At 34.4% G+C, this 144,179-nt stretch overlaps 2 protein-coding genes across 4 annotated transcripts in view; both read right to left on the bottom strand.

The window, feature by feature from the left end:
• ARHGAP15 (Rho GTPase activating protein 15) overlaps window positions 1–2,871 on the bottom strand; it is a 575,155-nt gene extending 572,284 nt beyond the window's left edge. Inside the window, exon 1 of one of the 2 annotated variants that reach the window (XM_074363591.1) lies at window positions 2,722–2,871. The gene's annotated coding sequence lies outside the window, so the exon portion shown is untranslated. The remainder of the gene's footprint in view (window positions 1–2,721) is intronic. The other variant, XM_074363590.1, reaches the window with a different exon arrangement.
• Window positions 2,872–47,491: 44,620 nt separating this feature from the next.
• On the bottom strand, window positions 47,492–138,100 carry KYNU (kynureninase). 2 transcript variants are annotated; one of them, XM_074363588.1, is made up of 14 exons: window positions 137,734–138,100; window positions 130,796–130,977; window positions 123,223–123,343; window positions 116,780–116,862; window positions 106,754–106,815; window positions 105,110–105,181; window positions 103,833–103,907; window positions 101,313–101,459; window positions 82,135–82,233; window positions 81,274–81,347; window positions 59,880–59,932; window positions 57,926–58,011; window positions 52,600–52,830; window positions 47,492–51,273 (listed from the first exon to the last, which is right to left on the bottom strand). In XM_074363588.1, exons 2-14 carry the CDS (start codon window positions 130,962–130,964, stop codon window positions 51,148–51,150), a joined length of 1,398 nt encoding a protein of 465 aa, XP_074219689.1. In that variant the 5' UTR covers window positions 130,965–130,977; window positions 137,734–138,100; the 3' UTR covers window positions 47,492–51,147. The 2 variants fall into 2 exon arrangements, with proteins under 2 accessions (XP_074219689.1, XP_074219690.1); XM_074363589.1 differs by lacking the exon at window positions 130,796–130,977 and having other exon boundaries at window positions 137,734–138,099.
• Between the last annotated feature and the right edge of the window lie 6,079 nt (window positions 138,101–144,179).

Below are 144,179 nucleotides of genomic sequence, written 5' to 3'. Positions count from 1 at the left end.
GCTGTGTAACATTTATCCTGCCGTGGAAAAAATATGGTACCCAAAGTGTTAAATTCAGGATAGTAAATAATTTTTAAAATACATATGTAAAACAATTGATTATGTTAAGTATTTCTAAGAGTGTGGGAATACCAAAATAGTCTGAAGATGTAGTGTAATTAATTTTCATCTACTACAAGAAAAGTGTGTATTTCTTCAGGAATATCTTAGAGAAAAGGACACATCTCTGTGATGGACCCTTTGTATAAAACATTCTTAGAAATTTAAATGCCACAGACAGGACCAGTGGTTAACAAAACACTTTTTCCCCCCAAATATTTCCCCCAAACTGTTTGTCATGGCATCAGTCTCCTCACCTGAGACTGAGGTCTTCAATATTTAGCTGTTCCTTTGGATCCTGTTTGCTAAGAGACCTTATTCAAATTCTACTGCAAGGAGTAGTGGAGATCTGGATAAGAAGTTAGGAGAGAAAAAAGCCCTGGAGTCTTCTCCTGTGCACAAGGATTATTTTTATCAGATGCCCTAAGTGCTGGGAAATAGGATGATTATGTTCTAAGAACAATGGGTGTGGGATGGAAGAGAAAAGTAGAGTCTATTTCTCTAGGTACCAAGGCTTGGGGACCTGAAGTTAGGGACAGAGCAGGCCACTCCAGGACAGAGCATTAAAAAAGGACAAGAAAAGGAATATTAACGGGGAAGGGGAGAATATCTCCTTCTGAATTTTGCTGAATCCTGGCCCCAAGTGGAAATGTATATTTTTTCACAAATCAGCTTTGAAATGACTTTCCAAATGAGATCCTCCACACTATTTTTATTTCACCAAAATTTGTTTCTTATTCACTTAAAATGTATAAAGATACAGTAACTCATTTGTGATTTACCCTCTCAAGATTTGGTCTGTATGCTCAAGAGATAACGCATTACAAATTTTTACAAACAGCTCTGAGAGCTTTTTAGTTTACAAGTCTTTCTTCTCAACTTGTGGCTCTTCATAAATCCATGTTTAGTATATTTAATTAATTCTTAATTTTACACACACTCCATCAAACATTTCCATTTTAATTTAATGGTTTCTGTAAGAAACAATCATTTTAGAAGGAATTTAGCTTTTAAAAATATTAAATCACTTAAAAAACTGTGGTGGACTTTTTTTCAGTGCCAAATGCTTATGTGGATATTCATTCTTGCTAAAGTGTAAGTACTACATATATTTATTCATGTGATGATCTCTTATAATCAAATGAAATAAAGTAATAACTTATCAACCCAAACTATCTGAATTATACAGCCTTTATAAATGCAGAGGCTCAGAACCACAATATCAAGGACAGATTTAAGTAACGCTTCCCATTGTGAGGGAACACAGCAAACTGAAAAGCTAATCAGAATATCAAAGCAAATACATATTGCCAGGGTTCTTTTACACTCTAACAATAAAAAATGTATTGAACATCAAGTCCTAATCTCTACTTTTTCATAATATATTTAATTGTCCACAAGTAGCTAGCTTCAGTATTGACAATTGAAGAGGTCTTAACATGGAGTGTACTAGTATAACTAATAATTTCCTACCAAATTGACCACATCAAAAAAAAATTTATGAGTCTTTCAATAGAAGACAATAAAAGAAAAGAAAATTGTTGCCACTTATCAACCCTATAACTATTTTTTAATAACACAAAAAAATAGGTGTGGGGGCCATCATTTCCCTCATCCAAGAGCACAATAAAAATAATATCATGGAAGAGTGGATCATATCTGGAGCTTTCATTAAAATTCCTTCCAAAATCCACAGTCAGATCTATTTTAGGTATTTGTCTCTGAGATTAGTAATACTTTTATATTTTTTGTACATATATTACAGCATACAAAGACATTCTGTAAAAGCAAGAAGTGAATATAAAAGAAAAGTTCTTGTCAGTTTATGATTAACAAATCCTTTTAATTTCTAAGGTTGTTGTTTTGGAAATCTCAAAGAAGGAAAATTATATAGTTAAGTAAATAACAGAAATGTATGTCTAATTTGCCTCTTTTCCCAGAAGTAACCTTCGGTGAAGTAAGCTGTGACTTCTCTTTTAAACATAGAGTTTGCTTATAAAATAGAAAAGTTCTCATTTCACCCTATATCTTAAATAAAATTTAGGGGGAAGAAATTAAATGTCATGATAAAGAGCTTTCTTTTGCATTTTAAAATTTTCTTGCTTTTTAATAGCTATTTAATAAACTACACATTTAATAAACTATACCTTTCCAAAGGTTTCTAATGCAAACTTTAATACAACACTTTACAGTATCTTTCACGCTGCATACAATTCAGATATTATTTCTTACTGTTACAAAGTGCCCTTTTCTCTTTTTTGTCTGAATCTTGAAGAGTACATGCTTTAATGAATCGGTCAGTTAAAGATGCAAAGTCCTACATTTTCTCCAGTAGTTATTTTTAAAAGCACTTTCAAACTAAAACTATATCTTATTTTATCTTTAATATTTTTGTATGAAATCTTAGTATAATATCTTTAAAAGGATTTTAGAATTAACAGTTGCAAATATAAAAACAATATTCTTTTCTACACCAAAGGAAACAAACTGGTATTTTAATTACAAGTGAAAACATCACAACTTTATAGGAAGAGTTTATACGTTCACAGAGAAACGCAGGATACTCTGCCAAACATTTTCAAATTGAAATTGCACGCCCAATATGAAGTTAAATGCACTTACCTTTCCTCAGTGCTGACCTGTTATTGAAACTGCCATCAACTTCTAACAGTTAATGACTCTTTCAACAAAAACGGAAAACAGTAAAGTCACATGTCGTAAGAGTAGGCCTAGGTTGGATGCTGCTTAATTTCAGTACTGGAGAAAAAAAAAGCAGGGGGTGGGGTGAGCACAAAAACTTTTAAATAAAACCACTTCCTGCGTAGATACGGTTAACCACACACATCACATCATTTCTCAATTTGAAGAAATTGTCTTGTATAGTCAACAATGTTGTTATTTTTCAATGTGATTTTCAATTTTCAGACACTACGCACTTGTAAGGGTTTCATCAATTCTGATTTAATGGGGCAAAATGTGCGGTTAAAAATTTAGCAGGGGAAGCAGCAGCCTGGTAAGCACTGGGGACACTTCCTCTTTCTCTGCCTTCTAACAAGGGCTCAAAGACTAAGCCTCTGTTCTCTTTCGTCGGCTGGAGTGTGTCCACATGCCTTCGGGAGGCTCCACTTACTGACTTGAGAAGATAAGGGCCACCTCCAATTCACAGAGCTGGTGACAGAATCTCACTCATGCAGGGACCTACAAAGAATTACTAAGTTCATGAGGCTTTGGACAGGTTGCATTACAATCTCAGAACACAGCCCAGGACCCCGCTGTCACCTGGGGGAAAGGAAAGTGCTCATCAAGCACATGCTGTGGCATTTGCTCTGGTGGTGGCTCTCACACAGGTGTGTCCTCCCTGACAGTTTCCTAAGTAGTTCTGAAGTCTGCTGAAGAGCTTTTACTCTGGCTGAGTGCTTCATTTCGTGGCCTGATTTAAGAAGAAAAATAAAATAAAGGATCCAAGGGGTATCATTTTGGCATGCTGCTATGTGCCCATCTATGTCAAACTTCAACCAGCCCAAGACATATTGGGGGGGTGGGGGCTCAAAATAACTACAGGGTGTGCATCTTTATTGAACCATGAAGTTCAAGAAATAAGCTCCTAGATGTCCAGGCTTGGCAAGACATTTGGAAAAAGAATAGCTTCCCTTCCAAATATATAAGAAAGTTAAATCACACTCTCTTGTCACCAAAACCAATTAGACTAGAAATCATTGGTGTGCAATGTTTGGCACACATAAAGACAATCTTTGAAAATATATTTGACATATATGGCCCAAAGTCAGCATAGCATGTTTATGAAAATTAATCTAATTTCCTGAGGACTCTCCCTTTTAAAATCATATTTCCAATTAACCCTAGAACTTACTGTCAGTTGTCATTCGGGGATGCACCTTTTTAAGTTTTTAAAGCCCTGAAGATTTGTACCCAATATTCCTACCTAACATTGAGGAGACTATAGAACATCATAATGAAAGTGAGGAAACCATATTTCAGGCTTTTGTTCTGACACTGCTGTTTGTTTAACCTTGGCCAAGTCACTTAAGTTCTCTGAAATTCAGGTTGTTTTTCCATATAATAGGACATGCAAATAAAAAGCATCTATCTCCCAGAATAAAATTGTTAGTTGGTATACTTGGCAGCCTCCCTGGGTGAAACCTGAAACTGGCCCCTGTACAGTGAGGGCAAGAAAAGGCCAAAGAAAGAGGTAGACTACTCCAGATTGGGAGGTGGCAGGTTTAATAAGCCAGGGAACTTAACATACAAGGATTGTCTTGGGTGGCTGCAAGACAAGTAGATCTTCGCACTGAACACCAGAATCTTAAAAGGTTTATATAGAGGATTTACCTAGATACAGTCATGTATATGGTCTAGACAGTCTCAACAACACATAGCTCTCTCAAGGCTGCATCCTTAAAAACGGCACCCACTGTGGGAACAGTGGGCAAAACATACATTCCAAGGTCAGGGGAGGAGGTAAGGTGCCTCCAATTCCCTGGGTCCAGTTTGTGGGTCAACTGGAGGTCACATTCTCTCAACAATCTCCTCCAACAAAAGCAAGTAAATAGATTTAAATATTTTGTAAATAATGAAGAATTGCTGATATATATACATTAGCATGAGCTGAGAAATGCTAATGCATCCTAAGAAACATCAGAAAAATTCAGCACATCCTTCTCAATTTAAGCCCTTGTAAATCCCAGTCAGCCTCAGGAAATATAAACACTAATATTAGACATTTGAATAGGAAAAATATAAATCAGCAATTTACTCTTTTGGGGAATAAATAAATACAAACACCTACTTGGAGATATGAATGTTCAATATTTATTTTTGATCATGTATAAGAAGACATTAAATAGAGCACATTTTCTTAGGGGGCATTTTCGTGATTGATTGATTCATGGCTCAAGTTCTTTGAGTGCTCAGGCTGATTGACAGCTCCCATTCCTTGTCCTCAGGTATGCCCATCTCTTTTATGCATGTTTTTACCCATGATACACACAGAGAAATCTATGGGAGGGGGCTCAAACTGTAATGTTAATTACATTATAATGAGCATTGGGTCAAGTTAAGCCAAGTCCTTCTCTCTATTGCGCAGCTGCAGTGTCTGATTCTAGCTGGCTTTTTTGCTGACCTTCATTTAGAGAAAGTAGAAGTTTTTGGAGCCCCTTATTCTGAGTGCAGGTGTACTGTTATTTTCTGGGTAAATCCCTCCCCATTCCCTTCTCCTTGCCTGGTGCTCATTTCTATCTGACTGCCTAACAATTGTACCAAACCCTTCACATTTATTCTTTAATTTAATCCTCACAACAACCTTAGGAGCTAACCAATGTTATTATAGCCTTTTTTTCTTTCTTGTAAGGAAACTGAGGTTAAATAATTGCCTGGTATAATAGTGAGTAGAGTCAGGAGTCAAACCAGGGGATCTGACCCCAGAGTCGTTGTAAATTACTGTGCTATCTCCTAACCACTTTTTATGCCGCCCAACTCAAAGTAAATAATACTGAGGACATGTTTCACCCCTGGTATTTCTTTTTGCTTCTTCACTGATAAGAATAATAGACTTAGCAGGTAGGAATCATTCTTGGAAATCACACTAAAATCAGATCTCTTCAAAGTTCTCTAAATTTAAATCTATATTGAAGAGATTAAAAGAATGTCAGAATACATGGAAATATACTATGTTCATAGATAAGAAAAGTAACAGTGAAAATGCACCAATCTGTTCAAGTCAATCAACAAATAGATTGAATAAAATCTCAATTGTACTTGCAGCTGGATTTTTAAGGAATGTAACAAGCTATTCCCAGAATTTCCACAGAAGGACAAATATTCAAAAACACCTAAGTTTATTTTGAAAAAGAACAGCAAAGACTGATGACAGCTAGTCAGATATGGACATAGTCAAAGCCACAGTACTAAAAAACATTTCAGTCCTGGCCCAAGAGCAGACCATATTATTTGAGAACTTAATATATGACAAATATGGCATCATAAAATAAACAAAAAGAACAGATTTTTTTTTTCAGTAGATAATGTTGGCAAGACAAACTCACTAAATCGAAGAAAATAGAGCTGAGCCTCTATATTTGACTACATGCAAAGATGGACCCCAGATGGAATAAAATCTACATTTGAAAGGTAAATCTATGATGCTATTACAATACAATGATGAAATAAATTTTTCCAAAAATGTAACTTTACTAAACAGTACTCTCTAAATTAAAAGGAAAAGAGCAAAAATATTTGGGTTTGATTATACAATGATTAAAGAATTCTGTTAATTATAAAACACTATAGACAAAGTTATAGAAAAATAACAGACCAGTAGAAAATATATAGATTCACAAAAGACTTGTGCAAATTAATAGGACATTCAAGTGGGAAATAAATCTGAAAAAACAATTCATGAAAAAGAATGCACTAATACCCACCAGTATGTAGAGACTCACACTCCCTGTAGTCACAGTAAAAGCAAGTTAAATTAGCTCCTATTGAAATGGCAAAAAATCTGAATAAGAATTTGTACAGAAGAATTCTCCTATTTTGATGGTAGAACTGTAAATTGAAGCCATTCTAACAAGAAATCTGTTTAAAAAAAAAAAAAAAGACAAAATAAAATAAATGCATGCCCTAAGTTCCAGCCACCCAATTCTGGTATAAATATAGGTTCAGATAAATCTGTCACCAGAATTGTTTTCCCTCCTTTATCACAACAGTTTAACTGATTTCAGTTTTGGTTCTTGTGGCTCAGGTAATATTTACTTGTATTGTATCTGTGTGTTTGTATATGATTAAGAAAAAAAAACATGGAAGTTTCTAGGCCCTCTAAACAGATGCTATGAGTTAGACACAAAAGGAGAGTAGAAAAGAGAAGAAAGGCTTGACTTAGACTGAGAAAGAGTTATATTTCCTGTGACATGGGTGAGAGAGAAATAGGGGTTCCCCTCTTTGGAGGAGAGCTTGCTCCACTCCCAGTAAGCTGCCCAGCGTTGGTAAACACTTTAATCTGGAGGCAACATCTGTTCATCTATTGAAAACTTACTATGTACCAGACAATATAGTAGGCTTTAGATATACTGTATGTTAGGTAAAAAAAAAAAGATAAATAATTAAAATATATAATATGTATGACAGTAATTATTAATAAGGAGAGAAAAATGAAAGCAGTGAAATAACACATAAAATGTTTAGAAGGCAGAAAGTTTTAGATCAGGTGAGAAGAGTCGTCTCACCAAGAGAAGTAAAACTTTAAAGAAAGTGATGGCCGTGTGGATTCCGAGGTGGGAGATGGGTATTCCAGACAGAGGGAATAGCAAATGCAAGAACCCTTTCTGAGAATTGTGTCCAGAAAGGCTGAAGAGCTGCATGGAGGTCTGTGTGACTGTAGAGGAGTGAGAGAGGAGTATGGGGGACAGTGTCAGAGAAGTAATGGAGGCCTAGACCAGGTGGCTTCCCTGCCCTTTTTGAAAATCTGAGTGAGAATTTGACTCTTTTGAGTTTACATGATCATTCTGTCTCTTGCAAGAAGGATTGAATGAAGGAGGTAGAAATAGAACCAGAGAAACCAATTAGCAAGCTATTGCAATAATCCATGGCAGAGATGATTGGAACTTGGACCAAGGTGGTGGTAGCAGGTATAATAGAGAATGGTCAAATTCTGGATGTGTTCTGAAATGGATTCAACAGCCATTTCCTTTTGAGCAGCCTGAACAACTGAAAAATGGAGCTTCTTTTAACTGAGAAAAAAAAAAAAGACTTCAAAAGAGCTGGTGGATTGGGACATGTTGGGTTGTGGTACATGATAACCTTGAGATACTTATTTGTTATTTCAGTGGAGTTGACTAATATGTAGTTAGATATGAAGGTCTGGAGGTCAAGGAAGGAGTCCAGGTTAGATATAAATTTGGAAGTCATCAGTAGAAAAATGACATGTAATGCCATGAGACTGGATAGGATAGCCTGCAGAGTGAGCCTGTATAACAAACAGAAAAGTTCCAAGGAAACTGTCCATGCTCAATTTAAAGATTAGAAGAGAGGGGGAAAAATAGGAAAAGAGACTTTTAGAAGGCAGCTGGGGAGGAAGGAGTTAAAAACACAGGTTAATGTGATGTCCTAGAAACCAAGTGAAAACATTTTTAAGGTTGAGAGATTCATAAATTGTCAAATGCTGCTGATAACTCAAGTAAAATGAAAGGCAAAATTACCTTCAGCAACATAGAAGATTATGACCTTGACAAAAGCAGTTTTAATGGGATCTGGATGAAAATATCTTATTTTAATAGATTGAGGGTAGCAGGTAGGTAATTCTTTTAGGACTTTTACTCTTCAGGAAAGAATAGAAGTAGAAGAAATAGCGTGGCTTCTTGAGGGAGAGATGGCGTCAGAGTTTTGTTTTTGTTCTTGGTTTGTTTGCTTTTGGGTGGGAGAATAGCAGCATGTATGTATGCCCTTGGGGGATGAGCCTATAGAAGGGAAAAATGGTTGATTCCAGATGGGAAAAGTGTTGTGGGACACTGTCCTCAGGCAGAGAAGCAGAAACAGGATCTCAGGCACAGGTAACTTTATGACCTAAGCCTTGGCTAAAAGCATGCACAGTTCTTTCATTGTGACAGAAATGAAGCCAGAACACATAGTCAAGGCACAAATATGTAAGTAGGTGAGGTATTTGAGGTCAATGGAAGTTCTATTCTGATCGCAACAGTTTTGTCAGTAAAGTAGAAAGATGGGAATGAAAAATAGAACAAGGGAAAATGACGTGAAGAGGTAGAGGTTTTAAAAGAGAACACAATGTGAAGTAGTCCAGTGCTGTGAGGATTCTGGGGTGGAGTGTGGACACATCTCCATACCCCACATTTTGCCAGGAGCATCAGAACCACCGGTTTCAAACTATGCCCCTGAACCTGGACAAGAAGTGTTTCAGTAACATTTATAATAGCCTGAGGAACTTCCCTGAGAACTACAGAAGAAATGAGGAATCCTGTATAGTTTCAAGAACTGAAAGTTGGGTGTAGAACTGGTGGGCAAAGTATGATAGAAATTTAATTTCTCACCATAGAAAGTAGGTAAGGACAAGGCCTGACTTAGATTATTTATAGAAAGAGAAATAAAAGAAATGTGACATTTCTTACAACGAAGTGCTATATTGTAGAAAAAAAAATGTGTGCACTCAGTTACTTTTTCATTCAACAATTATATATAAGGTATATGAGGTATTTATTTTATTCTAGACACAACACCAAACTCCAAGGATACATTTCTTCAAGACTTTAAATTCATTGGATGAAGTCATACAGACAATAAACAAGTAAGAATAAAAACACATTAATTAATAATATGTCCAAGAGTGGTAAGAGCTATGGAGAAAGTAAAGCACAATCAGCAAATAGTAAATATACACAACTATTCTAAGAAATTATCATCTAAAAAGAAGCTAATATGTGTTAGATATGTAATGTCTTGAGGGGAAAGAGGTGACAGACCTTTTTTTTTTTCAGACTGGAGAATAATAGCTTGATTCTATGCTGATTGGAATAATGCAGGGATAATTAGTTGATGTAGTGTCTAAAAGGGATGCTCCCTGAAACAACGGCCCTGAGTAGGTGAAAGGAAGAGGACCTGGCCTTGGCATTAAGTCGCAGATAATTTATAGAAACAGGAGAAAAAGGAGAGCATCTAGATGAAGGTGGCTAAGTACAGGTTTTCAGTAGTGACATTTCTGACAAAGTGACTTTTGATGCAAGACATTAAAAGAATCAAGGAGGAGCCTGATGTATATGGAGAACAGTAGTCTGGGCAGAAGAAAGAACAAATGCAAAGTTTGGCAATTTGAAGAAAGCAAGGAGACATATGTCTAGAAAGCTAGCAACGAGGGCAAGATTCTGTAGGGCACTCAATGCCAAGTAAGAATGAGTTTTTATGCACATCGTGCAAATCACTGTGCTACAAAGTGAGACGAGACAGAAGTCTTCACCTCTTTTTTATCCCCTTCACCTCTATCAAGGCACTGTCATCACATCTTGGCTTATTCTTTTCATCTTACACATTTGGAGATTGTAACAGGGCTAAGGGCTGTCTTCCTTTTATTAACTTAAGTGGCCAGAAGGAGAAGTCTCATGGCTCCTGGCTCAGGAATATACTTTTGGAGCCTTAAGATTCTAGTTATCTATACATAGCTCAGTCCCAGGCATATAGGCCATACCTCCTGGCCTCCAGCGATTTTTGAAAGCCCCTGAGGATATCCCTCTAATGAGAGAAAGAGAAAAGAAAAATAAGCTAGTTACAAAACATGCAGTTCATGCTATAGGAATATATGCAAGTCATAATGAAAAGACTTCCTATTCTAGCAACACTGCCTATTGAGCCGATATCTGCCATATCACTGCAAACACTTAGAAATGCAAGAAAAACTTTGAATTAACACAATGTTAAACACATAGCTAAGCATCCCAGAAAAGCAAGTAAAACTCACTGAAAGATGAGATTAAAAAGGAAATATGAAGCTAAAGGAGTAAAATTGCAGGGTTTTTGTTTTTGTCTTTTTTGTTTGTTTGTTTTGCTGCTATGGCAGATTGAAGTCTCTGGGGTCAGAGATTTTCATACTCTAAAGGAAATGAAGAGATGGCACTGGACTTGCCCAAAGCCAGCAGTTAGAACTGATTCTTGCTTAAAGAAAGGACTCTAGAATGGTTACAACCAACACAAATGAGAAACTAAAGTGGAAAAAAAACAAGAAAGTTTGTCAATACTGTGGAGTCCTGGGTTAAAAAAAGAAAAAGTACTTTGTGAGAAACTGGAAACCAATTCATGTTGAGGATTCAGATGCATAATATATTATCCAATACTGGAAACTCCAAGTCTATGAAAATTCATGTAAAATTGCTTTTAGACCAGTGAAACCAGGTAGCTTATGGGAGAAGCAATGCAAAACTACTACGTAGCTAACACTTCCTCAAGCTAGAGTGCATGAAAATCCAACTCCATCCACATAAGATACTTTCACAATGAAAATGGTGCTGCATATCGAAAAATCATCAACCATTTACAAAAGTCAGCATAAAAAACAAGAATAAACAGATTCCTCAGAATTTGAGATTATAGGCAATCTGAAAATACCTACAAAGTGAGTTGAATAAGAAATTAGAAATGAGATAGATTTCACCAAAAAACCAAAGCTCCATTAAAAAAGACATATATTTTCATAAGAACCAAATATGAATGTTTAAAAATACGTATTAAAGACTTATAATATGTTCTTTTATTATCAGAGAATTTTTCTAGCAGTAGAAAGACGACCCTCTTTTAACTGTACCATAGTGAGTATACCAATCCTGGGTCATGAATTAGAATGAAAGTCCTGTATTATGTTGCCTTCTAACTGAAATATTCCGCCATTGTACAGTTTTCTTTGATAAATATATAAATATATCATTATATATCAAGGGTTAAATAATTTACATAATCATTTTCTAGGTGTAACTTTTGGAGAGTAGATTTGACCAAGCATTAGTTACTCTTGAGTTAAGAAACAACATAACTTAAAAAAATAATTTACTTCAAATGAATTTGTTAGTCTCAAAATATAATAAGAGGATCATTTACATCATCATAGGTAGAATGTGTTCATTTTTTCTAGCTGAAAAATAAGCAATTCTGTGAATTAGTGAGGTTATAATTTTTATTGTTTTCCTTCATCTCCTTTCTGTAGAAGTGAATTAGAAACTGAAGATGATATCTGTGTAAAAAACTACTTATGGAACAAAAAGTTGTCTCATGAAATATATCAGCAACTTGTATTTCACATCTTTAGAGCTGAAATAACCTTAAAATGAATATCTACTTTCTAATGAGTAGATGACAAATACTGACACTTTGATAGCAATGTAGCTGGTAAGCTTTTTCTTTTAATTTCTAAAAGTAATGCAGATGTGAAATGTCTGATGATTCCACTTTATTACTTTATGCCAATTGTGTTGTAATAAATACCAATTATCTGGAACTCTCAGCCAAAAACTATAGTTTTCCATTCTCTTTTTCTCAAGTAAAATTTGGTACTAAGACAAAAATACATAGATTAACATTTTAAAGGCGTATTAAAATAAATGACAGGTGCAAAAAAAAAAATAGTAGACTTGAAGATAGACAAGAAGAAAATCCTAGAATGTGCCAAGTGTACTGAGAAGATATAAAATATGAAAGAATAAATAAAAAGTAAATGGAAGCATGCATCTCAAAGGAGTACCAGAGGGAGGGAATAAAGAAAATAGGGAAGAGCAAAACAAAGAGATAAAGACTGAAGATTTCCTTGACTTGACAAAGACTTGAAGATGTAATGGGAAGACAGAATAGAGGAGGGTAAATTATGATGAGAGTTAGGCTCAGGTTTGACTGTCCTTAGCTGAGATTTTTCTGAGCTGAGTTTTGAAGAAACATGCTGTGTTTTCAGGATGGGCATGTTTGAATGTGAAGAAAGCTATTGAATGATAAAGCTGTGTTCTCTATTTTGGTAAATAATGTAATGTATAAATCCTATCTTCACCAGAAGGAGAGGACTCTCATCTCTCTGTGATGACCTGGCCTTTATCATACCTGGGTATAAATTGTGTTTTGCCAACTACATATTAAATGGTAGCCTTCCAATTTTCCAATGAGCTGTGTTACAGATGGAAAGTATAAATAATGGATGAAGCTATCCATTAATTAGTATGCTGGAGCAGGCTTAAGCCACCTTACAAGAGTCAAATAGGGACCTATCTTCTCAAACTTGACATCATGTGACATTGGTGATATCATGTTGGTAATTTGAAATTGGACGTGATGGGGTATTTACTACAGAAATTGGCAATTGCTATAACTTGGGATTAAAGTTTTCAGAGAGTTGGTTATTAAATAATTTATCTCATACTATTGGAAGTTATCCTGCAATGAACATACAGCTGCATCTATCTTTTCTAATTGTTGTTTTTTTAAAAATTGAAATATAGTAGATATATACTATTATTTTAGTTTAAGATGTACTATATATATCTATATATATATATATATAGATATAGATATATATACACACACTATGACTTCTTTATCCAGTTATCTATTGATAAGTTCTTAGGTTGCTTCCATGTCTTGGTCATTGTAAACAGTGCTGCAGTGAACACAGGGCTGCATCTATCTTTTCTAATTATTGTTTTCATTTTCTTTAGATAAATAAACTGAAGTGAAATTGTTGGATCATGTGGTAGTTCTATTTTTAACTTTTTGAGGACTCTACATGAAGTTTTCCATAATGACTCAGCCCATTTACAATCCCACCAACAGTGCATCTGTTGTCTTTTTGATGATAGCCATTTTGACAGGTGTGAGGCGGTGTCTCATTGTGGTGTGGATTTGCATTTCCCTGCTGATTAGTGATGTTATGCATCTTTTCATGTGTCTGTGGCCATATTAACCCTTAATCAGATATATTATAATCAGACATATTATTTGCAAATATATTCTGCAATTCAGTAGGTTATCTTTTCATTTTGTTGATGGTTCCCTTTGCTGTGCAGAAGCTTTTTAGCTTGGTGTAGTCCCATTTGCTTATTTTTGCTTTTATTTCCCTTGCCTGAGGAAACAGACCCCCCATCAAAAAAAATATTGCTTAGGACCGATGTCAAAGAGCAGACTGATTATGTTTTCTTTCAGGAGTTTTATGGTTTCAGATCTTACATGTAAGTCTTCTAAACATTTCTTCTAAAGCCAGTTTTCTGGTGCTGGGTTCTTTTTACTTCTGCTTATCTGTAAAACTCTCTCTCTCTCTCCTTTTGCTAGGTAGGATATTATTGGTTGTAGTATTTTTTTTTCCTTTCATCACTTTAAATATATTGTGTTACTTCCTTCTTGCCTGCAAGTTTTCTGCTACAAAGTCAGCTGATAGTCTTATGGGAGTTCCCTTGTGTATAACTATTTGCTTTGATCTTGCTGCTTTTAAAATTCTCTCTTTATCTTTCATTTCTGACATTTTAATTATAAAGTGTTTCTGTGTGGCTCTCTTTGGTTTATCTCATTTGTGACTCTCTGTGCTTCCTGGATTTGGATGCCTCTTCCTTTCTGTAGCTTAGGAAAGTTTTCAGTTATTACTTCTTCAGATAAGTACTCTGCCCCTTTCTCTCTCCTCGTTCTGGGACCCCATGATGCAAATTTTAGTAAGCTTGATGTTGTCTAGCAGTCTTTTAAACTATCCTCATTTTTTATTTTATTTTATTTTATTTTGTTTTGTTCTTTCTTCTGTTCAGGTTAGATGATTTCCACTACTTCATCTTCCAGATCACCTATGCGGCCCAGCAGTATATTCTCCTCTGGTCACTAGAGCTTTATGTTCTAGGGGTATGCAGGTTTCATGTGCTTCTCTTGTGGCAGGATTGACTACTGTGAGCATACTTGTAGGTGGTCTGGCCCCCTGCCTGGTTGGCTGTGAGGCCATGCCTTTTGTGATGGCCCTGGGCTGCTGGAAAGTGGAATAGATTCCCATGCAATTGACTGCATAGCCTGGGATGGCTCAAGGCTGGGACCAGGCAGCTGTCTGTATGACTCAGGGTAGGTACAGGGCTGGTGCTGCCCACTGGAGGGCGGGGACTGGACCCTGCAGGTCTGTCTGTGTGCTGAGGGGAGATGTGGGCCTCATGCCAGCCTGCTGGATGGTGGGGCTATTTCCCAGGTGCTTATAGGCTGGAGGGAGGATTCCAAAATGTCATTTAACAGTGTTGGTGTTACCATGGTAGAATGACCTCCTAAAACTGGCTGCTACAGTGTGGTGTCTGTGTCCTCACAGGGAGCCCCAGTTGCCTTCTGCCTCTCCAGGAGGCTCTCTAAGATCAGCAGTTAGAGACCCCTTTCTAACTACTGTCCATGCACTGGGACTCAGAGCTTGTGAGTTTTTCACACACCCTTTAAGAATGGAGTCTGTTTCAGGCAGCTCTCCAGCTCTCCTGAACATAAGCCCCACTAGTTTTCAAAGCCAGAAGTTCTGGGGACTCATCTTCCTGGTGCAGGACTCTTGGGCTGGGGAACTCAAATGGGGCTCAGACCCCTTGTTTCTTGGGGAGAATCTATATAATTGTGATAGTTCTTTTGTTTGGGGGTTGCCAACCCAGGGATCTGGGTCCTGACTGTATGACATCTTTGCCCCTTCTACTCATCTTGCTGTGGTTCTGTCTTTATGTCTTTAGTTGTGAAAAATCTTTTTCTGCTATCTTCAGGTCATTCTCATAGACGGTTGCTCTGTAAGTAGTTATAATTTTGATGTGTCCAAAGGAGGAGGTGAGTTCAGTTTTTCCCACTCCTCCATCTTGGCTACCTCTCTCTCTGGGTTACGTAAATTATCAGAAACAGAGTTTAGGTTGTTATTTCAAGATTTTAGATTGTAATAAAGCACTACCGTGATTCATGCTGAAGCACAATAAAAGCATTTCTGTCTTGTTAGGTTCAGATGTGCTGTTACGGGCTCTGTGAAAGAACACGATAATGAAGCAGAAGTGCCTTGTCTTTGTTCACTGCCAGAAATGAGAATGATTAGGACACGGAGAAATTATAAAAAGCAGCTTAAAGCTGCTAGACTTGGCAAATACCACAATGATATATCTCCCTCTAAAATAGTGACAGCAATAGGAATAACTACAAATAATTAGTTAGAATCCTTTCAAATCACTTTTAAAACATATATGGTGAAAACCTAAAAAACTATGTCCTTCTAAGTTTGTCATGGGCCATATACACCTATATATGTTATAAATGAGCCAAGACATTTCTAATTGCTTTGTTCAGGAATAATACAGCTGAGCAGAGTTTTAAAAGATCATATGGAAGAATAATTGTGCCAGTAATATTTTGGTCTAATGAAAAACCTAGTAAGATAGAAAGTGACACAGTGTTGCAGAATGCTACTTGAAACTGCTGAACTTCTTACATCTTCTTGGGAGACAGTCTTCCATGGATCTCTGGAATTTTGGGCCATCTATAAGGCATTAATGGCTTTGCTCTCGAGTAGCTTTTTAAGAATTATGTATAGCATACAACTTTGGAAGGGTCCTCTGGAGCAGAGGGGATTTTTTTTTTCATTGCTCAGGATAATGAAGATTATATCTCCCTTTGGGGCAAAGGTTGGTTGAGTACGTTTGAATTTATACATAATTCAGATTTTCTAATTTTAAGATCCCTCAGCTTTGATGCAAACCCACTGTGTGTATTTATCTGTCTGAACCATCCCCGTATTGCATCCATGGGCCCTGCAGAGCAAGGGAAACTGATGTGGACGTGAAGCACACACCGCTTGCTGTGCAGTGAGTAAAAGTTCTTTGTCTCTGACCCAGGAGTCTCTTATCTTCTGCCGTCTATGAAACTGCAGCAGATGGATTTGCTAGTTTTAAGAAGTGCAAAAATTTCAGACCCTTCACACATCAATCCTTCCAATTTTGACTTTTCTTCCTTGTGCTGTTCATCATTCCAATCACTGGTCATTTCACCTTTTCCCCCCTATTTATACTCTGTATCATCTTATTTCTAGTTATGCTTTATTTACGCAACCTAACTTCATCTTCTGTATATGGACATAGCACCTAGTATAGAACTTGGCTCATGATATATATTTGTTAAATGAACCAATGTATTTTAAAATGTCTATCTCTAAAGAGCATTTCTCACTTGGTTTATCATTGACAACCTGAATTAGGTGTGCATAATGTTAATTAATTCAGTTTTGAGTTTCAATTGTTAATTTCCTTTTCAATAGTAGGATATTGAATTGATTGTAGCAATTTTATGAACTATATTTTTCAAGAGTTTGTAGCACTGTTTTCCTCTTTCTAAGGGATTTTTCCCCCCCTCTCTGTTCCTTTTGATGTACAGGGCCATTTAAGTCCTACATGCATTTCTGGGAAACTAAAACCCCAAATCTAAGCCTGTTGAACCTCTTGTCACACAAGTATTTGAAAGAATGATACTTAAGGGAAATAGAAAATGACACTTTTTCCCTCATCTTTTGAAGACGAAATGATCCACCCCCCTTCAGTTCTACCAAAAGAGATCCCCAGCTCATTTTCCCGAGCAAGAGCTTTAAAGTGTAAAAAACTCATCAAACATCTTTTCCTCTGAGACAATGTCATCTGAGTTCAAAGGATGTACACAGCTCTGCAAAACTGCTGTCTTGTTTCAGTGATAAGGCCTTGGCTTTCATTTTATGTTTGATTCCAAGAAAATCAAATCTGTTTTTATGTACACTATGACTATAACTAAATCAGGAAATTAGGAGAAATAATCTATTTCTGCAGACAGCTAGGAGGGAAAAGTTTCCAGTTAAAAAAAAAAAATCCTAAAATGACTCTTCAACTGGCTTACATTTTCTCTCTCAAGATATGCTTAGTTATTAAAACTAAAAATATACATTTATCCTTCTACACAATGAACAAAATCTATATTGTTGCTCTTGAGAAACAGTACTATCTTATTCCTATGGTTAACTCTTTGGAAAACCTTTACTGGCTAACTAGAAGATTGAGAGCGATGCTTGCTTATTTGCTTATTTCCCCCCAAATCGGGTCAAAACTTCTGCACCATAAAAATTAGGGTTTTCTTAAATAAAAATTTCAACGTTTAGCCAGTGACTTAGTGAATCAGAGTTTCTAGATGTGGGGTACAGAAAATCTTCACTTAAAAAAATCCTAGGACATGCAATTTTATCTTAGCATATTCAGGTCCTTTCAATATAGTAACACATTATAATGCTTGAACTATAATATTTTTGAACTTATAAATTCAAAAATAATCTGCAGGTATTATGAAATAAACTATACCTCAATAATACTCAAAGAAAGAAGAATTAACAACCTCCTCACAAAAATTTGGTTATAAACAGTAAGCTGTGAAAATTGGGTAAACATGTAATTGTAAATATTTTTTTCTTTTCAAGTTTGTATATGTCTTGGATAAATTAAAAGTATTAGGATAATCTATACAACATTGTAAACTGACTATAGTTCAATAAAAATGTACTTTAAAAAAGTATTAGTATAATCTAAAACCTGCAAGTTAAAGTAGTCAACAAAATGACATTAGGAGTAACTGTTTTAGATGAAATATTTTATTCATTTTTAACCTCAAATATCATATACAAATATTCAGAAATTTTACTCTGTATATGTCCTGATCAAATATAATTAGATACTTTCAGAAAGAAGACAGTTGACACCTTGATTTCTCAAGACAGTTCCCCACTCTCTTCAACAAACTTTACTAAAACCCTTTTAGTATCTGATGGGGCATGACTATGCATAGAGCAAAGTGAAGAAAATGTTGAAAATTAACTTAATTGCTTCTGTTACTCTAATGCCTTTGAATCTTAGAGATTCTGATAAGTTTTATGGACATTCTAATAAATGCATGAGTATTAACAATACTCAAAAGGTGAGTTTAAACTCTGAAAAAATATTACAAGTTTAAGAATCTGTCAATGTTATTGTCAATGAGTTCTTCTACTGTTGTCTAGTTATTCTATTTTAGTTCATGATAAGGAGAGTATTGTTGATAAACCATAAGTTACAGATTCGTGTTTTAAATTTGAGCCATTTTAGCATATGTTATTTTTCAGATTTTGGTTCAGTCTCGATTATAATTAATTATATTGATAGAATTATTTCACAGTAGTTAACATTTATTTGTTTAGTCAATAAATATTTCTTGAGATTTTGTGACATATTAGGCACATTCTCTTTTGCGTGTTACTTTGTCTCCACTAATGGTCCAGTTCCTTGAATGTGCCAAGCTCTTTCTTTCTGGAGGCCTTTATTCTAGCTGTCTGCTCTGCCTCAGAGCCTCTGAATCTCCTCCTCGTGACCATTGCCTCTTCTTTCCACAGCTGGTTCCTACAGATCTCAGCTTAGAATGCCATCTCTCTGTTGACATTTCTATAAAGCACCCCATCCTGTTCCACATTTTTTAATCGTGGCCCCCTATTTATTTTTTATTGTACTGAATTTAAAAAAAAATTATATTGTTCATTTTACCTCTTTTTCAGTAATATGAGCTCTGTTAGTTCAAATAAGGTTTTGTGTTGCTTACCATGTGTATCTCCAGTAACTGGTCCAGTGCCTGGCACACAATAAATTCCTAATAAATAATGACTGAGTTACTTGCAGTTTTGCGATGCTCAAGTAAGATAATGTTTGTGAACTCAGTTTATAAATAGTAAAAAGCTATGCAGCATACTAGCTTGATACATTTCAATAAACACTTTATTGACTATCTGCTTCATGTTGAGTTTTAGATCACCTGTATGTTTGACAGTTTGCTATTTACTCTCTACTTCAAGTAGGATTAGATTCAGTTACATATTTAAAAAAATGGCAGTGGCATGGACACATGAGGGTTTATTTCTCTCACATGATGAGAAATCTAGAAATAGGCAGTTGCCAGCACTGATTCAGTGACTTAGTATTTCAAGGTCTAGATGCCTGTGACACTTTTAGCTTTTCCCATATAGTCTCAGGATAGCTATCTTAGCTCCTGCCTTCATGTCTGAGTTCCATGCATCACAAGACAGATGTGCTTTTTAGCACTGTCCCAAATGTTCCACCTAACAATTTTGCTTATAGCTTGTTGGCCACTACAGGCCATGAAAAAACCAGTTTATAAATATATAATCTTTTAGCTAGGCACATTAATAGCCTAAAAGAAAATTAGTGTTCTGTTTCTTAGGAAGAAAGGGAAAATGGTCATTGAATTAAATAGTTGCTTTTGGTCTGTAAAATCAGAGTTTAGCTAAAGAGTATTATAAACAATTAATATGATTACTTTTATTTTTCACTACATAGGTTACAAAATTTAGCAAAATACAAAATATACCAAGATACTCTATCTTGAGTTACAAACAATTAAGTATATACTACATAATTAATGAAAATAGTTCTAGAGTATGTGTCTATGTGCATGTGTGTTTGTGCGTATATGTGTCATGTGCATGTGTGTGTGTGTGTGTGTAGACACACAGAGATACATACACATAGCAAAGAATCAAAGGAAGGCCAGAGTCCAGTTTGAGAGTATGTTATCCTAGATGCTCATCCTGTATTCTTCTAGGGGTGCCATCAAGTTTTGTTATACAATCTGTACTAACAACTTTTATTATTATTCCACTTAATTTAGTGAAGTACTTCTTGGGATACTGGCTGATACAGGGCAGTGTCACACAGTAGGAAAATGCTGCCAATGTGGAAAGACATAACTGAGTCCTTCTTCAGCTTATAGAATTGCATATAGGCATCCTTCACAGTACACATTCTACTGTTTAAGCTCAAACTTCCTATGTCTCTCTCAACTCTTATTATGTAAAACTTCCCTGTTTGCCTTTATTGGTTCACTAATGTCTCCTTTTCCTCTTCTTGTATTATTTACCTGTGGAGTAAAATCCCTCTAAGTCGAGATAAATGGGATCCAAACAATAATATTTCAAATAATAATAAATCATACATAACCTAGGATTGTATCCTTGCGAGGTTAATGAAATGACAGGGGCTATCCTGTCATCCATCCAGCGAGAAGTCCCTTTACCTACTGAATCCAAATTGGTGTTGGTTTCTTCCATGGTTTGGTGCCACCTTGTGGTACTTGTTTACTTTGGTGTAGGTATAGATGGGGACCATTCTGAGTTTTGTGGCTGCCAGGAACTTTTGGCTGGAGATAGTAAATTCAGAAACTCACAGTCACATGGTTCAATAGACAGTGGAGGCTGCTTTGATGAGACGTGGGCAGAAAATTACTGGAAATATAAAACACATCCTGTCTCCTGAGTCAGGGCTGCCTCTGTGCTTTCTGCCTACCCACCTCAAAAGATGCAAAAAAGCTCACTTTCTAATGAAAGAGTATAAATAGTGAAGGACCAATAGCATTCTTTATATATCTGATTCCAATTTATTGCAAGGTTTTACTGTATTTAAAATGCATTTCTTATTTTCTGGGGGTACTTTGAGATTACATTTCAGGTAATATGTTTAATTTGCCCCAAAGACAATGAACAGATCCAATAAACAAAGATGATATATAAAATATTTAAACAGTAGGAAGACATAGACATTGGCTAGATGACTGTTGCCTGTAAATATCAGATATAGCCTTGTATCCGTACAGGCTGGATACCAGCCATGCCCAAAGGCAATGCTCCAGGTTTAAACTGACAGAACAATATAAGACCAACACCTCGTTCTTCAAATTCTCTCCTTAAACTACAGTGTTCCTTCAGTTAAGGAGACTCTGATCTGAATTGTCCCAGGATACTAGCAACTGTAGTTATGATAAAAAGTTATTACTGAGAGACATCAAATTATTTAAAGAATTACAAAAAACTAAAAGACTTCTGGGTTTATTTTCCTTTGTTTTATGTTTTTATATGTAATTTAATTAACCAATGTCACAAGATTTTTTTTTTCAACATCATTTCAACCATACTGTAAATTAAGCAGGCTTTGGCAAGCCCATCTGACAACAGAATTCCAAGTTTCAGACAATCACGTTACAGATGGATCTTTAAAATGCAAAGTTGGTGACCTCATTTATTTCAGAAGTAGAGGGACACTTCAACTGTACTGAAAGATTAGTATCATTGACCATTCACATAATGATATGAATGACCTTCCTCTGCTTCTTTCCTAACATGCGACTGAGACTAAAGGAGCCCCTCCCTTGAGATGAGATTCACATTTCAGAGGTCCCTGCTCTGGTTCTCTTCCAATAGTGCTCCTCCCCATGAGTGAGGAATCCACAGGACAAGGGGCATGTGCCCAGCTGGAGTCAGTGTGTCTGACCCCCGAGGTACCTACAGATCCCAAAATTTTGTGAATTTCCTGCTCAAATTGCTCTGAGCCTGCTTCCAGACCTCTTCTCTGCTATTTTCCCAACAGCAGGCCACATTGACAGTTGTGTGCACCACTGACCCTCAGGCTTGGCTAAGGAACTGCTGCTTGGGGGAGGGTTTAGATGAAGTTGGACATGCACACAAGTTCGGTTCCGTCAGCTGTGAGTTGGAGCCTGGGTGGGAAGAGACAGCAAGGCTCAAACTGAAGACCAAGGATGGGGGGTTGGCTCTCTTGCACTTTCATTTTAGGGTAGACTCCAAGAAGTGCAATAATTCTAACTTTGAAACTGGTTTTCCAGGTCATTATAACGGAATATATGTCAAGATAGGAAGATAGAACTAGGTTTTATTTAATAGCTTATTAATGATGTATTTTATGACTTTTAAATATTTAGTTGCTATTTGTCATCCTGCCCTGTGCTATACAAATGTTAGTGGCAGATCTAGGAGGGAGTGGGGAAAAGGAGTTATTATTTTCATGCCAGAGACTGTAGTCAAGGAAGTTTTTCAGTGGAGGGTTTTAGAAATATAATGGCCTGTGCACCAGAGTTGAAAAACAAGAGAGAAAGTGTCCAGAATCTAAGAGCTGCTCAAAAAGTAAGTTGTGAATACATCATAGTAATAGTTTTCTTTATAAGATTTTCCTGGATGTGCGACACCATGTATCATCCTGTGCTTTTAGACACAGAGAGGCAAATGAGCTTTGATACATTTCCATACAATTCTGTTTCATCTTCCTTCTCACCATCTCTAGACCCCATAAATTGCTGCCAACATCTACTTCTAAGTGCCTGATCTTTTTTCAAGAACGAAGCTCAACTGAGATAATTTGGGAAATGGAGATTTGAATCACAGTAAATTGAGACATGTGATTAGAATTAATTGATCAATTTGAAGAAGCTTGATCAAATTCAATTCAAAGATAAAATGTACCAAACAAAGCTCTCCTCAGTGCAGGCAGGAATCTCAAACTGTTGAAGAGGAACAGGATGGGAAAGGATGAAATGAAACATAAAAAGTATTTTCTGAAAATAACTAGTAGGCAATGAAGTTTTTAATGCATATAGGTTCTGTCATGGTATGTTATAAAATATCTTTTTCTTAAATTGTAGCCTCATCCTCAAGATCCAAAAGTCCTTGGTGATCTCTTTAATAGTCTACAACATAAGGAGAACATAACTGGGTATATAGATTGAGCACTCAATCTCATTTTTCCCTGAGAGCTCAAATGACATATAGCATCCAACTAAACAGCATTAAAATGTAAACAAATAAGATTTTAGAATTAAAAGATTCCACTAGCACCAAAAGCATCTATACAATTAGAGAAATAGCAGGGGTCTTACCTGACTCTGACGTGTTTCATACACAGTGTTCTATGATCTTTTATAAAAGAAACATCTAATGATGATCCTCCTGTTAGATGAGAAACTGATATTTACTGGGTTTCCTAACTTCACAGAATTTAGTGTTAGTACAAAATACAATTTTATAACACATAACTGATTTTACTCTATATAATTTTATTCTTAAAGAAAGGTATTGACTTATTAGGAGTGTCAACTTGCTTTGATAAATGGCTCAAGAAAATCTCCATTAAAAAGGGGTCTTTCTGTAATTTCAAATGGGAGCCATTTTCATGTTCATGTTATTCATTGTAGTCATTTACAAGTATTCCCTCTTATGCTAAGTGTGTTTCATGTGTTTCATGTTTTTATTTATTCTATTTACTCTGCATCTTATGCCGCTGTATGTTGAGGTCCGGATTTTGATGCCATCCTGGTAGAAATATAGTGTCTCAGTTAAGGAATGAAAAGAGTTGTGTGTATAAGTCAGCCACTGAAAAATATATTAGCCATATTTAATAAAGTTTTAAATGCAGGGTCTTTTTTTTTTATTTTACTTTTAGCCTTTTGCATATTATTTGATTCATTACTTAAAACTGAATACAAAGACAAAGAGAACTTTGAAATGCATACCTTGGAGTATTAACAAGTACTCAGCTCTTGATGTAAATGTCAGAGAAAAAAGAAAAAGATCTGATGAACTCTCTATTGGTGAAATACTGAATTGTTTCTGAATAGAATTATAAATGCCACTGAGATAATGTTTCATCCTGAAGCAAAATAATTGTAGTGCCATTTACTTGCTATGTGAATTTTTGCTCAATAGTTATGAAATACTGCTCTAGAAGTAATTTAGGAAGGTGGGACCACCATGTAACTGTCCAGTTCACCCTTGTGTCACTGTCTTAGGTTAGTAATTGTCCAGAAAATAATATATTTTAACTATTGGAGTCTTTTTTTCCCCAGCAAATTATAGCACCATAAGTTTTCATTTTCCCCAATGTCTTTTCTGCTATAATAATGGCTTGAGGATTTAAATTCTATGCTGTTATTGTGACTTCAAAGCCTTAAAACTGCAATTGAATGAGGCAGTTCATCTGTCATTATTCAAATATGAAGCAATTATGATGAAATAAAGATAAAATTCCATTGAGAAATACTCCAATCAATTTTCACTTATATTTAACTAGAAACATAAAGTGATGCTTAGAAGAGTAAGTTTAGGTAATAAAATTGAAGTATAAAGAAAGCATGAATTACTGATCTATAACTGAGACATGTGTGGAGGTTGCAGGGCATGTAAATAAAATGTGTCACCAACATTGAGTGAAAGTTTGGTGCATAATAAAAACAAAACAAAACAAAAGCCAAAAAAAGGCAAAAACAAAAACAACTTATTACTTATCTGGTCAAAATAGAACTTAAACTTATGTTACCCACTAGAATTTTTAACAATTGTATCCCACCTAGTCAATATAAAATTCAATGAACTTATGTGACTTTTGCTTCTTTAGAAAAGATGCTAAATGCAGTGAAAGACACATACCATGATATCAAATAAAAAAGCTTTTTAGTTTTTTAATTTGACTGAGCATTTTACATTCCCTCACTTGAACCAACTTCTTTATTTTATAACTCTATCTCTGTTATCTTTAGTATTTTCTGTTTTAATCTAAATTTTCAATTTCCCAGTTCCTCAAATTAATAAAATTGACCCAAAGGTCCATCTAATAGAATGCTCAGCTGTGTTCTAAGAAGAGCTAGAAATAGAAGAAAAGTAAAATATATAGCATTATATATATATATATATATATATATATATATAAATGTTATGAATACATTTTTATTAACTATACTTCCATAAATTTAGCACAGTTTTATTAAAAACATTTCCATGTTAATCTTAAGTTCTCATGCTATTCCAACTCACATAAGGATAATGTTCTACTTTTAGTTAGCAGGATTTATCTTCTTATTTTTGCTTTACATACATAATTTCTAATAAGGAAGGACCTATTAAAATTTGTCTCAGTAATCTGAAGTTTTCTACATTAATAATAAATATGATGAATATATTTAATACTTCAAGTGAACAACTATTCTGTGAGTGCTTACTAAGTTCCTGTCCTCTGTCCAATACCTGGTACGTGAAGACCAATACAGTAAACAGGGATGAAAACAGGGAAGTAAGAAACTGCAATGGAGACACAATATAAAGAAGTACCTAATTTTGCTACGAGAATATTTAGATAGTTCATGTTACTCTACTATGGGATGTAAGGATGATATCCACCAGGAACAATTTCATTAGCAAGTTAAGTAAGACTTAACTCACAGTCCAAATCCTTCTTGTGGGATTTGCCCTATAGTGAAAACTCAGTAAAGGATAATTAGTAGTTGTGGTAAAAAATAATAATAATAATAATTTTATTACAAAGAAGTTTTATAAATACTATCTTATTTAGTGTTCACAACAAACCTATGAGCTGGATATTATTATTCTTACTTTGTAGTGAGGAAAATAGGGCTTAATGGCATTGTTCTCAGAGAAGGGAAGCAAGAAATTATGACTGAATAGTAACACATAGCCAAGAGAGATATGGAATTAGTTTGATATCATTTTCCTGTCTGCTAAGGTTATACAATGCTAAGATAATGTGAAAATTCTTCAAGTTCATGGATCTTTGACCTTGAATGGAGACACATTTCAATAGAAAGAAATGCAAAATCAAATTTAATTCCTCAGTAAGGATTGTAGACCTTGTTTCACTTGAAAATTTGGTAATATGACTTAAGTCTAAGAACATGGGCCAAATGTCTCCCTATTTTAAGTTAGAAAGACTGTTGGATCTTCTTTACATACATGAAAAGTCCAACAGAATCCCAAAGAAGGATACATTGCTCTTTGGTTGATGTATTCTGGCCTCTAAGAACTGCAAAAGTGAAAGACAATTCCAAAAATTTCATGGAAGGTAACCCCCAAAACTGTCTTGGGTGACATCACTGTTTCATTATGTGCAACATGTTTTTAAAACTGAGAAGATTTAGAATTAAGTATTAAAGTGTTTAAGAAAACCACATCTGTGATATTATTATTATTGTGCCATTGTTGTTAAGCAGACTATGCATACTTGATGTTTTAAATATCTGAAATGTTTAGGAGAATTTAGCATACCAAAATAGGTCAAGCTTGTAACTTCAGTTTAAAACATGCAATTATAAAATTCATTTTAACTTGAGATCTCTCAGTAAGTTTATATTCAGTATTAGAACATTATTAGTATAGATTTACTCTATTTTAAAATCTAATTAAATAAATTTTATAAGACTAACATAAGTACTTAAAAATGTTGGACAATGTAAATATTTAATAAAAGAAATCAAATATTAAATTCCCCAGTGTAGTTTAAAGTGTTTAGAGGATCTTATGTTTCTAAATGGGACCAAATATTAATGAAAAATTTTCTATTTGTTTTCCATTTGAAGTTTTTTTCCCCAGAAAATTTAGTTATGTGCACTGATCAAATTTTATTTTTAAATTATTACAAATCATTAATTGGACAGGTTCAAGCTTGCTCTCTTTGTATGTATATATATGTGTATATATCTATATATCTATGTAGATATACACACGCACATACATGTGAAAGAGTGGTGAGATGTCTTTTTTAAGCCATATGAAGAAAGGGAAATAAAGATGTCGGTGAAAGATCATTGAACTCTTGACTATCATTCAGCTGAATGGGATGACAACTGGTTTCCCAGAAGAGGTCTTAATACCATTAAAAGTTTATCTGAAAATTGCTTAAGCAGTTTATCAGGAATGTTAATTTCTTCCCAGAAGGAGGCTGTGAATTAAAAGTCTGTCCCAGACCAGGTTAGTGACAATTTTCCCTTTATAAATCTTTTGAATTATTAAATTCATTAAATTTTATGGACATACATAAAAAATGAATTTTGTGAGCTGATTCTAGTAGTTACAAAAGAACTGGATTTTTTCCTTTTCTTTTTTTTTTAAACAAAAGCAACTACAGATTAGAATTTTAGTTACCCCAAAACCATCTGCAAGGACACTCCACACCCCAAAAAACCACACTCATTTATCAAGCAAGTTTAGTTGTTTACACAGATTTCTGAATATGTGTGTGTTTCCATGTGTGTATATATTTGTGTATATATATGTTTATACTCACACATATATGTAAATATATATGGGACTTTGTTGTAACTGTACTAAAGTTAATTTTCTAAGAAACTATTAGAAAGATAATTTTTTAAAATCCCATTTATAATTACACCAGAAGAATAAAGTAACTAGGAATAAGTTTAGCCAAGGATGTAAAAGACCTGTATATTGAAAACTACAAAATATAATAACTTTATGAAAGAAATTGAAAAATACACAAATAAATGATGTCCATACTACTCGAAGCAATATACAGACTCAGTGCAATGCCTATCAAAATTACAATGGCATTTTTCACGGAAATAGAACAAACAATCCTAAAATTTTTATAGAACCACAGAAGACCTCAAATAACCAAAGCAATCCTGAGAAAGAAGAACAAAGCTGGAGGCATCATGCTCCCTGATTTTAAACTGTATTACAAAGCTATAATAATTAGAATGGTATTGCCATAAAAAAACAGATGCATCAATTAGTGGACCAGAATAGAGCCCAGAAATAAACCCAAGCATATGTATCAATTAATTTACAACAAAGGAACCTTCAAGAATATACAATGAGAAAAGAGAGTCTCTTCAACAAATGATGTTAAGGAAATTGGAGCACCACGTTCAAAAGAATGAAACTCAACCACTATCTTATACCACACAGATGACAATTTTTAAAAATTATTTTCAGTTTTGTTAATCATGAAATCTAAAAAGTATGTAGCTATTGAGAAAGAAGTCATATTCCAGTTACAATAGATAAGTTGCACCTGTGAGAATGTCAGGTAAGAGTTGGTTATGGGAGAAGGCATAGTTTTTGAATTTCTAATATTAATTAGATTAATAATCTATTACAGATTAGATGAAAGATTGTGGGCAGAGTGTGATTACTCTGTTTTTCCTAATTTCCTGCCTATATATTCATTTTAAAACTTGATGGCAAGAGGAAAAGAAAACTGTCCAGTGTATTCCTAAGGGCTGAGGGACTTTTGACTTGGAGAACTAAGGAGCAAGGGGTACTCAGAGACTATCTCCCCTCGTCCATGGGTTTCAGGAGATAAGACTAGGTTAGTATCAAGTATTTTGGATGGCAAAATGCCAGAAGTGTTGTTTCCTTCTTTTCGAAGTTAGTGTGAGAGCAGTGGAAACAGGTACCAGAGAGAAAAAGGAAGCACTCCCACAGGTGGGACCACCCTTTCCTGGCTGGGATGGAGGTTAATGTTTAGAAAGGGTTGCTCATTGACTTTCTACAGTCAATGAAAAGATCTTACTCTCAATGCCAAATCTCCCATATTTGAAATGTATAGTAATTGAAGCCAGATAATCCTCTGAGGTCTATTCTGTTTTCCAACAATAGAGAAGCAGGTTTATGAAAACACTTAGGCAGCAAACACAATCATCAGTATACCCTATTTGTTATCCCCACTAAGAGGGTTGTATAGTATTTGCAAATTGTGGAATCCTCACAGAAACAGTGTGGAACAGGGAGGGAAAAGTAACAAGCAGAGAGTGAGAACTTCAGGGTTCTAGTGTTCGACTGTGCTGGTCCTAAGTTTCTAAATCTGTGAGATGTAGGGATGTAGCATGGATGTAAGGGCCCCAGGAACACCTAAGGAAACTGCAGATCTTCAATAAAGTGACATATTGGAATCTATATTATTTAAATAAATACAGTGTGAATAGTTTTTCCTCCATTACTGGAAAATGGGATGCTTTAATTGACTTCTAGATAAATTTTCTGGCTTGTATCTTGGAAAAATTAATATTTGGGATTATTTATTAAAAATAGACCTCATCGTTAAACACTAGAATCCCATTTGGTCTGGGACATGCTTGTGTCCTGAAAGGCATTTGGAAAGTGAGGAGGAATTGGTGTTAACTCTGCACATTCTATGTGAGTCCTCAGCTCATTCAGTAGAAGGTCTGCATCAGTCACCCACACTACTTAGACTGTTTTTTACGTTTAATCTTTTTCGATTGAGCACATTTAGTTGAGTCTTTGAAAGTGAACCCCTGTGTATGCAGCAAAGCCACCGCATTTACATGACATTGCTTCCTGACTCATTTGCTCATTCCTCTAACGATTACCCTTGACATTGGGACTTCTGAGAATTTCCAGCAACTAAAAAAGAGAGGAAGTCTTCATTTATTCCCTTTAGTTGGGATTAAAACTCTCCTTCCTCTTCACTTTCATAAAACTTGGTAAATGTACCTCTATTTAGCTCATTCTGGTTTAGATTTAAATATATGAATGTGTATTTCTGGTTTCTACTTTTTTGGAGTAGCAATCATCTTTTTACTATGTCAATATCTATTTACAGCGTTGGATGTAGTGCATTTTAAAATATTTAAAAATTATAAAACAGAATTTTTAATGACGGCATGATTAAACCCGTTGCTTATAGCTCTGTATTTAAGTTGATTCTATTTTTCTGTCTTTATAAATAATATTTGGAAAAGCTTGCCTGAAGATATGTTTTGTGAGTATGTCTGCATTTGATTGTTATCCCCATTTTGCAAATAGAGAAATTAAGGTGCAGAGAGACTAAGTAATTTGTCCATGATCAGTTACTAAGTACTAGTAAGTGATAATTGAACCCAGTAATCTGACTCCTAAAATGACGTGTTTAACTGCTATGTAATATAGGCTCTCAATGTATTTGAAACATTTGTGTCCACTTGCGATTTAGAATTCAGAATTTTTCTGAGTTTACAAAGTGATATGATGTATACATCATATAATACATAGTACTTCGAGTGGGCGTAGGGCAGTATCACTTAAGTGCATTAATATAACTATAGCCAAATATATGAATATCCACACTAAATGTAATAAATAAAAGCAATATATAACCTTATGGAAATTCAGATCAAATGAGTTCAGACTAGATCAATTTTTGCCATCAAATGAGTTAAGTACCCTTAGTTAGCAAGTTTGAGTCCCATCCCAACTCTGCTTCCAGTTGCTTCATAGAGCTTTTAAGCAACAGATTTATTGGTATTGGGGGTAAGACTGTTCTGTTTTTGGCTTGATTAAGTAGTAATGTTTAAATTTTTACTCTTTTACTTTACCACGAAGTTATAATTTATATGGCAATGTAAGGCTTTTGTATCCTCTCTGTGCCGTCTACAACATTATTCTAATTATCTCTCGGTGTTCAACAAAGCACCTCAAAATTTAGAGGCTACAATTAATATACTTCATGAATGATTGGTCCAGAATTTGGTAGAGCTTCTATTCTTTGTGATGTAAACTGAGGACACAGTTATACTCAGCTGGCAAATGGACTGTTATAGAGAGGCCATATTTTAAAGAGTTCTTAAATTATTTCTTTGAAGATATCATAAAGAACATTTCAATAAAACAGAAACTAAAACAGTGGTAGAGCAAGCATTATAACAAAGTTGAAATTTTCCAGTTAAAATACTGTCTGTAATAATCTACTACTTTTTCACTGACACACACTTACTAAATAATATGTAAAATACTGACACCTAATGTTAACTTTATGTATCAGAAATTTTATCAGAAAAATTTTCAGTATTCTAAAATAGAATTTAGAAAGCTACTAAAAATTAAGGTTAAACAAGAAATCATACAGTTTTTCAAAATAAAATTATTGATTGTTATGCTAATGAGATAATATTCTGAAAATTAAAGGTAGAAAAAGCAGCTCATATACATTTAAAGCTTACAGTAAAAATCATGGGCACACAACTGAATTAAAGATTAGTGGCATAAATGTGTTATTGATTACATTTCAACAAACTAATGTTTTAACACAGAGGTCAGTAAACTTTTTCTGTAAAGGACCAGAGAGTAAGTATTTTAGGCTTTGTGGATGTTAAGGTCTCTGTCACAACTATACAACTCTGACCTTAGAGAGTAAGAGAAGCCAAGATAATACATGAACAAATGAGGAACACTGAGTTCCCTCTCCCCCAAAAGAAAGTGGGCAATGAAATTTGAATTTCATATAATTATCATATGTCAGGAAATATTATTCTTTAAAAAAATTTAGGCATTTGAAAATGTAAAAATCATTGTTAGCTTACAGGCTAAACAAAGAGATGTTGGACTGGATTTGGCCCATAGGACATAGTTTGCTGACCCTGGTATAATGACTTGTAGTTGAGAGGTCAATATAGGATGAAACAGAGAAATACTTCTCTTCCTTTGGGGTGAGAACAGATTAAATAAAAGGAACATTCAAAGATCAAGTAGATATTTTAGTTCATAATAACTACTACTCACCTCAGACTGATGTTGCCCTGTAAGCTGTTTTATATTCACTAGATTAGCCACAGGAACACTCAAACTAATTTTTAAAACTACATTCACAAACTAGAGTGTTTTTTCATTATTGTTTCATCCAAGCCTGTAACAGTCAACTGGAAAAAAAATCTTAGAAAACTTAGAAAAAGTTTTTGAACTTTTAAATAGGAAATCTTGCCTATTAAATATGTTTCTCAAAAGACTGAGGTTCATTTCCACATGACGCCCTTTCGAACCACATGGACTTTGTTTAGAATGCTCTTTCCTCACCCTTCGTTCCCTGTTTCTCACCCTCCATGTCTCATATAACCTCTCCCTCAATGGAGGCCTATTGGTGAAAATTTCCCTTGGTCAGTCTTCCATTGCACACACTGTTCTTTTTCTTTCCAACCCTTACCAAAACTCTACTGCTTTCATATCTGCAGTGTGTTTACATTACGGCTATCTTCCTCAGACCCTGAGCCCCCTGTGAATGGGATAACTGTGCCCTTTTTGATAATCCTTGAATAAGGAAGTATCTGTAGCCAGGGCTCAGTGAATAAAGGCATACCTTGGAGATATTGTGGGTTTGGTTCCAGACCACCACAGTAAAGTGAGTATCGCATTAAAAGCGAGTCACATGAATTTTTGGTTTCCCAGTGCATATGTTTACACTATAGTATAGCCTATTAAGTGTGCAATAGCATTATGTCTAAAAAAAAAGCACACATTTTAATTTTAAAAGTCTTTTATTGCTAAAAAGTACTAACAATCATTTGAACCTTCAGTGAGTCGTAGTAGTAATATCAAGGATCACTGATCACAGACAACCATAACAAATGTAATAACAATGAAAAGGTTGGAAATATTGTGAGGATTACCAAAATGTAATCAGACACAGTGAGCAAAAGCTATTGGAAAAACATCACCAATAGACTTGCTCAATGCACGGTGGCCACAAAACTTCAAATTGATATTATAAAAATACTTAATATATGGAGGATTCCATATTGGGAAATGATTCTCTACTAAATTCCTAAAGTTTGTAAATAAAATGAATTGAATTCTGAAACAAATGTTTCAAAAGAAGCAATTTACCTTCTCAATCCTTTTAATCCATCCTTCCTTTCTTTTTTCCTATGTTATTCTTTTCTTTCTTCTTTTCCTCTATGTAATAAAACTATGAACATAATTTTTAAATACTTCATAAGCTATACATAACTAAATACAGTAAGAGTTGGATGAATAGAGGACTATGAAGATTTTTTTCTTATTATTTAGTTTTCCTGTACTCAAGCTTTCCTTACTAGAAATGTCTTTAAATGTTGTTGTATGTTTGATATCACTTTGTCCTTTGGATAACTTCTGTCCTTCAGTCATCACACACACACACATACAAACTTACTTGATTTAATCTTTTTCATAAAATGTATATTATTCAAAATGACAGGATGTACCTAGATTTGCAGAGATAACTATGTCTCGTTGTGGTCCTTCTATTTCTGCACTAATTGTATGATGTTCCACATTATCATTCCATATCTTTCCTCTTTTTCAGATTATGTATGTTAAACACATAAAGAGAAGAGCAGGTTTCTATTTATATGACACCATTCTTCCTCAGCTTGCTCAAGCCTGGATTACAGTATGTTGTCTGGCTTCTCCAGAAATCTTCCTTTTTCGTTTACAATAATAAAAATTCAATTTTTTTTGTCCACATGTTTAAAGTGTTTTAAAGCTGCCATTCACTAACAGCCTTAGTTTAGTTACACACAAACTGTTTGAATGCCATCAGAACTTCTTAAGTTACAGCTTTCTTCCTAATTATGAGCCATACATTATTGTCTATATCATCTATGGAATAAACAGCATTTGTGCTTGCCAAAAGAATAGCTGGAGGTGTTCTTATTTATACTGTATGCTGAAAATACAAATAAAAACACAAACATGGTTTACTGTATGTTACAATTAATTAAACCACTGCAATCAAACATTACCTTGTTTTTTTTTCCCTTACTTGATAGGATCACTTTAAATACAGTTGATTTTTGAAAAAAAAAATTGTGTCCTTAACCTCTAATGAAGAGAAAAGAAAATTCACTCAGTATCAGTTTTATTGAAATTTTTGACTCACTATATGTATATGAAAGAATAAGGACATATCTTAAAATATATTGAGAAGTTAGAATTTTCTTAATATTAAACTGAAACGTGGAGGGCATACCTCTATATAAGCATATCAAAGAAAGTATATTATATGAGCATATCAAAGCAGATATAAGACTACTACACAGCAGAAAAGAAGAAATATTAGGCAGAGTATGCATTAGCATTCTGACAAATATTAATTATTAGTTTGAAATCAATTTTATTGTCATTTATTTCAGTGAATGAGATTCTGATTTCCTAAAAACCAATTTTCATTCGTTTCTTGGGCAGTATGTTCATATAGTGATAGTCACAATGGACACAAATTAATCTTTCATGATTAAGTGTAATTAGTGAAATGCTCTTGATTAGACATTAAATAATAAGAAACATACTTTACTAGTTTAAGATAGTTTTATTTCATTGATGACAACTTATGAATTTTTAGTTTTTAAATATTATGATTCTTATTTCTTGACTAGTTTCTGTGTATCACACAATGTGCTGTTTTCTTTTTCAAAATTTTTTTATCAAAGTAACTAATGTAGTTAACAGTTACATAGAACTGCCAACACTAGAAATGTGTGCTTCATATTATTTAAATGATTTTATATATTAAACTACTTAATCTGTAAGGCAACCCGATAAAGTAGTACGATTATTGTGTAATTTTACAAAAGAGAAATGAAGGCATTGAGCATTTATCACAAAATCACATAACTAATAGGTGGTAGACCCAATATTTGAACTTGGTTTCAGAGTCTGTGAACTTTAACTCTTACAGTGTACTTCTTTTCATGTTTCAAATTTTAACTTTATGCCCAAAACAGTAGTCCTCCAACTCATCCACACCTACCTTCATATATATATATATATGTATATATATATATATATATACACAGATATATATTTCATTGAAAGACAGTTGATTTATGTTTCAGGTAGAAAACAAAGTGACTCAGTTATACATAAATATATATATGTGTGTATATATATATATATATATGTATATTTATATTTATTGTTTTCATATTGTTTTTCATTGTAAGTTACGACAAGATATTGAATATGTTCCTGTGCTAAAAGTAGGTCCTTATTGTTTATCTATTTTTTATATGGTAATGTGTTTCTGTTAATCCCAAGTTCCAAATTCATCTCTCCCCACCCACCTTTCCCGTTTGATAACCATAACTTTATTTTGTATGCTGTGAGTCTGTTTCTGTTTTGTAAATAAGTTCATTTGTATCATTTTGTTAGATTCCACATATATGTGATATCATATGATATTTCTTTTTCTCTGTATGATAATCTCTAGGTCCATTTGTATTGCTGCAAATGGCATTATTTCACATTTTTATGGCTGAGTAGTATTCAATTGTATATATATACCACAACTTCTTTATCCAGTCATCTGTTAATGGATATTTAGGTTGTTTCCATGTCTTGGCTATTGGAAATAGTGCTGCTGTTAACACGGGTGCATGTGTCTTTTCAAATTAGAGTTTATTCTGGATATATGCCCAGGAGTGAGATTGCTGGATCATATGGCAACTCTAATTTTAGTTTTTAAAGGAACCTCCATCCTGTTCTCTATAGTAGCTTGTACCATTTTAAATTTCCACCAGTAGTGTAGGAGGGTTCCCTTTTCTCCACACCCTCTTTAAGATTACTTGTAGATTTTTTGATGATGGCCATTCTGACTGGTGTGAGGTGTTACCTCATTGTAGTTTTATTTGCACTTCTCTGATAATTAGTGATATTGAGCATCTTTTCATATGCCTGTTGGTCATCTGTATGTCTTCCTTGAAGAAATGCCTATTCAAGTCTTCTCATTTTTTGATTAAGTTGTTTATTTTATTTTTTTATATTGAGCTAGATGAGCTGCTTGTATATTTTGGAAACTAGTCCCTTGTCAGTTACATTGCTTGCAAATATTTTCTCCCAGTCCATAGGTTGTTTTTTTGCTTTGTTTATGGTTTCCTTGCTGTACAAAAGCTTTTAAGTTTAATTAGGTCCCATTTGTTTATTTTTGTTTTTATTTCCATTACTCTTGGAGAGAGATCCAAAAAATATTGCTGTGATTTATGTCAGAGTATTCTGCCTATGTTTTATTCTACGAGTTTTATAGTTTCCGGTCTTATATTTAGGTTTTCAATCCATTTTGAGCTTATTTTTGTATATAGTGTTAGAGAATGTTCTCATTTCATTCTTTTACATGTAGCTGTCCAGTTTTCCCAGCACCACTTATTGAAGAAACTGTCTTCTCCCTGTCACATATTCTTCCCTCCTTTGTCATAGATTAATTGGCCATAAGTGTATGGATTTATTTCTGGACTTTCCATTCTGTTCCACTGATCTGTCTTTTCTGTTTTTGTGCCAGTACCATGCTATTTTGATTACTGTAGCTTTGTAGTATAGTCTGAAGTCAGGGAGCACGATTCCTCCAGCTCCATTCTCCTTTCTCAAAATTGTTTTGACTATTCAGGGTCTTTTGTGTTTCCGTACCAATTTAAAAATTTTTTGTTCCAATTCTGAGAAAAATGCCATTTGTAATTAGACATGGATTGCATTGAATCTGTAGATTGCCTTGATTAGTATGGTCATTTTAACAGTATTAATTCTTCCATTCCGAGAACACAGTATATCTTTGCACCTGTTTGTGTTATCTTCAATTTCTTTCATCGATGTCTTATAGTTTTCCAAGTATACATCTTTTGCCTCCTTAGGTAGGTTTGTTTCAGGTATTTTATTCTTTCAATGCAATGAAAAATGGGATTGTTTCCTTAATTTCTCTTTCTGATATTTTGTTGCTAGTGTATAGAAATACAACAGATTTCTGTATATTAATTCCATATACTGTGATGTTACTGAGTTCATTGATGGGCTTTAGTAGTTATCTGGTGGCATCTTTAGGATTTTCTATGTATGTAGCATGTCATCTGCGAACAGTGATGTTTTACTTCTTTTCCAGTTTGGATTCCTTTTATTTCTTCTTCTTCACTGATTACTGTGGCAAGGACTTTCAAAACTATGTTGAGTAAAAGAGGTGAGAGTGGCATCCTTGTTTTGTTCCTGGTCTTAGAGGGAATGCTTTTAGCTTTTCATCACTGAGTATGATGTTAGCTGTGGGCTTGTCATATATAGTCTCTATTATTTTGTGGTATGTTCCCTCTATGCCCACTTTCTGAAGAGTTTTTATTGTAAATAGATGTTGAATTTTATCAAAAGTGTTTTCTGCATCTACTGAGATGGTCATATAGTTTTTATTTTTTAATTTCTTTAATGTGGTGTATCACATTGATTGATTTTCAAATACAGAAAAATCTTAGCATCCATGTGATAAATCCCACTTGATCATGGCATATGATCCTTTAAATGTACTGTTGAAGTTGGTTTGCTAGAATTTTGTTGAGAATTTTTGCATCTATGTTTATAGGTGATATTGGCCTGTAATTTTCTTTCTTTCCTTTTTTTGAGATATCTTTGGCTTTGGTATGAGGGTGATGGTGGCCTCATAAAATGAGTTCAGAAATGTTCCTTCCTCTGTAATTTTTTGGAATTTTTTCAGAAGTATAGGTGTTAATTCTTCTCTAAATATTTGGTAGAATTCACTTGTGAAGGCATTTTTGTTTGTTGGAAGTTTATTAATTACTGATTCAATTTCAGTACTGGTAATTGGTCTGTTTATATTTTCTTTTTCTTCCTGATTCAGTCTTTGGGAAATTGTACCTTTATAAGCATTTGTCCATTTCTTCCAGGTTGTCCATTATATTGGCATATAGTTGTTAGTAGCAGTCTTTTATGATCTTTTGTATTTCTGTGGTGTTATCTGTAACTTCTCCTTTTTCATTTCCGATTTTAATTTGGGCCCTCTCCCTGTTTTTCTTGATGAGTCTGGATAAAGGTTAATCAATTTTGTTCATCCTTCAAAGAACCAGCTTTTAGTTTTGTTGATCTTTACTATTGTTTTTAGTGTCTATTTCATTGATTATGTTCTGATCTTTATGATTTCTTTCCTTCTATTAACTTTGGGCTTTGTTTGTTCTCCATTCTCTGGTTGCTTTAGGTGTAGCTTAAGCTCTTTATTTGAGATTTTTCTTGTTTCCTGAGGTAAGGTGGTATTGATATAAACTTCCCTCTTAGAAATGCTTTTGCTGTGTAACATAGGTTTTGGATCATTATGTTTTTGTTTTCATTTGTCTCTAGGTTGTTGTGTTGTTTTTTTTTTTTTAATTTCTTCTTTGATTTCTTCAGTGATCCGTTGGTTATTTAGTAGCATATGTTTAGCCTCCATGTATTTGTATTTCTTCTAGTTTTTTTCTGCTATAAATTTTTGCAGTCAAATGCTCTACCACTGAGATATATCCCCTCTGCTATAAATTTTTGAATTGCTGTTACCTTGAGGTTTTTGTTAGCAGGCTTGATAATTTTTTTTAAGTTGCTGATCTCTTAATTTCAAATGCATTATAAATATCCTGGATTTATATTCTCCTCTCCTCATGATTACTCTTATTGACATCATATTTTATATCTAATTGTTTTGTGTATTCCTTAACTGCTTATTGTGGCTACAGATGAGTTTACTACTTTGTCTTTTAACCTTCCTACTAGCTTTGTGTGTGGATAATTTCCTACTTTTACTGTATGTTTGCCTTTACTAGTGAGCTCTTTAATTCTATAATTTTCTTGTTTCTAGTGTGGCCTTTTCTTTTTAGCTTAGAGAAGTTCCTTAAACATTTGTTGTAAAGCTGGTTTGGTGGTGCTGAATTCTTTCAGCTTTTTTTTTAATCTGTGAAGCTTTTGATTTCTCCATCAAATCTGAATGTGAGCCTTGCTGGGTAGAGTATTTTTGTAGGTTTTTCCCTTTCATCACTTTAAACATATCATGCCACTCCCTTCTGGCCTACAGTGTTTCTGCTGAAAAATCAGCTAATAGTCTTATATGTTATTTGTTGCTTTCCCCTTACTGATTTTAGTATTCTCTTTATCTTTAATTTTTGTCATTTTGATTGCAGTGTGTCTCGGTGTGTTCCTCTTAGGGTTGATCCTGTATGGGACTCTCTGTGCTTTCTAGACTTGGGAGACTATTTCCTTTCCCAGGTTAAAGAAGTTTTCAGCTGTTATCTCTTCAAATATTTTCTCAAGCCCTTTATCTCTCTCTTCTGTTTCTGGGACCCCTGTTATGCAAATATTAGTGTGCTTGGTGTTGTCCCAGAGGTCTCTTAAACTGTCCTAATTTCTTTTGATTTTTTTTTTCTGTTTAGCAGTAGTGATTTCCACTACTCTGTCTTCCAGTCCACTGATCCGTTCTTCTGAGTCATTCTGTCGGCTATTGATTCCATCCATGTATTTTTCACTTCAATTATTGTATTCATGTCTCTTTGGTTGTTCTTCATATTTTCTAACTCTTTGTTAGAAACTTCTAACTTCTTGCTTTGTGTATCCATTCTCCTCCTGAGTTCTTTGATTATCTTTACAATTATTACTCTGAACTCTTTTAGGTAGATTGCCTATCTCCACTACACTTAGTTCTTCTTCTGGGGTTTTACCTTGTTTGTTTGTCTGGAACATATTCCTTTGCTGCTTCTTTTTGTTTAAGATGCTATTTGTATTTTTATGTATGTGATAGGTTAGTTACATTTCTCGACATTGGAAAAGTGGCCATCTGTAGGGTGCATCCTCTGCATCCCAGCAGTGCACTCTCCTCTAGTCATTCAATCTATATTCTCTAGGGTTTCACCCTAACGGGGCTATGTGGGTCCTTCTGTTGTGTCAGGCTAGCTATCCGGGTGGTCTGGTAGGATGCCAGTCTAGTTGATTGCCAAGCCCTGCCTTGTGCTGATGCTACTGGTTGCTGTTTAGCAGGGCCTGGACACAAGATCACTGATTGCAGAATCCTAGGGGGCCCCAAGGACTATTGCTGGCTCACTGGTAGTAGAGTCAGGGTCCCAAAGACTCTGGGACTAATGGTCACCCACCTGCTGGTGAAGCCAGATCCTGGGGTTAGTACTGGTCCATTGGGAGGCAGAGCCTGAGGGCCCAGGGACTCCAGAGCTCATTTCAGGTTGTTGGGAGGAGAGGGTACTAGTTCTTGACATTGTTGGGTATGGGGTTCAGGGTGTCCTGAAGGTTGTGTTTGCCTACTAGTGGTCTAGGCCAGGGCCCATCTGGTACCAAGGTAGTGTCTGGCCTGCATTGAGGGATTGTAGTTTTCTTGCTTCTGGTGTCTTCCCCCAGGTGGATTAGGCTGGTCTACAAGCTTGGCCTGGCTTCCAGTCAGGAGGGGCAGGTGCCTGTCCAATGGTGGGTAGAGCTGGGTCTTGGGCCTCTGGTGGCCTGAGTGTGTCCAGAGGTGGCCATAGGCTCTTTAGTTTTTAAGCAACCTGTCTTCTGATAAATTGGCTGTTTCCCCATCCAGTTAGTTGTTTGGCATGAGGCATCCCAGCACTGTCCTCTGCAGGCTGTAGGGTGGATCCAGTTCTTGGAACTAATGGTCCAATATGTCAGCCACCACAGCAGCAGTGTTCACATCACTGAATGTTCCCTAATATGTCCACCACCAGTGTCTGTATCCCCAAGGTGAGCCACAGTTAACCCCCACATTTTCAGGAGACTCTCTAAGTCCATCAAGTAAATCTGGCCCAGGCTCCTATCAAATTACTTCTTTTGCCCTGTGTCTCAGTGCATGTGAGATTTTGTGTGCACCCTTTAGCGGTGAAGTCTCTATTTCCCCGGTCCTGTGAGACTCTTGCAGTTAAGCCCCATTGGCCTTCAAAGCCAAATGCTCTGGGGGCTTGTCTTTCTGGTGCCAAATCCTTGGGCTGGGGAGCATGATGTAGGGCTCAGAAGTCCCACTTCTGTGGGAGAACCTGTGCACTATAATTTTTCTCCCATTTGTGGGTTGAGCATGAGATTTGATTATATCATGAGCCAGCCCCTCCTACCAGTCTTGTTGTGGTTCCTTCTTTATGTCTTTGGTTGTAGATCTTTTCTGGTAGGTTCCAGTCTTTCATCGATGGTTGTTCTACAGAAAATTCTGATTTTGGTGTACTTGTGAGAGGAGGTGAGTTCAGGGTCTTTTTACTCCACCATCTTGGTCACAGTCCCGACACCTGCTTTTAATTCCTGCTAACCAAAAGGTGACAGTGCTCAGCTTTCTGCTTATATTTAGCTCCATATTTTTAATTAATATAAACATATAGCTATTTCTTTATCTTCAAATTTTCAACATTGTTCTTTTTCCTACTGTGGAAGTTGAGCATTTAGTTATTATAGATCCCCCTCTCCTCCATGGCCCACAGACACATACACATGAACAAATACACTTTCTCTTGTCTCATCCTTCAAATATAGTGAAATGGTAATTTAGATTACATCAATATTCATTGTTTACATGTTTATAACTGCACAAATACTATTTACAGCTGGTGTTGGGTGCATGTGAAAGAATAGGAACATATGTTAAAATACATTGAGAACATAGCATTTTTGTAATATTAAACCGAGAAATAGAGGGTACATCTTCTACACTACATGCATTACTCTAATAATGTTTCTTTTACTGTAATCTTATTTTTTAGAGTCAATAATTGCCCTCATTTACATTTGCTCAATATTGTTTCTCTGTACTAATTTGGTTTCTCAAATTAATTCTGACAGAATTTAAAACTCTTCTCAGAATAGTGAAATGCATGAGGCATTAGGTATTTCACCAGTTTGTATGTGTATGAGTGAGAAAGAGAGAGATAGACATAGATAGAACTACGAAGTGAGAGAGGCAGAGAGAGAGAAGTAAATATCCATCCCCTGGAGCCCTCTGAGCATTTGCACCAGTCTGGAGCGGTTCTGCTCTCGGGCTATTGTCGTGAGACTTCTCTTCATGCTCATTCTGGAAATCCCATTGCCTTTGTGTGTGTGTGTGTGTGTGTGTGTGTGTCTCAATCTTTTCCAGTAGCTTCTGAGAAGCAATGCATGAGAAGAAAACAGTCTAAGACCTTGTTCACCTAAAAACATCTTTATTCTATCTTCACATTTAATCGATAGTTTGGCTTGCAATTGAACTCACTATTGGAAATAATTTTATGTCTGAATATCGAAAGCATCCTCTGTTGTTCTCTGACTTTCAGATTTGGTAGTAAGAATTTTAGTATCATTATGATTGCTAATCTTTTTAATGTAATTTATCTTCTTCTATAAAAGTTTTTAGGACCTTCTTTATATCCGCAGTGTCTTACATTTTTCATGCAATGTGATTTACATTGAAAAATCCAAACTTGTTCTGTTTAGTACTCATTGAGCTTCTTTCTTCTGAACACACATCTTTGTTTCGGGAGAAGTTCTTGGGAGAAGTTTTATTTTTTGAATAATTTTGGACGATTTTTCTCCTTTCTATTTTCTCTGCTTTCTTACTTTGAAAACACTATTAGATAAGTGTTGACCTCTAGTATTAATCTTCTAATTATCTAATCTTTTTGTTCTATTTTTTAAGATAATGCCTCAATTTTATATTTCAAAATTTCATTTGAATTTTTTATTTCTTATATGTTTATTTTTAATTTTCAGAAGCTTTTTCTTGTCCTCTGAACCCTTTTAATTGTATAGTCTCCTTGTTCCAAGGTTTTTCTTTTCTCTTGAAAGATTTTAATTACAGGGGTTTTTTTTTTTTTTCTTTTTCTCTTCTTTCTCTTCTCTTTCTATTATATTATTTGTTCCCTACTTGTTCTTTTGGATTCTATCTTGCATTTTAAATGTTATTGTCAAATGTCTGGTGACACTTCATGTCCATTTATTTTTAAACCTGGAACTCTGAAAACTAGGTACAAGCATTTTGTGCAGGGGCAGAACTTTTTGATTGGTGGGTGGCACTATACCACAATGAGACTCATGTAAAGATTTGTAGTTCTTATCAGCTGGACTGCACAGTTTTCCTAGAGAGAACCCTATAATCATACTCCTGGGGTGGGCTGCAGGGGAGGTGGACCTGACCCTGGGTGTATGCAAAATTTCTTGAGACCCAAGAGGAGGAAGGGAGTTAGGGCTTTCACCATTTAAAATGCAAAGTTCTGCTAAATCATTCAATGTGTAGTCAAATGGCTCATCCACCCCCTCAGCTGTCCTCATAGAACTACACAATTCATCCTCTCTAGAAAGTGAACTCTTGGCTTCGTGGGTGTGGAGATGGTGCAATATACGAGTTGCACAGGCTAAGGAAGGGATTTGTGGTCCAACTGCTAATTATATGGACTTTCAGCCATCTATTTTCCATCCCACTGTGCATCCTGGCTTTCAGAAATAACTGGTACCTCCAATTCCTAAACATTTCAATGATTTTTTGACCTGAATTAGATGAATCTCTTTGATAGCCTCCCTTCTCACATTGGCAATTATATTTCAGTTTTCTTCATCCTGCCAAGTTAGTTTACTTTCCAGTTTTAAAAGTGTATTGTATCTTCCATGCACTCTTGACCCTTATCATTTTGGGAGTGTTTCTATGTTTATGACACTTGTATTTAGTTACCATTTTTGTGAGATAGATGATTAATATTACCTAGAAGTATAGATTAGTATGCACAAAATTTGCTCCCTTGAAATGACTGTATTTTACCCAAATTTCCCAGAGAAATTACTTTAAAACATTTAGTTTTCTTTTTGTCATATTTTATTTTTACTTTCTCTGACACAAATACACATTGAAATCTTTGAAGAGATGAAATTTTCTGTTGGATAGGGAATCACACAGGTCCTGAATATTGAACTGCATAGAAGTGCATGAACTGAACACAATAAATGTGTCAGCTTTGGCTGGATTGAAAGCTATTCAAAGGAATGTTATCTGAGCTTTAATATACTTTTCTTCAATCCTCCTAAGTATTGTTGAAACAAAGATACATAAGAAACAGAAATATAACAAATATAGTACATAAAAATATATGTAACAAGTTTGTTATGAAATAAGTTAATATGGCCATCAATACAACCAAATAACAGTTATAAAATAGCAATATTATTTAGAATTCAGTGAAAAATGTGACATTTGGAGTCAGTTACCAGCTTCAAACAGTCTGGTTCTGTTGTTGCCGCCTAAAAAAAGACTGTCTGTGATTTTCTCTTTCTGTTCTTTTTTTTCCGCTTAATTGCCATTTTTTCCCAGACCAGCTGTAGCATCTATGTCCTGACTTTGATCCAACTACTTACTTTAACCCATAGAGAAAATGTCTCCCATAGACTCTGCATATATCACTGCAATGTCTCCATTCTTGACAAGCTTGCTGTTTTAACACAATAGAGTGCAAGGAGAGATGCATGAAATGAAGCTCCCACACACTGGGAAAGAGTAAATTAAGACCTCTGTTTAGTAAATATTGGCACACAAATGCAGTTCTTTTCACCTAAAATAATATTATGAGTATATGCGATTGAAATTGCAACTAAGGCCCAGGAATCCAAAGTTCGTTAGCTTCTTTATTTTTCATGAGAAGTTGTGCTTTATAATATTATTCTCATTTGATTTAGGATATTAGGGTAGGTAGAAAAAATGTATGTGCAGATACAGCATAGGTTGTAATTTTCCTCTCAAAATCCATTGTAAGGAAATTATAGAAACAATTTTTCGACGTGTGGAGGCAGAAGAGATTGTTCTCATCAAAGAATATGTGGTGTGACAGATTATATTCGTGATTTATGAAAATCATGAGTTTTGAGGCAAGTGTCCTAGATTTTCATCTAAGTCACCACCATTTATTGCTTTTTCTTAATTTTCAAACATTAATAAATATAGAGAATTCCAAATACCATCATCTAGTTTTAAAATTATCAAGATTTTGTCACACATTTTCTTCTTTCCTTGTTTTCTTCCTTCCTTTCCTTGAGCCTTCCTTCCATCCATCCATCCATCATTTCTTCTTACGATAGATAGAGTAATGACTCCCAAAGATGTTTGTGTCCTAATCCCCAGAACATGTGTATATTTTACATTATATGGCAGAGTAGAATTATAATTGCAGATGGAATTAAGGTCACTAATCTCTTGGCCTAAAAATAGGGAAGTGATCCTGGATTATCCAGTCAAGACCACTGTCTTCACAAAGGCCGATAAAAGTGGATGAGAGAATCAGAAGAGTAGAGTTGGAAGGAGCTGTGATTATGAAAGAACCATCAGAGAGATGCAACGTTGCTGGCTTTGAAGACAGAGGAAGGGAACCAGAGCCAAGAAATGGGGCTCTAGAAGCTGGAAAAGGCAAGGAAATGGATTTTCCCCTAGAACCTTCACGAAGGAATATAAGCCTGCCAAAACCTTGAGTTTGGTCTGATGAGACCCATGCTGAAGTTCTAACCTACAGAACTGTAAAGTGATGAATGTGTGTTCTTTAAAGCCACTAATTTTGTGATAACTTGTCTTCTTTCTTTCTTTCTTTCTTTCTTTTTTTTTTTTTTTTTGGTTGGGGATGAGGGCAGAGAAATTTTAAAGTAAATTCCAGACTTCATGTCATTGTATTCCTACTACTTGATATATATATCTGGATATATTAATATCTTGTTACATCCGCAATAGTTATCACAGCTAACAAATTGAATACAAATTCTTTTCTCATTCAAATGTCCTCAGTTCTCTTGGCAAAATATTTTTATATTTGGTCTTTGAATCAAGATCCAAACTAAGTTCACACATTGCATCTGCTTGCTTTGTCTCTTCAGTCTCATAATCCAGAATAGTTCCTTCTCCTTCACCTGTTTCCTACTTTATTCATGCTATTGTCTTATTGAGGAAACCCAGTCAGCTGCCATGTAGAATGCCCCATAATTGCTTTTTTGTGGGGTCATTTAGCTTGTTCTTCCATTCCTTATGCTATAAACTGGAGAATAGTCCTAAAAGTTTGATTGGATTCAGGTTTATTATTTCCTTAGTCTGTAGCCTAAGTGGTGCTGTCTATTTCAGATTGCATGACATTAGGCACACAGTTACAGATTGCTCCAGTTTTAGTGGTACTAGTGATCAGTGAGCTTAGGTGGTAACAGTCTGATGCCCCCATTATATACCTTCTTATCAACTTTAATTTTTGATCTTTGCCTGAATCAATTATTCTAAGAACTGAAGTGAATTATTTTCTAATTCTATTTTCCTTAAGTATGAACTATAATTTTCTATAAAGGAATGTTTTTTCAAGAAAGTATTTGTAACATGCTACTATATTTATTATATATATGAACAGAGAGAAATATACACATATATTTTATGTATAAAATATGTATTACTTGTATTACATATATATGTAAAGTAATATAAAGGATAAACCAAAACATGAAAAAAATATAGATAATGGGAGTAAATAGAGTGAAGGGAATAGGGGCAGAATCTAGACTTTTCTGAATATTCCTTGCTTGCATATTTGAAGTTGAAATTATCCAAGAATTTTATACAGTTCTGAAATATTTTTAAATTTAAAAGGAAATTTATAAAGATTGAAAAGATAATCCCAAAGTACTGAATTTAACTTCATATACAATTGGTGGTTTAACCATACAGAGAAGAGTTGACACAAATGCCTTTAAAACACAATGATCTGACTTACTATTCCTAGTGAGATGTATTCTAAGGGCAAAAAGAAGTTTTCAAAAAATCTTAAGCTGTTTAGTCATATTGTTTATAATAGCTTTGGTATTACTAATTCTAAAACTATATATATATATATATTATACATTATATATATATAATGTATGCATATTTGATAGTATATATTATATATAATAAAAATAGTAATCAATATTATTAGAACCAGTATTTTCAGCATGAGATAAAAATATAAAATAGATTAAATTAAATAAAACTCTGTTATCCTAAATTAAACTGAAAATACGAATATGAAAGAAAGATATAATTTATCTTAAAAGTAAGTATTTCCTAACTCTTTTAAATAAAAATCCTGGAAATAATGATCAACCCAATTACAGTGACCACCCTTGCTGTTAAGACTAGAGTTTCTAACTACCATTTTTCTCCAAAAGGAACTGAATATTTTTAAAGAAATAAATGAAATCAAGTTTGAGGTGGGAACTATGCAAGATAAGCCTACATCTTGTCAGATCAAAAGCAACGTAGCTGTCAAAAAACATCTGACGTAATGTCAGAAGGACTCAAGAGCCACATTAAAGCGTAACAAATTGAAAAATTAGAGCATTAATAAAAATAATAATTTCAATAAGCCAAAACCACATCAGAAAAATAGAAACCCATTGGTTTATAATAATCCTCTTTATTATTTTGTTGAGATTAAAAATAATTTTACTAGAGGACAGGGAACATACCCTGTACCTTTCTCAAACACGTCATGCAGATACTAATGGCCCACACAAGCATCAAACCTGTCATTTCAGTAACAGGGTGCCCTAATCCAGTGATTAACATGTGTTTTTTTATGATGTGATGCTATCAGGGTGTTTGCAAGCTTCTTTCTTAAGATTATGCAAAAATCCACTTACTTAAAAATCAATGCTCTAGGAACTTCAGTTTGTGAAACAAAGACATAACAAAATTTGAATGTAAACCCATATAGTTTTGAACTTAAAAGTAGAAAGTTACTGAGTAGAAAATAGTTGTAGAAAAAGTTTATTTTTTAACTTGTACATAAGTTTTTGACTTTACATCCAGCCTTTCTCCAGTAAGTTTCGTATAATAAGTATAATTTCGTGATACATAAACAGACCTATGTATTACAATAGCACCCAAGGGCATCACTGTAAAAGAATTGATATCTATATAAACGTGCATAGAGCACAACTCATTTTTCACATATTCTGCTTAAGAAAACAGGATGTATATAATGTTTTTTTTATTTTCAGTCATAAACCATTACTTGACAGTTTTGTATGTTGAGGGGGGATTAGATGCCAGAAAAAAGGAAGGAAGGAAGGAAGGAAAGAAGGAAAGAAAACAACAAAGAAGGTTAGAAATTCTCAGAACCCCCAAATGAAATAAAAGTAGGAACAAAGAAAGTAAGGAAAGATCAAAATAAACTTAGAATTAAAACATGGCTTTGATCCTAAGGGTTTCTGCCATGTCCTAGAGCCACTGAGCTTCAGTGTCAATAACTAAATGGGACATGGGACAAGCCTAAGACTGGCCGAGGTAAACAAGCTGAGAGGAGAGCCCCGCAGAATGTAGACAACCAAAGAATATGTAAAGGATCAGCAAGAAAAATTAGAATCTTCTGAAAATTTGTAACTATTAATTGGTTATGACATGGATTAATATATTCAACTGCAATGCTGCTCATGTAATTTGAAAATCTTGAAAACAAGAATTTAAAGTTTTCTTGTGTCAAAAGTGACCTGGGCAGCAGGAGCAAACATGAATATCTTTCAAAAATCTCACTTTAACCCAGTTCTCAAAGTATTCCAAAAGGGTCAAGATAATGAGCACTTTGAAGTTAACAGTTACAATGTAGACAAGGAAACAAGCATTAGATGTGAAAACCAACAGAAACAGAACTGTAAATTCATCATATATTAGATGTAGAATATAAAATACTTCTGAGTATTAAGACTAGATAAAGAAAATGCTGTCTTAGATCAGGTTCCCTAGGAATAGAACCTGAGTCAGGGATTTGAATAAAAATGTTTTACTGAAGGAAATATCATAAAAAAATTGTGAAGGAGAAATTGGAAAGGGAAAGTCTGAGCAAGTGTAAAATTCAGGTAAAATTCTAATTTTGGCTTAATCCACAAATTAAGGATGTATCTGAAGCATAATGTGTGTGCATGTGTGTGTGTATGTATCCTCATTCTTTTTTCTCCTTCTACTTGTGTGGAAGTTATACATTTATTCTCTGTTATTTTAATAATCGCGTTGGCTATTTTAATATGCATACAAGACAAAGACAAAATCGATAGCTACTATTGGCAAGGATCAGGAACAAGGGAATGCTCATGTGTTACTGGTTGGCGTGGAAACTGGTACAACCACTCAGCACTTTCAGTGTTTTATGTCCTGGACAAACTTTTGAATGTATGCACTAAAAATGTTAATAGCAGCACTGTTGCAATGTCACAAATATTTAGAACAACTCACATCTTCATTAGTAGTAGAATGAATTTATAATTCCAATTATACAATAGAATACTGAGCAGCAGTGAAAATGATTGAAAGTTATGTGCAACAAATGGATGAATCTCTAAAACATAGGATGTTGAGCAAAAGAAGCAGAAGAAGATATACAGTATGATTGCATTTATATAGAGTTCACACACAGGCAAATTTAGCTAATAAATTTTCATGGGTACATACATAGTCACAAAACTTTGAAGAAAGTAAAGGAATAATTAACCCAAAAAGTGATTATCTCTGGATTTGGGGAGGGGTGGAATGCAAGTGAGAGGAAGCAAGTTTCTAATGCTGTTTCTTCACCTGGGTGATGAGAGTGATGATTATGCTTTGAATAGTTTTCCTACGTAATTTGATATAATTTTAATGGGATTAGCATGAAGTATTTTAGAATTTAAACTTATAAGCACCTTCATCCACCTTCCTTACTCAAACATCTAGTCAGTAACCCTCTGATATTTCTCTCATAGTTTCACCTTTAATCTTTCATCAAAAAAGTTACAGTCTGTAATTACATATTATTTACTTAGGTGTGTATACATTTGCTCTGTTTCCTCACTAAGCTACCTGTTCCCTGAGAGCTGAAACCATGTATTTTTTGTTTACCACTGTGAGGCTCAAGAACAGTTTCTTCTGCATGAAGTCATGTATAGTCAGATTTTAAGGTTTTGACTATTTTTCCACTTATGAAGATGAGTTTTGCCAGAAGTGGGGGTGGGAAGCTTTTCTAAAGCAATTATGCAGCCATTCAGTTAAGTGAGATAACATACAAATAGAATAGCACAATCCATGGTTTGTGGGAAGTATCTGATAAATATCAGTAGTCGCTGAGGTTGGTGTAGGAGTTCTGCATCTTTTTAGTTACCTCTGCTATTCAAAGTGATTGGTTAAGTTAATTTCATCCAAATTTATTTCATCAGAGGTAAGAATTACATAGTCCCTCTTTCTTGCTGCTTATGTGTACAAATGTAAAATATTTTGTCAACTCATGACTAGTTGTGACAGCATCAATAGCTGAAAGCTAGGGACGTCTTACAGGGCTGAGTGTAACTGTGGTTTTTTTCATAGTGGATAAGAAAGGTCCATAGATTTGGGGGAGGGGTTGAGAGATGAAGCACTCATTTCCTAATTCCAATCCTCAACCTCAGGTATCTTGGAGTTTCACTATTTAGAGACAGAATAACAGCTAAAGTCTTTTATCAGGAGAAGTTCCCATTAAACAAAACCAAAATATTATGATAACATTAAATAAGGAACACGAAAATGGATTGAAAATGGATTAGGACCCAAGAGTGGGTGAAGAAATCAATTTAACAAGCTTCAACCAACATTTGCTGTAATGAGATAAAATAAAATAATAAATGTGAGAACACAGGCAAATAATTTATGCAACTTTTGGTTTTGTAATATATACTATTTTTAGAATGAGATCTAAGATGCTGTCTATTCACTGTGAGAATCATGGTAATGTCAGGAATGGTAACATGAAAGAATGGCAAATGGAATTTTAAGAAGCTGTTGAATGAAAGTTGAAAGACATTTCTTCTTTCACAGATATTAATGTATTGCAGCCAATGAAATAAGGCATATCCACTAAATAAATACTAGTCTCTAATATTAAATGTATTTCTTGGTGCAGATTGTGACCAAAACATTTGAAAGCCTCTTCCATAGAAAATGTATTTTCTGTTCCTTAGATTGGCGTTAGATGAAACATTGCAAAAATCATACATGCAACAGACAGTTCAGCTACAGTGCCTGTAAGAAACTATTTGGTAAATTAAAACTAAAGTAATATTTCTAAAATTGACACAAAAATTTCACCATCTATGATGAAGTTGTCAGTTAAATTATAAATTAAATCAACAAAAGCATTTTATTGACCATGAAATATGACAGCTAACCAAGACTGTGTGCATAATACTTGCACTAATAAAGACTTTGATCCACCAAACACCAAGAAATGGGACAGCCATATGGATTTCTCAAGGCCATAGACTCAGAAAAATTGTCATATTTTTCTGTAAAGTATACAATTCATTCCCAGTATGTGTAATCATGTTTTAAATACTTGCAATAATTAAGCCTTGAGTAATAGTAATAAAATAACCACAGCAGCTTTCCATATTATTTGCTTAAGTTGCCGCTAGTTTTTTGCTTCTGCAGAGTCAAGTGCAGAAGTGAGCAGGTTGATAAATTTATAAACATCATGGAAAGAATTGTAGAGAGGAACTGGAGCCACTCGGATGCCATTTGGTTCCCGCTTGTCACACTGTAGGGAAAACAAGAAATAAAGCCACGATAATGTTAGCATTGTTCACATAATGGAAATCTATGTTCAAGATAAACTTACATAAAACATTCATACTGATTTCCCTGAAACTTAATATATAAGCAGGTTTTTTTTTTTTTCATTTTAGGTAAAATATAGTGTTCCTAAGTTATTTGCAACTCTCCTCTTAATAATGATTACAATATTAATGGGTTGATACATGAATATCCAAAGTACTTTCCTGAAGTCCACTAAGCAATCGTCTGTTTTAAACATCCAGTAGACTGAGTATGCAGTGTTTCTGTGGGGAGAGACTAGAATCCTTGGACACATTTCAATGAATGAGACCTCACTGAGATCGGGAGAGTTTTAGTCAACTATATTTCCATTGAATTAGTAATCCCTAATCTCACGAATTAGGTTCAGATAATTTGGCTTAGTCTCAAGATCACTATGACTATCTTTAAGAAACTCCCGCTGTAGGATAGACAAGATAATAAATGGTTTATGTGTGCTGGCACATTTAATTCCACAACGACTTTTGAGGTGAGTATATATTTGCACCCTAAAAGCAGATGCGGGATCTCAAGCCAACAGGTGTTAACTAACTTTCCCAGGAGCACATGGCTTGTAAATGGTAGAGCTTGATTTGGAATGCTGATATTCTGATTTGAGCCTCCAGAATCTGGGGTGACCTCTCCCAAAGATTTGCAAGGCTGCACGAGTGCAGCAGTTCCTAAATTACATCATCACCGGAAATAGTTACATTATCACCATTTTTCCTGAAATTACTCACTGAACATGTTTTAGTCCTCTTCCAGAGACTAAGAGGGCTACTTAGGCCTAACAGTTAAAAAAAATTCCATACAATGTTAACACTCCTAAAATGTGTCTACGTTATCTTTCTTGACTAAAGTGGTAAGGTTGAAAATAACTTAGTTCAAGCAAATAACCAAGTAAGGCTGATTTCCTTTTTTTCCCTCTACTGTATTGATAACGTTCTTTAATTCCATTTATTCAATAAATACATAATGGGGTTTTTACTAAATTTTTTTCTGCTCAAACTGTAATGAAAAGAATGGATAAATTAAACAAGGCTTGTTTCCTGTAACCAAAATTTGTGGTATCTTCCCTTTTATCCAAAATAGCAGATCTCTGTGCCTTCAGTAAGCACAGTGCTGAATATTTAGTTGGCACTTAATTTATCTTCGCTAACCGACTGATGTGAAATAACATGGAACATTGAATAAGCGAAACAATCCAAATTTTATCCTCAACATGCAATCCATAGAGAAAACCTGGTAGCAAAGCAAGACATATACTTACAACCACTCCTCTTTTTTCTAGTTCTTGGTAAACATAGTTCATTGGAACAGAAAATGTTAGGGTTAGCTGGCAGCCGCGATCCTCTATACTGGATGGAGTAATTATGTTCACAACTGTTTTCTTGGTTTCTGCCTTATCCTGGCTATAGTGATGCTTGATCATGTATTCCAGATAACCAGTTAGCAAGATAGACTTTCTCCTCAGTGCTTTCATAGTTGCCTGCCTAAAGATCTGCAGGATGAGAAACAATCAGGTTAACAGTGTCTTGATTTCTAAAGAAGCAAAAATTAACTGTAAATCATGCATTAAAAAAAAAGAAATGCCCACTTTTGACCTTCCCAATAAAACATCCTGTTTTAGATAATCTTTTTTGTAAAAAAAAAATGTCCTCTTCTAAATGTTTTTCCATTCAAACTGAACGCAAAGCTTCCATGACAGAAAAGTCGTACAAATGTCATTTAAACAATACGTGTGAAAGCTGAAAAAAAATAAGTTAACATGATGTTCTTCAGAGTTATTTTAAATTAGCTTTATTTAATTAGTAAAAGTAAAGCATACTTTAATAAACACATTTAAGTATCATAAATTTAAAAAAATATTCCCCAAATCCATTTTATACAATTGTAATCAAGAAAAGTTTTTTCTATTCTGATACAAAGTTTGTTTAGTTCACAAAAAGTACAGTAAGAGCTAAACACTTATGTGGAGGGTGTTACCAATATTATCATTGTTTTACCAATTCTTAAATCTCCTCACGTTTAACAGTAGGAAAACAAGCAGTTAAATAAGAATGGTAAGTTTTGTCAAACAGAGAAGCAGATGATGTTAGGTAATACATTTATTAGTACTGAAGCCATTCGGTCTTTCTCTTTCTTTTTTTCTTCTTTCATATTTTTTTTTTCTGCTAAACTCTAACACTGGTGTGAAAATACTGCCAGCTGCTGCCTGAGGTGTCTTATATTAAGATGAGTGACAAGGGCACACAATAACGGGTGTTGCAACATTAGGGGTCAGAACAGGCATGATTTTCTAGCTTATCTCCTAAGGTCAAGTAGAGTTTAAAAATATATCCTACATATAAGAACTGAATGAACTGCAAACAGAGCATGATGCACTGGCAGGCCACTTAACGTCCCTATTCTGTATCATGCTATGCCACAGAGCAAAAATAGGGTCATTTGGTGATATCTATATATAAAGCCTATGAAAATAGTTTTTTCTGTATATACGCATGGCATGTGTGGGCAGGCATTCTAATAAGACTCAAATCATTCAGGCATAGATCTTTCTCAATCTATTGCATGGAGGCTGTGGATTTAGCCAAAGGAGATGAGAGTTGTATTGAAGGTAACAGATTCAAAGGAAGAGAAGAGAATCAGGATAGAAAGGTATCTGCCTCTCTCCCTAACCGGACCTCACAGAATATGTCTGCAGCCTGAGAAGAGATTAACTGCAAACTGAAGCTGAGGTCTTTGATTAAGAAGGCAGCTGACATCTTCAGTGCAAACAATACTGCTGTAGGACTCAGGTAATCCCAGTTACAGAAGTTTGGTAGGAGGCATCTCTTTATTTCCTTGAGTAAAACAAAATGTCAGTAGATCTGGCACAATGAAGACTTTAGAGAGTATCTCCAAGTTTTGGATCAAGGGAGCCTGGTCTGAGAATCAACATTCTCATAGAGGGTAAGAGCAGGGACAGGTAAAGTGTGCACAATGAAGACTTTAGAGAGTATCTCCAAGTTTTGGATCAAGGGAGCCTGGTCTGAGAATCAACATTCTCACAGAGGGTAAGAGCAGGGACAGGTAAGGTGTGGCCCACCAGCAGCTTGGCTGTCAGGTGTGGAATTCTAACAAAACATGATAGGAATCTTTCCAGCTTTTCTTGGAGATTAATGATAATTTGAGGCTATTTTAATTATTTAAATAATTCTAGCAAACTTTCTGGATCTGCTTTGGGCCCCTTAAGATGCCAATGGGGACAATGTGTAAAGTAGTACTTTAAAGAAATTTCATTTGTATTCATAAGTTAGTAAGACTTTGGGGAATATAACTTAAGTTTATTGTTTTTTTAAAGGAAGTTTTGCTTTTGCAGATTTAGTAACAAGAAACCAATTTCTTTTTCATGACAGATATCTCAATTTTAGCATATTATTACTCTTTGTTAGCAGTAACTTTTAATTGTAAAAAAGTTTTCCACATTACAACTGCAACAAGGCAAGCAGCATTTTAACTTCTCACAGGTGTAAAAATCTCTTCTGAGGCTTCACATAAAAATATTAAGACGGACTAATCAGAGTTAACAGGGATACAATACAATAAATGTCCTCCTTTTTTCCCCTGTTCTCATTATTGCTATGCTTTCAATACTGTGAAAGAATTTTTTTTTAATTAGTAAAACTTAAAATTGTAGTTTGACAATATTCAACTTATAACAGAATTCTTGGCAGTTTCCACTACATAGGTTACTTTTCTTACTAAATAAAATAAATGCAAAGCTAGAAAAGTTAGATAAGTTTAAATAGGGAAAAATAAGTACAGCATGATGTTTTCAATTCTTAAGTTCTTAAAATTGGCTCCCTAAAAACTCTGAGGAAATACAGAGAACATTTCTTCTGACTTGCCTTGTAGTTTAATTGAATGCCATAATTTTATATTTTGAAGCTATTTATTTAATTATATATTTATGTACTGAAAGGGTCTAAAATTATCTACATACAATTATGACCCTTATTCCTACATACAAATCTGACCCTTCAAAATACAATGTAAGTGTTGTTTAATTTCAAGTTAGTAATTGGAAGATTGAAGAGACCTCTCAAGTAATCTGATCTAAAATCTTCATCAAAAATTGAGGCAAATGAATTCGAATAGTTGTCAGTTGTGTAAGGTCACACTTAGTGTTCCAATGAGGGATAGAGTATTTACCTCCTGGTTCCTACCTGCCTGCTCTTTCTCTTGATCCAAAATATTTTTAAATTTGTTGTATAAATGCTTAAATAGGCAACAGTATAAAGAAACAGTTTGAAACTGATTATAAGGTGCTATTTTTCACGGTATCAATCAGTCAATCAAATACACATTAATTATAAACAATGCAATAATTAATCTTTTTAAAAAATTCTTTGTATTGCAAATCTGAAATCATATCCATGTACATTGATTCTTAAGTGTAGAATCTCTCCAGTTGGCATTTGACTATGTATTTTTTGAAAGGGAAGTAGAGACAACAAAGAGAGGTAGTTTGGTTCATGTATTTATTTCTTTCATTTACTCAAACTTTAACTACCTATCTCCTATATGCTTAACTTTTAAATAAATAAGGTTGTTACTGAATCAGTTAATTCATTGACAGTTACTCACAATGCAAACTCAGAAATATCGAGAAAATATAATATTTTAACAGTTAAGTAGAGGATGGGAAACAATCAAATGTATTATGTTGTAATTTCAGAATTTTGCAATTTATTATGGGGAGCAAGAATTTCAAAAACACTTTCTTCAACATAAGACTTGAAGATACTAAAAGCTAACTTTGGTTAAACATAGCCACAACAGAGAGTGACTTAACATAGTATTTCCAAGAGGCTGCAAAGAAATACTTAAGTGATAAGAAGTTCCAGAGAAATATATATATATATATTCTATACTATCACGAAGATAAGGAAAATCTGAGGAAATAACTTTAAGTACTAGTTCTTTCTACAGTATGCCTTGGTGCCTTTTTTTCATATTATAACTCATCTTCTCCCTGATATAAACTTGCAAAGTAAGCAAAATATTATTTTCTTTTAAAATGTCTAACAGAAGTTTTCCTCAGATTAGATGTTTTAAAAACAATTCAAATACCATTATTTGATTTTCCATGCATATTTCATCGTCCCATCCAACCCCAGCTCCAAAAAAAATTTTTTTAAATATGTATCTCTGCCTGAGAAATCTTGTTACTGGGTCTATTTAAATTAAAAACAAAAAACAAAAAACAAAAACCTGCCAGAGTGAAAATAGCAAAAGCTCCATCTAGTGGTCACACTGAGTAGGTGCTCTTTAAATTAAGATGAATTGAGTTGCTCACTACTATCTAGTGGCGAAGCTTGATAAAAACAAAGGAACTTGACACTGCCATCCAGTGGCCAAAATGATAAACTGCTACGAGGTTCCCAGAATTCTAGAATTTTAGGTTTAGAAGAGATTTTGGAAGTCTTTACCTAGTCACTCATGCTAGAATATGTGACAACAGAATTTCCTAAACTAGATGATTTTTGGAGGCTTTAAACTTTTTTAAAAATCAAATGTTTATTTGAATAGCTATGTATTTAAAATCTCTATTAGGAACATGTATATTTTCTTAAAACATACTTAAATGTATGTATATAAAATATGTATTTCCTTAACATATGTATTAATACTATTAAATAATATATAGTTATTAACAACATATATATTTACTTGGATAAATTTAGTCTTACTCTGAAATTAATGAATATCTAAAGAATTAGGATATATATACATCTATATGCATTATATGTGTATATAAATGAAGAGATACAGATATAGGTAAGTACCTAAATATATAGAAATAATAGACATACACATGTCTAGAAAACCAAGCTGATTCCTTGGATATTATTATTTAGGGTGAGATTAATTTTAAGTAAAAATATGAATGAACTTGAAGAAAAATATTGAGCTGACAGTAGTAGAGATTACACATGGATATTCTTGTATAAAACCCCAGTAGGGGAAAAAAAAATCCACCCTACCTCATAGGACAACCTTACTCAATCTTGGGTTTATTCTGACCATTCAAATTTTCCTGCCCCACCCCCCAAAGCAAGTCTTCCTACAGTTTTGTCACGTGGCACTTTGTCAGCATATTGACTCACAGAACTAGAAGAAACAGAGTCCCCAGTATCACTACATCACCTGACACACAATACTTTCTTAATAAGTGAGTGTTAGTGGGTGAATTAATCAAGAATTAAATACTGCTTGCTTGTTTTGTTTATACAGAGACCAATGGAAGATTCAATAACTTTTTCAAGTTCACACAAATTCTAAGTGGAACTAAAATTATGTTTTCCCAGGTTAAGTCCCATTGAACATTTATTAAGAGCCAAAATGTGCCAAGCCTTATGCTGGCAGCTAGTGATATAAAGAAAAGGTAATGTTAACACACAGTCACTGTCCTAAAGGAGAACACTGCCCTTTGTCTGTTTATGCACTGTGCATATTAATCTAGCTGATTAGTAGATAAAACACGACCACGTGTCCTAATCAGGTAAAGAGAAAAGTAAACTTGTGAGAAGGTTGCAGCATAGATCACTTACCTCTAAACTAGCATGTAAGGAACAGACCAACAGAATGGGAGGATTTGAAATTCGGAATCCACTGACCCCAGGGATTAATTGCAATTCTGGAAAAAATTAATGTTATGCCATTTTAATAGAATGTGCCTTAAAAAGTATCCTTCATGGATTTTTTTTATGACAGTAAGTAGCAGAGAGAAAAAATATAAAAGTTAAAAACTTTTATTCCTAAGATTTCTAAGATATTTAAGAGAAATTCCATGGACGTAGAATACTGACATGTTTCTCCTTCACCTGTAATTTCCACCTCCTCTTCCCCTACCTTCGTAGTAGCCTTCCAAAAATGGGAGCCTTTGGACACAAAACTCATCTGGAAACTTTTCTGGATCCCATCCTCTGCTCTCCCCATCCCCAAGCCCAGCATTCCTTGTTCTGCTCCATGCTTTGCCCTTCTGTTATGAAACTTTATCAATGAGAGGAAAACATTAAGGTTCAAATGGCTTGTAATTGTAATGTCACTCAAAGGCAGACATATGAATGAAATGACTTATGAAGGTGACTTTTAGCACTAGGATTACTAGGTCAAGTGGCTTCTCTTAGGGAAGGAAGAAAAAGGCTTTAAAAAATGATCTTCATAAATATGATATATTAAAAAGGTAAATTAATAGCAGATATTATCCTAATTAGAATTAATTAGATTGAATAGTTGCAAGTTAAATTCAACAGAGTTAAATTTGCCAGGGGTCAAATTAAAACTATGACTAACTAAAAGAGTGAGAGAATTTTCTGGGTCTTACAGATTTATCTAATCCAGGGTTAGTCAAATGACATCTTGTGGGCCAGATCTGGCCCACTGCTTATTTTTGTAAATAAAGCTATATTGGAACATAGCCTCATTCATTCATTTATGTATGTCTCTGGTTGCTTTAGCATCATAATGGCAGAGTTGTGTCTTTGCCACAGAGACAGTATAGCCCAGAAAGCTTAAAATATCTCCTTCACAAGAGATCCTTCACAGAAAAACTTCGCCCATCCCTGATCGAATCCAATTCCCTCATTTACAGATAAGAAAACCCATTACAAAATAACTGGTATAATAACAGAACTTATGATTTCAGCAGCCAAGAAAAAATACAGGTTTCCTGATTTAATTGGAACAGCCCTTCTTGATCCTTTGCATCTTGGTTGTTGGAAATGTGAGTTTATTTAAAATCGTATCTCAGGGCAGGAAGCAGTCTGAAGGATCAAGTTTAAGTTGAACTCTCAAAATATTTAGGAAGCTTTCTATATCCCATGTGATAGATGAATAAAGTCACTCAGGAAAAAGAAGTAGAGCAGTTTGGGAACCCCTTGCACATGGTGTACTTTCATTTCTACTCACTGGGGTTTCACTGTCACTGTTTGGCATGTGGCAAAAACCACAAAAGGAGAGAGATTTTAGGAAAAGAGAGGGATAAGAATGAACATTTATTAAATAATATGTTACTTGGTTTACAGCTTTGAACTTGCCTTACCCTCAAACCATACCCTGAAGTAGATACTATTATTCACACTAGGTATGTGTGAGGAAAAAACAAAACCTAAATCCGAAATTTGTGCAGCATCAGAAAACTGTTAAGCAGCAAAGTGGGACTGATATCTAAATCTCTCTGGGTCTGACTCCAAACCAACAATTTCTTCCTGTCCTCACTGCCTGAAGTTTTGGGGACTCTATATTGATGTGATCTGAATTCTGTACTTTAGATTTCACTTCCTCCTATTTCCCTACAAAGGGGTAGACTCAAAACCATGCTAAAATCTATGAATACTTAGTCTTACACCGTGGAAATGTCATTTCTTATTTTAAGAATTCTCAGTGGCATTTTCAAAGTGCAGTCTTCATGAGGCATGCATAATACATATCATACAAAGACAGATGAAAATTGTATTAAAGTTAAAATAAAAAGACTTGTGAAGTAAAGTTGAATACACTTACTGTTATCCATCTTAAATCTGGTGCTTAGTTCATGGCCAAACCATCCCACTAACCTAAAACATAAATAATGACATTAGATATTTTAGTCTATAAAAATAATCACAATTAATATAGGACTCTGGGGCTTGCATATTAAAATCATTTGTGATAAGAGTTATCAAATACTTAAGCATATGAATGCTATATGATATCACAAGGCAATTAGTATTTATAACCTTCTCGAGAATGAGGCTAAAATCAATTTATTCATATTACCAGTTAATATTATCTTTGCAAAGTTAAATCATCTGAAGATCTGTGACCTTGTTCTTATTGAAAATAAAACAAAATGAACAAATTTTTGTTTTTAGATTTTAAAACAAAGGTGAAAGCTCAAAAAAGAAAAGTGATGAATACTATAATGTAGTTTTTGCAATAGGATCCCTAAAGAGAAATGGTATAAAAATAACCTACATAATTGTTGAAAATTTTTGGATTTTTTTAAAGAAATTGGTTACTGTTAGATTTTAATAAGAATGTTAATTGGCCAGACATAAAATACAAGATATATAGGAAAAAATCATGCACATGTATGTGTGTGTGCTTATTAGATGAAAAAAATTACAAAATAGTATAAACAAAAATATAAAATTTGAGAGAGATACAATATTCCTAAAAATCAATTCTCCCTAAATAAATTGCTAATTTTAATACTACGAAAATTAAAAATTCCAAGGCACTTTTTTTTGGAAGTTGGCAAAATGTTTTAAGTTTATATAGAATATAAGTGAAAATAATAAATTTTGAAATAGAAGAATGTAAAGGTGAATATGCTCTGTATTATATAGCATATTATCAAATCCATTAAATGAATGAGCATAGTAATGTTAAAAGAAGCATCAGATAGAAAATATAAAAACAGTCCTCAAATCATACAATTTAATAAGTGATAATTGCGACATTTCAAAAAATGCAAAGATGAATCAAATATGTTCACATATTTACATGGTTTTAAAAGAAATATTTCTAACTATGAAAACCAAAGAAAATATAAAGGAACTTGTCAATATATTCATGCATATTTGAAATTCTGTGTTAAAAAGAGAGAAAATTATAAGGAAAACCAATGATGGGAAGAAGGAAGCTATTTGCCACCTTTAAAAGAGTTTTCACCAAGAGTTTTTTCATCAGAGAAAAGGCAATGCCACCAAAGCTACACAGCCACAGGGCATGGATAGAGCATTGATAAAGAGAGATATGCAAATATGCCATGAATTCATGGAAGAAACCCTCAATCTCTCAGTAATAATTAAAAAATATGAAATAACAGAGATGAGACCATACTTCACATATCAAATTGGCAAAGTCATTTAAAATGTAGATGCCTATTTTCATCAAGGATTCAGTAAAAATGAAATAAATTTTTGTCTAATAATGAAAATAAAATGTAATAAAACCTTTAGAGTACAGATTGAAAATATAAATTTAAAATATGTATAGTTTTCTGTCCCCGTACTTTCATTTGTTCCAATTTATCCAAAAGGCTATTTGGATTATACTATTCTGAGTACACTGAGATGTGTGTTCTAGGACAATGAACACAATGCTGTCTACAGTGTCACAGCAACCCAAATATCTTGTGATAGAGAAATAACAAAATAAATTATACAGCTTTCGTATGATGGAGTATCATGTAGCCTTTATCAAATCTTATTTGAAAGATTATATATTCAAAAGGAGTAAAATGGAGATGACATTTATAGTACGTTTCCAACTTTAGAATAAAATATACTATATGCATTTATATGTAATTATGGCCAGAATGTTAAAAATTTTAATTTCTGCTTTATTCACATCCAAGCCAAACTTGGACTTAATGGAGAAACACCAAAGGAACCCTCATTGGTACTAAGACTTTGCAGCTATAAAAATTGGAAAAGAGGTAGTAAATTACCACTTCTTTCAAATTATCCAATTTTTGTATCTGGTATAAACAAAAAGATAATTTAGCATGGCAGTCTGGCACAAAGTTAGTATGAGAAATAAGCATCTGAAATTTAAAATTGCAATAAATTGATATATTAACAAGAAATGTTCCAGGCCTACAAAAAGAAAATTTTAAAATACTCCTGAATCTGAACAAGAACAAAAAGACTTGAATAATTTTCAACATCAAGAAAAGAGTCAGTTCTCCTCAAATTAATGTGTAAATTTATATAGCCCCAGTAAAATATACAAATAGATTTTGTTTTCATTTGGTACTTGAAGCTGATACTAATGCCATATGGAAAAACAAACAAATAATACTAAAAATTCCTAAAAAATATGAACAATAAATTGAATATTTCTACAAATGATTACATACTATAAAACTTCAAAATGAAAACAATGTAGTACTAACAAATCACTTAATATACAATTCATCATATTAGTAAAGCCAAAGAGAAAGTTATAGGATCATCTCCATTATACAAGGAATCATAAGAGAAAGTTCTCTTAGGTGACAATCTATTTTTTAAAAATCATTTGCAACTTATATCACAAGAAGTTAATCCTTCTAGTATAAAAATATCTTGAAGTCAATAATGCAAGAATAACAACCCAAGAAAAATGACCAACATATCTGAATAGATCATACAGAAAAGGAAAATGGATCTTAATTTTTAAAAAAAGAGCTCTCCACTCACTAATGACAAGACAAATACAAACTAAAACTATGTTGAGATACCATTGCTTGCCTTAGATTGGCAAAAATTCAGAAGTTTTATTAAGCACTCTACTGGTATTAACATGTATTATAAGAAACTCTCATGTGTTATTGTGGGAAAATATATTATTAATGCACCCCTCTAGAGAACTAATGAGTAACAGCTATGAAGTTTATAAATACTTATACCCTTTGACCTGGCAAATTCAATTCTGTGAGTTTACGCTCCAGAAGAACTTGTACAACTATGAAGTGAATTATTTGTAAGTACAAACATTGCATCCCTTTTAGTAATAGTCTAAGATTGAACCTAAAATTCCTTCAATAAAAGGCTAGTTTTATAAATTATGGTAAATCTATATAATAAAATATAGAGTTGTTACATCAAAAGTGAGTGAGGAAGAGTTCTATGTCCTGAAAGGGAATGATTACAAGAGACAAGAAACCAAAAAATAAAGATATAGGATGGAATGTATAGTACCTTTTATGAATACTAAATAATTAACTTGCTTATTTTCATTTTTCTCCCCCAACTGGAATATAAGCTCATGAGATCAAAGACTTATCTCTTACAGTTTGTAGAAGAGTGTAATGTGGATGATGTGCTGTGTGGTTAAAGACTGGTAGAGGAAGCATGGCTCAGGGCAGCTGAACCAGCATGGTGATGGTCAGGTGAGGCTCTGACCAGGAAGCTGAGCAGAAGGATGAGTATATTTCAGCAAAAGAGGAAGGAAAGATTGTTCCAAATAGTTAAAGCAGTCCATTCAAAGGTCCAACACATACGTAGGCTGTGGGGGCCCATTCCCCACCACCTCCTTTTTCCACTCTTACTTTTCTTTTTGTGTTATACAGTGTGACTTTAAGTGAATTCTGCTGAGTTTTTATTGAGTGTACTAAATTTCTAGGTGTACACTTAATACTCAACTTAAGAATTGGTATCAAATATTTTTTTTCATACTAAAGCGCTTAAACTGATTAGAAAAGTAATGGTCCAGTTTGGATTCTGCTTCTGCTATATATGACAGTTTAAGTCACATATTAATCGCCAACTTCTCTTGAGTTGAAAAATTTATGGCTTCAGGGACAACTACTGACATAATATTGTTTGGAGAAAAGTGTTTGGGGTGGTTAAAAAAAAACCTTTGAAGGTATACATTTAAAAATTCTCATCCTTCGCAAATTACTAAAAAATTTTTTTAAGGTGCATCAGTAAGTTTTATTCCTTCAGGGTCATTTGTTAAGTGGAGAGCACCAGAGGATATGTAGTACTAAGACTCCTTTTAGCTTTGAATTCCAAAACAAGTATTTGAAACTTACAGCAGAGTCAGTCATCTTTAAAAGCCAAGGCTTCTGACTTGCAATAGATAGACATTTTGGAATTCTAGTCATCACGTGTCTTATTTAATAGCCCAGCATAATGTTTATGCTGTAAGCACCAAAGAGAAAAGGGAATAGAAGAAAGAATGAACCTAACCCATGAATAAAATAACATTTGTGCTTGCTGAGGAATGAGAAACTTCAGAAAGGCAAGAGAAAGATTAGATTCATATTCCTAATACAGAGCCAGCTGCACGCCCTACCCTGAGTTAAGTTCTAGGGAGTGGGGGTTGGGATGGTTGAGAGGTCAGTGGGAACTCCAGATATGTTTGCGAGGATCTAGTGATAGAAATTTCCTGAGCCATGTTCTCTCAGCACTCGGAGGCAATCCAAAGGGTTTGTAAAAATCCCTTCATGCCAGCTTGGTGCCGTAGTCTTCATATTAAAATGCTGGTAGAATGGACCTGTGTTTACAAACCCAAGAAACCCAAGAGACCCAAGAGAGTATCCTAAATGCTCCTAAATCCCTGTGCCCCCAGAGAAGGGAACTGAAGTGATTGAGAGATTCAGCATCCTCACAGGAGCAGGAGGGTTGAGATAAAGGGCATTGGGCCATGCATGGTAGTTCCACAGACATCTCAGAAGATGCAACAGTAATGGGTTCCAGGTTCATTTTAATGGATTCCAGGAGATGCCTATGGGCCAGATGCCCCTCCTTTACCTATGTCTGGGTGCTCTGTATATCACCCACCCTTGCAAACTTAGATGCTCTCCTAAGGAAAAAAGCACAAGAAAAGAACTCTAAACTGACAGAGGTTTAACTCTGAATTTACTGAGAAAAATAACAAAAATAACTAAGCATGCCTCAAAGTTACCAGATTGAATTTCCTGCATCAAATAAGTTAACAGATGAAAATAAAAAAAATAAAATGATTTGTTCACCTATGTTTATGGTCTGATGACATTTGCAGATGTAACTTTTAAAAAATTATCAAATTTCTGATGACAACTGGAATCAATAAAAAAAAATTGAAAGTATATTTATCAAATTGACACGTTTTTGTATTAATTATCCAGAATTAGAACCTATCTTAAGTTAATTTGAACGCAGAACCGAGCTATATCAATGAGTTAAATTGGGAAACCAAAAGCACCATACAAAGTAATTGTTAATTTGAGGTACTTATGTTTATCATGATGTATATATATTGAATACACATTTTTTGCAGCAGGCATGGAACTGTGCTGGGTACTGAGGGAAACTCAGTGTCACCTCTTCTATTGAGGCTAAAATCATGTCTTCATAAAAAAGAGAAATTAAGAAAAGAGTCCTAGCCCAAATGAATTACATTCATTCACTATTATTTAGAATAGAAACAAAGACTATTGTCTTATGTTATTTTTATCTTTTGAAAGAAAAGAAAAATACTACAGTTTGTTAAAGGGAATTATTTCTTCTGTAGTTACATATCAAAAAAATAACACGTGAGCCCTTTTGCATATAATGCTTCCTGTGGAAACGGATTCAAAAATTTCCTCTTGGCATTTTTTTTTTTAAAAAAATCTGAGGCAAATACAGTGGCTGTGAGACAGGGTAATGAAAAAAAGGCAAGTTTTTCCCCTATTTTTTTCAATGGGATCAAAATAAAAACTGGGGGAATATTTCAATACATTTTTCTTTTTCAGCAATTTTTTTTTCATTTTTGTGTGTTTGTTAAAAGACACAGTACCTGTCATTTCTGTTTGTGGTGTGACACTAAAAATTCAAGAGTATGCATTGTGATGATTGCTGGGTATATCTGACAGAAACATCAAAGACCTAGTGTATGCACATGGTATCATAGGAGGAAATAATATCTTATGCTTAAAAGTACTGACGTCGTGTTCATAACCCAAAAATGAAACAAGTGACTACACGAAGGGAAAATGTGTTCTTCTTCAGGGAAAAAATAACTTGGAACTGATTCCACAACTGAGGTCAAGGCACCCTTTTTTTCATGCTTTAATTCCTGAATCTATAGATGTATTTTGACTTTATAATCTGAAAAAGTACAAAAATGGTATGTAATTGTTTCTACATTGTCCACCTCATTATTTCATAACAATTTGGCTGTTTTGAATTTTTTCACTAAAGAAATTATACTTGCTATCCAATGGCTTAGTACAAAGACTACTGAGAGACCAGCCCCGCTGGAGATTCTAATTGTTTGCCGTCCATCACCCTCCCCACCACATCCATGTCACCCTGGGAGGGAAATTGTATAATCCCACAGGACATCTAAAAGTGGCCTAGCTAATCAAAATATTTGTTCTTATGCCAACAGGAAATCCTATTCAAAAGCCATGTTTGAGCAAAGCTTTTGCATAATGAATTGCTAAGGAAAAATGGGCAGAAATGGAGACATGTTTGCTGGAAAATGGGCGTGTCATCTTACTTAATCTTTGCAACAAACTCTGAGGTAGGTATTATTTCCATCATTTTAAATTTGAGATAAGTAAGGCTTATAGAGTTTGAGTGATCATCTAAAGGAACATAGCAAGTTAAGCCCATATCCTGCTCGTAAGTAAGCAGGAATGCTGACCCAAAGCAAGAAGCTGTGGTTGATAAAGCATTACCAGAAGGAAGCTGAAGGAGGGTGTTCAAAGCAAGTATCTTAACAAACCAATAAGCAAGTAGCAGCTGAGATGGTCACTCCCTAGAAACTGAGTGGAAGAGCAGAAGCTAAAAGTAGACCCAGATAAAGTAAAATAGTTTAATGGAAGTTAGCATGAAGGTAGAGTAGAGTTGGTGTTTGTTATAAGTGACTCTTTCTATCATTTATGTTACTAATGAAATTACCTTACTTTTATCAGGCTTATTAGAGTTTTTCTGTATTTCAATCATTGATTCCTCAAAAATAGTTAATGAGACACTTTGCTAGAAGCAAGAGATAGAAATAGTACAGAGAGCTAAAACAAAAATGGTTCCTACCCACAGAGTTTAAAGTCTTTTGGGTGTGGGTGTGACAGGGGGTAGAAACTAATTAAACAAATAATCAATTCAACAAAGGGTGGGTGCATGCCCCCCTGATCTCTGCCTCCTGGTGTTCATGTGACCCCTTCCCTCTTAACTATGGGTGGGACCTGTGACTCTGTGTCAAGAAGAATGGATTCAGGGGACATAGCAAAATGGAAAGAACTGAGAGAAGGAAAATGGACTCCAATCTGGGTGTTTGATATTAAACAAGAGTTAAGGGAGACAGTTGCTGATAGATTCTGTTAGGAAGGAGATACTGAGTGGAGTGAAACCCTGAAAGAAATGAAACCAGAGACTCAAGAAGGTGGGAAGTTTCAGCTTCATCAATATAAATGTTAAACTTAATAATAGAAGGAAAGTAGAGTAAGATAAACAGAAGAAAGAAGACAATGGCTCTTTTTAGAGGCTATTTACACCATAATTCTCTAACAATTAGTAGTAAATTAGGTCAGAGGACTCCAGAGCAAGGTGAAAATATATATGGCACTAAAGTCTAATATGTGGATGTGACAGTGACATCACTGAATTCAGTGATCAGAGCAGTTACTTGAAGAAAATATTCATCCAAACAGCTCAACAAATCATAAATACAAAGACTCTTACAAAAAAAAAAAAAAAAAGGAGGATAGAGGAGATTTTCTATGTTGTATATGCTTCAAAGTCCTGAGGCCAGTAGTGGTTAATTGCTTCAAACTGTCACCAATTTTCCTTATGATGTTTTTTTTCCCTTGCATCTTTATTCTGATATAGAATATTAATAATTACCATGTTCTTTTAATCATTAGTGGTATCTATCTTCAATCTTAATGTAATTCTAAATGTTACTTCTTCTGGAAATAATTGCAACTTTCTAAAATTAATTGCTCAATACTTTCACTTGATAAAAAATGTAATCATTTAAATGGCATATTACAACAAGAGACTGACATTTTCTTATTCAAATTTATTTCACCCGTAATTCATTTTGAAATAAAAAAGTCTTGGAATCTCTAATTCTGATGTTTTCAGGTTATTCTGGATATTCTCATGAAAAACAGTATCAATGATATACTTTTAATATAAAAGCTCATACTAATATAACTTTTACCATAACTAGATTAAAATTTTAAAAATCATTGTTAATTTAAAGTTAAAAAGGAAAAAGAATCATGTTTACTAAAATAATATGTTTGAGAGATAAAGTCTTTTCCCCATATTATGTTCCAGTTAATGGAAAGTGAACAATGTGAAACCCGGTGACTGACTTCTCAAACATTAAGCAAAGATCTGGTAAAAATAGTCCAAAAAGTTTGACTTAAGGATGTGTGGTTCTTCCTTATTTAGTTTCTTGTAGTTGTTTTATTAATTTTGAGAGCAACCAAGGCACATGTTAATTGAGATTTTATTATGAGTCAGACATTGTTCTAAACAATCATTTAATCTTCAGAAGAATCCTATGATGTAGATACCGTTATCATCTTTATTATACCACTGAGAAAAGTGAGGTTCCAAGATGCTAGATAAACAGTCTAAGATAATACAATTATTAGCCTTTGAAGCCCAAATACAGATTTAGGCCATTGAGACCAAGTATATTCACCAACAAATGCAAAAGCACCTGAGGCAGATTTTTTAAATGCATCAGAGATTCTTTAAAAAAAAAAAAAAGCAATTTTCCCTAGATTACTTAAATACCACACTTAGGGTTCTGACCTAGCCAGGCTAGATGACAGCCATATTCTCTTTATAAACAATGCTTTCCTCCCTCTCTTAAAACTGTTCGTTTGACTTTCTCTGTTCTTTATATTCTCTGTAGTCAGTTCCACTTCTTCAAAAATGCATGGACATAGGCATCTAATTTAGTGAATCTGAGTAAGCATATCATTCATATATTACAACCTCGAAGTCTTGACAGATGGAATGGGGGCTGTTTAAAGTCAAATAAAGAAATGATTTTTTCAAAAAATATCCATTCAGACTCAAAATACATTCCAGAAGACCTAAGAGAAAGTTAAATTCATTTTAAGATCCCACCACTTGGAATGCAGCAAAGGTAAATTTGAAATACAAAAGAAAGTAATATAAATAAAATCTTGGCAGGGATTCTAATAAACAGATATTCTAAAGCTAATGAAGTAAAATTAAAAACCATTAAATTAGCTTATAAGTAGCTGTTATCACAATAAGCTCATAAATCATTTCTGTGAACTGAATATGAACCATAACAATTAAGATGCAATCTCATCATACTTGGACTAGAAATTTGGATCTTTTGCCATCAAAAATTGAAAATCAAGCAGGGAGTTAATTTACTTAGAATGAAGATATTAACAGAATTTTGAGAGAAGGTATTGGAAGAGACCCAATAAATGATGAAAGTAAAGATTTTAATATGCTTTTCATTCTTTGAACATCATAAATTTCCTAAAAAGAGTTTCAAATAAGTATTATCAAATGGAAAGCATCACTTATTATAAAGGCATCTTTGAGGCACGATATTCAGATTCAGTAAGAGAAAGCCACTATGGAGCCACTGAATATGATTTTGGATGCTAAGAGTTATGAAATGAAATACCCAAACGTTCCTTGATCTCCTTAGCAATACTTTAATGGTAGAATCTCCAGTATGAATCCCTAAATATTTCATGCACTGAATTAATTTAACTTACTCTGCAAACCCCTTATCTCTCCTCACTCCATACCTCAGCAAAACTAAACAAAACAATTTATCCCAGTTTTCTTAGATTATGTTAAAAATACAATTAATCATTGGAGCAAAATCCAACATACAAAGAAACTAAAGCACAATTTTTTCTAAGAAAGTATATTTGCATAAAAGACTGCTTTTGTAATGTCCTTTAATTTGGCTTTTACCACCACACAATTTAATAATTTAAGTCTGTGCTTAGGAATGCAAATCTGACTGAGAGTAAGTTGTTTCCTTTTTTCCCTTTTCCTTTTCCTCTTCTTTTCCCTCTTCCTCTTCTCTTTCTCCTTCCCTCCCTCTCCTCCCCTATTCTCTTATTTCTCTTTCTCTCTCCCTCTTAAGGTCACAACTTAGAACTAAATACAATTGTCTTACTGCTTTCATGGCTTCAAAAATTGTGCTGAATTACAAAAAATGGAACATTTAGTGTATGGCATAATTGTTTATTCTTAAAAATCTGTAGTAGCAATTGCAGATAAGTTTGAATGCCTGTAATCTCATATTCTAATGTCCTCTATAACCTAACCTCAAGTGAAAGTATGTTACTTAAAATCCTCATCAAATAATAAGGTTTCACAGAACCAAAAATTCCACAAAGGTTGTTTTATTCAGGAAGTTATGAGAAATTTATTCATTCAAATAGCTTTTATATAGTCTTAATTTTCATAATAAAAATGTTGGCAGCTGAATATTAAGAAATAGGGACATAGTACTCTTTCATACTTGAGAAAAGGAAAAAGGTGAGAAAGTTACAGTAAAGTGTGTTGCAAATTTCTTGAAACTTACTAAATTTTACTGTATCCACCTATTACAAAAGAATGGAGGGCAGAAGGGTCATCAAAGTCATTAAAACACCCAACAATGCACAGATTTCCATCAAATTGGTTTCAGTTTCTGATTTATCCCTACCAGCAGTTTACCTTATTCTGATGCTTTGTATTTATTACTTGAGCATCAGTAAGTTTAAAAACTGGGAGGGAATCTTGGAGATCCCTCCAGGCCTAACTATTTATTTTTCCCATAATCAAACCAAGACCTGATGAGACTTGATTTGCAGTCTTAGTGCATGTGAACAATGGGTCCCCTTTCTTTTTAACCTAAAATCATAACTCCTTACTTGAAATGCAAGGACCTTAATGATCCTGCCTGGGATACCCTACCACTGCCAGTTCCCCTTCAGTCTGACTAAGAGTTAGGGGGATTTCTCCAGTCATCGCAAATATCACCTCATCAGCAAAGCCTTCTCCAACCTCTCTCTTTCCTTTCCCACTCACACAGAATGATAAATTCCAGAAAAACAAGGCTCGTTCATGTCTGTGTCCCCAGTGTTTGCAGACTGCTTTGCTTGTAGTAGATGCTTGAGAAATGTTTTTTAGTTGATAAATGAAATAACTGTATGACATTTGAGTAATTTAGCACCTTTTGGAGAGACATCAAATTAATCTTTGATGCTCCCCTCATTCTTGTCCCTCTCTACAAAATTTTCTTTATGTCCTCTTGATTCCATTTCCTAATAACTTTTATCTTTGTCCTGCTTTCTTTATCCCATTTGCCATTACTGTATTTAGATAATGAGCAGCTCACTTCTGCATGATCACAAACTTCCCTCAACTGACCCTGACATTTCTATTCTTGACCTCCTTCACAGCGCTACCACATATCTTTTAGAACAGATCCAGAATCCTACAACTTCTCATTGCCTCTTCTGCTACTCCTCTGCTTTGAACTGTTGTCACCTCTTGTCTGCTTCTCTTAATCGTTCCCCAGAAGGTCTTCCAAAGTCCACCCTTACCCTCTTACAGCCTACTCCCAAGAAAGCCATCACGTGATCATTTTAAATTTGCTGTGTCATGTCATGTCACTTTTTGGGCAAAATGAGCAATGAATCCCAAGTCTTTATATTGCCTTAAAAGGGCCTGCATTTTCTGGACCCTTTGTCTCACTAATCTCCAGTTTGTCTATTCTATTCCAGCCACAGTGGCTTTCTTGTTCCTCAAACAGCCAGGACACACTTCTGTCTTAGAGCTTTTGATAAAATACTCCCATGGCTGGAATTCTCTTCACCAGATAACTGCTTGGCCCACTCTCCACCTCCTTCATCTCTTCATCACATTGTTTTCTCCCAGTGGTGAGCTTTCCTGAATGTCTTTTTAATACTGTTCATTGCCAGAGATCCCACAGAGTATTCTTATATCTCCTTTTTCTGTCCTGCTTTTCCAATTACCCACAGGACTTTTCAACTTCAAATATATTATACAATTTGCTCTTTATTATGTGCATAGTCTGTCTTCCTTTGCTGGATATAAGCTCTATAATGGCAGGTATCTTTGCTTTATTTCTCCACACATCCCAAACATTTTAAAAACTGCCTGTGATATACTAGATGCTCAATAAATATTTCTTTAATGAATATAAATGTGGTACAGGTACATTATGCAGCTATGCCTTTAAAATTTCTACAATGTTCAATGAAAATGTTAATTTCTTTTCATGAATGATTGTATATATTTTCCCCCTCTTTCTTTTTGGTTATTCCAAGCTCTTTTCATCTACAATCAGCCAAAGTGTTTCTTCCAGTCTCCACCAACAGTCTTTTCTAACCAGGCAATCCAATGGGATGACCAAATGCAAACAAGGGTGTGTCTGAGCATACTAAAACTCTGCCTTCAAGGAAGTAAGATCAGTTGGGTAGGATATGGGTATGGTTGCATGGGTAGAGGAAGTCTCAGTCAGGTTTTAGGCCATCCCACACAATGGGGCATTAATATTGCTAAACCACCATGCAGAGTGAGAAGAAACTCTAGGGAAACAGAAACACATTGCTCCAGTTCAAATTGATATTGGAATTAAGACATAACAGTAGTTCAGACACATACAGGAAAGGTGGAGCTACTGCATAGGAATAAGGATCAGAGAAGGCTGTAGTCATAAAGTATAACAAGAGGCAAAAAAAAAAAACAAAACCAAAAAACCCAACAACAACAACAACAACAAAAACAAAAACAAAAGCTCAACTGAAAATGAGAAAAGGAGCAAGGAGAATCTAAATCTGGGCAGTTGGCAACCAGCACGATCTGAAGGAAAAGAAAATGTATGCCTAAGTGATGGAAGCAGATTGAAAGCTATGAATGACAGTACAAATCTTGACGAAGTAGGTTGCTTCAGCCCGTGAACTGTGCATTCGTCCCTTGATGTCAGCTGCTAGTCCCCGAGCATGACTATTATAAGGCTTGAAGTGGCCATGGTATAGACAGGTAAAATATTACCAACTCACTCTGAATAAAGAAGATCTTTATCACTTCCTATTTTCTAAAGAAATATTCATCTATTCATAATTGCTCCGCCCTGTTCTAAGTCAGCTGATTTAATGCTGCTTTGGAAAGAAGTTGAGGAGTTATCATGGAGTTCAGTTCCTTTTCCTCCACTCATTTGCCCAAACAATATGTGAATATTGTTAAGACAGAGTGCTTCACTTGGTTCTGTTACATATTCAATTACACCTTCACATCTTACTCAAAAGGAACATTGTTAAAATATGTCCAGTGAAATAAAAATGTGATACACATAATTATAAGAAAGCACTTCTTGATATCCTAAGTTTTGGTTAATAAAATTGTTTCCTGAAGATTCAGAATAATATGTTGTCCTTACAAGAGCTAATATTGTCAATATTTTCTTGGCATGAATGCTTTAGTAACAAAATTTTGGCACATTTTTTCCTTGAAATATATTATTATTTTGAAATATTTGTTTATAATCCTCTAAAGTAGTATTGATGCTAAAAAGCACAAAAAACAGCAAGAAGATGTCTGGATTTAGAACTTTAGAAAGGACTATTTGCTGCATTGATTAAAATACTCATGAAGGATTTTTTAAGTTGTCTATAGCTGGTTTTGATGGATATATTTGGTCTTTGTAGAAGCATATGGAAATGCATATTTAATTTGACAGTATTTTGCAAATCATACCCACTTCGGAATAACTTGCAAAGTAGAAATGCTACCATATGCTAGAAGATGGTTTGTCTATTATGCTGAGAGTAAGGAAAGAGACATATATTCAATAACAAAATTTAAAAATATTTTTCTGGGGCATTGTGGATAATGAAAGTAATGAGAGATCACGTGGACAATGTCCTTGTACTTAAATATTCAGAATTAATTTATAGTTAGTTTTTCAAACAATCACATTAGACATACTAAGAAAACTTCTCCCAAGGATCACAAGCCCCTTAGGAAAAAAAAAAAAGTCAGATGGTCAATTTCTATCTAAGTGTCTACGCCTGTACCAGATCTTCTGAGATCTTGACCAAATCTGATTGGAGCAGAGATTCATAAGAAAATCAAGAGAAGCTATCTCTACATGCACTTATCCTGATGGAGATAGACCTCAACTCTAGAGAAAAGGATAATTCCCGTTTAATCAAATCCCTCCTCTGGAGTGGAGTTAAAAACAAGTGACCAAAGAGAAAATGGATCACAAAAATTCAGACCTTTTTTCTGAGCAATGCATTACAAGTGTTCTTGTGGCCTTTGACAGTAGCCCATCCCAGTCTTGGAAGAACCAGGACCCACTGGGTCTGTGTGTGATGAGCAGTTTCCCTTGCTACCCCACACAGCGTCTGTCATTGCACCATGGTTGCTTTGGCAGTCGTAAAGAGTCAGATGAATACACAGGTTTTTCTCAACAAAAACAAATAAAAGTTTAGCAATAGCTCTTCATAGTTTATATCAAAAACCCTTGCAGATTCTGAAGGTCACTTTAGGGACAAAACTTGAAGTAATTAAAACAAGAGCTGAAGCTCTTTGACAAGTCTTCCCTTTTGTATCTAAAAGGTTCACAGACCTCATATATCTTCAGAGACACTAGACTGCAATTTTCAAAGAGAAAATAAATTTTGAGGTTTCAAAGCACTTCAGTTTTCTCAAATTAATGATTATGTCATCATTATCTGAGAGTAGTGATTTGCAAGCAACAATGGCTTTAATGTATCTTTTTATACTGATAATTACTATTTTGGTTTTCTTTAAAGAGCCAGGATTACTTTTTCTCTTAAGAAAATCAGATTATTTACTGAACTTATTTTTAACTGATCATGCCTCAGTGCATAAGCATTATTTTTACGATCACAACTTAAATTCACCACATGTGATAATTATCTCAATGATTCTGCGTACTGAAAAATGTCAAACTAAGAAGAGCAGGGATCCTTGTAGAGTTATTAATTTAAAATAGTTTCAGAATGAAGATAGGTGTTGGTTATGTATGTCATAAGTCCATGGATGAGTTGTCTTCAATCAAATTAGCTTCTTTTGGATCCCTTACAATGAGGATTTGGGGGGCTAGCATTTACAATAGGTATAACCTACTCATGAGCACGGTTCTGAAACTAAGTGAGAGTATGAAGCAAATTTGATTTCAGCACTGTTTATAATTTCTAAAATATTGTAGAATAGGGATAAAGAGCAATTTTATGATAATAGGCAGACTTTTAAATGTTAAGTCAATAACTCAAGATTCCATAAAAAATTCTAGTAAGGAGCATAAAAAGAAAAAGATCACCTGACATATCCCTTAAAGAAATGTCATTTATGTAATTCTTTTTTCTTCTTTATATTTCCTTAAATTTATGAAACTAATCAAGTGAAATCTCTCTTATAGGCAACAAGTTCAGCTTTCAGAGTAACAGGGAATAAATTTATTCACTTAGTTAACATAGCATTCCATTTTGCAGAGGTATTATATCTGTAGGTTTCCCCACCAACTTGCTCTAGATTTTCCAGAGCAGCTCTGAGTGAAAGTTATCTGTCTCCACTGCTCCTATGGTGATGTCTGAGAATTCACCCAGCAACTACTGAGAAGTTGCCTTGTGGCACATATTCTAACCTTGTGTTACTTGTCCTTCAAATTGCTTATTCAGCTATCGAAATGGTTATCTCTTCAAATGGACTGTAAGTTTTTTTTAAGTCATAGCCAACATCTTATATTTATTTCTATCTATGAAAGTTTCTTGTACAAAAATATATATTGGTTATATTTGCTCATGCCTCCTCAATTGACTCAGATCACTCTCTTTACTTGATAGAGCAATGAGCACCTTAGATAGGATACTTCTGTTGGAGTAGGATAAAATGGAAGCTTCATCATGTTTAATTCCTAAGATTAGAAAGATGTATGGATATATTGAAAGTCCTCATTATTTGATTACAAATGGAATACCAGGAAAAGGCCATTTAAAATAAATCTATTTTAAACCATTAATCAAACTTCAGTAGTAAATAATGGAGAAAAAAAAATTGATAGAGATGCTCTTGAAAAATAAAGTTTAAAATTATAGAACAAATTTAATTTATAATTTGATAAAACTTAGATTAAAATTATAATATGCTAATTATTTAAAAGAATAAATTAAAAATTTTGTTGATTTTCTGCTGTGTTTTGATAAATGTTATGATAGTAAAGTAGAGTCTTTTTCATATTACATTTAACTTTTTTAGCATGAGCATAAAGAGGATCATTTCCACAAAATTGTTGAAGCATTCATCATTTCCTTTTACTCCTTGATATTCAAGTCATTTGCTTTTGAAGTACCGTGTCTAATTTCCTCTCCTTCATCTGTTAATGGCTCTGACTCCGACATAGCCTCATTGTCCATGATTTTGTCACTCAGCAGTTCTTCAGTATCACTTGCATCATGAAATCCTGAATCTCTTGGAAAATTTTACTTTACAATCCATTTCCATTAAGTTTTTATTGTGTTATACATATAACATTCTATAATCAGCAAGAGACCAAACTTTTCTTATAATAATGCATAGAGACAAATGCTGATACTAATCGGGAAAGGGTGTTTAGTAAAGGCTAATTTTATAAGTGAGTAGTTCATTAGTGACAATTTCCTATCATGACAATTTTTGCTTTCCTGCATTGTCATGTATCTCTGGGGACTAGGATAATGCTTTGATAATCAGGAACTCTTGCAATCTGCAATAAAATGAAAGTAAGGGCTAAAAAGTAAGCAAGTAGTTAAGGTGAAAGTGCACATCGGTGTCTTCTACAGACATCTGTTGTTGAACTCATACCTATGGATGAGGTGCTCCTGGGTAAGAGGAAGGGTTGAGGCATTGAGACAATCAATAAAAAAGTGAAACAGTAAACCTTATGAAATATAGACAAGTAATCACATATGTTGGAGGAGAAGCGAGAGAAAATGATACACTGGAAGATAAGGGCTGTGGGAGGTAAGCGTTAAGGACTAAGGCGATGGCCAGGTACCTCTCCTCTGGCTGGCTGATAGGGCAAGAAGTCACTCATATTATTCATGCTGAACACCTAACTCCAGAAACAGGCTAAACAGGTAGAACAGATACTGTGGGAGGTCTGTGTCACAGCTCAGCTAGGGATTCTGTGAGAACTCTCACTGAGAAACCTGTTGATATTGGCCTATCCAATTTGAAAGCATCTCTAGTCTCATCAATTCATACACTTTGCTACTAGGAGTCTTGTGAATTTATACACCTGGCTACTGCCACCTACACTTTCTCATTCTCTCAGCCTTTATGAGACCCTGTGTGGGTACTAGACAAAGATGTGGTAAGTAGTAAGTCATAAAGAATCCCAGAAACAAAAACAAGACTTAAATTATGAATGAGTTTGGGGCTATGGTATTCTCCAGTATTGCCTGGAGAAGTATGTAGAATCAAATATATCAAGTCAGCACTCCCCAGAACAAATGTGCATTAGTTGATTTCCCCATATAACATTAATTATACATTTGGGAGTATGCTTACAATTTTTTAGTCTTTTTCCTAAATTTTCTTGATGCTTATTTTTATCCTTTTTTAGACTTTCCTGTACATTGTTTTATGTCTTCTTTTTTTTTTAAGTTCCCAAATAATAGTAATAATAATAATAACCTACATTTCTGAGCTCTAAAATTTGCCTTAACCATGCACTGATGTCATCCAGCCTCTTCTGCTGGTTCTTTTTATCCTGCAAATTACTTATTACAATAAAGGAGATGACTCAAGCCTTTAATAAAGCCTTAAAAATGTCATCTCTACTTAAAGCCTTCAATCGAATACCTCTAGCTGTTTATGGAAATGTGTTGGCATGATTTTAAATTCTAGCATTTTCAAAAAATTATCCGTAGGCCTCATTCTTGGCCACTCAGAAAACTTAAAAACAAAAATCATAGAGGAAACAAGCATTTCAAGAGCTGTCACACGTGAGAGAATTTGGAGGTTTTTATGCCAACACAGAAAGTGAGAAATAGCAGTTTTCCAGTATATATGATTTCACTGGACAGGGTAAAAAAGTAAGCCATAGACAGAAACTTAATAGCTCACATAATCCACTCCCATTTTCATGCTAGAGTCTCTTTAAAAAAAACCAAGAGACAGGGGTGGTGTCTTGAATTGTAGTCTGTGAGCACTTACAGAAGAATCTTTTTATGGGCTTCAGATATATTTGAATCCCCTAAAACCAAAAGGTTAAGTGTTAATCTAAAGTGTACCAGAAGTGTCAACGCTTATAACGTTAAAAAGAAAAAAAATCAAGATTTTTAAGTACTTTTTAAAAGTGATACATTTCTGATTGTCAAATTCTTACAACTAAAAATATTTCCCCTCATATTTCAGAGAAATAATTATTAACTGTGTAGACTAAATTGAAGTCAGGCCTCAAGAAAAAAAAAAAAAAAAAACACAAGATGGCATTTACACACAACCAGTCCCAATTTAGTGTAATTGTTAGCTACAGACAAGGTTGAGAATATGACACTGGAATGAGAAAAGGTGATGATAAACTAGGAAAAGGTCAAATTCTAGTTGAGAAAAAAATAGCTCGAGTTATAATGCTTAATGCAGTGGATTGACTCTGGCCTCTACTCATCCTTTTTATTGGCAAGTGGTTCTTGGAAAAAGTCTTAGGTCATCAGTTTTGAACAATAGCCAAAATGACTATTTAAACAAGAAAGAAAGTGAAATTTCTTGATATAGATGTAATTTACCAGTTGCTAATGGGAACATCACGTAAAAGATATTTCAAAATTACACACTGAATATTAAACTTTTAGAATGAAGGCTCACATATCCCGGGATCCACTCTCTACACCAGGCGGGCCAACCACTCCCATAATGCCTTTCTTCATTGATAAACAGCCTTGATAATCGTTTATGCTTTATGTTTAACCCCACACCTGGAACACCCCTCACCTTATCTTCCACCTTCATCCTGTCACACCTCTTTATAGAATGCTTTGACTACATAAGTACTGAACTATAAACATATAGTCAAATGATATCAAAGAAAAATAATTTAAATATATATACTTTAAAAATACTTTGTAAAGAATGAATGGATCAGGAAAAGTTATTTGTACTATTTATTTGAAATAACATGTTTAGCCACTAGATGTCACCCTTTTTTAGGCAACAAAATTGACCTTTCAAAGTTTGCAACAAAAGCAGTTATATTCCACTATAGAGTAGGAGTTGGTACCACTGGAATTAGTCCCTCTAATATCACACAAAAAGATACTTTAACAACAAACAAACGAAGAAACAACAACAGCCAGGGTTTCCTGTAAGGAGGGCTTCATGAATCAAGCTGATTTGAGTCTTGTCAGTCTCCAAAGCCACATACTTAAAATGCGACAATAGTTAATACTGTATAATTCTCAAAAAAGTTAAAAAATGGCTCTCATACAAATATAAAATGAACACATATAAAGATTCCATTCAGCTCGTTAATTAGCAAGGGAGTCAGTAAGATGGTAAGGCCAGTATGAGAGAGAATGCAAGGAATGGAGACTTACAGAGTCAGTCTGAGCTTGGCAGTAGGAACAAAGCTGTTTAACGTCCCAAAGGTCACAAACTATAACCTTTAAGGTTATGTTTCCTGAGAGGAATGGTCTGTACTAGGCAAGATTCTACAAGTTATCAAGCAACTTAGTCTACATGTATGGATCTTCTAAGTGGCTGTAATAAGAGCTTTACCTGCATGATGCCATTTTAATCTGACAGTAATTGCCATTGAGGTAAATGCTGATGTTACCTGTATTTAGAGGCTAGAACACTGAGAGGTCAAGGAGCATTCTTTGGGTTATGGACCAGCAAGGATCAAGCTAGAATGCAAATCTAATCTGTGCATCTTCTTTCTTCTGGGAGCACAGACTTAACAATCACTTGTAGTGTCTAGAAGATGTTGGGATTCTACAAGGTGAGGCACGTGTGCACACCCTACAACTCCTTCACCCTCTCCTGTTCCTCACCCATGAAGGGCAAATAATGGTGAAAGAAATCTAAAGTGCAGCACAGATGCTGTAAAATCAAAGCTTAAGTGGTAACACTCTGCATTCTCTAGATTTTGTGTAGATTATTTACCACACCCCTGATGCCCCCACCAGCTTGCCCTTTGCCGGATCCTCTATTGCAATTTAAATAAGTGGAGAGATGGAAATGATCAGAGTGGTGAGTCTTCATCCAAAAGGAAACAATATCTTATATATTGTCTGTATGGAAAGCACTTACGCTAGGTAAAATGTTATCAGTGGTGCTTGCTAAAAATGAAAAAGAGACCTTTTAAAACATGCATGGTATTCCTATAATATAATACATGCTTCATATTCTTTTCAGAAAGTTTGGGGCATAGGGAAGCATCTAAGTACTGACAATATAGTCAAGGAAGATATCTGCCTAACAAAATGTCTAAAGGAAATGCTCTATCTAATCTTAAAACTTTAAAATCTTGGAGAAATTTTAGACATAATTAAATTAACTGTAGAACATCATCTTAAATTTATATGCACAGAACATCAAAAAATGTGAGGTGCTCCAAGCTTTATTACTAATTTAGTTTCACTTCTCATCAAGATTGTACCACATAGCCAGTGGCTAAGAAGATTCAGAAAACTAATCAAACATTATTATATTACCTATTAGGAGTCTAGACAATCTCCTCATCATACACTTCTGATGCAACAACTTTGAAAGGATTTTTTTTCCCAGAACATTATTTCTTTATCTCCATTCCAGATAAAAATAATAGAACCACTTAAGAGTTCCCCAGTCAAATAAAAATGTGTAAATTTGTTGATGTATCACATTTGCATTTATACTTGCTCTAAAAAATGAAGAGTGCTATGTAAAATTGACAAGTATTGCTTTTTATGTAGTCAGTCTGTTCAGTGTTGAGCTTCTTCAGTTTTCATGGATTATAAAATCTTTTAGGACAGAAGCTATTCCTTGCAAGACCATCTTATAATGTTTCTAGCTTTAAAGGTAGATATAATTTTAATATTCACATACCACGTTTAAGGCCCTATTAGGCACAGCTCTGGTTGCCTTTGATTTGTTCATCAGTGTGAGAAACCCGAAATTTTCTAAAGTCTAATTTTTGAAAAAAAATTAAGTAGTCTCTTCGCATTAAACCATCTGCTCTACATGATTACAGTGACTCATTTTTAGCATTGAAGCTTCCCTTTTTGTGATTAAATTTCTTGTTCAACCAAGTGAACTCTTTGGAAACCATTTATTTCTGATAAAGTATGCCATTGTTCATAGAGTAGTAAAATAATTGTAATCCATCAGATTCTTATTGGATAACATTTTAAAGAACTCATGTAAATTTAGCATATTATTAATGCAAATTAATTTATTCGTTGCAAGAATCTGAAGATGGTACTCACGCAGGTTTGACTGTGTGGGCGTGCTTTTCATGGACAAAGGCACCAGCAAGACCGCCTGCTCCTGAATTTAAATACTGGATTCAGAATAAAACTATGTGAGTTTATCTAAATATATATGACAGAAGTAAACAATGTAATAATTTGACTACTTTTATTATGAAACCAACTTTTGACAAGTTCAAAATGTGTGACTGTTTGAACTTCTATAATAAAAACATAAGTTGGGACCACCTTGTTCAAAGAAAAAAAATGAAACAGCATTATTAATTGAGAATAAATAACTATTACTTTTTTGGCCAAATTTTGCCCCAACCAGTAGCTAACAGTTCCACTGATACATATCTGATTTCAAATCTCATTCACTTCAATTATGTTGCTATCAAATTATTTAAATATTAATAAAAGATTATATTTTTAAAACACCTGAATTAAAATAAAATTGGTGTTATTTCCATGCTCCTTGTCAATTATATTGTCTTCAAATGTCAATATCAAGTTGATTCCATAAAAATTATCTTTACATAAGTAGATATATTACAACATATCAACATGCAACCAAGAACCTAATCGATTTGAATTAAGTTCTACAGTGTGGAGGTTTTTGTTTTACAGAAACTCCTTCTTCATAACTGAATTGAAGGGATAAATACTCTTTAGTGCATAGAAATACCAGAATGTAATCATTTATCAAAGTTTTCTATTATGTAACCCTACAATTAACTCAAGTCCAAAAATATAGTAATAAAAGAAATGGAGGAAAGTAATTCAAATTCTTAAAATTGGCCACTGATCCAGCTTTTCATTTAGATTAGTGTCAATGTGGAATAAAAGTATGTAATATATTAACGAGTTTGTTGATACCTTGTAGGAGCACCAGCAGGCAAAATCAACTCCCCAGTCATGTAAGTGGAGCTCAACATTTCCAACTGCATGTGCTAGATCAAAGCCAACAAAACAACCCTGGGGAAGAACATAATAACAAATTTTGAATCTACGTAATGATTCAAGATAGCAAGGACAAGTGTATTTAAGAAAAATCTCTGACAAACTGCTGTACCATAAATACAGTTTACCCTCTGGTATAGTAGCTCACAAAGTGTGAACCACAACATCCTGGGCATTCCAAGACTCTTTCAGGTCAAAACAATTTTCATACTATAAAGAGGAAGACATTTTTTGCCTTCTTCACTGTGTTGACATTTGCACTGATAATGCAAACCCAGTGATGTATAAAATTGCTGGCACCTTAGCACAAATCAAGGTAGTGGATCCTTGTACTGTCATTGTGTGTCAAAGCCATTCTGTTACAGCAGGAAAAAGTTAATTTCATGTATATAGCTCCTCGATAAAGGTGTAAAAATAATACACTTGCATTAAATCTCAATACCTTAAATTTTCTTATTTTTAAGGTTTAGTGTGCAAATTATGCATAAAACATTTGACCACATCCTGAAGTAGGATGGTTGTCTCAAAGTAATGTACTTATGCAATTGTTTGAGTTGCAAGCTGAGTTAGCCACTTTAACTTCATGGAGAACCATTTTTTCCATGAAAGAGCAAACTTATAGACAAACAATAGTAATTCATACTCGGGTATTTGACATGCTTAGGTGTATTTTGGAAGGTGAAGTGAGTCTGTCAGTTTAAGGAAAGAAACTCACAATTTGTTGCCAAGTAACAAAAATTACCAAGAGAAATTAGAATTTTGGAAAACTTGGATCTACTTCTGTGAATATGACCATTTCCCAGTACTTAAAGATATTTCTGATGAGCTTAGAAGTAATATATAATTTTTAAAAGACTATATAATGGAACATGTAAATATTTGTAAAATATGGATAACTTAGTGAACCAATATTTTCTGAAAGACCAGTGCTTATTGTTATATATCACGCATGGATAAAAGATCCATTCAAAATGAAAAATCAACTAACAGACTTTAATAAAACATAGGAAATTCCTTGATTTGGTTTCACATTGCACACCACAACTCTTAAGAAGTTCTTACTTGTCAAATTCTCGTGTAGTATCAAAGAATATTCACAATTAACTGAAAAAGCTATTAAACTACTTCTGCTTTTTCCAACTATATATCTGCACAAGGACTGATTTTCCTCATATGCTTCACAAAGAAAAAAAAATCAAGATATTGAATGCAGAAGCAGATATAAAACCAGCTGCCTTCTACTAAGCCAAACAGTAAAGACATACAGATATACATATATATAAAATATCTGCCAAATATAAAACATTCCCTTCTTGTTTCTTTTAGAAGCTATAGTTTTTGCTTCCCTAACAATATATTTATGTTAATATGTAATGGGTTTGTTATTTTTGTCCTAAAATAAACAAATAAATGTATTTTAAAATTTTGTTTTATTTACAAATACAGAAAATATAGATACGAACACAATATTAAAACCTCTATGAGGATCTCAGTGATTTTTAAGAATGTAAAAGGTTTGCATTACTAAAAAGTTTGACTGCTTCAGTGTATCCTGTTAACCTGAAGAGTTAATAAAAATTTCAGTTTATCACTGAATCCCGCATCATGTCCACATTTAATTTGATCAATGCATGTATGTATATGCTGTGGTAAATTGCCTTAATGGCTCTTTGTCCCTTCTTGTATCCATGTCTTTTGCCATGAAACTTTTCAGTTCCTTTACTGAGAACAGTGTGCAATTCTCTGCCACTGGGATCCGTCAGATTACTTGTTTTGAGCAGTGAAACATTAGCACAATAGAATAATACAAAGAGCATCTCTAAATCACTTGAGTGATCAGGCTTGCTCTTCCTTGCCCTCTGCCATCTCTGAGAGAAGGACTTGCACGGGCCAACGTGCTGGCCCAGATGGGAGATGAAAAACTGTGTATCGGAGTCATTCTCTCCTGACCCATCCTGGATCAGCTGCTCTCCCCATCTCCCTTTAGTTGGCCAGAGATGCATGAGTGAGCTCAGCTGAAACTAGTAGGATCCCTGAGACCAAGTCCTGCCTAGAGCAGCTGACACAAAGGTGGACCATAAAAACGATGTTGTTTCTGACTCTATACAGTGTTCTTCTTATACATTGACTTAACACCCTAACAGCCTTTTAGTGTGTGACTCTATTTCTGTCTCAGTTATTTACTTGTATGGCTTCAAGTATTTTGTATCTCTGCCTAGTAGAATTCACTGTTTTAGAAACTAAGCCTCTATTTACATTAAGTTCCCAGAAAGACAACCTGGAGCAGTAAATTTATATTATCCAAATTGTACCCAAGTAGTAACTTTCTAATTTAATGGCTTACCATCAAAACCGTTTATCTACCTGCATATAAAAATGTTAAAAGTGTTACTTAGAGAATATAGTGATTCACTTTCAAACATGCCTTACCTCTGAGTTGTTCTACTGTTAGCTTACTAAGAACATAGGCAATAATTACAGTCCTAAAACTTTAGACTTCCGGCAACTTCTAAGAAACACATCTATCGATTGAAGTTTTTGAAGTAAATAATTGCAGAGGGACCAATTTTAGATTGTTCTAACACCTCCTAAGAATAAATAACCCCAAACTGCTATTACAGGTACTTTCCTCAGAACAGAGGGATGCAAACTATGACCTGTTTTTAATGAATAAGGTCATATTTGAGCACAACCAGTCTCATTTGTTTAAATATTGTCTATGGCTGCTTTTGCAAGCACAAATGAATCATTTGCAGGAGAGACCATATGAATGAAAAAGTCTAAAATATTTATTATTTTGCCCATTAAAGAAAATACTAGTTGCCCCTACCCTATAGAATTGATTTGCATGGAGAAAACTCAGTACATTGAATAGTTAGTTAATTAGAAATCTTACTCATTATAAGGTAGCCAGAACTAGTATCTCATAAAGGAAAAATGTCTTACCAGTACTCTGTTTCTCAAACACAAAATATGAGCAATACATGCATAAAATATAACAGATGCTTCATGCAACAGGAAAAAAATACAATCTCCATCAAGATTTAGGGTTTATCAAAGCCTAATACTTAGGCCCAGTAGATGCATACAGACACACACAATTTGTTTGTATTTTAAGATACATTTTTAAAACTGAAATTAAATTTGGAAAAAAATAAAAGTTCTGAATTTAAAATTCTTTTTTTCTCACCAACACTTTTAATTAAAGTAATATTTTTTAATGAAGAGATTTTTACCATTCAACTTTTCATAGACAAGTTTTTACATCTCAACTTTTCTTAGAAAACTCAAATAATAGAAAGGCAGCACTTTTATTTTATTATCTATTATTTATAAAGAATGGCACGGTGAAGAAACCATGAAACTTCACCTACACTATCCTGTTATTAAAAGCCCTGAGGTCACATTTGTGGCACCACATAAAACAAATCACTTATAGCTCCTACAGTATGTTTCAATGCATGTACAATTTTTTCCCCATGGATAGCAGAGAACATAAATTATTAAAATGTAACTGTTCTGAGGAAATGGCCATAAGATACAAACTGGAATGAAATCATCACAAAGTGATTTTTACAAAAGTTTCACTAGATGGCAGTGTCTTAAAAATAAAGAAAAAAAACCCTAAATTTTCCGGAACCTCTGTATACTCATCCAGTTAGTATTTTCATTATTTTAGCAATAAAAATAGGTAAAACAATATGAATAGGTGAAAATGTAAAGTGCACACTTGAGTGCATACTTTATGCACTTTACTTTTGAAAATAGAAATCAAACACTTCCAACAGATTTTTATTAAAATTACCCACAAGTGCTCACATTCATTGATACAACCACATATAAGCATAGAGGGGTTCAGCCACCATGTCACCTGGCTTTCTAGTCAATTCCCAAACTATGGCAGGAGTCTTCTAACCATTCTGACTACTTCTAGCCTGACTTCTTCTTGTGAACTTTCTAAATCATACATTTGACTTTAAGACTTCCTGTGTCCCTTCAGAGATTATCCCATTAACTTCAGAATGTAACTTATTTTCTTGGTATGGCTTTTTAAAGACCTTTATTATATTGTTCTTTCCAGCTTTCCTGTCTAAGGTCTCTATACCTTCCTCCCTCTGTTTGCATAAAACTTTCTCTGTCTCTGGGATATTTTTTCCCTCTCGATTTGCCTAGGTAGCTCAGGTTTTGATAATAAGGTAACTTCTATAGGAAGATTCCTTTGCCAGACCCTCTCTCATCTTTCAGCCTTCGTTGCTTGGATCTCTTGTAGCAGTTTTCCAATCTTACTGTCTTTGACTTGTATATAATGTGGACCCAAATATTTCTTGAATAAATAAGTTAACAAATGAGCAAATAATAAAGTCATGCAATTGCCAATAAATATTCTGTAAACTGATGTTAATGTTAAGAAAATATTGTTTGAGATCCTTTATTTCTATTGCAATTTTATTGCATAAACCATTTTTCAGACTTGGCATCTTTTAAAATGAAGTTTCTTGGACAATCAATAGTAGTTTAAAATATATTTAAAATCCCTCTCAATAAAACAAGGAATATCATGCATTTTTGTCTTTGCCATCTTCAATAGCACAGTACTAAATTTTTTTCTAACCAGTGAAATAATATTAAACACAAGGCTTGTGCTGAATTTCCAGGTGAAGAACTAGCTCACTGTCTTTCAAATTTGATTTGTCTATTATTTGTCAATTAATTAAAATGAAATATGAAATAGTACAGCTTAACTTTTTCCTTTGTAGTGTTAAAGTCTTGATAACTTTACTGATTTATTCTGTAACAGCTTTGCTTTGCACTGACATATTAGTTTTTTCTTTCTTCACACACACAAAAAAATCCTATAAAAATATGTACCATCAATAAGTAGCGAATTTGATGTGAAAAGGGTAATTTTACAAGATAAGATAGTTGTGGCTATACACAGATCTGAAAGTCAGCTCTTTTGCATATAATTGTTAAAACAATAAAATATTTGAGATAGGTAAATAGGCTTTGTTTTCAAGTCATTTGAATAACTATCCAGGTTGCTTGGGAGATACCTAACAAGGGGTGCCTGCCACAAAACTTGTAGCCATTCATACATACCAGCATTTGAGTTTTCCCAGCTCAGTGCAGATCCAGAGTTCAGTGGATGCCATTAGCAGTGGCATTCGCATCATGGTGGGTATTACAGGCACTTACAAGTCCTTTCAAAGCTAGTAATGGGTACTTATGGCCTCTTATGGCTATTTGTGGGAACTACAGCTTCCACACTATTCTAATCTGATCTTTAAGTAATCTTAATATGACTCCTGATTTAATATAAAGCCACAGGAAACAACTGAAGAACTACATTGCTATAAATTTGGACAACGTTGCCTTAAAAAGAAAGACTGATAAAAACATTTGAGGAACGTGAACAGTTTTTAAAAATATAGGCAGGAGCATGTCTGTGTTGCTCAACTTTATATAGATGGTATGGACGAAAGGTGGATTAAAACAGGTTGGAACTTTGATCTTGGGATTTCCCAAAGGAGTTCATAATTAGGGAGGTATTGAATAGGACTGGGGGAGAGTGAGAATGAAGAAGAGGTAAATGAAAACTGGTAGGGTTTTCTCCCACAGTCTTGAAGCACAAACTTTCTAATATTCATTCAACTACTATGATTCAAAACCATATATAGATGCTAAATTAAAAATATTAATACCTGGTAAAGATTTCTATAAGAGGGGCCTCTACCATCTCTGTAAATATAGCATATCATTTCAGAGTGAATTTTTATTCTGAAAGACTTTCCTTTTACCCAGTCTAAATTTGTTATGGTCTTCAAATATCCTTCTCACTTTTCTTTTTTTTCTCTTCATTCAACTCTGGTTAGAAACAGGAACTATGCATTATTTCTTGTATTATGTTTACTCTGTCTTAAAGTCAGTAAGTTATTTGTATCAAGATTTCCTTCCCCAAATTATTTAGTACACCTATATACTATTTTTTGAAGTATTACATTAAGCCTTCACTTATACACCAATAGTTTGATGGCAATAGCTGTTACTCACTATTAAAACATAAAGCATAGACAAAATGAAAATAAACACACAAGTTAAAAGGGATACAACACAATCTTCCAAGTGGAGTTGCAGGGAATATTTTAGAAATTAAACAGCTTGACAACTAGAATCAAAGCTTATAGTTTTCTGTGCAACCCAAATGCTACTCAAAGTTATTTTAGCCCTAAGTCTCTTATTAAAGATAATACATGAGATCAGAAAAAAAAATAATCAGCCTATGGACACAACATTGTAAACTGGCCTTACTTCAATAAAAAAATAATAATCAGCTTATGTACTATAGGAAAAAAATAGACACAATATTCCATCTAGGAAGCTAGGCACTTGATAATTCTAATCATATTGAAGTTCAGTAGCAAACAGGAACAGAAACAAGAAAAATTGGGAGGGTAGACAAGGTTTTACTCTAGACCATGTGACGAATTATTCTAAAGTCAAGGTCTAATCATTTCAAATATATCTTTTATTAAAATATTATTTTAAAATGCAAGTGTGCAAAGAAAGATGGTATCACAAATAATCCTTACCCTACACAGTAAGTTGAGTAAGAAAGCTACCCCATTGTCCTAGAGCTACTGGTTGACAGTGTTTATGCCAAACTGTGTATACAGAGAAGACAGTAAGCCCTGATAATGTGAACATTGTTCTGTGTCTTGTATGTGGGCTGTTGCTGGGGATTTGGGGAGCTGTGACTATACTGAGGAGTTTCCAGAGAGCTTAGTGTTAAAAAAGATAAGATATCCAATAAGGGAGAGTTTTGAATAAAGAAAGAGTCTTTCAAGACAAAGGCTGTGCACAGATATCAAGGAATTCATTAAATTAGAAATGAGTACTTATTTGAAATCAAAATGAAATCAGAGTTAATGTTTAAACTTGGTGATTTTAAAACTCTGGTTTGGATTCAAGGGTAAACTAAAAACTGAAAATGGAATCCATTCTGAAATGTTCATTTATTTGTCAACCTGTACAAATTAGATACGGTATTAGGATTTTATTAACCTCTTAGATCAAGCCATACCTTCATATTTTCAAAAGCATAGTAGCTTATAGCTATAGTTCCCCAAAGGAAAATATGAAGCAAGTGTCCTGTTGGAAAAGTAAAGTGACAAGAACTGGAATGTTGGGGAGAAGAGGATGGACACAGGCAAAGATAAGGAGTTTGCCTTGGGATGTAAACCCTGGAGTCCTCAATGCGGGTGGCAGAACTGTACTCAGGTGCAGATGATGGCCAACCTATTGCATTTGTGGAGGCCTTTCTGGGCTCTATTTATGTCTTTTGAAATTAATATAACTCACAGTACTCTTTAAATTCCAGAACTGCTTTAGCTATGTGATTTACATAGCTGGCTTGGCAGCTCATGGGGAACACTGGTAACAAGAAACTGGAATAATAGCTATGTCCCCTAGTTCTGTGAATAGATGCCTGGAAGAAGATGACAGTTTCTGAACTTGAGTTGGAATGCATCACCTACACTATCTGACTTCCCCTTAAGTCAAAACCAATATGCGGTTTTGATCCAATCTTAAGGGAGAATGAACTGGAGCATGCATAACTGCTTTTTGTAGTATTAGACTGGACTGATTTTCTAAGACACTTTCATGGATTTGTTTTTACCTTTGTCAAGCACTAACACAGTCTAAAGCAATTTTCTACTTATATGTCTCTATGACCCATATGACTCTTTAAAGACAGAGACAGTGAAGTTTTTCTTAATCTCTGTTCTCTCTCTCTCTCTCTCTCTCTCTCTCTCAATATACCTAAGAACCAATGACATTTCTGGAGAGTACTCTGCAACTCAGCTACCATTAGAAAGTTTAGCAGACTTCCTGTTGAAATTCTCCCCGGTGTCATATAGATTAGCTTCCCAGTCACATAAGAGTTTGCAAGCTCTTTTAATTAGAGGAAGAGCTCCTGTAAACACCTCTAAAAGCCCTGAAGAGCTGCTAACAGGAATTACAATGGGCTATCCGAGGTAGAAGCTATTGCCAATGAAGCAACTGCCTGGGAGACCCATCAGAAGAAGCTATGGAGGGGTCAGTGTCTTGGAGCCTCTCTTAAGGAGAGTAGTTAAGAGGAGTGAATTTGAGTTTCTGAGGGGCACTGTTGAGTGCTGGCACTGAACAGAATCTTATTCAGCTACAATTTCAATTCCTATCCTTGGGGCAGAGTAAAAATTGTGGGTTTTCAATAGTCTCTGAACTGAAGAGACAATTACATCAACTATAAAGACAAAAGTTTCAGGTTCCCAAGAAAAGAAATGACCAAGAAAGGAGGATTACGTATTTTATTTTTCCTTTGGCTTTTCTAAATGTTGAGAATTCTTTGCCATTATATGATTAGTTTACATATATAAAATGAGACAATACATTAGAAAGAGAGGTATGGTGTGTGCCAGAGCCAGACTCCAATTATAACCCTTACTGGCTGGCCAAGTCAGCCTGGGCAAGTGCTAACCTCTCTCAGACTCAGTTTCCTCAACTGAGCCATGGGAAAAGCTCACTGTTAGGGTTGCCGGGAAGCCTGGAAATACTGTGTGCCAAGTGCCTGAAGCACAGTAGGCCATCAGCTAGCACCTAGTATTATCCACATTTGTACAAAGCTCTATTGCAGAAATTAGACTTACCCTTTTAGCCTGGCTTTTGAAAAGTAGATATTGATGAGACAGGCAAATCCAGAGATGAGAAATAGACAGTGCGAGCATTGGGAGCATTTTGCTAATGAAATTTAAGGAGGATGTGTCAGTTAAGGACATATGAGACAAAGCTAAGAGCTAACAGCTACAGGGAGAGAAAGAGTAAAGGATTTGAGAGGGAGAAAAAGCAAAAAGATCTTGAGACCCTAAAGGTGTTGTGTCGTGTAATTTGCAGGTAAAAATGTCTTACTAACAGAGTGTGCTTTCAAGAGCAAATTCCAGCTATTTCTTTTACCAGAAAAAAAATAGTGATTGTCTCCTCTATTTATTGTCAGAAGTAAGTGCAAAACCAAACAGGAAATATAAAACAAATTGAGTAATACTGTTCTCTTCTAGAGTCCTTCTCCAGCTAGCAAGGATCTCACACAAAATATAGTTTGTTTGATTTATTTTGGGTACTAAAGATGGGGAAAATAGCTCAAGGTAATTTTTCAAGCTTAACTTAGTTCTTTTTAATATTTAATAACTTAATGGAGCAGTCTGCATGCCCTAAGTATGTCAGAGAGTAGAAATGGAATTTGAAAAAGAACTCAAATTTTACAAGCATTTAGATTTTTAGAGTAGATAACCATTATAAGGAATTTCTGATTCCAATTAAATAGGAGCACAGTTGTGCTTTTTATGCAATTTGTGATCTGTAAAATTAGCCTAATCTATTCTTGCTGAAATATATACTTATCCATTCACTGGACAAAGGTGTGCATTTAAAGATAAGTGGCTATGTATGTGTAAAGCCCTAGTACAAGCCTGTGAAGTTTGTAGGGTCCACCTCAGTTAGTCGTTGAACACTACTGATAGAAGCTTCCTAAATTTTAAAGTTAAGATATAAGTGTAAGAAATAAGCATAAGATAGTGCAAGAAGGGGCCAATAATACCTTTTGCGTCATGCTATGGAAATACAATAGGAATACAGATTTAGCCTGACACAGAGGAGTGAGAAAATTTTGATGATGAAGGTCAAAGCTGCCCCCTAATTTTTCTACAGGAATTAGTCAAGAAATATATAAGTTGGGAATGTAAGAAATAATCCACCTTACGCTTTTTTGAAAGAGCACTGCAATGTAAGCAGAAATATATATGCCAGCTGTCATTCTGCTTCAGTGCGGAGGTCAACAAGGTAGGAGTGGGAGCCATGCTGAGGATTTCCAACCCCACCTGATGGGGAGAGCTTCAATGGGGAGAGTTGTGACTCAGCCTTGCCACTTATTATCCTACAGAAAAGATAGTGCAGTGTTGCCAAACTTCTAATTTTTCAGAAGATATTTCAAAGTAGGAGTTTTCATATGAAATCTCTTGCTCTGTCATTATTGGCATGTAATTTAAAAATTTTAAACATACCATGTTTGCATATACAAAGAGATAAACAAAGCAAATCTGTAGGAGAGATTATAACCTGTGAAGCAGGTAGTAGGTGAGGTGGGTGGAGGAACAGATTCTTCACATGTGAAAATTCTAGGAGGAAGGGAAGCTAAGAATAAAGGCATGGAGACAGAAAGTATGGTATCTGGACAGAAAACATAGGAAACATTTGGTTTAGTTTAATAGTAAGTATGTGAAGGAGAGCAGAGGAAAATACAACATTGATAGTATTGATATTGATAAGTGATAATTTATGCACAATCATAAAAGGCTAAAGTAGTTTGGACTCTATTCCACAAATGCTAGAAGAGTGATGGTCATCATCTGGGAGAAACATGAAGTAAAAAGATCGAATAGGAGATACATGGGTCTAATCACAACTTTCCCAACAATGGGCAGTTATTGTTTTGGGTGGATGGTAACTCTTAACCTTTACTTATCTATTTTTATCTACCTATTCTGTTATAAAGTGGATTTAAAGCAACTGTTTAATTATCTGTCACATGGTAATGATACTTATTATATTGGAGAGAGCCCCATTTAGCTGGAAATTCAAAGTATAATCTTCCATAAGATATTTTTCTAATGATTATTATGTCAATCTAAATGGTCAATTTCTCAATCAAATTTACTTATATTTTTAAGTTTACTTATATACTGAACTTGATAATATTACAAAAAAGTCTACTGGATAATTCTTGAAGGCATCACTCCTTATTTTCTTCCCTTAAAGTGAGTTTTTATAGACAATATGATAATTACCGTCCTTGTTCACCACCTTACTTAAGACAGATTATTTGCTAGAAAGATGAACATTATCTCTTCAACTCAGTGAAACTTTGATATCCCTAATCTTGTTTGCATAAATAACTTAATTGATTAAAGGAGGAGATCATGAAGAAAGACATTAAGAGAAATCTCTCACATTTTATTGAGATTTTTTTTTTTCCTGCTCAAGGATCTTTTGAAATTCCACTTTGACTGCCATGAGACAACTTTTCCTTTCCATTCTTATGGTGGTTAGTGAATAAATTAAAACTGATGTAAGCATTTCATGTTGGAACACTTTAATTTTTCAGCTTAACAAAGACTTAAATCAGCCTTTCTTTGGTTGGTCAAGTGGCATAAAACATAAAATATTAGATAAAATATCTTGGGTCTTAGACAACATAGGTATTTAATAAAATGCATATCATCTAAGAAAATCCATAAGTATAATATTTCATTTGAGGAATCCTGGGTTTGGATGAGGCTAGATCAGGAGAAATAATTAGCTACTGTGGCTTTGATGAGAGTGGTTGCCAAAGCAATAATCCTGATTGATAACTGGGAAGCTTTCTTTTCTCAGATCTGTAACCGTAATACATCTTGAGTGCAAATTTCTCTTCTATTGAAAATTAATCAGTCTTTCTCACATGGTCCATTTAATGAAAAGCTTAAGTTAAATAAAACATCTGATGAAAACTTCTTAGAGACAGCTCAATTTTTTTAGATTCTTGGGCACTGATCCTCACAAATATATTTCGATTTATTGACTCAAGGCTCCTACCTGGGTAAATTTAATACTACAGATAGTTTACTTTGTATTTCTAACCAGAACAATCCTTTATTATTCCCAAAGTAAAGGACACTTAGTTCATGATACACTCCATCTAAACTTCAGGTTATTTTTCCCTTCTCTCTTTGTCTCTGTCTGTCTGTCTGTCTCTCTCTCTCTCTCCACACACACCCACACATGCACCACATCCCCACACATGCACACACACACACACACACACACACACACACACACACATATTTATCCTTGGATTCTGTGGATCAAACCAAATCTGGGTGAAATGACGAGAGCTCAGTATAGATCCTTTATTTCTGATGCTCATATAAAATCTGTCTTTAATATCACTAAGAGAATAAGGTTAAATAAGAATGATGACTTAAGAGATCAGAAAAATATTTCATGTAGCTTAAAACAGATCTGTTCTCTGCTATGCCTATCTTTTGAACTGTATTATGATAGAGTTTTTAGATTCTTGCATAGAGACTACAATTGACTATTTTTGCCCACTCTTATCTTATTCCTACCCATTCTTGTAGGCAGGGAATTTCTTTTTAAAATTAAAATAAAACCCAATTCTTTCACTGTCTAAAAGCTTTCAATGGCTCCCTGTGAGTCTTTAAAGAGAAGCTCGAATGTATAATATAGCTTAGTGGGCCCTTCTTAACCTGGCCTGTCTGCCTTCTAGACTCATTGCTTGTCACATGTTTTCTAACTATCTTTTCTGTAATCAAGTTATAACTGAAATATTTGCTTCCTTACAATTCTGTCATTTTTTAAAGTGTCTAGAATGGCCCACAATACTGCCAGCCCCCTGGAGGGGATTTTACCTAGCTAACGCCTACTCATAATTCTAGAATTGGCTCAGGTCTCATCTTCTCTGAGAAGGTCATCTGACACTCCAGACTAAATTAGATGTTCATATTTGGAACTCCATTATTAAAATTTACTAATCAAATATTTACTGACAGAAAGAATGAATACAAGATTAAAATGCATGTCACCCTACTCAAGAATATAGATAAGATTCTTCTTATGTGCTAATGAAATGATCTTATTGGGTGAACTGGCAGTGACTTTGATAGAAGAATGGCTCTATTCACTACAATTTCTAGTGAAGATTACTTTATATTGCATATTCTAATAGTAAGCCTTTTTGGAAAAGGTTAATTTTTGTGCATAAAAATTTCATACAACATGCCAATTTATAGTATAGTTATGTACAAAAATATTTGGTACTAATTTTCCCTTTCTGATTCATTGCTCAAATGTAAGTATTATTGATCCTGATATTGATATGACTACTCTGTTGTAGTGGTCCATGAGAGCTGACTCTCAACCTTCAGGACTAGAAGTATCTCAGTCAAGCTTTCTCTAGAATTTTGAGGCTTGATCAATCATTTATCTCTTACGAGTATCTCAAAATTATTTTTAGCAAGAAGCCTTCCCTGAAGATGAGTGAATGGTTCTGTGAGGTGACATATGAGTTTTCAGATACCTTGGATTTTTACCAAATGATGTTGATACTAAAATATGTCTTTGTTTTTTTACTGCTGCCTTTCTATTTCTGTTTTTGTCTTATATTATTATGGACATGGAATTAATTTATTTTTATTTAAACTGTTCAGATTGTATTTTTTATTATTATTTATTAAAAATTTTGGCAACTTATGGCTGGGTCTGAGAGATTTCTGTACTCATACCCAGTAGAGAGTGCCACATGACAAGGTAAAAGCTAATAAAACAAAGTGCGGATTTGCAAAATTTAGTCTTCTTTTTTAGCTGTCACTTATGTTTCAATTTTCAGTAGATCAAAAAAAAAATTTAAAAACCAGCATCCATATAGGTACAGTAAAATCGTTCAAAAAATGTGATAAATAAGGAAATCAATCACTCATTCATTCAACAACTATTTATTTGGCACCATTGTCCACCAGGCACCATGAGTTCCAGTGTGCTATAGACCATTTTATGTGGCATTGGAGAGAGGAGGTGGAATATAAGCAGTTGGCACTGAGGTTTTTTAGTGATAAAATCATTAAAAATTTTATTAGTCAATTATCTACTCTTTTAAAATTTTAGTCTAGTCTCTTGGGTCATAACCATGATGCTTAGATTATTGTTTTCTTTTATATTGTAGAGTAGAAGTGTCCAAAGAAATTCTTTAGTTTAAAATTCTGAATATTTCACCTTCTGTCTAAGAATCCATTATTTCTTTTTTGGTGGATCAGATATATCAATATGTCTTTTTATATATTAATAATTGCTAACATTTATTGAGTACTTATAATGCACTAAGCACTAAGTGTTTTAGGAATAGTATCTTGTTTAATTCTCACTAGAACAAACCTATGGAGCAAGCTCTCCTACCTTTCCCATTTGTTAAGTGGAGAAATGAAGTTATATTGGTAAGTGAATTAAGCCAGTCAAACTATGTCAGAAACTAATTAATTGAGAGACATGTATTCAAGACCAAGTCTGGCTCTGTCTTCACTGTCTACACATGTTATTAATGCAAATGCTACACTGAATTTCAGAGTAGGTATCCTGCTCCATCAGCAACACAAAACACCTGAATTCCAGGGGTGGCAAGACTAATAGCTGTTCTTCCTGAGCACATAAATATACTTCATTTTCCAGAAATGACCGTATGTTAGTCAATGGAATGTAACTGGAAGTAAGTTTTTCCATTGTTAAGCTAATGCTTTTAAGATGTTAATATGTCCTTTCAGATCCCATTATCCCATTCCTTTGGCTGAACAGTGACACAGGTTCTCGGGTATGAAAGCCATAGGATACAATTGTGAATCACTGGTAACCCGAATCACTGCACAGGAGAAAGCTGATCCCTGGCTGCTGCACAAGCAAGAAATAAACATCTATCACAATGAAGCCATTTATGGATCTATTTATTTGTTACCAAGACTTAGTCTACCTAACACATCAAGAGTTTTCATTGAAAAAAATTTCTATTTCTTATCATAATCCAAGTTGAGAAACTATGATTTGTGGGGAGTGTGTTCATTTCTCCAGATGACTGAGATTATCTCTTTATTTCTCTCTCTTTATATTTCATTATGTTGCCTAATCAATTTTCCATGAATTTTTTTCAAATTCTTTGTGAAATGAACTGAAAAAGAAAACAATGAAAGAAGAAAAGGAAAAAAGGAAGGAAGGGGAAAAAAGGAGAAATAAGAAGGAATAAATGAGAAAAGATGGAAACAGATCAGAAACAATACTGCCCCACGGGGGTGTAATTAGGAAATGCAAGTACTGTGGGTTAGTTAGCCTAAACCTCTTCCCAACCCCTCTTCTTAGCCTCTTTCTACTATAGGGCCATAAAAACTAAAAATGAATTTTACTTAGTAGATTTAAATGTAGAGTATTTACTCATACTCTTTGAAGCTGCCACTTTAGAAGTCAATGAATCATAGGCAGGAATCTGCTACGTTTTTCTGAGAAAGACTTTGCACTTTGGCTGAAAGGGACAAATAAACCATACTGCTACTTCTCTCTTCTCCCTTCTCTCTGCCCTAAATAGAATTGTGATATCTGGATTTGGGAAAACTCTCTTTGTGACCCTGATGTGAGAAGACTGAGAAAAATATCTAAGAGAGCCCTGGAGTTGTCACTCAGATTTTACTCAGTGGCCAAATGCATCGCAGCAGCCTTCTGCCTCAAGTCTTCTGTGGTGAGAAAAAGAAATCTCTATAATTTTTGGGTTTTTTTGTTGGTTTGTTTGTTTGTTTTTTTTGTCTGGAACTTTGCTTCTTGCAGCTGAAAACTTCATAATTAATTCAGGTATTTTAAAGGAAAGACCAACCCTGATAGGGTAGTTAAGAAGTAACTGGTTGAAAAAGTAAAGAACAGGAAAATGTCACAGAGTCCACAGGTCTAGGAGGATGGTGGCAGGAAACAATAGGGTCATTTGGGTGATGGGGGGAAAAATCCAGGGCATACTGACCTCAAGGAGCACAGAGTCCAAATGGTCATAAATAACAATTTTCAAGTGTGGGAGTATCCTGTAACTTGGCAGTGAGAACTGAATGATAGCAGTGGTTAAAATCTCTAGGCACAGTGATTCAAAGGATGATGGGGAACATTCAGTGAGGATAGATAAGAAGACATGATTAGTAGAAACAAGTGATAGAATATGCAAAATATAGAAATAGGGAAGTACGGCAGAGCTCCAAGATGATGAGTTGGCCAGTAGTATAAAGTTAAGCAGATGAATTCAAACACGTAATACGAAAATGTTACTCCAAATTGATGTCTCTCTTCACATGCTGTCCTTCCCTTAGAATATGGCTCTCTAACCTGACCTTATGTTTAATTTTCTTCAGCCTCCCACACTTGCCACCATCTCAGGCCTTCTCCTCAGTTAAGGAAAGCCTCCACATCTTAAATTCATTACGTGAATCAAAACCATACTGTCAGTTGTTCTTTTTATTAATTAATTTAATTTCCTTCTTAGATGATCACTGGAAATCTTGTATTTTCCCTCTCCTTTAAAATCAATTTCTATACAACTTACAACCAAAAGACAGATAACCAAATAGAAAATTGGGCAACATGCCTGAATAAACATTTCAAAAAAGAACATACTTAGTCGGCTAGTACACATTTGAAAGACCCTCAACCTCACCAAAAGTGAGGGAAGTGCAAATTAAAGCCACAGTAAGTTACTGTTACAAACTTATCAAATTGACTATTAGTGAGAATGTAGAGCAACAGAAAGTCTCATACATGGGAGAATATGACGAACTGATACAAACCTTTGGAAAGTTGACATTATTGATTAGGATTTAACATACATATACTTTATGTTCTAACAATTCCAATTCTAACTATATACCCAACTATAATTGGAATAAATGCACACCCAGAGATTTTATAAGAATGCTCAGAATAGCATTTGCTGTTAAAGCCCTCAAATGGAAATAAAACTCAAATTCTCTATTCTGATGAGAGTGGAAAAAATAGAGATCTACTTCATACATTATTATAATATACTGAAGTGAAAAGAAAACAAACTACTGCTACAAACAATATGCATGGATCTCACAAACATAGTAGTGAACAAGTGAGTGATACACAAAATAATATAAATTCACTTATATAAAGCCCAAAGATGGACAAAGCTAATATATATGGTTAGAAGTCAGGAGAGTGGTACCTTTGGAGGGGAGGTAACAGACAGTATTTGGGAGAAGGCATAAACCAGGATTCTGAATGTTATCAATGTTCTAGAAGTTTCTTGATGCGGGTTATGGTTATAAGGGTTCAAAATAATTCATCAAGCCACTTATGATTTGTGCCCTTTTTGGTATATATGTATTTAATATATTTTTCAAAATTTCTGTTCCCACTTCCCTTTCATGTGATTCTGAGGTTTCCACTTCAAAATCTACTCTTATTGACTTTTATTATTCCATCATTTTTGGTTCCAACCATACTTTTGGACACTTTCCTCTTTTATATCTCACTTAGGCATTCGTAACAGAGGCTTATTTATGGCGTTTGTTCTCCTAGAATTTCCCAACACTTTCTTGATTGACACCTTTAATTTTCTCTTTGCTCCTCTCTTCAGCTTTATCTTTATAGGCTACCTGAGAGAGCTATGTAAGTCAACATTTTAAAGAATTTTTCTGAATTTCTCCATTGAGAATGAGGGGGATTGTCCACTAACAGTATAAATGTTAGAATTTTTGATAATGGATAAATTGAAGTCTGCTAGATTACTTTTTCACTTCCATAGTATCTATCACTTCTGTGCAGTTGCATTTAGCTGCAACTGCTTATTCCTACCTTCCTTTCTTTGACTGAAAATTCAAGGAGCGTTTTACCTGGTAGGCACTGTATTTTTTAAGAGACAGAAAACCTACAAAATACTGAGAGAATGGTTTTAGCAACCAAAGTAGTTAAGAATGAGAATTACATATAATATCTAAGTAAACAAATTTATTTTGCTTTTTAATGGGAAATGAAAGAAAATGTATACTTGAGCCACTTTCCGTAACTTTATATTTGTTGAGGACAGTAGAAAGTAGGAGGCAACCACCATTTAATAGCAGAATGTGTGCAATCCAGTAGATATTTTATACTCTTCATTATCAGCACCGAAGTGGGTCCTTTTATCCCAAATTAACACTTTGAAAACAGAGACTCAAAAAAGTCAAGTAACTTGCCTCAGATCATATAAAAATTAAATGACCTAGCCAAGAGTTGAACCACAGATTGAGTGATTACAAAACCTATGATCTTTCTTCTCCATCTTTCTGCCTCATTTTTATGAAGGTTAATGAGACATACAAGTATACTAAGGCTATCAGGGGACTTCTGATTACTTGCATAAAATTTTAAAATATGGTATTTTGGTGGCCTCCCTTTATTTGGGTGCTTAACATTTAATATCTAAATTAAGAAGACATTATCTTTATATCTTTTGTAATACACCACTTTCACAGTTATCCATCAAACTAGTTGGAATTTGTGGTTGGAAATTCCTAGAGACTGCTGATAGCGGTGCTAAATTTCTTTTCATTAGTTCCATTCATTAGCTTCAATAACTGAATATATTAACTAGGTCTCACACATATATTAATCCAATAACTTATTAATGTTCAGAATATAATTCGATTGTCACCTTTTAAAATACATGACTTGATTGCTGAATCAAATAGAACTGTTATTTAAAGATTTTAAATACAAATTGTGACTGTTGAATGTTGTTCGTCTGATTTCTTTTTTTTTTTTAGGTAGACAAATACTAAAAATACTTTTTTACAAGCACCTATATATATAGTTACTATTAAAAATTAGTACGCTATGTGTTATTTAATAGTATTTAGGGAAAATCTCTTGTTATAGGCAGTGTAATAATTTCTCAAGATTCTTAGGCACAAAATGGTTTTCTTAAGTAAACTGAATAAAATTCAATCTACTGATAAACTTTTATTCTGCATCTCCCCTTCTTCAGGTACCTAGGGCTAATGAGCATGAATTGTATTTAGAATGAGTTATAGTATGACAAACACCAGAGCTGAGTTTCTAATAGTTCTAGCATGTAGTTACTATCCTAAGTACTGTTTGCTTCCTACTGACTGAGCAGCTCTGTACCAGTGACATCAACTAAAGGAAGTTCTTTTGTCCTGCTGATTGAAAAGGTAAACATTGGGAGAGCAGATGCTAATAAGGAAGTAAGACCACAGAAGTGAAAAAAAGAGGTTTAAATAGAGATGCCTAAAGCTATATATATATATATATATATTTTTTTTTTTTTTTTTTTTTTTTTTGCTTAAAAGAAACTCTTTAAATAATTTTACACAGACTCAAACAAAGATATTTTACTAGAAGCACAGCTGAATACTCCTCAGTAGAGTGATGTTTTGGACAAGGTAGGAAAGAGGAAATGATGTGCATACCTTTGCTTGTCCTGCTTTTGTGATGGCAGGTATATTGAAGAGCTGTCCAGTATAAAACTGCAGCCCACTGAACAGGATGACTGCAATTGAGTCACCTTCTTTCTCAATTACTTCCAGGATATCCTCTATTCTCAAGGTTTCTTCCCCCTAAAGTCAAGTGAGGCACAACCATTACATATTTGCACAATAACAAATTTCTTGCTTTATATTTCCCATCTAAAATTCGCTGTGAGATCTTCCCCACCATAAGAAAAGTCAAAGGTAAATTTTTTTCATACTAATGATCTTTGAAAATCTGGCAAGAGAGAGAAGTATTTGAACATGCTTTTTGTTATTAAGAAATGATAATAAAAGAGTAAGAAGAGGTTTACAAAGTGTCTTTGCCAAGCCCTTCTTGCTTGATTTTATTCTTCAGTTTTTCAATTAATCTTTACTATTTACATACTTATAAATTATTTCCTTCTTATTCCCATCCAATAAGATACCAGGAAGTACAGAAAGTCTATAAAATATTAATTGTCAAGACAAATTTCTTAGAAACTAGTATTTTACTTATCAATCTAATATCTTATTATTTTTTTCAAGAAAAAAAGACACATGTTCATCTTTCATCTGAGTGTAACCCAACCAATATTTTCTACTAATTTAGGAGTAAAATCTCCTCCAGACCAACCTAAAGATCAAGATTAAAACATGAAGAAAATATCAGTAAAACTCAGTATTCTAAAGATTACTTTTCCCCTACAACTTTCCGCCTAAGACTAATGATCAGTTACTTCATTAAATTTGTAAATGAATTTAGATTTGGTTTTGCAAACAACTTGAGCAAAAAGAACTCAGCTAAATACAACTTATTTATTTATACGCTAACAATTCTGATCTATTTATGAAGTCTTCATGAATTTTCTCCAGTGCTTAACATGATTTTGAAGTCAAAGCATCATTAACTACGTTAATATGTGGGAAAGCTCATTAAGGTACTCATGAATTTTCTTTCAATTATTTTTAATTTTTGTTAATTCTTATTATTTGCCAATTACTGTGCACCATGTTAGGCATATATAATAGGTATCACAAATGTAATACATAATCTAATTTCTACTAGAAGCCTAGGGGTTTTTACAAAATGGTAATCTATAAAAAGGGAATTGACAGTGAAATCTTTGAATTATTAAGTGATGCATACTTTATACATAAAGAGGAGGATTTCAGTAACTCTAAGAAAAAATTCTAAGTAAAACGAGTAACATAACCCCAAACTTTTTTTTTCCTTAGAGGAAGCTAACACAGTTTGTCCATCATAATTAAAAAAAAAAAAAAAAAGAGTAAGGAAAATGTTGTAAGTACTAATACTTTACTTCTTTAAAGATTACATATTAAGCAAATAAGAAATATTTTCCTCAATGATGGAATACAGTCCTCTCTCATGTTGATCTACTCTAATCTAGTAATGGTAAAGAATGCCCCCCAAACTATGATTAAATCATAGGGCTCCACAACACTTGTCTCCTTTAAACTAAAAATCTGTGATATATTAGTGGCTATATTCGTTTTCTAGGAAATAAGCAATTTATATGTAACATGAAACAGATGTCATCCCAGAGTTGTGAGAACTTTCTATTCCATTAATTTATTGCATGTTGGCAAATAGAAGTGAGTAGAGAAGATCTTTAATTTCTCAAATAATTCTGGTTGAAAGAAATAACTGGTCAAACACTGGCTTAACAGCCTGGGAGCATCATACATATGTGAAATGTAAAATTTATTCTATGTGGATCTTTTGGTACCATATTACACAAGCTGCAGGTTTTATATGCCAAAACCTGTACAATTTAGCCTTACATCGTTATTAATGTAAACTGCACAGTATTTTAGATCTTGAACATACGGTTGAGCCTGATTAGGTGTTTCCTTTGTTATCTGTTTAAATACAAAGGAATCTCAGAGATAAAGTAACTATCCCAAAGTTACATACATATCCCAGTATGTTTGTAGGTCTGGGATTTCTCTGGGAAGTAATAGCCAGGTTGTAAGACTAAATAAAGTCTACTACACCATGTCCCTTTCTGTATATCCAACTCCATGCTCAGAGAAAGACATCTGATACTTAGATTAAGAGGGGGCATAAAAATAGGCATCATTCAATTTCAACAAATATCACTGATTTTAACATGATTTTAATGGCTCCCACAGGCAATGGCATTTGAAATTGAAAACTATATATGCAATTTGCCATCTCCTCCCATCCCATTGAACAGTATGGGAGACTCTAGTTGTAGTAATAGCAAAATAGCTTGCTTATAATATGACTAGCCCTTGAAAATTTAAAATAAATACACTTTTGAGTTAATTATCTATTTTAAGAAAAATGACCTAATAGTAATGGAGTATAGGTCTTTTATACTTTCTTGAAAGTTCCATTAAAGTAATGAAGATGATAAACTTTTGAAGAAAATGAAGAAAAAAATCAATACTAAATAGAAGCATGATGAATATTTATTTCGTTCTCTTCTCGTATACCTCTCTTGGCTTTATAATCCGCATGCTTTTCTCAATGTTAAGTCCATGAAGTTGAAGCTGTGACTCAATAGCGTACTGGAAAAGAAGGTTGATTTATTCAGTCAAGCCCAATGCACAGAAGTACACTGAAATAACTCAGAAAAGAAATAATAAAATACCAATAAAAGCATATTATTATATTAAATCCAAGGTCAAGGTTAAAAGTGACTAAACAGAATGCAGCACAGAAGAATTGCTTAATATAATTTACATGCAGCAATCTGAACGTTCTTTGAAACACAAAATATAAGAAACGAATGGAAATGTAGGGGTTATCTAGACTTTAGGAATACAAGAGATTTTTAGAATAAGATATTAAATCATCTAGTTCAAGTCAAAATAGAGTTTACAGAATAACCAAAGTGAGCAGTGAAGACTTGCTAGGCTCCAAGGTAGAATACAGAAATGGCTTACCCTGGAGAGAGTAAGCCAGTGAAAGAAAACACATCAGAAAGTTCCCTTTATTGAGAGTCCAAGACATAAATAGGAACAAGTAATTTTAGGGACCCTGAATTTTTTCAAGATACTAGAGTTTTGGTACTTTTTAATAAGATAATGGCTATTAATTTGGATTCAGTGCCTTAAAATTACAAGATGTGGGCTAGAATACTTAAGTACCAAAGACAGAAATCAAATTTCTTCAACATTGAAACTGAACTGTAACACTAAAACTGCAACATACTTCACCTGTTTCTGTCTGGAACAATCCAATTTCTTACCAACTGAGATTGCTGAAAAAGTGGCATGATTTCTTCTTGAACCACAAGAAATCCTTTTAATCTTTAATAAATTTTTTTAAGTATAAAGCACCAATAATTATGCTAGTGTGCTGTGAAAACAAATGGATAAATAAATGTTTATATTCCTAGTCTATGTAGCTAAAGGGTTAAAGTACTGGGGTCTGTATTGATTTAATTTCTTGAAATAAAACTGTAACAAGAATTAATAAAACATTTACAAGTACACTTGATTTAGACCAGCGGTTTGCTCAATATCTTTAAAAAGACTAATAAATCAATGTTTCTATTCAGTTCTTTCCTCCCTTAACACATGTTTTACTTGAACAAAAGAAATAAAGCTGCAATCTATAAGAAATGCATAAATCAAAAGCACTTGACAGATCTTTTTACTGTAAGGTTACGTGGAAAAGACTAGTGAATAAACATTCAAGTCAGGCAAATGATAGGCTCCTTTAGGAAGAGTAGAAAAAATATAAATATAATTTGAAGAATCCTTACATGATCTGAAGGGAAGGCTTTGGCTTCTATGAGAATTTTATACCGTTCTGATGTAGGCTTAAAAAATGATAACTGCAATAAAATGGATTTATTGAGAAAAGCATTAATGCACAGTTTAGACATTTGTTCATTTTATGCCACACTTTTCATTTTATAATCTCCAGCACTTACAGGCATTAATTAATTACACATCTAGGTGTCTATCAAGGCTACATTTTCCAATTAGCCTTGTTTCCAATGAATTCTAAAAAGGAAGAAGATATTTGCTCATTAAGATTTATCAGTAGGAAAGCAAATTCTGGAGAAAATGTGAATCAGATAAAAACAAATTCTTAAACTTTACTTAAATTTTAATTGAAAAATTAGCTTCCCAGTGCATGTAATGGTAATTTCTCTATTTATGAGACTAAAATATCATGTTCTATGTATGTCTTATTTATGTTGATTTATCTTGCAGTGTCGACTTGGTTTCTAGTATTGCCACATATCGTCACTATTTTATGATTTCATAAAATTTCTTTTTAGATCCAACTGAGAGTACCTTTGCCCTAATGAAACATTTGGCATTTCTAGAGGCACCAAGGAGAAGTAGCTCATGTGTTCAGTGGGGCCTTTTTATTTCTCCACACAATTCTTAGAGAAGAAATACTGACTGACAATGATAACAATGAAGATGATTGCTACTGATAATTGGATGTTGACCACTGGCCAGGGTGCTAAAGTAGTTTTCATACATTACCGTGTTTTGTACTCATGCATACCTATGAAACAGGTATTGCTGTCCTCATTTTTACAGAGGAGAATTTTAAGATTTAGAAATGCCAAAACTCTTATCCAAAGTCAAACAGGCATTAAGTTAACTCAGCTGGGGGTAAAACCCACAGGTGTCTGAACTTAAAACTATGCTGTTTACCATCATAATTAACATACTCCACAAGCTTGTTCCTTCAGGCGTATTTAATAATCATGTCTGTATTTTATTAAAATAAGTATCATATCTTCATTGTGCATCTGTGTCACATAGACATGTTTTCAAAAAATCACTTAAAATGGAATACAAATATTTCATAGCATCAAACAATTGCTATAGGCAACATACTTAAAATCAAGAATATATTTGACATTGTGAGGTCTACACATTATTAAGTACTTACGATGTAAGAATTACTTGAAACACAGTGACTCTTCTAAGGTACTAGGTCCTTCTTATCTAATTTAGTTTTATTTTCTAATTATTTTTTAACCTAATCCCCCCAAATTAATCAACAAAACATACTAATCCATAGTCCCACCTTGCTAAAGTCCAGCATATTGAAAAACTGTCTTTCTGAAAGCGCACTGTTTGCTAGCATTTGTACATCATCTTGTGTGCTTGCAGGAGTTTTACTTCTCACCCACTGTGACTCTTTACATTCTGAGATAAGAGCTATTCATTATTCCAAAGCTCTTTGCAAGAGTCAACTCTCCCATGATTATGAAGAAGCCATTCTATCATGGTCCAGCATTTCCTGGTAGAAAGGAAAATAACCTCACAACTTCTTTTTTTAAATAAGTTAACCTTCAGATGCTCATGAATTAAAGATAGAAAAATGTCAGATTCCATAAATGAGTGTATACTAAACACTGGTGGGAAAGGCAGCTTACCAGTAGAAGATGTAAATTAACTGTCAAACCATTCATTAGGGCTATTTCTTTCTCATTGGCTCCTGTAAAATAAATATATCATAATTTAGATTTTTTTCTGTTAGCTAGAAGGGTACTTGGAAAAACAAAGTATCACTCCTTTATCCTTAATGTTTTTAGAGATAAGGACATATTTGATGTGTCATCACATAGAAGTGGAAGTTTCCCCACCTAACTCATTTTATCAAATGGTATCTGGACTCACATGCACATAGCTAGCTAAAATTATATTTCCTTTTTGCTATAGTAAATAATAACAACATAATAATGAAGCATTTTCTTTCTCTGGTAAACTAAAAATGGTTTATCCTATTATCAGCTAGTTTGCCAAATTCCCACAGAGCACATTTTTGTGGTAAGAGTATCTCTGAAAGGAATCTGAAAAGAAGTGAAGGCTAGTCACATCTTTAAAGCTGGTTGTTTCTAATGTCAAGTTAAAATGCACTTTTCATAAAAGAAGGCGACTTTGCCAAACATAATTCACTGTTGTTACAATGAGATATATAATAGTTTATAAGACAAAAGAGCTACGGGTGAAAGGCAAAGAGCTAAATAGCTCTGGGGTTTATTCATACACACTGATAAAAGATAATGAATATAGACATGTATTGTCTGATGGAGAGAACATGTAAAATTAAGATATCCACTACACAATCATAATCTGGTCTAATTCCTATTAACAAGGGTTTTGGCACTAGAAAGAGACCCAGAGACAAAGCATATATTGAATACTTAAGAACTCAGAGTATAATAACAAAGATAATGATACTTTGTTTTTAGTTCTTATGATCTGTCTTAAAGGCAATTAAACCCTTGTAACAGAAATGATGTCTCTTTACCATCACTGAGAAGAATAGGCTACAAATTCTAACGTTTGTAGGGCTGTACTAGGTGTTAGAGAAAATGTATCACCTAAGTCCTGCATTTTGTATCCAATGAGATACTTCTGAAAGAGTCCTATTTTTAAAAGAATAGAGAGTAAGTGGAATAATTAATCTAATTAAAAGATTTTAGGTTAAGTTCACTTGAGCAGAGGTCACGGGAAATAAGTATATAATTTAGGAATTTACATTTCAATATAGCCATTTAAGGAAAGGCTTATGTCTTAATCTAATCCAAAAAAAAAAAAGCTTTTGTTACATTTGATGGATGGATTTCCCCATTTGATACTCATGGTTGGTAAACTAGCCCTGAGTATTCATAGATGTATCCCTGGTCTTTGTAAGGTGAATACATAGTGTCTGAAGTCAAGGGGCAGTAAGAACAATTTCATTCTGCATTAATAAATAAAATGTTTCTCAAACATATAAGATAGCTTATGTTGAATATAGTGGCATATGTCTTCTCCTACAATATGAAAATCTGTTTTGAAATATGGTAAAAGAAATGCTGCCAGGTTTGTTTTATTTGTTTCTTTGCATCATGGTGCGAATTTTTACTGTTATTTCTAAAATAAAACATTATCTAAAATGTCAATCTGATATTATCCTTAATTCCCTGTTAGTTATTTACTTGAATCTTTTGAAAACCATTTATTTCTATTAAAAAATAGTCTGACAGGGAGAGTAGAAGGAGAAAAGGAAGGGAAAATAATACATTTAGCCTTCCTAAACCATGGATGCGAAACCTGCAGTCACAGAAGGCCAATTATATTCATGGCTCGACCCACTTTATGTTATGGATATGGGCATCCTCCTATTTTGGTATCTGCAAGAGCTCCCAGAACCCATCTGCCCCCCGATACCGAGGGAAAACTGTATACAGAGAGAGCAGAATTAGTAGAAAGAAAAGCATTTGAAAGAATGTAATAGGAAGAAAACAAGAGAAAACAATTCATAAATTTTATCATGAAATGAAAACAAAGAAATAGAAGAGGCAGGATGGAATGGAGGCTTTCTATACAAGGTCAGACATTCCATTTTTGCTTAACGGTTACCTTCTGATTAAAATGATTATAGCTTCCTCAGAAATTTTAGTCTTTCTGAGAACACAGTGTTCATTTTGTATCACCTAAAATTTTTCTTACATGGCATGTGATGAACCAGATGTGCTGGGCTGAATTAAGCTAGCATACATTTGGCCCTGCGCTTCCCCCGCCTCAATTTCAGTGACATACTAACACTTGGATCAATTCTTTGTAAATAATCCCTTACTGACTTGAATAGTTCGTCAGCCCACATGCATGAAAATTACCCTACTTTGCCACACTTTAAATTCAATCAAGCTTGTCACAAAATGCCCTTTTCACCTGCTAATGAACTTGTCAAGGAGAGGGTCAGTGTATTTAACATGTGTGTATGCATGTCCATGTATATCTGAGGATGGTGCAAATATTAACACTTCAGAACATTAACAGAAATGTTTATTCCAAATATAACCTATAGGCATTAAAGAATCAAGTGTTCTTAACATCAAAGGACCACGAAACAAACTGAGTTTTAGCTTATTTTCAAAAGAAAAATTTACCTGATTGACCTACCTCTTTTAGTTCAAATTGTATTTCTGAAACCAACATTTGATTTTCTAAGATATTTCAAAATCATCAGCATTCTGTAAGATAATAACTCTTTTTTTTAAGCAAACTGAAATTCTTTCAAGTTACTTTTCTTTGTTCCTTGTCTTTTTCCTAAGAGCTTTTTGAGAATTAATATTGAAACATCAAGAACTATAAGTATTGGCTGTAATTCTCTGTATTATACAATATATCCTTGTTGCTTATCTATTTTATACATAGTAGTTTCTGTCTCCCCTAATTTGCTCCTCCCTACTGCCCTCTCCACTTTGACAACCACTAGTTTGTTTCCTACATCTGTGAGTCTGTTTCTGTTTTGTATACACTTTCATTTGTATTATTTTATTTTTTAGATTCCACATATAAGTGATGTCATACAGTATCTGTCTTTCTCTATCTGACTTATTTCACTAAGCATAATATTCTCTAGATCCATCCACGTCACTGCATATAGCAGAATTTCATTCTTTTTCATGGCTGAGTAATATTCAATCATATATGTCTACCACATCTTTATCCATTTGTCTGGCTATAATTCAATAAAAAAATAAAAATAGAAAGTACTACAAGTATTGGGGGCAAATTTGTCTGGGGTTAAAAGTTTTTAAAAACTAGCTGGAACTTATCAGAATTTGAGAGTTTTTACTTTAGAAGATCATGTTCTATTCACTATAGTAAATGTAAAAATTTGAATTACTTCCTCTGAGATGGGTGTGAGCCAGGGTTCTCATCTGAAGAGTGCTTTCTTGCTTTTTAATTTATTGAGCATAAGTCTTTGCTTTACCAGAAGTTGAAAATTAGTTATATACGAGCACTGCCTTCTTATCTGAATGCCTGGCACATTAATGTTTATTGAGCCCTTATTATGTGCCAAGACTTGTGATGTCACTTGTATTATCTTGACAGTAACTCAGTAAGGTATCTACTTTGATTTTCCATATTTATCAATGAGGAAACTGATATGTAAAGAGACTAATTTGCTTAAAGTCTCACAGAAAGTAGAAGATAAAATCTTACCTTCTCAGAAAAAAAAATTAAAATCTTTGTTTAAGATTACATTTGGGAAAAAAAAGATTACATTTGGAAGTGTTGTCTACAACAATCTGCTCCCATAAGTCAAATATAGTGGGCCCAATACCAACATCCCTCTGCATCTTTCTAATCCGAATTTAATTTCAAATATTTTGCAAAGTGAGGATGACAGGGCCCCATGCTGCTTAGTGTTTGATAAGAAGGTTCATGATAGATCTCAAAACCACCATACCATGTTCTATATATTTTATTAAGCAGATGCAAATGTTATTGTGGATTTGGGTTGTAAAGTTTGTAATTAGGCTAAGTCTGAGAACTTTCCATTCTGTTTTTCAAGTAGCAAATTCCTGTGGCCTCTAGAGGTGACTAGTATGTGGTTCAGGATTCATGACTCTTTGGAGAGAACTCCCAGGGATTATTGCTTCTCTGAGGGTCAACCGTAAGTTTCATAAAGCAAACTTATGTTCACATTACAGCATTTTTATGGGCCAAAATGTGTGCATCGAGCCCTTTGTAATGTTTATGTACCCAGGGAGAAGTAGGCTTAATAATAATACTAATAATATTCTTCAGCAATTCTATTTCTAGCATCTTGATAATATGACATTAATTATAAAGGAAAGTTATTTCATATTGTGTAAAATTGTTAGCTCTCTATAAAATATTTTATTAATTTTTTTCTCATCTGAAATGAAAATTCTTTTCTATATCTATGAATGAAAAGAGTTGCTCTTTTTCTCTCCCTCCTCTCTATCCACCTTATCAATTTGTATACATTATAATTTTTATTATCTTCCTTCTTTTTGAGAAATGTTATGGCAAAAAAAAGAAAGCTGTGATTTTAAGAACCTGGAAGATTTGATCTTAGCCCCAAATATACAACTTATTCATTAGCTCATGACACATTTAGATAGCTCACACGTACCAAAAGTAAACTTGGCTTCTGATGCTCTTTTCTGTAGTTACCACACAATTTAAAAAATTATTTTGTAATTTATATAATATCTGCTTCCAAAGAGGATTTGAGGTTTCTTGTATTACAATGTGAGAAAGAATGATAAAAAAAAATTGCAACAGGGTACAATTCATGCAGATGAGAAACAAACTAGAAGTTATTAAATATTTTTGCTACTTCAGACTCTACCAAGTTTTCTCAGAGCTTACTAGTGACCAAGGCAAGAAGGCAACCTGCATGGGATTTACAGCAAACAAGATAAACATGAACACACACACACAAACACCTAAAAGAATCTGTTCCCACTAAAGCAAACAGAGTGAACTCATTTTTCAACTTAAGAACCATTAATTTACTAACACATAAATTTTAAAAGTAAAGACATTTGGGGGTTAGATAATCGCTACTGAAATTTAAAAAAAACCAAGCTTTTAAAATATTGCTCATAAAACACATTTGCAGGCACTGTCAATTCATATTCCTTTGGTCAACAAAGATAAAATGGTAGAAATATTTCTACTGATACAATATGAATTGTAGAGAATAAAACAGATGGCTATTAAAATAATCATTAAACTAAACCTTTAGTTCACTGACAATGTTTCAAATAAAACATGACAATGCATTTGTCATATTAAGGCTTGAGACTTCAGGAAGATACACACACACACACACATATATAAAATAAACTCTCTCTCTCTCTATATATATATATACTGTTTATTGAGTTTCGTAAGTACAAAAGTGGCATTGCCCATTTCAAGAGATAATTATCTCTTGTTTTTTAATATCCCATATTATTAGAATCAAATTTCTGTAATTTAATTAATACAACATTCAAGGACAAAACCACAAAAAACAAAAATGAAGTTTGTCCCATATGTGTTAATAACTTTGTATGGTATCTCAAAGACACATAAAAATCCCTGTTGGTAGAGTTGATAAAAATTCTTTAAAACATCTTTAATAAGTTCAATTTTTTAACTTATCTAAATAAATCTGTATATTTAGTTTCTTTTTTTTTAAATTTTCCTTAGTAACGATAATGAGAGGTGGGCTGGTTTGAAATTTCAGTGATTATTATAACATGTGTATTTGCTGGGCAACAATACACATGCACATTTAATAAGTTGCAATAGAGCTATAAACTTTTAAATGGTCAAAGGAAATCTTTTTGCAGGTTTTATGGGCTTTATAAATAAATCTCACTAAATAATGTCGCCATACTACTACCCTGGCCTATATAAAAATATCCTTACTCCTTTCCAGAGGACGATAAATATTTAGCACAAAATAACAGGATTAGAATGCAGTTTATGTTCTGAAAGCAAATCTAGCAAATCCAAAAGCAGTCCACAGCTAAGGAAAACATATATGCTGAGGTCAAATTAATCCAAGATTTTTTTCAGCTTTTTTTTTTTTTTTTTTTGATTCACAAGTTGGGCATTTGAATGAATATAATTGGCTTCTAAAAAATGAACACAAATAAAAGTATTATCAAACAACTAATTAACACACCTGTAAATGCAATCCAGGATTGTTCAGGTGGGAATTCCCTCTATGAGAATATCCACTCCTCTGGATAATGCTGGCAGTCTGATCAAATGCTTTGTGCTCCCAAGAACCTGACTCATTTGGCGGGAGATGCTAGGTTTTCTCTTTTACCTGCCCTGGCTGACAAGGTTCTCACCTTGGGTTCCAACCCTGGACATTCAGGGCTGTGTAGATTCACTCTGGGGATTTTTGTGAGAGTCCTGGATTCAGGCCCTACAAACTCATCCTGGCTCCATGCGCTACCTTCCTGGCCCCAACCCCAAAATAGTGTGCATCCAGTTTCCAGCTGCTTCTTTCTTCAGCAATGGCTATTTTCTGGTTAATAGAAATCTCTATTGAATCTAAATATTTTCTGTCACTTCTCTGGGTTTAGAACAGAAGGGAGCATTTTCAATTTATACTTATCTGTTACCTTAAACTAGAAGCCAATATTTTAATCATATAATATAACCATATAAAACAAGTAGAATTGTCAGTAGTGTGATGATTACCCAATAAGGACTAGTAGCAAACACTCTGCTTTTGCTTGCAACCCTTCTGTGGAAAGTTGGTTTTTGTTTTTGCTTTTCACTTTTTGAATAAATTACACACTCATATGGTTCATAAACTAATGATATATTTTCCTTAAAAGCCTGGTAGTTTGGGCTGTATTAAGCACGAGTGTGTTACATGCTGTGCATGTGGTAGGGTTTGTTGTAAAATGACCCTGCTTGGTCATTGTACTATGAAAACTCATACCAGAACCTTCAGCTTGTTCAAATATCAGAGAGAAGACTTTTCCAGTCTCCTGCATTGATACTACAAGCTAAGTTAGAGTAGAAGTGGATAAACATTTATTTAACTCTTGCTTTCACCAAGGAATATGCTATGAACTGAACTATGTCCTCCCTGCCTTTACCAATGAAATTTTGGTCTAACAGAGAATTCTAAGGACTAAATTATAGTCAACTGAACACCTAAAACTTGGCTGGTGGTCCTGCAACCTGGTCTGCGCCATATTGGCCTAAACCTGGTTCTCTACCATGTTGAGGCTTTCTGGGAAGCCAGCCACTTTAAGCAGGAGTAAAATGCAAAGTTTTTTTATTGACAATCTGGTTTGGGGCAGAAGACTGCATGCAGGTAAACCCCAGAAATACATAAGAAGAAGCTAGAAAAACAGTGTCCCTAAATTCATTGTGATATGTGTTGGCAAATTAACTTAACATATATTGCCTTGACTCTGATGAGTTTGAATCTCTCCTTGCTGAGCACAGTGCAAAACCTCTAGGATTCTTCTCCCTCTTGAACCCAGTACAGAGAATGTAGATGGTGGCTGAAGATTGAGGAAGCTTCAGCTGATTGGTGTGTGTGCTGCTCTCATGTCAAATGTGTCCCTAAACTTCCTTCTCGTCCCAGACAACCCCCCAACCAAACATCTAAGATCAGAAGAGCTCCTTTTTCCCCACATGGGATTGCCAGCAAAGCCAATATGACCACTACTTAAAGTAATGACTTCTTTACTTCTGTTCCTTCTCCCACTCTCTCCTCTTTCCTTCCCTTACAAGCCCCTCTACCCTAGATAACACCTCTCCACTCCCCAGAGGGTCTCTGCTTACCCTTCTGGTGTGATCTGGCAATACTACCACCTTGAATGTGAATTGCTAACCTTATTGCCTATGTTACAGAAGAGCCGGCTGGTATGTGGTCCGGAAGCACTATTTAAAATGTGAATTGTTGCAGAACAAATAAATACTGTGTGTAGTGTGGAGCCAGCTGGCACTCTCTGGAGTCATAAAACCCCCACCCCTGGGCTTTCGGTGTGCCTGGAGCCTATGGACACCTTAACTCCTACATACCACTGCAGGACCCTTCACGTACCTGCATTTCTGATAAAACATCTCCTGATGTGCATTTACCCTAACAAAACTCATCGCCCCAGGAGATAGCCTGTCTCACAATACCCTAGGGGACTGGCCTCACATCCTGCCCTTATCAAAGTCCTAAAACCTATTGTTCAGAGAGTCCCTGACAGATCTTAACAACAGTCAGGTGCCTGTGCATGGACTGATCATGCAGCCCCTACTCCTTGTGTGCACAGCCACCTCCCCCCCAATAAAAGAGCCTGTACGCCCACCCTCGGCACTCACGCAGGCACCTCTCACCTGTGTGGCATGCTGTTGTCTGTAGCAGCACACCTATTCAACTTTCCTAAACTTTTCTCACTCTCGTAATTCTTTACCAACCTGCATGTCACTGTCACTGTGTTTTATGCCCATGACATATAGGAACGTTAAAAAAAAGATTTTTCCTTTCAGAATCTTTGTATTTCTAGTTGTTATCTTTTCTTTCCCACTTACAGAAGTCTCTAACATTTCTTGTAAAGCAGGTTTAGTGGTGCTAAATTCTTCTAGCTTTTGTTTATTTGTAAAACTCTTTATACCTCCTTCAAATCTAAATGATAGTCTTCCAGGTAGAGTATGCTTGGTTGTAGGTTTTTTCTTTTCATCACTTCAAATGTATCACGTGCTTCCCTTCTGGCCTACAAAGATTCTGCTGAAAAGTAGGCTGATTGTTCTATGGGAGTTCCCTTGTATGCAGTTAGCTTTTCCTTTACTACTTCAAAGATTTTGTCTTTAGCTTTACTTTTTGATATTTTACTTACAGTATGTCTTGGTATGGACCTCTCTGGGTTGATTTTAACTTGGGACTGTCTATAATTCCTGAACTTGTATGTCTGTTTCCTTCCCTAGGTTGGGGAAGATTTCAGCTATTATCACTTCAAATAACTTCTCTGCACCTTTCTCGCTTCTCCTTCTGGGACCCCTATAATATGAATGTTTGTACACTTTATTTGTTCCGGGTCTCTTAAACTGTCCTCATTTTCCAATTCTTTATTCTTTTTTTCTGTTTAGCTTGAGTGATTTCCATTACGCTATCTTCCAGTTCACTGATACATTCCTCTGAATCATCTATTGTTGATTTCTTCTAGTGTATTTTTTATTTCAGTTATTGTATTCTTCAGCTTTGTTTGATTCTTTGTATCTTTTAATTCTGTTTAACTTCTCACTGTTTTCATCCATGATTCTGAATTCATTTAGGATCTTTAAAATAATTACCTTGAATTTTTTATTGAGTAGATTGACTATCAACACTTCACTGCGTTCTTCTGCAGTTTTATGTTGTTCTTTGTTGGGAGCATATTTCTCTGTTACCTCATTTTGCTTAATTCTGTTTATTTGTTTTAGGGAAGTTTGTTACATTTCACGATCTTAAGGAAATGGCTCTATGTAGGAGACATAGGGCCCAGCAGCACACTATTTTCTTGTCACCAGAGTATATATATATTTATTTGTCTGTCTGTTTGTTTGTTTAACACCCTAAATTTCATAAAGGATTTTAGGCAATGCTGAATAATCAACCCAATTAAATAAATAACTTATTTCAAACTATTAACACATTTACCATCAAAAACTATCTTGAATACCACCAAGAGTAGATAGGATTCACTTTAAAGAATACAATATAGTCCAAAAAACAGCATCAACTGTATTATTTTCAACAACACTCGTCCAATTTTAAAAAATCACCATGGATTAAGCTGAAATGAACCAAAACATAATCGGCAATTTAGACCTTTAGTATGCAAAGGTTTGTATTTATTTTACTATATATAAGATCTTAGAAAAAATCATTTAAGTTAATTTTTATGAAATTTCTTTAATTATAAATGTATATGTTTTTCATTGGTGATTAAATACTAGTCTTAGAATATACAAGAAAAAATAACAACATTAGCAATCAAGTCTCAATTAAAAGTATGCTTACTGTTTACCATTATGGATTAAAATAGAAAATCTGGATGTTCTCCAATAAAATTTTTACCTTATAACCTATGTGCATAACTAAATGATTATATCTTTATGAATCTTTTGGAAAAAATTCATTTTGTACTTACCTACAATGTCAGTCATAAGTCCCAAAATAGTCTCATCTCCTGTAATCCAAGGACGTTTCCCTACATCATGACCGTAGGCTCCCCTGGAATTGAAAAGGGATATAAACAATCCGTGTGTGTGTGTGTGTATCTGTGTGTGTGTGTATTTTCAAATATTGCCATTAGCAACTGGACATTTCTGAGTCTTTGTGATGTTTTAGTAATTATATGAAAGAAAGCCTTAAAAAAAAAATACTTGAGAACTCTATTTTTTAACTTGTCACTTTAAAACTTCTTTGATTTCCTTTTTGTTTGGGGATGTAGGGGAGATTGCTCATATAATATTTCATTATTTTTCTCTATTTTGGAGTCTAGACTGTTATTTTCTCTTTATTCTTTTGAAAATTTCAAGACTATTTGAATACCTTACTTGTATACCTGTACCACATAGTAGTATATATATTAAAGCATATTACTATTATCTGAGTCTAGAGATTAAAATGATCATTAATTGAATTTTAAAGTATAATTACAATCTGTAAATTAAGTAGAAGTGTATAAAATGTGACTATACTCATGGTGACATTTTAAGTAGATAATGAAAGTTGGTAATAATCAAAGCCAACACTATCTTGACCTATTTTCCAAGCAATTTCATCTATCATATTCTAGCTCAATTTTATTATTCTAGTAAGTATCCCAGTAGGCATAATGGAAAAACGCAAAATATATAACAGAACTTCAACCCTCAAGTAGTTTCTATCAAATGAGGAAGGCAATATATCTAAAAAATAAAGAAGAAGAAATTAAGACAAAGGATCAAGAAGGGAGTAACTTTGTGTACTGTTACAAACTTGTATCTTGGGAAACTCTGAATTAGATTGTTCTTAATTCTTTAGAAGTGCAAAAACTATATAAATTTGGAAGAAAGGAATGGGCATGTGTTCTTTGTATGGTGCAAACTGTGTTTGAATCCATACTCTGAAATTCAGTAAACTGGCAGTGGTGAGCTGATAAACCTTCTCTCAGAGGTGAAGGGTAGCAGAACATGCTACCCTAAAGTATATCATTGATATTGATTATTTTGTACTGTAGGCTCTTGAAAAACAGAAAATGCAGGGAGAGGCCTTCTCTGAACTCCCTTATCTGCCTACAGACAGATCCTTCAAAAGAAACACAATTGTCATAAATCCCCTCCGCAGGAGTTTCATCAACCAAGGGAGATTGACTGTTTTCACAGAAAAGGCCAGAAGTCAACAACACATCCAGGCAAACATTGTCACAAACTTTATACCTCCATCTCTTCTTCAAGGACCCATTCATCTTTCTTAAAAATTCTTTACTCTCCCCTAAGTGGCCTTCATACCTGCTCCTCTTTCCCTATTAAAACAGGATTTAAGCTTGAATTCTTAGTCACCTCTGGGAGTTAACTCATTTTTCATTGGGTATTTCCTGTGTATATGTGAAGTATTCATGTTAATAAACTTCTATTTGTTTTTCTATTATTAATCTCTTTTATTACAGGGGTCTCAGCTAAAAACTTAGAAAGATAGAGGGAAAATTATTTTTTCTCCCCTAATGAGAATTGGGAGAACTAAAGGAGAGAATATTTTTTAGCCTTTGCTGATTTTTCTGGTATGAATACTCCCATTGTGGCCAATTTCATGGTATCAACAAAAGTCCTGAGTATTCAACAATTGGGTTCCATCACCTGGTATGAACCAGTTCCAGGTCACTACTGGTTATGAGACTACATTTACTAGAAGTTTATAGGGCCTAATTTCCCACTTTCATACAAGTAAATGGGTTACCAAATGTACCTTAAAGGATTGCTATGAAAAATAAATAACAGGTAAAAGAGATTGGTACATAGTACCACTTTTCTAAGTCTTCTTTCCTAATGCAGATTTAATGTTAAAACTCACTTCATCAGCATGTTGTGTAAAACACAATTTTGAACTAATATTTCAATTACTATACAAACTAAGATGAAGGAAGAAGACTTTCTTTGAGAATAAACATAGACCATAAGAACTAAGGAGGAAGAGAATTGCAATTGTTAGTTCATATTATTCATATTATTATTAAGTAGCCTGCAGCTTGCCTGTTTCTTGACTTCCAGTATAAATGCTAAAGACAAAAATCATTATCATTAAATAGTAGTTAAAGGCAGATACTTGGATCTTTTTTTATTTTAATCGTATAGAGCTCCATGGCCTTGCTGATAGCACAATACATCTTATTACATATAGGTAGTAAAATTCTATGTTCTGCCTCAGAGAATTTATATCTCAGAATATTATGCTACCTACTTTTCACTCTGGTAGACACCATGGTAATAATCTTTAAGGATACATTTCTTTCTGCAATGCTTTGGCATCTCCCTCCCCTTAAAATATCACAGAGTCTGCTTCTTCATTTTGTCAGTCTACTAGCCTGGGGTAGTGGGATGTATTTAGAAAGTGTTACTCAAATAAACTCAAGTAAAGTGGCCTGTCATTAGAAAGAGTTGCTGTTGATCACAGTGCAGTTATAAACATACATATTCAAGTTAAGAGAAAGATTAAGTTGTTCTTATTCAAAACTGCTTAAAATAGTTGCAGTGTAGTGGCAATCTTCTTTTACAAATGCTGGTAAGGAAAAGAGAGCGTAGGAAAGAGTTAACTCACTATCATGGCATCAATCATTACTATGAGTGGGCTGTTCTCTGAGATGTCTCCAGACCAGTATTTGCCATGAAATTAGATTTCAGGATATAAAATCTAATTAGGAAGTTAATAGAAATGTGGATCCTCTTTGAAATAGGACTACGCTTTAACCATCCTACAAAATGAAAAGTGGTCCTGCTTTTAGAAGCTCCCCCAGTAAGTAAATAAATAAGACTTCACAGTCTTCCTTAATGATATCACAACTTTTTTTTTCTGTGCCCCAATTGATGATTAGCCAATGGAGATGTCAGGAAAAGCTCTGTAACATATCATACCATGTACTTTCCTACTTATACTAAAGGGTAGCAGAAAACGCCACACTAAAATTTGCCTCTTTGCAATAAGGATTATTTTGAGCTGAAGGCATTTGAAAAGCAGCAAACGCCTGGAGAAGATATCTGAACTCCCCTTTTCTGCCGGAAAACCAATCCTCCAAAAAGAACTCAGCTGTCTTAAATTCCCTCCTCAGGAGTTTCATCAACCAGGAGAGATTGACGCTTGTCACAGGAGAGGAGACGAGACCTCAACACAACCTCCAGACACACTTTGTCACAAACTATTATCATACCTCCCCTCTATTCTTCTACGGGCCCATTCATCCTTCCATAAAATCATTTCTTGGGGCGAGTATAGCTCAGTGGTAGAGCTGGACTGCATTATAATCAGTGTTGGTTTATTTTGTGGATAGGTATGTAGTATGTCTACAATAGGCCATAAAAGATGATGACATAGATGATGAAAACCATGAGCCAGATGGCATTTCCTACCTGATAGGTCATGAATGGCCAAAGACTTGATATCAATATCCCAGAGGAATACCTCACTTAGAGCCAATTCCAATGTTAAAATTATAAATTTTTAATATTATTTTTTCTGTTAGGCAACTAATTTCAATGTGCATTAGAGTATTTAGTGATTGTATAGCTCCGTTTGACTAAGTTCTTCTCAAAATCTTTCACTGGTCAAGAAGAGGGGGAGGCACTGTCCTGGTTTGGGTGTCAGCTAAGAGTAGGGCAGAAGTGAGGTTGCAGGGGATGAAGAGGAATAGATAATCAGATAAAACTCCCCACCATAATGAGAGGCCCTGGATCTAAAGGCAAACCAAACATATGCAGGGGAGATTTAGTAAAAAAATAAAAGCAATAGTCAAAAAGGGAAGTGAAGGGACCACTCAACAGAGTGGTGTGAAGATTAAAGGCATGTGGACAAACATCAGCCTGAAAAAGAAACATCTAAACTTAAGGAGAACCTCCTGAAAATGCCACTGCTATTGACCCACCCTCAGAGAAGGGAGGCCCTTACTTAGGACCAAGATTTACAAGTTCAATTGCCCTCAGTGTTTCTCTTGGTAAAATTCCAGCCAGGAAAGACACTGCCCATTTTCCTCAAGATGGAAAAGCTCAATAGAGCCTTCCGTGCTTTCCTGTTGAAGCCCTAAAACTGCCCTCTTTTGTTAAATTAGTTAGAATCCCTTACTCTGGCTGATCAGTGAAGCACTGCTTGTAGAGTGCTTCGCACGCATGTGAAATAAGGTTTTCTCCTGTTGATTTGTCTATTGTCACTTAAGTCTCAAGCCCCTAGTTACTAGAATGTAAGCTTGTAAAGGAAAAGTCTTCCCAACACAACATAAGCTGGAAAAGGCCAGAGTAGAATGCTAAGCTAAATATTTTGGAGCAAAAAATAAATAAATAAATAAAATAATAATAATAATAATAATAATAATAATAATAATAATAATAATAATAATAATAATAATAATAATAATAAACAAACCCTTTTGAGATCAAAGATGGGGGTGTGGAGGGAACAGGATTACAATCATGCACCTCAAACACCACTGACATTGTCAGGCTGCAAGGCCATGAGGTTGATTGGCCACACATTTCTAGCAAAAAGACTAAATAAAACAAACTAGCTACCTAATCTTTTTCTAAGAAGAAGTCTTTTTAAAATTTAGTTTACATCGCTTGAAGCATTAAAATGCACCTCCTTTCTGAATTGTCTGTCTGATGAAAAACAGAAGGGTTTAAGATTATGTAATTTCCTATTGTCACAAGGTAAAATATAAAATTGAAAGGTAACAATAGAAGGGTGTTATGACAGGGAGGCACTTTCCTAGAATATAACTGGAATACAAGTCTTGAAAATAATCAACCAGTCTCTTAACAAAGTAGAATAATCATAAGAACATGAAATGATAGCAGAGCAGCATCTTTTTTAAATGCCTAAGGGATAAAAATGCACAGCCTTGCTGAATGAATATCCAAGAGGCAAGGACACTCTCCAAAGTTCAAATTCAATCTAATTCTCTGCTCTCTTTTACATTAAGGTCACAAATGAATATTAACCATTTTTATTAACTATGACCCTCATTTTTTAAATACTAAAACCTGTTAGTGCAGAATGCTTCCAAATGTGGTGATACTTATTTTTCAATTTATGCATAAATGTTTTTGCAGATGAAATTATAACAGGCTTACTAAATTATATAAACCTCTATTATTCTTTCACTGAGTTGTAAGTTTGTATTCTTAACCGCTGAATTAAGAACTTTGCCATGTTATCTGATAGCCATGGTAGTAATCGTTGGCATAGCCAGTGTAAACTAAACTTTAAAGAAGAGGTGCTGGTCCCAATATGAAAGACCAGTAGCTTGAAGAATAAATAAAGCTAGAAAAGTCATTCTGAGTTTCTATGAAAATCGTATCTTGCTCAGAATTCTTAGATGGTTTGGTTTCACCTTCCTGAATTTTGGGTTTTTTTCCCCTGTCCTTTAGGTTTAGCTCCCCTCCTCATATCTATTTTTCAGATTCTAAGAATCAAATATATTTTTTAAATTTATGCTACCTAAAATATTTTAAATATTTAAATATTTTTAAATAAAAAATTTAGATAGTTACAAATATTTTTCAAAATATTTCCAGTTTCAGCTTAATCAGTAATTATCGGGAAAAGATAAGTATGTAAAGTTATGTTATTTTCTTTAAACAATTATAATATAGATAAGAATATGTAACTAACGAAAGTAGATACCTCACAATCACCTACTGTAGAACAGTCATTACTAATGCAATGGTCATTCAGGAAGGGATGATCAGTGGTTAAGAAGGTTGATATTAAAGACAGTAAGCATTCAAGTAAGCAGAGAGTATGAAGGGTTTCATAAGCAGAAGAGTAAAAGCAGAACAGAAAAGACAGAGAAAAAAATTAATCTTGATTTAAGTTTCCAGCATGGTTAGAGTAAACCTGCTTAGCTAAGCCCAAACATTGAGTATCTTTTCAATAATCATGTTCATTTTGGGGAGGGAAGTGCTTTCTGTTCCACTCAACCTCTTCCCTATCCCCCCACAACAATTTTAATTTTCTTATTTATAAAAATTTATGTGGTAGTATTTCACCAACAACTAATCATGAAAACACTAAATTGAATCCTAAATATTAATTCCCTTGTTAGTTATTAAAAAAAATTAATTGATTGCATATAATATAGATGTGTCAAGGAGAAACTTAAATTTTTAAATATTTTAAAAGTTTTACTACTGATTCTGCCACTAACTTGCCAAATGACCTGATTTGCTGATCCTCGGTTATTTTATGAATAAAATGAGAGTATTGAATGACATGATCCCTCAGGTTCCTCTCTGCTCTAAAATTTTAAGATTCTATTATACACCTTTCCAAATAATAGACAATCTAGAGAAATTTTTTAAATTCTTATATGATATGTTGAACAATAGCTTTTGAAATAATACTTACATTTTGGCCCACTTATCTAGTTCTTCTTCTAGATATGTCTTAACCATTTTTGGTTGAAGGCCAAGAGAATTTCCCAAGAAATAGATGGCATCTTCATCCTTATTCACTAAAGATAAATCAACTGAAACAGAAGGAAATGTAAAAAAAAAAAGTATTCAATTAATTAACATTCTTTCATTTGGCATTGTTAATCCACTACAAACAGTTAATATAATTAACTCCAAGAAGGTTAATAAATATTGTACAATTCCTCCCAAAGATAACATCAAGTTCTCTAGAAAGTAATCTTTTACATTTATATTTTAAAATAAGGTTCAAATGTATAGATACTTTTGTTTAGATCTCTCACATTTATTGTGTTCCATGAGGAAATCTAGATTAGTAACTACTCACAATTATAAATAGCCAAAAGCAATAGTAAAGAGTTAAAACCAGAATTTTCACAGGAAGTATATCAGCCTATCTAGTCATAGCAGAAGGTTACCAGAAAATAGGTAAGTGTTAATCCTGTGCATTAATTGGTGGTGTAGACAAGGCAAATAAAAAAAGAATTTAAATGATTACTTACATATCTGAAGTAGCTATATTGAATTTACACGTTTTTATTCTACATATCTGTGCACATAATATTAATACACATATCAGCAAAGATCATTCTCTATATGTACTTCTTATTCAAACAGATTAGAACTTTACTGATTTGTTTGATAATTCTTCCCTCATTGCAACAAATGCAATTTCATTAGCAAACCATGTGCTTAAAGTATTTTTCTAGAAATGTGCAAGTTTATAATTGTGTTCTACTAAGTTTTATCTTAATTCTCTAGAAAAAAAGATTAAGTTTCTTGGTGAAATTTTATTGGAAACATTTAGTAGTATACTTGTCTTTGTTCAGACTACCTAATTAAACCTTTACAGACTTTTTAAAGACATGCCACCTAGTTCAACCTGATCGCTTTTATAGATAATGTGTCTCTTTTTCATTGGCATTTCAAGCCTGATCCAATAAAAGAGGTGTAAATATTGTTCACACATTTAAATTGTATTAATTAATAGTTCTTTGTTGATCTGGAGAACAAATGTTGAAGAATTTCATTTAGAATTCAGAGGTTTGAATTGGTGTACCATGATTCAAGTTTCAAATAAACATTCAAATAAGCAGTTGAAGACTAAACAGTTTCTGTGTGTGTGAGCCCCATCAATGACCCAGGAAAAGAAGGCAGCCACCCAGATCTCTGCTCCCACTGTCTTGTCTTGTCCTTTCATTGGTGATACTTTTATAGACAAATAGGTAATGGGTTACCTTTATTTAGAAAGTCATTTTTAAAATATGTTCAGTGTGAGAGAAAAGCAGAATTGTAAACTAAATTATCTCATTGCATACCAGCCCAAAGTGTGGTTCCTCATCTTCTTTAACTATTTTCCTTTTACTTAGTTGAGTTGTTTTTTTTTAAAAAATCTCAAAGCATATCAAATGGCACCATGTGAGCATTTAACTGGAGTTATATAAAGAGTATAGAGAGAATTTGTCTTTGGTAATTACCTGCAAGAATGAATAGATAACTCTCCAGCCCAATCCCGTGGGATCTTTACGACATGAAAGAAAAGCAGTACTTCAAGCTGTGGGGTCTTAGGCTTCTCCTGTGCCAGCAGCATGCTAGGTAAATTTGTTATTGAAAGATGGGAGCTCTTGGCAGTGATGGGGCTCAGGACATGTTACCCCAAAATATGGCACCTTGGCATATAAAATGTTTTAAGATGAAGGAATTCGAGAAATGGCATGATTAGAAAGGACTTTCTGACCTTCCCCTAAGCAAATCGCAAGACCTGCATATCATAAGATAGCTGCCAGCACACTCTGAGGAAAGATGTAACTGGCTTCCATATCAAATCCAGCCCTCCAACCAAAAGTGTTAGGCACACAGTCTGCATAGGGACATTCCAACCTAAGAATGTCCCTTCAAGACCACAATAGGTGACTGTGTCACATAAATTCATAGAGGCAGAGAAAGTTAAGTGAAATGAAAAGGCAGAAGAACTACTCTCAATCGAAAGAGCAAGAGAAAACCACTGAAAAATTAATGAAACAGAAATAAACAATTTACCAGATAAAGAATTCAAAACATTGGTAATAAAAATGTTAACGGACAAATACACATATGTATATGTGTGACTAGGACATTGTATTGTACACCAGAAATTGACACATTATAACTGACTGTACTTCAATTTAAAAAAATGTTAACTTAATTAGAAAAAAAAATTGATCTAAACACTGAAGATTTCAGCGAGGAGCTAGAAAATATAAAAAAGACCCAGTCAAAAATAAATTCAGTAGCTAAAATTAAAAAAAAAAAAGAAAGAAACACACTAGAAGGAATGAATAGCAGACTAAGTGGCACAGAAGAATGCATTAGTGATCTGGAAAATAGAATCATGGAAATCACCCAATCAGAACAGCAAAAAGAAAAATAAATTTTAAAAAATGAAAGCAATTTAAGAGATATCTAGGACAACATTAAGTGTTCCAATATTCACATTATAGGAATTCTAGAAAAGAGAAAGGGATTGAAAATGCATTTGAAGAAATTATAGATGAAAACTTCAATAGGATACTGCAAATCTGTTCTGAGATGGAAGTTTATAGCAATACAGCCCGTCCTCAAGAAATAGTTTTTTAAAAATCTCTATAAAAATATCCTACCACCTAAAATAGAAGAACAAGCAAAGCCCAAAGTCAGCAGGGGAAAGGAAGTAATAAAGATCAGAAAGGAAATGAATAAAATGTAGATTAAAAAAATAGAATAGATCAATAAAACCAAGAGTGTGTTCTTTGAAAAGATAAACAAAATTAATAAACCTTTAGCCAGGCTCTCCAAGAAGAAAAGAGGGAGAACCGAAGTAAACAAAATAAGATATTAAAGAGGAGAAATAACAACCAGTACCACAGAGGTACAAAAAAATCATAAGAGAAGACTATGAACAGTTACCTACCAACAAGTTGGACAACCTAGAAGAAATGGACAAATTTCTAGAAACATATAACCTGTCAAGACTGAATAAAAAAGAAATAGATTATTTGAACAGACTGATCACTAGTAGTGAAATTGAGTTTGTTAAAAAGAAAAAAGAAGAAAAAGCTTCCAGTAGACAGAAGTCAGGACTGTATGGCTTCACCAGGGAATTCTACCAAACATATAAAGAGGCACTGATACCTATCCTCAAACTATTCCAAAAAATTGAAGGGGACAAAACACTCTCAAATTCCTTCTATGAGGCCAAAATTACGCTGATACAAAAACTAAACAAAGACACTACCCCCCAAAAAAATTATAGGCCACTATTTTTGATGAATATAGATGCAAAAATCCTTAACAAAATGTTAGGAAACCAAATCAATAATATATAAAAACATTATACACCATGATCAAATTGGATTTATTCCAGGGTCACAAGGATGGTTCAGCATCCACAAATCAATGTGATGCACCACATAACAATAGGAAGGATTAAAAAAAAAAATCACATGATCATCTCAACACTGAAAAAACTTTTTACAAAATCCAACATCCATTCATGATAAAAACTTTCATCAAAATAGGTATAAAAGGGACATATCTCAACATAATAAAGGCCATTTATGACAAACCCACCACCAGCATCATACTCAATGGTGAAAAGATGAAAGCCTTTCCTCTAAATTCAGTAAGAAGAAAATGATGTCCATTCTCACCACTTCTATTTAACACAGTATTGGAAGTCCTAGCTACAGCAATCTGACACAGAAAAGGAATAAATACATTGAAATTAGAGACGAAGAGATAAAACTGTCACTATTTGCAGATGACATGATACTTCACATAGAAAACCCTAAAGTCTCCACACACACACACACACACAAACCTATTAGAACTAGTAAATTCATCAGTGCTGCAGGATACAAGATTAATATACAGAAATCTGTTGCATTTCTATACACTAATATTGAACTATCAGAAAGAGAAAGTTAAAAAAAACTCACTTAAAATCACATCAAAAAGAATAAAATGCCTCAGAATAAATTTAGCCAAGATGGTAAAAGATCTATAATCTGGAAACATTAATGAAGGAAATTGAAGATGATACAAAGAGAACATAGTCTAATACAAAAGAAAAGAGAGTTAATAATAAACCCACTAAATTGCACAATACAACTGCCATGAGAAGTTCAAAATGTCTACAAAATTGAGCTTTTAATTAAGAAGCACTCCATTATTTTTCATATTGATGTTAGATATTTAAGTCATTATTAAAATCACATAGTCATAAATATATCTTTTATAGCTGGATAAAGCCTTTATTTAACAATAGCATTAGCATTAGCCATTGTTAAATAAAGTATTCTAGTTTATGTTGAAAAGCATACTTGCCCATAGTTTGTTTAATGATATTTCATGCTTGTCACTATCTTTGGAGACTAACAATAGTTGAACTGAAGAGGTTCTATTATGTTATGTGGAACTCCTGTATATGAACTCAAGCATGACAATTTTCTATGTCAATTTTATCTAACCAAGGCTAAATATCACAAAGTCAGAGAAACAGTTCTTGTTTGGATAGCTTAAATTTAACTTACTACAGATGACTGGCTGTGCAAACATGAACAGCCATCAGGCTTATCTTCACCTCTGTATCCATGAGGCTCAATTCCTCCCTTTGTTCTTATCACTGCTCTGATGTCATCCCATCAGTGTTTTCTTTCCCTTGGAAGTACTAACACTTAGAGTACTGCCTAACAGAGTACATGATACATTGTTTGTGTGTTTGTTTACTATCTGTCTCCTCATACTAGAATAAAAGATCAGGTATGTGGCAGTGTTGCTCTTTAGTTCACTGATAAAGTGTTCTGAGAATAGTCTCTTGAACAGAATAAGTGCTTAATAAATATTTGTTGAAAGGATGAACCTTCAGAGAGTAAGGAACTCCTAGAGTGAGAATGATAAGAATATGAATTAATTGATCCTATTCTCTATGACACCATCTTAAGTGATCTAGTATCCATGGCTGAGCTCCTCTCAGAGTCTCTGATGTAGTAATTCTGCGGTGGTACCCAAGAACTTGTGAGTTCTGGTGAATTCCCTGGTGATCCTCATGCACTGGTCAGGAGACCACATATTTTGACAATAACTAATTTAGAAGATCTCTTAGGGTTGATGAAATAAATTTTTATATGATTCAAAATTGTATGTTTTGAACAAATTAATTGTTAAATTATTTACTGAATTAATTTTCATCTTTCCCCTTATATTTCTTTAATAATCAGCAATAACTTAACCAAGATTGTAATTTTCAAGTTACTGTCTATAGGATATCTAGTTGAGACAAATGTGATTCTTATAATCAGGATACTAGAGTCAAGTCTTAAGTATAATGAAGTGATTATATGTACATAGCTATCTTTACCTGGGATCTGATTAAATTATCTCAAAGCTTAGTAGAAGAGTTTGTGTTGATCTGGTATTAAAATTAGACCACAGTGCCTCCCAGGACAAACAGGATGAGTTTTGTTAGTTGTTAAACAAACCACAAATCCATTGAGCTGGGAATGGGAGAGTTGGATTATAAAGCAAATTTCAAAGCATGAGGGGAATATGTAAAGATAACTAATAAATATTTGTTAAGTGTAAGTGACTCAACATGAGGATCAAAGTTATGTTAGTTAATGAGTCTGAGGTTCAGTAACAGAAAAAGTGATAAATTCAAAACAGCATTTTAACTTTCTGTGTATCTATTCATTTCAATAAGTTTTTGTACCTGGCTATTCAGGGTTGGGTCCTACCTCAAATCCCTAATGGTATCATATGGAAGAAAGGCATCTTGGGAAAAGAAAGACAGACAAAGAAATGAACTAGTGTTCAGGAAGTAGTCATTGATCATAGGTGTGTGTCTAGATGTGACCGTTATTTAGCATTATTTCCCAAGAAATCCCTGCTCAAGCTGCAGCCACCATGTACCACTGGTCACTTTCTCTCAGTGCTTCTGCCTTGCCTGTTCTTCCTTATCTCTGTAATGCCATCATCCGCCCCCAGTGGAAAGGTTTTGTTAGCATATTTGTTTGCCTACTTTGTTGTGTCCATTTTTCTTACCACCCATGAATGGGTATAAAATTGTTTTTTCTTTAATCATGAGAAAATTACAACTTTCAATAAATGGCATAAAATTCTAGAGCCCTGATTGCTGAGATACAGTTTTACTGTGTGTTCAGAAGGCAAACTTAAACTCTGTGGCACTCCAGAGTTCTGCTGTCATCTCTGAAATAGAGGCTCATCAGAGCACCCAGGAAGCCCATAGGCTGGAGAGTCCACGGGCACAGGGTCACCAGAGCTACTTTGTCTTAAGTGGGTCATGGATATTTTTGAGGACTTCCACACTGTTCCAGATGTCACCAGGCCCCCCTCTTCCCATCACTGATAGGAGATCCTTAGGTTTAACCTCATCATTTTCCACACATTAACAGATCTTTTTATCCCTTAAGTTTCAAATCAAAATGCCCTTTCATTCTAGATTCTAGAAAAACATAGAAGATTTTTTTCTGTGATCTCAGATCACTTCAGGTGTAGCCCCATTTTATCTGGTCTCATCAATGTCTTCCTCAGTTGATATTAAGCAACTTTAAATTGAATATAGGCCTTTCTCTTTATCCTTCCATAAATCTACAAGGTGCCATCATTTTTTACACAATAACATATAAGCCAAATAAGACAGTCCTGTGACCCAGTCTCACCTTAAAATTATATTAACTGATGCTCTTAGATTATGAGTATCCAAAATTGTACCTGCCTCACTTAGATTGAAGAAAAATGGAAATTAGACTCAATTATATAGTACGTGAAACCCATTTTGGTGGATCAATTCCATTCAACTTGATAGTCTTTTTCATGGATGTAAAATGGAGCAAGGGCAAATACAAAAAAAAAAAAAAACTTTTAGTTTTTAATACCTGTGCTACCTGTTTCTTTTTTGAAACAGAACATCCCCCAAATCATGAACAGAATCATTTTACTATATTATTTTTAAATGAAATATGCATTTCTTAGGCATTTTTTGGTATGTCATATACATGCCATGTCACACAAAGATGGCTAACATCTCTCCTAATATATCCAAGTTCCAAAATAATATACCCTCCAAGGCAAATATGCTATCATAAACTAGGTGCCACGAAATAAGAGATATTCTAAAACGGTATTGAAGAGGAATTGTTTTTTGAGCTCTAAGTGCTTAGAAAACAAGTAAATGCATCTGCCTGTAATTTTCAATCAGTCACGCTATTGTTCAGAGAACCAGATGACAGTATAAGAACCCTGTAGGTATTTCCTTCAGGAGAGGAGAGGAAACATAAAGAATCTGAGACTAAAGTAGGCTGACAGGTTGATTTAGTACCACCAGGAACCTGCTGTTTTTCAGACACAGTTGCAATGGCTCTATTATGTAACAGAACAATGATTTTCAAAGATTTATGATAAACACACACAGTAGCAAATACAAGTTAATAAATTGATTAAGGAAAGTAAAACCTTTCCAGTATTCTTACTTGGAGGCAGATACTGCATCTTGGGAATATAAAAACACTCCCTGAAGTGCCTGAGCTTATCTTCCTCATCGAGGCAGAGGGCGACCCTCTCATCTGTCGGGTGACATCTAAGTTCAGATGCAATGCGTTGCACTGTGTCAGCTGGTAACTCAAGAGGTGAAGGTTCCATTACAATTTCTTCTCTAAAAATACATTTAGGAAATTAAAAATAATCTAGTCACAGTGATTTATTTTTCCTGCAGAAAATTAGACTTAGGTAAAAACACCTTTTATTTTAACTGATTCCCGTCTTCCCATCCTTAGAAGTAATGTAATTAAACAAGCAGCATTAAACCCCATGCCTGTGATTTTCTCATGTATATAATAATGAAAATAATAGTAAATTATGGATGTTGAAAGGACTGAATTAGGTAGTGGTGCTGAAGACAAAGTAAGCTCTTAATAAATGTTAGCTCTTTCCATTTTTATTTTCTGAGAAATGGTCCAAATGAGTGACTTTCAAACATACTTAATTTCATCACCGTTTCCTTTAGATGTCTGACTAGGAAGTAACGGTAAAGGTGCTTTTGGGAAAAGTGTAGATTAACAGTGCCCGACCTAGTTTATCCTTTTCCCTAGCCCATCCCCAGTGATTCTTGAATCATAGTTTTAAGAATATGGACATATATACAATAGAACCTTAACAAATTCTTTACTGTAAATAAAAACAATACTGATGAAAAAGTATTTAAATACCTTAAATAATGTTAGTAATTTTTGCCATATGAAGACCAAAGAGATCTACTTGCTGCTGATAATGAGAAACTTCTCCTTTTTCACAATCATACATACCATCTTTGAACAAAGCAAGACCCTGTGGTGTTTCTTGAAACCACATCCTGCTTTATTTAATTTAATACTTCCCACCTTTTCGGAAAGAAAACAAATTTCTGAAAGCGATAAATGACAAGGGAGATTTATATTTACATTTATTTTGTATTTATTTTTTGTATTTATTTTTATTTCCCAAAGTTTTAGTCTTCTGAAATTGAGTAGGAATAGTATGGTTTTCCCTTTCAAGATGGCAGCACAGGGAGATACTACCTCACCACAGACTCAGAGTCTACAGCTCCTTATGGAACAATTTCCTCTGAAAAAACCTGCTACCTGAGCATCGATTACACATCAGGAAAATGAGGAGAAAACCACACTGACGTGAGTAAAAGAGGCTAACACACAATCTGGCCTTAATGCCCTCCTCTTGACCCTGTGGAGGCATAGGAGGCAAGATCAAGAGGGAATCAAAACCTGGATCTTCTCCCTGAGGAGCAAAAGGTTCAACCCCACATCAGATACCTCAAAATTTAAGGCATACATTTAAAGGACAAGTCCCCCAAAACATCAAATTTTAAAAACAGATAGGGTTGGAGTCCCAAGACCCATAAGACAATAGGGACCAGAGTAATACCCGTAATGAACTTGCGTGCTCAGACTCACCTGTCCCAGGGTTCAGCTCAGAGGCAGCCAATTGTGCTCAGACTTAAAGTGAAGGAGGCTCACCTGCTTATATCAGAACTTCAGCCTGAGGGGCAGGCATCTAATTTAACACACACATCTAAGAATTTGCTGGAATACTCTCTGAGGACAGAGTCTGGTAGGTGTCAAGAAATTTTCTCAGGCTAGCTTTATTTCCATATTTATATGATTGTTGACCCCACATACACAGTTCTCATCTATTTACTTTTCCAGCAAGTATTCACTGAGCACCAAGCACTGGTAGAACTGGTGTCTAAGATAGTGTATAAGTAGTGACTTTTGTTAGGTTCACTTTTTAGTAAAAGAAGGGAAAAATAATGTAATTTCAGACAGTTTCAAGAGTTATGAATAGTCAGAGCAGAGAGTCACTGGGGTATGGAATTGCTATCATAGTGAGTAGCTCAAGTGTATCCCTCTTAGGCAGGGATATAGGAGCATTTCTGAATCATGTTATAAATCATGTTATAAAGTCAAGCATGTGAAGACCTGGACCTGGAGGAGAATGACAGTAAATGCAAAGGTCCTGAGGTGAAGACTGTTTGGGGCTGTTCAACTAATGCATGCAGGGAAGCAGAGAAAGGGAAAGACTATGAGGTAAGGGAGGCAGAGGCAAAAGTTTATCATGAAAAAGTTTGAAGGCCAGAAAGGAGTTTGACTATTTTTCCATGCTCAGTGGGATATCATTGGAGAGTCTTGAGGAGAGTAATATGATGTGATTTTACATTAAATAAAAATCACTTTTTCTGCTTTCTGATGAGATCTAAGAGTGAAAAAAAAAGAGACATAAATTAAGGCTATTTCAGTAGTTCAGAGGGAAAAAAATGATAGTAGACTAAATGTGGTGAGGAGAAAAGCAGAGAGAAGTGTGTACATTTATAATATATTTAGGAGAAATAGTAGATAGATTATCTCCAGTGAGGACAAGAAAGGGGGTGACTTTTAGCTTTGGGATCTGTGTAAATATGTTCAAAGTGGTGAAATATGAAACACCTAAGGAAGAAAAATTTTGAGGAAGGAAATCAGAGTTCTATTTAGGACATGTTAAGTTTGAGATGAGTATTAAATCTCCAGGTATAAGTTGGGTATTGGATGTTTGAGTCTGTAGCTCATGAGAAAATTGGATCACAAGATATAGCTTGATATTTTCAACTCATACACTGTGCATAAAGCATAGAAATCTTAGGGGGCAACTAAAATTAACAGCGATGCGATTCTAGACTCTCAGTTCAATCATCTTTCTTCTGCTCCTCACTCTCTCTCTTCCCACCCCAACCAACACACAGAGTATTAGGCAATTAAGAGTTGCATATCTGAGTGTTTTCCAGTGCCAGTTAAATAGACATACTTCCTGGGCTCTGCGCTAAAATTCTCCTCCTTATTTATTTGACTTCTTCCTTTATCAATTGTCACTGGTGTCCCCTGATTAGCCATCCTTTATATTTCCAGATTAGGATACCGAGCTTCATCTGAGTATGTTTTTTAGCTTTGATCCATGCTGGTGTACAAATGTCAATGACTTTAATATTGATGTTGATGGTATTTTTAATATTTGACCATACTAAATCATTTATCCTCTTCCTGAAATTTTCTCTCTCTGTGATTTTTCTCATTTCCTATTCCCTTTGCCTAAAATGTTCTACTTTCCCTTGTACATATTCGGATCCTAGTCACCCTTCACACCCTAGCTCAAATGTCATTGTTTTTCATGAGGCTTGTCATGTCATTTGAGCTAAAAGTAGTCTTTTCTCTCTGAACACCTGTAACACTTAAGAAAACACTTCTTATGTTAATACTTTCTGCCAGGTACTATATTTATTTAGATACAAATATGTATGGGAAAAATCTAACATGCTTGTCATGGCTATAATTTGATTCCACATGGGTTTCTACCTGTAGTTTTCTGACAAAGGAACCTGCCTTTTAAATAGATATGACTATGTCTCCACTGTTTGACACTGTCAATTGCCTGGTCACGGCTGATCAGACCTTCACTGGACACTTGACCCACTAAAGACAATGCACTGTTTTGTCAGTGGTCTGTGAGTGACTTGCTGTGAAAGCTCTGGCATAACAGTCATGATGGTGTTTAGCTGAGCATATAATCCAATTCTTTCAGGAATCTGAGCTCTGAGATGTAGCTAGTCATTCAGTTAGAAACAGGAGCAAAACTTTAAAATAATCATAGAGAGAAGCAATAAAATGGTAGGGTTTAGAAGGAGTATTGTCAAGAGTGACTCATTTTTTAGTCAAACAGACCACTGATTGTTAAAACATGAAGTTATTCCAATAGCAAGTAAGAATCTCTTAGTTACATGATGACAGGAAATAAAACAGCTATTGCTCCTGAAAAAGTGACAAGACAAGCCAATCAGGAGAGTCCTCAAATCCTTTGATGCAAAAAACTATGTGTAAGGCCTGGGGAGCTGCCTGCTTGGCAGTTTCGAGAATCCCATGAGCTGCCTATCAAGTGTGTCTTTACTATAAACCCATTGCTCGTAGTAGCTTGATTGAGTTGCTGATCTACCATACTGAACTGTATTCTACCTGAGGGCCTGAATCTTGTTTAATTTAACTTTGTAGCCATCTCACTTCTGAGCAGTGCCTTTTAGATAGAGTGTTCCTCCCAAATGGTAATTGAATAAGATACACAAACTAGTTTGGTAGATTATTTAACACGATTGATAACTGTTACCAGAGGAGTACCCTCCTCATTCCAACCACGGGAGAAATAATTAAAGGAACATTTTCAACAAGAGAGCTTGCCATATACGTGAGACTTCCTTTGGAGATTCAGCACTTTGAGATTTCATTGGCGTTGACTGTAAACTCTAAATGAGTTAGCCAAATAAATATACAGATTAGTTTGATACTATCATATTCCCAGTAAAATCTGACTTTCTTGATTAAAAATAAATTCACATTAACTCATTAACCTCTTTATATTTGTTTCTCATTTAATCCTTGTAACAATCCTGAGGGATCAAAGTCATTTTCCCCCATTTCGAGACCAAACTCTGGGATCAACAGAGTAGAAAAAAAAAAAAAATGAAAGAGAATGTAAATAGAGCTTAGTATTTGGGACTGAACTTTGCCTGAGTAGTTGAGTCAACTGTCTTTGACAGAGCATGTGGGCAGAATGTGCAGAGCAGAAGTCCTGCGTGAGATTTGAACTCCTCACTTCTTTTTCTTTCATCTTGTTTCTTGGTCTTTCTGCATTTTTTTTTTTGGCTCATTCCCTTCCTCTCCGTTTATTTATTTTTTTCAACCCTGTACTCAGTCTGTGAAACACCACAGAGTGTAAATCCATCAGCTCTTTTTAATCAATCCTTCCAGTCCCAGCTAGGCAGAGGTTGAAGTGGCTGGTCCTATTTCTGGGCCTGTCACAGCCCAAGGGTCAAAACCTCACCTGCACTGATAGTAAGATACCTGGTGGTGAAATAGTCTTTTCAGAAGAATGCTCTTGGTCTCACCCTGCCAGCATGCACAGCCTCCAACAGAAGTAAATACAATCCTCAGTGCCCATGATAACCCAGTACCCTTCCTCCAAGAAATTAATTCATCAACTCATAACAATTCCTGCTTATTTCTTCACTCACCCCACCACTAAGACAATTAGTGCTTTGTGAATCATAATTTTATGCCTTGTTTAGATTTACTACTTGCAGGTAAATTGACATGCTTTTATATTGAAATAAAGAAATTCAACCCAGGTTAAAAAAAAGCTCCACATTTTATATTTCACATATTTAGTTTTAATTTTATTAAGAAAGTGGGCATATACACAAATGATCTTAGGCAAGTCATGTAACATTTCTGTGCTGCAATGTTATATAAAACAAACTTAAATTCTACTTCAGAGGATCATGGCTAGGATCAAATAAAATTAATTAAGTGAATTTGTTACGGAAATGACAGGCCAGCCAAGAAACAAGCACCACTCGGAGGGTTGGAGTATTCAGATTTATTACGCCGGCGTGCTCAGTGGGGCTTCTGCTCCGAAGCTCTGAGCACCTCCAAGACGTGCGCATGAGGTTTTATACGGTTAATTACAAGTATGGGGCTATTAGCCAATAAGGTTCAAACAACAAAAAGCAAGGAATCAGTACACTGAAGCTTATCAATTCGGAACAGATCACGTTACTGACACTTGTTGAGCTTGGATTTACGAGTTAGCTTGTTAGCCCAGTAAACTGACACTAAACTTCAGATTTATGAGTTAGCCCGGCAGAACGTATATCAGTAAACCGACACTTAGCACACTTAGATTTGTGACTTAGCTCGTTAGCCCATCTGGGCTTTTCCTTCACAAATTCCTTTATAAAGAGGTAAAAGATAGACTCATAATATCTTTTCATACTAATACCTTGTGATGGAAATTCTCATTTTACCCTCAGTTTAACTTTTGAAAATTTCATAAATTGTGTTTTCATAGGTTTATTTAGACAGCTTAAACTTTAAACCAAAATCATGGATTTCAGGATCTCTTAGGCACCCACAGGTCTAAGGTTAAATAGTTAAATAAATGTCTATGAGTACCCAGTGGTTAATCTTTACACAGTTTCAGGTTTCATGCCTGAAATGAGCAAATTATACACATGAGTTCAAAGTTTAGAACCTGGCAAAATAAATTATAAAGAAAGTGTGTAGCTTTTCATTGAAAAGGAAAATATTATTTAATATATGTGTACAGAGCAATGTTTTTTCAATGTATCATTGAGAAATGAATGACATCACTGTCACAGCTGTGTATTTCATATCTAATTATATGAATCACATGCTGAGTTTCACATTAATAAGATCAATGCATTTGCTGCAATAATCCAATATGTATTACTACCTAAAAAATACCCCTCCCTCTTCAAAATGCAAGCAGGAAAGAAAAAGAAACTCCTTTTTTAGCTATATAGTAAAATGTGTATCAGCTTTCCATTCTTAGGCAAACATTTTACAAAGTGAAAGAGGAAGAAACCTTGCTCACAAGATAGACATTTTCACTTTTCTAAATATATATTTAATATGACTAATAGCACCATAAGATACCAGAGTTACCAGAAAACACAGGACTTAAAGCTTATTTACAGATCTGAATTTTGATCTAATCTTACCATCTAAACTCAAGTACCAAGATTAATTTTAGTCAACTCTAACCATACTTAGTTGATGAATTGCAGTATACTATTGACATTAATTCTTTTTTACTATATTGGTAAAAATCTCTTCATTTTACCCACAATTTCAAAGGTAGGGATCCTTAAAGGGGTTGTGCCATTTTTATGGAAATAATTTGCAGGAAAAATAAATAAATCTGGCAGAAAAAACCTCTAAATTATTACGACAAGGATTCTAGTAGAGAGAATATCCATTTAGAAAAATCACTGAATGTGTATTTATGTACGAAGTGTATTCAGGGTCTCAGAGCTTACCTGCTAGGATTCCAGTGGGGTCCACAGCTTCCAGTGTCTCTCCTTCAACAAAAATAAAACCTCTCAACAGTTCCTTACAAACGTATAGGCCAGACTTCTGAGTGAAGAAATTCAGAACACTTCTGCTGAAACTCCACCCTTCGGGGAATTTGTGAGCTAACTTTAGTTCTTCCCACTCTGTATATTGTGATCTTAAATCTCCAGCTGCTGACAAAGCACTTAAAATGCTGCCCCTGCTCCCTATGTCAAACGCCAGGGGCTCTGCTCCAGGCACTGTCCTCTAAGGAGCTCTGCCCTTTAGACTTAGGTAAACATTTCCTTGTCCTCCAACTAAGATCTTTGGAAATGTGAGCAGTATCTTATAATAATCCTGTGAACAGAGTTTCCTCATTTTTGTGTGAGTTCAACCAATGAGTTTGTCCAGGAACTAAATCCCTAAATTTGCATTGCTTTTTTTGCTTTGGGCCCTGGACAAGACAATCAAGGAAGAAAAAGTTAAGAGTTTAAATATTAAGTGGAAACTAGCCTAGGAAACTTTGTAAATGGAGATTATCCCTTTAAGCCTGTGGGCTGTCTATTGTTCTATCTTCATTATCTCTTAATGCTTATTCCCGAGCTGGAGTCTTTTGGGGAATATCCTTTTAAAGTGTTAAAAACCAAGAGCAAATAGTTTCAGAATTAAGACCAAAGGTAGAGATTGGGCCTGGATAATTGAACCACTTGTGTACATCTGTGCCTTTTTGAGCCGCCACAGCACACCAGGTATAGCATCATTTTGATTCAGTCATCTCTACCACGTTTTTGCTGTGTAACTCTGGACAGTTCACCTGGCCTGTGCTGAGGCTCAGTTATTCCATCTATCAAATGGAGACATAAAAGTACCTTTCCATAAAATTACTGAGATACAAAGCAATGCATATAGAAAACCAGCATACCAAGACACATAAGTTAATAATTAATACATCCTTTTTATTAAATTAACCATACCAAAAGTACTACTATTCAGTGTCCAAGAGATGGGAATAAACAAATGAAATTACTTTCATACAAGCAATTGAGCAATGAAAAGAAAATATATTTCACCTCATCAATCCTATCATTACAATAATACTATAGAGTAAGTAGAGTGTCTTAATTTTATTAAGTTGCAAGAGTAAAACTTTGACTCTAGTCAGAGTGTCTCAAAGTTTGTATTTTTTTTTTCTATTTTGCTTATTCTTTGTGCTGTAAGAATGTTAGACAATTTGCCAAATTCTCATATCCAGGACACAAGCCTGAGGGTGAAGTCTGTCAATTTTGGAAGGATAATCACACTTCTGTAACTACAGGCTATGGACATAGATATGGACAGAAATAGCACACCAAGGTCTTTCTTTCACCTGGCTTCTAAAATCTTTTAATAACGTTAAAAATGATTTCATCAAAATATTACCTTAAAAGCTATGGTTTAACATAGCCACTTGTAAAGAAATTGCTTGGACGTCCAAGTTATGATCCTATTTCTTATATTTTGTAAATCTTTTTAAATTTGTTACCTTCATTCATTTTTTAAAAAGTATTAAGCATGTTCTTTGCACCCCAGGGATATTATAGTGAGCAAAATCTTTATAATATTAACATAAGCCACTAAAAATATAAAGGAGTTATGAGATAACAAGTTCCAGTGGGGAGTGGTGAGAGCAAGATCCCCTACAGGGCCAGCTGTGGAGGGAAAAGAAAGAACAGAGCTCCCATTCCTTCTTTTTTGGAAACAGGAAGAAGGAACATGTTGTCAGGATAAATTGTACCAATCCAGAGTTGTCTGTTAATTTCCATGTATGTCATCTTACCTATAAAATTACATGTTTCTGAGAAGCAGAGAATTTGACTTGATCCTCCTCAGAGCTTTGCCCATGAAAAGAGCTAGGAAAGTGTCTGTTGAATTCTTTTCTTTTATTTATTTTTTAAAAACATTCAGTTCCTTCTATTAAAATAGATATTTGAGGATATGAGAGAACTTCTATTTTCTCGAAACTAATTCTTAAACCATAAGCTTTGTCTTTACTCTTCAGGGCTTATTCAGTAAGGCTGGGCCAGTGCCAGTGAGTAGACCTCAGTGGGTGCTTGCTGTATTACTAACCAAACTGAATTCAGCGTAGCAAACTGTTTCTGTAAGAATCCAAGGCTTCAGATCCAACTATGAAGCGCTAATCCTGAATGTTCAGTAAGTAAAAACAAGTATGAAATTGAAGACAAAGATGCTGGTTGGTGGCCAATTCAGGTCATGTTAAGTAGTTAGATAAGTGGGGGCACCAGGCAGATAAGGTGAAGGAGAGGGAAGATGGTCTGGAAGATGGTGGTATGCCCGCCTTCAGCAGAAGGGAACTTTACTTCTTCTAAATGATTGCCAGCAAGAAACATTAGAAACCAACAGCTGCAACTGCTTGGTAGTGAGAAGGGCTTAACTGGACATGACCCTGTGCTCATTGTAATATAATTAACATTGCAGTCTAGGCCCCTGCCATGGCTTTTTCTGTGTAGATCATGCGTAAGGACATGCGCAAAAAGGCCAAACATGACTAAGCGTTCCAGGGGCAGGAGCTGTCAATCAATCAAAAGACCACCTCCAAGCGAGGGTATAAGAGAAAGGGCAAAAACCATTGTGGTTCCCCGTTGGAGCAGCCTGCCTCCTGTTCTTGGAGGTTTATTTTTCTTAACCTAAATAAGTCCTCTAAAATCTTTTGCTACACATCGCTCTCTGTGACTAGGGTCTTTTCCTTTTTGGGGGGGGGGGCAACAGTCTGACAATTAAAATTGTTCTGTAGAAGTAAAAGAAGACATTGAGGGCCAGTGAGGATGAACTGACAAACAGCTGCAGTATCAAAGCAGGTGTTGAAGGGTAGCAGAATATGCCACCCTGAAGTATCACTGTAGGAGTTCAGGACATGTCACCACAAAACATGCCACTGTGGTATATTATTTTTAGCTGTAGGCACTTGAACAACAGCAGATGCAGGGAGAGCTGCCTCTGAACTCCCTTAATCTACATAAAAACAGATGGGAAAGAACCCAAGTTTCATAAATTTCCCCCACCCTGAGGCTCATTAATCAGGGAAAATTGATTCTTATCATAGAAGACACAAGAGGTTGGCATCACACGCAGAGAAACATTGTCACCGTCATATCTCTCACCTATTCTTCCAAAAGCCCATTCATCTTTCCTAAAAATAATTTACTCTCCCCGAGGTATGCCACCTTCCCTTTCCCTATTAAGGTAAGAATTTAGCCTGAATTCTAAGCCACCTCTGGGATTTATTCATTCCTCCTGCTTACTTCCCATATATTCACAACATATACATGTTAACAACCTTCTGTTTGTTTTCTGTTGTTAATCTGTCCTTTATTACAGGAATCCCAGCTAAGAACTCAGAAGGGTAGAAGGAAAATTATTTTTCCTCCCCTCCAGTATATAGGAACTTTCACATGAATTTATTTTCTTAATTAAATAAAAGCTTTTTAGGAGGTCACATCTCACATCTGTGGACAGAAATTTAATCTGTCACTTTGGAAGTCTCCTTCCTTCTTCTTCCAAGAGGGTGTTGGAAATATCCCAGGTGTTTTACACACAGCAGAATACTCTGGGGCCAGCCTAGTGCTTCCTTCTCTCTCTTCCTTTCTGCCTCTCCTTTCCCTGCCCCATCACCCTGCATTCTCAGGCACTCTTTCCCCTTCCTCTTCAGATTAACCAGTAGAGCACAACATAAGCTCTCGCAAAAGCCAGATCAGGAGGTTCTTGTCAAGCAGTCTCCATCCTGAAGCCAAGGAATGCCCAATCTTCTCTATATGAGTAAGGAAAAATATAAGGTACAGAACACACACACCCCCAAAATTCTCTCTCCTCCATTCTTTCCCCTCCGCTTCCTTTTCTTCCTCCTCACTGTCCTTCCCTGCCTTTTCCCCTTCCTTCCTTTCCCTCTCTTCCCCTTCTCATTCCTTCCCCTCCCCTCCTCCATCTCTCCTCAATCCTCCTCCCCTGCCTTTCCTCTCTCTTCCCCCCTCCTCTTGTCTTCTTCACCATTCCTTCCCTCCTCTCCCCTCCTCTCCCTCTTCCTCCACTCTCCTCCCCTCCTCTCTTCCTTCTTCTCCCTTTCCCTCAAATCTAACAGGGAAAGCAAAGCAAATTAATATAACAATAAATCACTAGACTAAATAGAGCATCTGTTCTTTCCTTCCGATGAGGTATATATTCTAGTTATTAGAAAAGCTTCCCAATAATAGGCAGGGACTTTCCTAAGTAGTATTTTCAGGTTTCTTTGGGGGGTAAAAAAAAAACCCAAAAAAACCCTCAAGGGCTCATTGTAAGCAAATGACATTTTGCCAGATGGTGATTTAGAAACTAAAATTATACAGGATTTTAAACTGAGATGTGACTGGTTATATACCCATTCACTTTTTCATACATCAAAATTTTCCCTACACTGTTAAATTCACAGAGGCATTTAAGGCAATCTATATGTTGTTGCTCTAGCAGGGGAACTTTAATATTCTCTGATATATATGTTTGCATATCTATTTGCCTAAATGTCTGATTGTTTACATGGAGAACTAAAATTAACAAAAATACCTATTTTTTTCCTCTGTATTCAAATAGCAAGCAGATAAAAGAGTCAGAGCTGAGCTACAGAAAGTTTTCAAAATAATTTTGAAATAAGAAAATGCTTTTAATATTGCTAGCCCTATTTCAAGGGCTATTCACATCTGAATAGAAGGGACTTTGATAAATTAGTAAATGACCATTAAGGATTTTAAAACTCCCACTGTGGAGCAAGGATTTACTTTAAAAAAACAAAAAACATTTTGTAGTAGTAGTTATTGCTTTTACTGTTCGCTTATTTAATAACACAGATATTCTCAAAGCAATGTTACTGCTATCACCATCCTGATAAGGAGAGGTTCCCTGAGGTTTCTGTATAACAGAAGACACTGAGTAATGAGTATATTAACATCATTAACTCCATGACATCAGCAGTATTGACATTGGGATAACTGCAAAATGGGAACAGGCAATGTTAAAGTTTCTCTTTCTCTTTCTTTCTTTCAACATTAGTTTATAACCTTTTATAAGTTTCATATATAAAACACTGTATTTCAACCTCTGTATACACTAGAGCATGCTCACCATCAAGAACTTTGTTTCCATCAGTTACCACACAGTTGACCCTCTTTTACACATTTTGCTCTCCCTCCACACTCCTTCCCTGTGGTAAACACTACTCTGCTATCTAGACATACATGCTTGTTTTTGTTTGGTTTAATTTGTTTATTTTGAAGATTTGTTTGTTTTCTAAACACATATTAGTGAAATCATAAATTTTTGTCTTTCTCCATCTTACTTATTTCTCTTAGTGTAATATCTTATAGGCCCAACCATGTTGTCAAAGATGGCAATACTTCTTTTTTCATGGCTGAGTTGTATTTCTTTGTGCCACAAAAGAACATACTGCCTGTTTTCTTCTGGGTTTTTATGGTGTCAGGTCTTACATTCAAGTTTTAACCCATTTTGATTTTTGTGTATGGTGTGGGATAGTGATCTAGTTTCATTATTTCACATGTGGCTGTCCAGTTTTCCCTACACCATTTATTGAAGAGACTATCCTCTCTCCATTGTATGTTCTTTGCTTCTTTGTCATAAAGTAATTGTCCATATATAGGTGAATTTACTTGGCTTTCAATTCTGTTCTATTGATCTATGTGTCTCTTCTTCTGCCAGTACTATGCTGTTTTGATTACAGTGACTTTATAGTTTGAAATCAGGGACTATGATACCTCCACCTTTGTTCTTTTTTCTCAGGATTGGTTTGGCTCCTTGGGGATCTTTTGTGGTTCCATATATATTTTAGAACTTTTTGGTCCTATTTCTGTGAAAAATTTCATTGAAGTTCTAATAGGAATTTCATTGCATCTGTAGATTGTTTTAGGTAATACAGACATTTTTAACAATGCTAGTTCTTCCAATCCATGAGCATGAAATATCTTTCCATTTGTTTATGTCTTCTTCAATTTTTTTCAACAATGTCTTATAGTTTTCAGTATTCAGGTCTTTTACTGCTTTGGTTAAATTTGTTCCTAGGTATGTTACTCTTAATTGTGATTGTAAATGAGATTGTTTTCTTAATGCCTTTTTTTGCTAGCTCATTGTTAGTGTACAGAAACAGATTTTTTTTCCTACATTCATTTTGTGCTCTGCAACTTTACTGTATTGGTTTATTATTTCTAATAGTTGTTTTTTTTTTTTTTTTTTTTTTTGGTGGAGTATTTAGGGTTTTCTCTGTATATAACCATGTCATCCATGAACTGTGACAATTTTATTTCTCCTTTTCAATTTGAATGCACTTTATTTCTTTTCCTTGCCTAGTTGTTCTGTCTAAGAGTTCCAATATTATGTTGAATAAGAATGGTGAGAATGG

This window comes from Camelus bactrianus, chromosome 5 (genome assembly GCF_048773025.1).
Source record: "Camelus bactrianus isolate YW-2024 breed Bactrian camel chromosome 5, ASM4877302v1, whole genome shotgun sequence".
In the NCBI taxonomy this organism is placed as follows: Eukaryota; Metazoa; Chordata; class Mammalia; order Artiodactyla; family Camelidae; genus Camelus; species Camelus bactrianus.
Note: the sequence above shows the minus strand (reverse complement) of the source record. Positions and strands in the feature narration are given on the sequence as shown.

Excerpts from the sequence above, each read along its gene's own strand:
- KYNU (XM_074363588.1), bottom strand. The coding sequence starts at position 130,964 with ATGGAACCTTCACCTCTTGAGTTACCAGCTGACACAGTGCAACGCATT. Across the intron at positions 116,863-123,222 it reads CTAGATAAGTGGGCCAAAAT|GGGAGCCTACGGTCATGATG; the intron begins GTAAGTATTATT and ends TTTCAATTCCAG. Across the intron at positions 58,012-59,879 it reads CAGATTTAAGATGGATAACA|AATTGCAATTAATCCCTGGG; the intron begins GTAAGTGTATTC and ends AATTTTTTCCAG.